At 41.7% G+C, this 141,722-nt stretch overlaps 12 protein-coding genes and 2 long non-coding RNA genes across 19 annotated transcripts; 8 read left to right on the forward strand and 6 right to left on the reverse strand.

Moving 5' to 3' along the window:
- Positions 1-22,305: 22,305 nt before the first annotated feature.
- Positions 22,306-29,694, reverse strand: LOC112574900. Its single transcript, XM_025256265.1, has 7 exons — positions 29,564-29,694; positions 28,970-29,133; positions 27,619-28,367; positions 26,801-27,009; positions 26,010-26,480; positions 25,309-25,668; positions 22,306-25,079 (listed from the first exon to the last, which is right to left on the reverse strand). Exons 3-7 carry the CDS (start codon positions 27,937-27,939, stop codon positions 24,926-24,928), a joined length of 1,515 nt encoding a protein of 504 aa, XP_025112050.1. The 5' UTR covers positions 27,940-28,367; positions 28,970-29,133; positions 29,564-29,694; the 3' UTR covers positions 22,306-24,925.
- Positions 29,695-30,327: 633 nt separating this feature from the next.
- Positions 30,328-31,382, reverse strand: LOC112574905. 2 transcript variants are annotated; one of them, XR_003101522.1, is made up of 3 exons: positions 31,305-31,352; positions 31,089-31,205; positions 30,328-30,478 (listed from the first exon to the last, which is right to left on the reverse strand). It is a non-coding gene; the product is annotated as an uncharacterized LOC112574905 (long non-coding RNA). The 2 variants fall into 2 exon arrangements; XR_003101521.1 differs by having other exon boundaries at positions 31,089-31,382.
- Positions 31,383-33,225: 1,843 nt separating this feature from the next.
- Positions 33,226-35,069, reverse strand: LOC112576250. Its single transcript, XM_025258555.1, has 3 exons — positions 34,748-35,069; positions 34,055-34,410; positions 33,226-33,808 (listed from the first exon to the last, which is right to left on the reverse strand). The coding sequence occupies exons 1-3, from the start codon at positions 34,990-34,992 to the stop codon at positions 33,453-33,455; spliced, it is 957 nt and encodes a 318-aa protein (XP_025114340.1). The 5' UTR covers positions 34,993-35,069; the 3' UTR covers positions 33,226-33,452.
- Positions 35,070-35,402: 333 nt separating this feature from the next.
- Positions 35,403-38,525, reverse strand: LOC112574715. Its single transcript, XM_025255943.1, has 7 exons — positions 38,206-38,525; positions 37,914-38,068; positions 37,581-37,707; positions 36,884-37,041; positions 35,952-36,671; positions 35,611-35,662; positions 35,403-35,410 (listed from the first exon to the last, which is right to left on the reverse strand). The coding sequence occupies exons 2-7, from the start codon at positions 37,944-37,946 to the stop codon at positions 35,403-35,405; spliced, it is 1,098 nt and encodes a 365-aa protein (XP_025111728.1). The 5' UTR covers positions 37,947-38,068; positions 38,206-38,525.
- A 3,765-nt stretch (positions 38,526-42,290) lies between these two features.
- Positions 42,291-53,443, forward strand: LOC112574736 (glutamine synthetase-like). Its single transcript, XM_025255966.1, has 8 exons — positions 42,291-42,509; positions 48,785-48,965; positions 49,152-49,289; positions 49,966-50,097; positions 50,558-50,685; positions 50,972-51,098; positions 52,379-52,439; positions 52,644-53,443. The coding sequence occupies exons 2-8, from the start codon at positions 48,806-48,808 to the stop codon at positions 52,888-52,890; spliced, it is 993 nt and encodes a 330-aa protein (XP_025111751.1). The 5' UTR covers positions 42,291-42,509; positions 48,785-48,805; the 3' UTR covers positions 52,891-53,443.
- Positions 43,245-47,441, reverse strand: LOC112574716. The gene has a single exon (XM_025255944.1). It carries the CDS (start codon positions 47,439-47,441, stop codon positions 43,245-43,247), a length of 4,197 nt encoding a protein of 1,398 aa, XP_025111729.1.
- Positions 53,444-55,202: 1,759 nt separating the features above from the next.
- LOC112574735 (glutamine synthetase-like) lies at positions 55,203-75,835 on the forward strand. Of its 4 annotated transcripts, none has more exons than XM_025255963.1 (7): positions 55,203-55,445; positions 68,014-68,204; positions 68,693-68,854; positions 72,176-72,322; positions 73,516-73,643; positions 73,909-74,108; positions 74,456-75,835. In XM_025255963.1, the coding sequence occupies exons 2-7, from the start codon at positions 68,030-68,032 to the stop codon at positions 74,742-74,744; spliced, it is 1,101 nt and encodes a 366-aa protein (XP_025111748.1). In that variant the 5' UTR covers positions 55,203-55,445; positions 68,014-68,029; the 3' UTR covers positions 74,745-75,835. The 4 variants fall into 4 exon arrangements, with proteins under 4 accessions (XP_025111748.1, XP_025111747.1, XP_025111749.1 ...); XM_025255962.1 differs by lacking the exon at positions 55,203-55,445 and adding an exon at positions 60,808-60,964; XM_025255964.1 differs by lacking the exon at positions 55,203-55,445 and adding an exon at positions 60,828-60,964 and having other exon boundaries at positions 68,018-68,204.
- A 1,422-nt stretch (positions 75,836-77,257) lies between these two features.
- On the forward strand, positions 77,258-87,197 carry LOC112574733 (hemicentin-1-like). Its single transcript, XM_025255960.1, has 17 exons — positions 77,258-77,274; positions 78,949-79,048; positions 80,023-80,301; positions 80,577-80,891; positions 81,015-81,305; positions 81,653-81,961; positions 82,222-82,375; positions 82,857-82,975; positions 83,306-83,419; positions 83,878-84,030; positions 84,243-84,358; positions 85,018-85,171; positions 85,301-85,507; positions 85,842-85,910; positions 86,199-86,328; positions 86,564-86,733; positions 87,037-87,197. The coding sequence occupies exons 2-17, from the start codon at positions 78,970-78,972 to the stop codon at positions 87,192-87,194; spliced, it is 2,817 nt and encodes a 938-aa protein (XP_025111745.1). The 5' UTR covers positions 77,258-77,274; positions 78,949-78,969; the 3' UTR covers positions 87,195-87,197.
- Positions 87,198-87,700: 503 nt separating this feature from the next.
- Positions 87,701-88,835, forward strand: LOC112574737 (receptor-type tyrosine-protein phosphatase F-like). Its single transcript, XM_025255967.1, has 3 exons — positions 87,701-87,809; positions 88,192-88,262; positions 88,546-88,835. The coding sequence occupies exons 1-3, from the start codon at positions 87,713-87,715 to the stop codon at positions 88,801-88,803; spliced, it is 426 nt and encodes a 141-aa protein (XP_025111752.1). The 5' UTR covers positions 87,701-87,712; the 3' UTR covers positions 88,804-88,835.
- Positions 88,836-89,061: 226 nt separating this feature from the next.
- Positions 89,062-104,703, forward strand: LOC112574734. Its single transcript, XM_025255961.1, has 11 exons — positions 89,062-89,127; positions 89,417-89,538; positions 90,176-90,288; positions 90,474-90,605; positions 91,158-91,301; positions 94,000-94,218; positions 97,076-97,130; positions 97,779-98,010; positions 98,342-98,435; positions 98,785-98,879; positions 99,387-104,703. The coding sequence occupies exons 1-11, from the start codon at positions 89,089-89,091 to the stop codon at positions 99,561-99,563; spliced, it is 1,422 nt and encodes a 473-aa protein (XP_025111746.1). The 5' UTR covers positions 89,062-89,088; the 3' UTR covers positions 99,564-104,703.
- Positions 104,704-105,687: 984 nt separating this feature from the next.
- Positions 105,688-108,004, forward strand: LOC112576343. Its single transcript, XR_003101809.1, has 3 exons — positions 105,688-105,778; positions 106,232-106,430; positions 107,967-108,004. It is a non-coding gene; the product is annotated as an uncharacterized LOC112576343 (long non-coding RNA).
- Positions 108,005-108,328: 324 nt separating this feature from the next.
- On the forward strand, positions 108,329-113,054 carry LOC112576346. Of its 2 annotated transcripts, none has more exons than XM_025258714.1 (5): positions 108,329-109,120; positions 109,824-110,008; positions 110,338-110,817; positions 111,099-111,454; positions 111,870-113,054. In XM_025258714.1, the coding sequence occupies exons 1-5, from the start codon at positions 108,368-108,370 to the stop codon at positions 112,208-112,210; spliced, it is 2,115 nt and encodes a 704-aa protein (XP_025114499.1). In that variant the 5' UTR covers positions 108,329-108,367; the 3' UTR covers positions 112,211-113,054. The 2 variants fall into 2 exon arrangements, with proteins under 2 accessions (XP_025114499.1, XP_025114498.1); XM_025258713.1 differs by having other exon boundaries at positions 108,330-109,120; positions 109,824-110,029.
- A 9,380-nt stretch (positions 113,055-122,434) lies between these two features.
- LOC112576093 lies at positions 122,435-125,785 on the forward strand. The gene is made up of 3 exons (XM_025258343.1): positions 122,435-122,738; positions 124,506-124,861; positions 125,144-125,785. The coding sequence occupies exons 1-3, from the start codon at positions 122,446-122,448 to the stop codon at positions 125,551-125,553; spliced, it is 1,059 nt and encodes a 352-aa protein (XP_025114128.1). The 5' UTR covers positions 122,435-122,445; the 3' UTR covers positions 125,554-125,785.
- An 8,473-nt stretch (positions 125,786-134,258) lies between these two features.
- LOC112576097 (fibroblast growth factor receptor 2-like) lies at positions 134,259-141,177 on the reverse strand. Its single transcript, XM_025258350.1, has 7 exons — positions 141,080-141,177; positions 138,789-138,931; positions 138,317-138,543; positions 137,747-137,994; positions 135,070-135,192; positions 134,646-134,716; positions 134,259-134,400 (listed from the first exon to the last, which is right to left on the reverse strand). The coding sequence occupies exons 1-7, from the start codon at positions 141,125-141,127 to the stop codon at positions 134,259-134,261; spliced, it is 1,002 nt and encodes a 333-aa protein (XP_025114135.1). The 5' UTR covers positions 141,128-141,177.
- Positions 141,178-141,722: the final 545 nt, after the last annotated feature.

The raw sequence follows: 141,722 nt of genomic DNA on the forward strand, positions 1-141,722 counted from the left end.
CTCTCCTGAGTTAAAATCACACGAAAGCTAAGCAAGTTTGCTTTCTCCACTGATGAAGGAGGATGCCAGATGAACATTTGAGTTCACAAACCTCCAGGAGCTGCATGGCCTTAAAAGGAAATGTCCTGATGATGAAGAGGAAAAGAAGAGAAAGAGTAGTGGATGCAAACCTTTAGAGATACAGTCGCCATTCTCCAGCTGACAAGTTGGAATGTAAAGCTTGTGCCTCCTCCTGACTTTATACTACACTAGGTGATGTCATCCGTCACGTGACTTCTACGTGTCAACCGTTAGTTGTGGAGTCTGCAAAGTGCCAGCTTGGCCAGCAGCTAAACAATGACATGCAATACTGACTTTTACTGTTGTGGGACCAGCTTTACTGTCCACATTGCAATCATCGTCATGTTTCAATGTAAAGTTAGGACACAGCCATCTGCTGCTGACAGCAGCCACCAGCCAACTACAGAGGTGGACAAACAGACTTTACTGAAAGCTGCAAACGGGTAAAGTGTTTTAACAAGAAGAAAAATAAATAAAAAGCACGGTGTTCTCTGTAAACAAACAACGTAAATAAGGATTGCGATCTTGTCCATACTATTTACTTCCACGAAAGAAATGGAAGCAGATGGTGACAGAGAATGTCAGTCATCACCAGAACCTCCCTTAAAGTACTGAAATAAATATAAATAATTGTTTTGTCGTCTAATACCTGGCTGACCTCCTTATATCATCAAAATCGTCTTTCGTCGCTCAAAGAATGAAACATAACAACACAGTATGGCGGTAAGAACTGATGGTAAGCGTGTGTGTGTGTATGTGTGAACATGTATGTGTGCGCATGTGTGTGAGAGAGAGAAAGAGAGAGCCAAGCGATGGACGTTCGGTGTTTCGTCCTGACCCTGACGAACTCAAGTAGGTAGCAGCTCTGTTGACGTCAGCAACTCACAGGTGATGGTGGGCATCAGGTGAAAACATCAAACACCGCGGCCATTGTCCTGAGCACCTACACGATACCCTGTCACCTGTCAGACCGCAACATTAACTTTAGATGAGTCAGAAAATAGTTTGGCTTCTCGACTCAGTCACACACCAACATCTCCGCCGACAAAGCAGAGCGAATTAATTTAAACATACTTTAACTCCAAACATTTTCAAACGGCTGTACAGCAAAAAGCGAGGCTCGTAAGATTTTCAAACTAATGTCAGAGGAAGACAACGGTCATCTAGTCCTCATCCAGTGTCTACACTGCCAGCCACAGCTGATCGCCATGGAAGTTGTGGTCCACAGCTTGTTGTCCTGTGCAGACGATGTACTGAGCGGCCATCAATGTGGTCTGTATGCGCATGCGCAGATCATCCCAAGACGGTCAGTCGTCCCAGACATCTGGGCACGCGACACAGGAAGCTGAGGACAAACACACGTGTCTGTACTGTCATGTCCTGTCATGTACCCGTCTGTCCTGTGTAATCCATAATGACGTCACGTGTGACCCTTAGCACCGACCTTGTCATTACGATACTGTATGTATGACGTGTACTTACTGAATGTACCACCTCATACAACGCACTGAGTGTACTTATTTAATAAACTACCCCATATAGCAGGGGTGGGGACGGTGAGGTCAGCGGACTGCATCAGTCCAGTGACGTCACTGGGTGTGACCCGGCCATGGTGACCTCAGACAAAGTCTATTACGACAGTGAATATCGTCGCCACAATTAAACAAGGTGTGGACCACAGGTGTGTGGCGATCAGGTTCCGCTGGCAGTCTGGAGACTGTACAACACATGTTTTAGTTTAATGGGGGACACGTTGACATCACGTGATCACTGACGTCACACTTGGTGTTATAAAGTCTGAAGGAAGGCAAGACAAAGCATCTGACGACGACGACTGCAAAACATCGGATAAAGTCAACATCTCAGGAGGTGAACTACACCAACAGCCACCATGACAACGGTTGTTAAGGTAGCGACAGAATATTCTAGTGGCTATTCAGTGTCAGAGGTCATGGCTGTATGTGTTAATGATTGCACAGCTTGGTGTCACGTGACAGGCCATGTCTTAGCCACTTGTAATCACATTTTACAAAATACAAAATACAAAAAAGGAAATGTATGGTTGAGACATGATTGGCGAGCCATACACAACGATGCAGCTAACCACTAGCCGGCTATCGCTGGCTATGCCGCTGTCTAGCCACAGTCTGTCAACATCTGTGGACTTGTGAGCCTCCCAGGCTGCCTGGCACTAACTGTCCTGTGAAGTAGTTCCACACAGACAGACGGTGTGCGCATGAAGACAGAGCTGACTACCGCTGTGTACACCTGTACACAATAACACCACGTGGACGACAGTTTAATGAGGGGGAGGGTCATCAGGTGAATGATGGGTGCATTGATAGACAAGTGTAGACATCATCAATCATCACGTGTCATTATTACCAGTCATCCTTGGTGTCCGCTGTACACAGATGTAAAGATGGTGTCCTCTACACACAGGTGACGACTGTACTGCTGTGCGCCATGGTCCTCATGATGGACACCTTGCCGACCTCGGGGGCCACGATTGACAAACGACAACCGAGAGTAAGTAGACGGAGACAGGTGAGACTCAACTGCTTACCTGCATCTTGCTGGTAACACACTTTGATGTTAATACACCCCTCCTTTCCCGGCCCACGCACCTCGCACCGCCAGCACAGCACGGGAAACACCACAGGGGTAGAAGCACACGGTCACCGACACGTGACATGTCCCCTTGTTCAGACGAAGCCTTGCCAAGTTCACCAACCGTCGCGTGTCCACATTGAAGACAAGCCCTAGAAAGAACACGCAACCAAAAGAGTCGCAACTAGAAAGTGCCACGCCCCCACACGGGCAGAAACTCAAAAACATGTCAAAACATCAAACCTACCCACGTGATAACGCCTAGACAACACCAAAACGTCTTCAAGCAAAAGACAAAGACAGGTAACACTTTAGACAAACGGTTGGATTACACAACAATAGACAAACGGGTTGACAATGTTTAAACACAGAAGAGCGGTTATACATAAGTTCATTCTCCGACTCGCCATATCAGATAATATTCCCAGTCACCACCACTAAGGTTTCTAGTCCGTCCTCACGACCGGAACATCAACTGGAATTTTACTCCCGCAAAAAAACAAAACAAAACAAAACAAAAAACAAAAAAAAACGTAAAACTAACAAACTTGCGTCAGATCATGACGTCAGATCATGACACAGCAGCTCCCCTCCTCCCCTTAGAACTATGGCCCAGGCTGAGTCAGCATGCGACACGCGACATGGAGTTACCCGGATGAGGCGGAAGTAGCAGCTCGCTCGACGTTTAGCCAATCAGGAGAAAGCACGTGTGGACCCCAGTAGTCCTGTTAGCACTACTCGCTAGACACTGACTGTCCCTGTTGTTTGTTGTTATGTGCCACCTGTTTCCAAACTACTTTGCAGCCACATTCACTTGCTTATTGTGTATCAGACGATAACTACGCCTACGTCACTTCCTTTCCCTTAAGCCAGCTGTCACACCTGGCAACCAATCACTAGGAGTATCAGTGGCGTAGGAAGATGTTCGGCGTTAGGGGGGGCAAACTCCCTGCTCACCAAGGAGGGACTCGCACATTACGTAAAAAGGATGAAGGGGGGGGGGTACTGCATGAAAAATCTTAAGACTCACTTGTTTAAACTTTTTTGAAGTTTTTTTTCATTTGACTGCTGTCACTTCACTCACTCACTCACTCAACTCACTCACTCACTCACTCACTCACTGATCAACCTCACTCACTCACTCACTCACTCACTCACTCACTCACTCACTCACTCACTCACTCACTCACTCACTCACTCACTCACTCACTCACTCACTCACTCACTCACTCACTCACTCACTCAACTCACTCACTCACTCACTCACTCACTCACTCACTCACTCACTCACTCACTCACTCACTCACTCACTCACTCACTCACTCACTCACTCACTCACTCACTCAACTCAACCTCACTCACTCACTCACTCACTCACTCACTCAACTCAACTCACTCACTCACTCACTCACTCACTCAACCTCACTCACTCACTCACTCACTCACTCAACTCACCTCACTCACTCACTCACTCACTCACTCACTCACTCACTCACCTCACTCACTCACTCACTCACTCACTCAACTCACTCACTCACTCACTCACTCACTCACTCACTCACTCACTCAACTCACTCACTCACTCACTCACTCACTCAACTCACTCACTCACTCACTCACTCACTCAACTCACTCACTCACTCACTCACTCAACTCACCTCACTCACTCACTCACTCACTCATCACCTCACTCACTCACTCAACTCACCTCACTCACTCACTCACTCACTCACTCACTCACTCACTCACCTCACTCACTCACTCACTCAACCTCACTCAACTCACTCACTCACTCACTCACTCACTCACTCACTCACTCACTCAACTCACTCCTCACTCACCACTCACTCAACTCAACCTCACTCACTCACTCACTCAACTCACTCACTCACTCACTCAACTTCAACCTCACTCACTCAACTCACTCACTCACTCACTCACTCACCTCACTCACTCACTCAACTCAACTCACTCACTCACTCACTCACTCACTCAACCTCACTCACTCACTCACTCACTCACTCAACTCACTCACTCACTCACTCAACTCAACTCACTCACTCACTCAACTCAACCTCACACTCACTCAACTCAACCTCACTCACTCACTCACTCACTCACTCACTCACTCACTCACTCACTCACTCACTCACTCACTCACTCAACTCAACCTCACTCACCTCACTCAACTCAACTCACTCACTCACTCAACTCAACCTCACTCACTCACTCAACTCAACCTCACTCACTCACTCACTCACTCACACTCACTCAACCTCACTCACTCACTCAACTCAAACCTCACTCACTCACTCAACTCACTCACTCACTCACTCACTCACTCACTCACTCACTCAACTCACTCACTCACTCACTCACTCACTCACTCACTCACTCACTCACTCACTCACACCTCACTCACTCACTCACTCAACTCAACCTCACTCACTCACTCACTCACTCACTCACTCACTCACACACTCAACTCACCTCACTCACTCACTCACTCACTCACTCACTCACTCACTCACTCACTCACTCACTCTCACTCACTCACTCACTCACTCACTCAACTCACTCACTCACTCACTCACTCACTCACTCACTCACTCACTCACTCACTCACTCACTCACTCAACCTCACTCACCTCACTCACTCACTCACTCACTCACTCACTCAACTCACTCACTCAACTCACTCACTCACTCACTCACTCACTCACTCAACCTCACTCACTCACTCAACACTCACTCAACCTCACTCACTCAACCTCACTCACTCACTCACTCACTCACTCACTCACTCACTCACTCACTCACTCACTTCACTCACTCACTCACTCACTCACTCACTCAACTCAACTCACACTCACTCACTCACTCTCACTCACTCATTCACTCACTCACTCACTCACTCACTCACTCAACTCACTCACTCACTCACTCACTCACTCACTCACTCACTCACCTCACTCACTCACCACTCACTCACTCACTCACTCACTCACTCACTCACCACTCGACTCACTCTCACTCACTCACTCACTCACTCACTCACTCAACTCACTCACTCAACTCAACTCAACTCACTCACTCACTCAACTCAACTCACTCCTCACTCACTCACTCACTCACTCACTCACTCACTCACTCACTCACCTCACTCACTCACTCACTCACTCACTCACTCACTCACTCAACCTCACTCACTCACTCACTCACTCACTCACTCACTCAACTCAACCTCACTCACTCACTCACTCACTCACTCACTCACTCACTCACTACCTCAACTCAACCTCACTCACTCACTCACTCACTCAACTCACTCAACTCACTCACTAGTCACTCAACTCAACCTCACTCACTCACTCACTCACTCACTCACTCACTCACTCACTCACTCGACTCACTCACTCACTCACTCACTCACTCACTCACTCACTCACTCTCAACTCAACCTCACTCTCACTCACTCACTCACTCACTCACTCACTCCTCACTCACCTCACTCACTCACTCACTCACTCACTCACTCACTCACTCACTCACTCAACTCACTCACTCACTCACTCACTCACTCACCTCAACTCACTCACTCACTCACTCACTCACTCACTCACTCACCTCAACTCAACCTCACTCACTCACTCACTCACTCACTCACTCACTCACTACTCAACTCAACTCACTCACTCACTCATCACTCACTCACTCACTCACTACCTCAACTCAACCTCACTCACTCACTCACTCACTCACTCACTCACTCACTACTCAACTCACTCACCTCACTCACTCAACTCACTCACTCACTCACTCACTCACTCACTCACGTCACTCACTCAACTCAACCTCACTCACTCACTCACTCACTCACTCACTCACTACTCAACTCAAACCTCACTCACTCACTCACTCACTCACTCACTCACTCAACCTCACTCACTCACTCACTCACTCACTCACTCACTCACTCAACTCACTCACTACTCAACTCACCTCAACTCACTCACTCACTCACTCACTCACTCACTCCACTCACTCACTCACTCACTCAACTCACTCACTCACTCACTCACTCACTCACTCACTCACTCAATCACTCACTCACTCACTCAACTCACTCACCTCACTCACTCACTCACTCACTCACTCACTCACTACCTCAATCACCTCACTCACTCACTCACTCACTCACTCACTCACTCAACTCAACTCACTCACTCCTCACTCACCACTCACTCACTCACTCACTCACTACCTCAACTCAACCTCACTTCACTCACTCACTCACTCACTCACTACCTCAACTCACTCACTCACTCACTCACTCACTCACTCACTCACTCACTCACTCACTCACTCACTCACTCACTCACTCACTCACTCACTCACTACCTCAACTCACCTCACTCACTCACTCACTCACTCACTCACACTCACTCAACCTCACTCACTCACTCACTCACTCACTCACTCACTCACTCACTCACTCACTCACTCCTCACTCACACTCACTCACCTCACTCACTCACTCACTCACTACACTCAACTCCTCAACTCAACCTCAACCTCACTCACTCACTCACTCACTCACTCACTCACTCACTCACTACCTCAACTCAACCTCACTCACTCACTCACTCACTCCACTCACTCACTCACTACTCAACTCAACTCAATCACTCACTCACTCACTCACTCACTCACTCACTCACTACCTCAACTCAACCTCACCTCACTCACTCACTCACTCACTCACTCACTCACTCACTACCTCAACTCAACCTCACTCACTCACTCACTCACTCACTCACTCACTCACTCACTACCTCAACTCAACCTCACTCACTCACTCACTCACTCACTCACTCACTCACTCACTCACTCACTCACTCACTCACTCAACTCAACTCACCTCACCACTCACTCAACCACTCACTCACTCACTCACTCACTCACTCACTCACCTCAACTCAACCTCACTCACTCACTCACTCACTCACTCACTCAACTCAACTCACTCACTCACTCACTCACTCAACTCACTCACTCACTCACTCACACTCACTCACTCACTCACCTCACTCACTCACGCTCACTCTCACTCACTCACCTCACTCAACTCACTCTACCTCACTCAACTCACTCACTCACTCACTCACACTCAACTCACCTCACTCACTCACTCACTCACTCACTCACTTCACTCAGCTACCTCACTCAACTCACTCACTCACCTCACTCACTCACTACTCCTCACTCACTCACTCACTCACTCACTCACTCACTCACTTCACACCTCATCTCACTCAACCTCACTCACTCACTCACTCACTCACTCACTCACTCACTCACTCACCTCACTCACTCACACTCACTCACTCACTCACTCACTCACTCACTCACATCACTCACTCACTCACTCACTCACTCACTACCTCAACTCACTCACTCACTCAACTCACTCACTCACTCACTCACTCAACTCACTACCTCACTCACTCACTCACTCACTCACCCGTCACTACTCAACTCACTCACTCACTCACTCACTCACTCACTCACTCACTACCTCACTCACTCACTCACTCACTCACTCATCTCACTCACTCACTCACTCACTCACTCACTCACTCACTCAAACTCACTCACTCACTCACTCACTCACTCACTCACTCACTCCTCACTCACTCTCACTCACACTCAACTCACTCACTCACTCACTCACTCACTCACTCACTCACTCACTCACTACTGCCTCACTCAACCTCACTCACTCACTCACTCAACTCACTCACTCACTACTCCCTCAACTCAACCTCACTCACTCACTCACTCACTCACTCACTCACTACCTCAACTCAACCTCACTCACTCAACTCACTCACTCACTCACTCACTCACTCAACTCACTCACTCACTCACTCACTCACTCACTCACTACTCAACTCACTCACTCAATCACTCACTCACTCACTCACCACTCACTCACTCACTCACTCACTCACTACCTCAACCTCACTCACTCACTCACTCACTCACTCACTCACTCACTCAACTCACTCACTCACTCACTCACTCACTCACTCACTCACTCACTCACTCTCACTTCACTCACTCACTCACTCACTCACTCACTCACTCACTCACTACCTCAACTCCAACCTCACTCACTCACTCACTCACTCACTACCTCACTCACTCACTCACTCACTCACTCACTACTCACTCACTCACCACTCACTCACTCACTCACTCAACTCAACCTCACTCACTCAACTCACTCACTCACGTCACTCACTCACTCACTACCTCAACTCAACCTCACTCACTCACTCACTCACTCACTCACTCACTCACTCACTCACTCCTCACTCACTACAACTCAACTCACTCACTCACTCACTCACTCACTCACTCACTACTCACTCAACTCACTCACTCACTCACTCACTCAACTCACTCACTCACTCACTCACTACTCAACTCACTCACTCACTCACTCACTCACTCACTCACTCACTCACTACTCCTCAACTCAACTCACTCACTCACCTCACTCACTCACCACTCACTCACCTCAACTCAACCTCACTCACTCACTCACTCACACTCACTCACTACCTCACTCACCTCACTCACTCACTCACACTCACTCACTCACTCACTCACTCACTCACTCACCTCACTCACTCACTCACTCACTCACTCACTCACTCACTCACTCACTCACTCCACTCAACCTCACTCACTCACTCACTCACTCACTCACTCACTCACTGACACTCACTCACTCACTCACTCACTCACTCAACTACTCACTCACTCACTCACTCACTCACTCACTCACTCACTCACACTCACACTCACTCAAACTCAACTCACTCACTCACTCACTCACTCACTCAACTCACTCAACTCAACTCAACTCACTCACTCACTCACTCACTCACTCACACCTCACTCACTCACCTCACTGCACTCAAACTCACTCACTCACTCACTCACTCACTCACACTCAACTCAACTCACTCACTCACTCACTCAACTCACTCACTCACTCACTCACTCAGACTCACTCACTCACTCACTCACTCACTCACTCACTCACCTCACCCACTCACCTCACTGCACTCAACTCACCCACTCACTCACTCACTCACTCACTCACTCACTCACTCACTCACTCACTCACCTCACCTCACTCACTCACTCACTCACTCAACTCACTCACTCACTCACACTCGATCACTCACTCAACCTCACTCACTCACTCACTCACTCACTCACTCTCACTCCACTTCACTCACTCACTCACTCACCACTCACTCACTCACTCACTCACTCACTCACTCACTCACTCACTCACTCAACTCACTCACTCACTCACTCACTCCTCACTCACTCACTCACTCACCTCACTCCACTCACTCACTCACTCACTCACTCACTACACTCACTCACTCACTCACTCACTCACTCACTCAACTCAAACTCCTCACTCAACTCACTCACTCACTCACTCACTCACTCACTCACTCACTCTCACTCAACCTCACTCACTCACTCACTCACCTCACTCACTCACTCACTCACTCAACTCACTCACTCACTCACTCACTCACTCACTCACTCAACTCACTCACTCACTCACTCACTCACTCACTCACTCACTCACTCACTCACCTCACTCACTCACCTCAACCTCACTCACTCACTCACTCACTCACTCAACTCAACTCACTCAACTCACTCACTCACACTCACTCACTCACTCACTCACTCACTCACTCAACTCACTCACTCACTCACCTCACTCACTCACTCACTCACTCACTCACTCACTCACTCACTCACTCACTCACTCACTCACTCACTCACTCACTCACTCACTCACTCACTCACTCACTCACTCAACTCACTCACTCACTCACTCACTCCTCACTCACTCACTCACTCACTCACTCACTCACTCACTCACTCACTCACTCACTCACTCACTCACTCACTCACTCACTCACTCACTCGTCACTTCACTCACTCACTCACTCACCTCACTCACTCACTCACTCAACTCACTCACTCACTCACTCACTCACTCACTCACTCACTCACTCACTCACTCACTCACTCACTCACTCACTCACTCACTCACTCACTCACTCAACTCACTCACTCACTCACTCACTCACTCACTCACTCACTCACTCACTCACTCACATCACTCACTCACTCACTCACTCACTCACTCACTCACTCACTCACTCACTCACTCACTCACTCACTCACTCACTCACTCACTCACTCACTCACTCACTCACTCACTCACTCACTCACTCACTCACTCACTCACTCTTTTTATTTGTCACTGTCAGATTTGAACACACCACCTTTCAGTCTCCAGACCTCGTCTTTAGCCACCAGGCTATACAGCCGTTAGCAAACAACGTGTCTAAAGTTCGTGAAAAAGTCAACTTCGCCGTTTACAACAATGAACAAATCCGCTGAACCGAGACGCACACGCCTCAGAACCGGTCACGTCATCGACAACGCCCAGTCAATGGAGGACATCGAAAATGGACTACAGTACCCTACAAAGAACACCAACAAGAAATAAGTGACAAGATGGCCGGTCCTCCACAGTTCATGACAATTGCTATCCCATAATGTCGAGGACTTTGTGTGGACGGCAAGACACAAGCAAGACAAGGGAGAGAATAAGTTCCACTGACCCAGTGACTACGCGACACCAAGTGTCCGTGCTTACGGTCACCAGGACACAGCACGGGACTCACCCGTGAAAATATTTCACATCTTCAACTGCGACATCGACGGTTTGCTCGTGAAAACACAGTATCCTGGCTTTGTACAAAGCATTAACGTGTTTTGTTATTGTGTCTTACAGACATTGCTTGACGTCAGCAGTACACTGCAATGTTCTCTGACTTCCAACGATACTTCAGTCCTGCTTCTACACTTACATCGCAAGGAAGAGCTGCCGGCCGATATCCTTGTTTTAGTAAAAAATGTATTTAATAAGTTTTTGCAAAGACTGCAGTGTACGGTTGACAATTTGATTTTATTGCAATTTGACACCGAGTTTAACCAGACAAGTTCTGGACTTAAACCCACAGATGAAACGCAGGGTTCGGAGACAGACCAGGAGAAGATCGATCCTCGGCCCAGAACCGGATCCGCTGGGGTGGTATGGTTGCGGCACTAGGAGGACAAAGAAGACTAAAAAGATAAGTGGGTTTGTGTGTGTGTGTGCTGCTTCCACCATTTTGTAAGTCTATGATCATGTTGAAAGCACAGTTACATCTGGACTTACAGGCCTACCACAGAGACGTTAATATTCGAATACCACTTCTACCTACCACAGCGTTCACATGGCAACCTACTATTTCTACCTACGCATCTGGTTTTGTAACATCCTTTCTCATCTCCATCTCTTCCCCAGAAGCACATTTTCCCGAGTTCCTCGACCATCTCACCGGAACATGGAGATGAAGCATGAAGTTTGTAAGGTGGCCAGTGACAAATCACTGTTCATGTGACCCCCAGCTTTCATGCTCGTTGACCAACGGTGACCTCGCCACCAGTTCTGTCCATTTTTCACGGTTCCTCAAAGCCCCATGGGAGTTAATCACACCAGCGCTGTCCACACTTTCCATGTATCCTCCTCCCTGTATCTTTCCTCTTCTTCTGTCTTCTCTTCTCCACTTTCCTTATTGTTTGGGTATCGTGGTGTTGATTTCCTCTCCGATTTAAAACAAATGATATCACAGATGGTTGGCCTCTTCGAAAGTGAGACGTTTGCGATTTCTTTGTGGCTGTCGAACCTTTGCAGTCAGATGTTCCGAAATGTTTGTAAAGGAGACATATAGCCACGGAGCTGGCGCAATCACAAAACATTTCTCAGCGAGAAAATTCGCTCTTGGGGAGATCAGTGGCGGGCAAACAGTTTGAAATGCGCTCTGGGAGAGACAGGTTGCATCAATTCGGCATTAATGTCCTCCGCCGTCTTAACTACGAAGACAGGCTGGAAGATGTTGTTTGTGTGTGATGGAGGAAATGTGTATTTTTGATCACCTTTCAGAGACCGCTGACACAGGATCTGTTTTGTCATGTGAAGTATGCCTTTGCTGTGAATGTGATTTTGTGAACGCTCAGGTTGTTACAGTTCTGGGCGTGTGTCTCTGCATGCGTGCGTGTGTGGTGTGAGTGTGCTCTTCTTTCTCTTTTTCTTCTCTTGCTTCTGTCGTCAAGGAAGAGTTTTTGATAACTGTGGCGTTAGCTTAAAACAGTGAGAGAGAAGGGTTGCACATCAAACACATGAACAGATGGCTGGCTTTATGCTTACAAACACTACCAGATGGAACATTACATGTGGAAACACAGTGGCTAGTCAAGCAGCTAGTCTATCATGCCTTTGGCTTGAGTTTGTACTGAGCAACGAAGCACTCGTAACCAAGCTAGCTATGTGCTAGCATAATGCTAGGCATGGCCAGGGTGAACAGATAAACATGAATAAATGAGCGAAGTAGTTTACTGGCATGGACTCCTGTAGCCTACTGGCCGAAGTGGCTCATCATGTCTAGAGTACGTCCCGTGGAAAGCGGAATCAAAGCTTTCCCTCCGCCACATTTACATCTGTAAGCTTTAAATAGCTCCTTATAAATCAGGTAGCCACTTTTATTTTTACTGAAAAGAATGAGCAGGATGGAGAGTGGGGGTGGGGTGGGGAAGCAGAATCCTATCCACAGGCCACAAACCAGTGACCATATGCAGTAACTTCCAGAACACGAAGTCTACCCTTATTCTAAGGCAGACCTGGGCAAACGCCGGCCAGCGGGCCGGATCCGGCCCGCCTCCTGTCTCTGACCGGCCCGCCCGCTGGCCGCCCACCAGTAAATATACTATATATACAGTATTGGATAAAACTGAGTTAACTATATTAGTCCGGCCCTCTAGAACCATCCCAGTTTCTCATCCGGCCCTCTAGAACCATTCCAGTTTCTCATCCGGCCCCTTGGGAAAATTAATTGCCCACCCCTGTTCTAAGGGGTGACTAATACATTTACTTTTGCATTATCCTAACATAAAAAAATCCATTTAAAATGAAAGAAAAACTGGATAAAAAATAAAAATACGTTAAATGAACAATGTCAGTGACACTAACTCAGATGAAGTGATGATCCAGACATTTTAGAGTTGGCTAATATCGATGCAGTCTTGGCTTGCATCACATGAGAATGCTAAATTTTGATTGCCCGAGGGTAGTCACGTGACCGTGGTGACGGGCCTGGCGACCTACCCGGTCGTAAAATATGCGGCGTTCAATCGGAGCGCCAGTTGAGAAGGTGAAAAAAAGGGGGATTTACCAGTCGACACACCACGTGACCTATCAGACGCGCGCGCAGCAATCAGCGGAAGGGGGTAGGGGTTCGGTTACCAATTAGGTCGGGGAGTGCCGGCGATTAGCTGCCGAGCCTTGCACCTTGGCCCAGTGGGCCGCGGGCGGACCGCAAGTCAAACAAGTGTGCCGCGCGAGGACCGCGCCAGTGCACGTGCGACGCGTGGCGACACGGTGCGCCTAATGAGGCGGTCAGCCTCGTGACGCGAGGGGGCGCCCGTGCACCAGACCTGACGTTGGGCTGTTGTGCGGCGTCAAAAGTTGCAGCAGCTCGTCGAACGCCGCCGACCTCGGGTCCGAGTCCCCCGATGTACCACTCCCGTGCACCCACCCAGCCTCAAACATCCTCAATAGCCTCCCCTGGAAGAAGAGAAGTGGTGCGTGGGAAAATGACACGCCGGAAGTGGCATGAAAGTGATGGCGCCTTCACACACCAGTTGGCAACCATTGACTAGGTTACCGCAGCTTATTCTTCCATTGTCGGAGGAAACCAGCGAGCAGTTTGCCCTCGCCCCCCGCTTCTGTCAGACTGTAGAGCGGGACCCACATCTGTGTGCGCGTGTGCGAGAGAGAAAGAGAAAAAGAGAAAAGGATAATCTTTAAGGAGTGAATAAAACTTACATTTGAGAAACACCTCCAAGAAAAGACAAACGTATAGTTCAGAATAAACGCAAAAATAAAAACGGTATCTTGAGAGAATGTCGATGCCAGATATCAGATATCAGATATAAATTATAGCAAATTGTATTGAAACAGATTTTTCAATGGTGTGAAGAGACACGCTGGGTCATTAGTGTCAAAGTGTCAAATGATACAGTAAATTATTTAACACCTACATACAGCAAGGTACACGACAGTAAACCCAGACATTATTGTGACTGTCTGTGGTAAAGTTTGTTTTAAATATACATTATTTTTACATAAAATAAGTAAACTATAAGCTAAACTACATCGTCCTCGTCATGTTGTCATTTTAAAATTTGGACTGACATGTAGATGTTAAATTGTTACATATTTTTAAAAAGTTTATTTTGTCAGAGCTTTCTAGCATCAATGCTGTTAAATTACAATAGATAAGTTGATGTGTTTGGCAAAAATATGTCTGACTTCTCTATTATATTTTATGTGAGATATGTTTGCCACATTCCACAGCTGGTCCATGCACAAAAAAACAAATTCCAAATTTCCGAACCCACAGTGCGAACACTTCCACTGTCACAACACATCTTATGTTCCTTCCGACCATTCAATTCCCCCCCCCTAAAAAAAAATCTCCAGTTGAAAAATGACACCAAGTCTCCACTTTGAATATAACACAAAGTTTCCACTTCTAGGTAACACAAATATGTCCACTTGAAAGTAACACAAAGTTTTCACTGACACCGATGCTCTTCCTCAAGTTATTTCTAATTCAGCTCTGGTTGGTGAGCCCTAGGCGGATACGATGAATAAGCGAAGATCAAACAACAAAAGTGAGAAAAAAAAACCCCCACAAAAACCTGGAGAAAAAAAGTCTTTAGCTAAATGGCAAGTTCAAAACTTAACTAACATTCTTCAAACATTAAACACACCCTCACCGAACAATCAACAAAGATACACACTCACCTCAACAGATACAAATCTGGTCAGGATGTGGCCAGTACAGTCAAGGCTAACTTCCAATTCTGTTCAGGACTTGTTAAATAACACAATTCTGTTCAAGACTTGTTAAATAACACAAATCTGGTCAGGATGTGCCCAGTCCAGTCAAGGCTAACTTCCAATTCTGTTCAGGACTTGTTAAATAACACAAATCTGGTCAGGATGTGCACAGTCCGGTCAGGACTACAACACCAAGTCGGTTCAAGACTTGTTGCAAACAAAACGTCCGGACACACTGATGACACCGAGGAGACTGTTACTTCTCCCCGCCCCCGTCAAGGAAAAACTCACACAACAACATCCCAAACACTCAAACACTCTTTCCTTTGTTCTTCGAACAAAACAACCTATCAACACCAGTTGATTAAAAAAAAAAAAAAACAAAGCCCGGCCGGCCATCCCTGTGTGGCGCGCACTCAGACAGTAATTGCTGTCTTTCAACCTCCCCCTTTCAGTTACTTTTCCCTGTCTCCTTCCTAGCTCAAAAAAAAAACAACATTAAAAAATATAGCGCAGCAGGTTTGTGACATACCTCAATCTCATTTATTATTACTTTCTTTGTTTAAACGTCTGGTCAAACAGATTTCTCAAATCATGAAGTGGAGTCATATCTGGCGTCCTGTCGGTAGAGGTTGTTGCTACTAATCCACTGAAAGACTTTGCAACTTACATATCTTGTATTATTTTAATTTTAACATAATGATTATTTAAAATTGGAACTTTTGTAGTTAAAAATAATTTTTTTGTGCATCAACACTCTTGGCCAAACAGACAACAACAACAAAAAAAAAAAAAAAGGAAAAAAAGAAAACAATGTCTAAACTTTTGACATAAAGGCACGAGAGTGATTAGTGTTCATGGAGTGGTGAAATACTAAATTAAGGATGAATGAAAACAGCTGATATTCAGTCTGCATCAAACCTTTAAATGTCATGTCAACATCATCTTGTGTGATAATGTCTGTGGACTGCCACTTGTTTGGCAGTAACAAGTTGGTTATTTAACTAATAAGCTTTGTCCGTCAATGGAGAAGCAGCCAGAGACATTGGTGTGGAAGGAATGTGCCATGTCGCATTATGTAAAAAATACTGTCATGTTTGAAATGAGTGTAATGGCGAAGCCTGCAAGGAAAAATAACTTTGGTACATGGGAAATGGCCAAAAGCAGCTTTACATGTACGATCATCGAAACACAAATCATTTCCGGTCAGTAGGTCGCGCACGATTCTCGATTGGGTGTGGGAGCCCCTCACAGGGTGCAAACGTACCCACTCTTTGGTTTGAGATCATAAAGCATTCTTGTAGTGACGATCATATAATAAATCGTGCTCGAAAGGCAAGTTAATGGATGAGTTTCTCATGACAATGGCCAACATGCAAATTTCTATGTTAGGATCAAGTTAATTATACATCTTCAGAGGTTTTCTCTCAGTGATTCTTTAATTGTGTGGAGGACAAGACCACTCTACCACGCCTAGCTGGATGTTCAGTCTACATTTAACTGACTGATGACATTTGTCACACAAGGAATCAAAAGAAGAGCAAGAAGACCAAGGTTCGTAACCGCCAGGCTGGCAGCTTTCTTGTCCTCGGCAATATTACCAAACGGTTGTTGCTCGGCAAGAAACACATTTTTCACTCTTGACTAGAACAGCGCCTCCACCGTCCACAAGCGTTGAAGTGGAAACATAACAAGATTACTGTAAGCGTGGTAAATTTAATTGCTTCCGTCGTGCAGATTTTTGAGTAATCGTTTGGAACAAAACTGATTACATCCGGGGCTGCGATTCCGTCGTCCACTCCGTCTGCCTGAGGAGGCCATGTTGTGCTGCTGAGTAATGTCCAGGGATGCGGAATGCACTACTAAACATGCTCATAAGGCATTTTACCATTTGTGCTTGTGACATGTAAGTTATACTTAATCATACTAACTAACGCACAAACAGATTTCTTTCTTTATCTCCACTTATCATAATCCTCTCTTTGTCAACCATTCCATTCTGTCTTTCCAACCAAAAGGCTAACGACCTTCGGTGATCATGTGCTAAGCAGCTAGATGAGAAAGTTATTTACTTACCAGGAGGAGAAATCCTAGCACTACGTGGCTAAAACTTTGATTACTTTGAGGTGTACTTACCGCCTCTGTACAACTCATTTGTTTCATTTTTTTTTAGAAAAGATCAAACAAGTTGTATAAAGTACAACGGTAAATAGCATAAAAGTGGATGAGTATTCTTAAATGATCAAAACATGCTAACTACTCATTAAGTGATTTTCTATCTAGTTTGCAACTGGAACTGATTCTGAACAAAATAAAGTTTTGGAAGTCTTCGAGAAGATCTTGTCGGCTGAGTGATGCTTTCATATTGACATTTCTCTTTTCTAAAACATTCAGTTGCAGGACAAACTAACACATAGTGAGATATTGGGTAGCAAAATTCTCTACAAAGGAAAGCAAATAAACTCAGTAAAACACATGAAGATTAATATAAAATGAATGTCGAATACAATTTCTTCATTCCCGGTCCATATGCTTTCGGAATACATTTAGCACTGTTATAATCATCTCTTTTCACTAGGATTAACTGTTTCCTTATTAATGTCTCTCTTAGAGACTAAAGCTAAAGATATTTCGTTGCTAATCAGGACTTAATTATCATTTTAAGCAGTTGAGTTTGATGAAAAGCTGATATCTTTACACTTTCATGAGCAGATTGTTGTATGAAAATCCCCATTGTTTCCACGTGCTTGTCGGCCCTAGGGCATCTTTACGTTAAGTCCCTTAATCACACCCAATCCGTCTGTGGCGAAACTCGGGAAGAACACTACAGTCAAATACAGTGATACCTCGGTTCTCGAACATAATTCGTACCGGGATGACGGTCGAGAACCAAATTGTTCGAGAACCGAAGCAATGAAACCCAAAGGAAATAATGGAAACTGGATTAATTCGTTCCAAGCCCCAGAAAATGCCTATTTACTGGTCTAATTTGTATATAATATATAGAAAAACATGAGTCTCAACAAGAAATAAGAAATAAAAGTGTATTTATTAAAACAAAACAACAACAAAAAAAAAAAAACACAAAACAAAAATGTACTGTACAGTACAGTAAATTGTGTTTCATTTACTGTACCTGTACCAAACTTTATGGCAGGAGGGAATGAATGTGGAGGGAGGAGGGAAGGGGGACGGTTATTGTCACTGATGACGCAAGCAAGGCGCGCTGGGCAGAATGAACGCCATTTGGCTCAACTCGGCTCATCTCGGACCTTCGGATGTTCGAGTTCCAAATATTTGTTCGAATTCCAAGACAAAATTTTCTCGAATTTCCTGGTCGAATACCGATTTGGTCGAAAGTCAAGGCGTTCGAGAACCGAGGTATCACTGTAATGGTTGTTGGGATGTTTGAATGATTAAACGGAACCACGTCCACTCAACTTTTCTTAGAATGATAAATCTATAATCAAAGTTACTGCTGCACAGGGATGAATAAATAATTCAACTCAATGCTTAAAGCACAACACGCGCACTATCCTACAAATATACAGATGAGATGTTCACGATTAGTCGAACACTCGCAATTATAAAAAAAAATCACTCAGACACAAAAGCAACATATAAGTGCAATGAGCTGGTCATGCATGTTTGGCTGATTACTAATCAAGTGATAACAAATTTGAGTCCAAACAATACATTTTCTACCTTTAACTAAAGATATCTAGTATAATGGACACTGTTGTGTTTCTACGTCTTGCTATACATTTGAATTACCAGAAGAATTTCTTCTTTCATTTCTCCTCCTCTACGAAAGAATCATCGGTTACTTTACCTAGCTACAAGTGTAACATCACAGGCTGGAGGGTTGATTTGATTCTTACCTTATATCAAGAATATAAAAAGAGCAGTGTTTCATTCATAGTTGTCTCAGACCAACTCCGCCTGGAAAATACCCTAGTAACCTGCCGGTCGCATGCCCGGATGAAGGAGGAGGGTGGGGCGTGGGGCTAGCAAGCCCACCTTGTAAACAAATAAAAAGCTATAGAAACCGAAAACATATTAACTGCACAACTAGAGCCTGGACGGGAAGATCCCTCTTCGGAATTCTGATGACGCGTGCTGGTGAAATCCCTCGGGAAGCCAGCTCGCAGACCCATCTCCTCACGGCCAAGGCAAAAATCAGGATTGGGACCTGGATCATCAGAACCCTGTACCAGAGAGGTAAATATCTCAGGTAGCACAGGAAATGAAGAACTATACCATCAAGATCCTCGTCCTGTGCTAGACACGGTGGAATGGCAACGGTCAGACCAGACTTTCGTCAGGGGAGACAATCATCTACTCTGGACATGAAGACCCTGACCATGACCACACATAAGGAGTAGCAGTACTGATGACACCAGAGGCTGAGAGCACTAATAGCGTAGGAACCAGTTTCACAACGATCAATGTCAGCAAGGTTCAACTCCAAAGGGATAACACCATCATCCAGTGCTATGCACCTACCAACGCAGTTAAAAAAGAGGAAAAAGAAGATTTTTACAACTCCCTACAAACACTGGTTGTTCGTACCCCAAAACGAAACCTTAAGATCATAATGGGCGACATGAATGCGAAAGTTGGAAATGACAACACAGACAAAGAACACATAATGGGAAAGCATGGTGTGGGCAACTGTAATGAAAATGGTGAGCTGTTCACAGACTTCTGCTTGGCACAGATTTTCTACACAAAACCATTCACAAGACCACCTGGACTTCACCACATGGACATACAGAAAACCATATCGACCACATCACCATTAATCGCCAGTTTAGAAGACGTCTGCTGGATGTCAGAGTAAAGCGAGGCGTAGATGCAGCCACAGACCACCACCTGCTTGTGGCAGCCATGAAGATAAAGCTGAGGTCTTTCCATGACACATCAGAATGACTGCACCAAGTGCAGAAAATAGGAAAATCCAAGTCAAAGTTAGTTGTAGGTTCACCGTGAGTTTAAAAAGTAAAAGATAAATAGACCACCGGGGTAGTGGTTTATTGTTTCATACGGAAATGATTTGGAAAGTTGAGTCGAATCTTCTCTTTTCTCTGCGCTTTATTTCTCCGATAAATGACATAAACCCATTTCTGGGAGATGCAGCTGCTGAGTGTGCAGAGCGAGTTGGCAGCTAAAGACCTTTCTCTCTGCAATCACTTGCAGGAAGGACCAGGCTATAGAACCCCAAATAGAGTCCAATACTATATAATACTAAGCTACATTTTTACATGTTAATCCTTTTTTCCAGTTTAATTTCCTGAGCTCTTTATGAAAAATAGACTATTCCCACGTGATGCTGTTCACATGAAAATTTATATGATTCTTTGAACATTACGAAAGATGGCAATGTCTGTGAGTACAGGCAGCGGGATGTCCCCGACGACACAGACGGTCCGCCAGTCCATCGGCTCTACCATCGGGGTCAAGGCCACTCAACTAGTTGGCTAGGTGACTGTGTCACGTGTGGTCGTGACATTGCCAACTTTCTACACAGTCTCCGTGCTCCAGGTAGGTATGGATATTGTGTAATGCTTTTGGTAGGAGACTAAACGTGTCATATAATTTATTAGTAAACTCTGCTAAGTCAGCAACAGCTAAACGGACAGAGTAAATGAATTATATTTGTAAACTCATGCATATTTGAATGTGTATTTAGCCATTCTCTAGTGGACTAAAGTTTCAGTTTTAACGGTCAGTTATGACAACCTATATCATCGACTTTGCAGCAGCTGAAGGGGAGACTCCGCCCTGCCTGATGTGGAGGGACATGATGGTGTTGTACTGGGAGGCTATCAGTGACAACTCGGGTGTAGTGAACGGATTGGAAGAAGCGGGTATCCCAGTGCGGGTGATGAAGGATGACGACACTGAAGATGTCGCAACAGCCCGCAGTGACGTGGTGTGGGTGGCGGATGGAAGTCGTGTTTGCGGTCTGGAGAGGAAGGTCATCATGTGTCTAGGGACTAATGACCTTTCTGTCCCTCTTCACAACATGTCGAGGTGTGCTTCACAGCTTGTGACTGTCTCACCTGACTCCAACGGTTCTAGTCAATGTTAACTGAACAGAAAACTGTAATGACATTAAACCTCTTTCGCTATTTATTTTTCTGTATTTTATACTTGGACCTTGCTGTTTTATAACTTAAATTTACTACGAGAAGCATGTCAAGATATTCTAATAGATTCAAAATATTTAAAATGTAAATGAATTAAGAATGAGATTGGTGTAAAACAAGGGCTATATTCAATTCAATGCATGCATTTTAACTTTACAGTAAATCCTTTCCAACAATAACATTTTCATGTAGGGCAGATTTACTAAGCAGCAGATATATGTAACATGCATCAAATCATTGCAGTCTGACATAAAAAATATTTTCCCATTTAATGAACTCTGTCTGCAACGCGATATGCAGTTAGCAGCCTGTAGTATTAAAGCTATATATTCATTCACGGTGAGAATTAATATTCATCTGCCGACAGGTACCTTCTCACACATGCTTACTCTGTTACAAATAAATCAATTATGATTTGAATAACTTTCATTTTTATTACTATTATGTAGACTTTGGACATTCTCATAAACTTTTAGTTTTTTCTGTATGTCCAAAACAATTGCACAAGTTTCTCCATCTTAAAGCTGAAATATCACATTATTAAAAGCGTCAACAAAAGCTTTTAATGATAATAAAAACAACAACAACAGATAGCTATACAAGTAAAAATATCACTTTTTCTGAGAATTGCAGTAATTTAAGACAACAATATGGACATTTGCTGCGGTTTAATCGGTTGGTTGTCCATCAATTTCATCTGTTAAAAGACAAATGTTATGATGGAGTAATAATAAAGGTTGTGTGCACATTTGTCTTCTGATTAACATGATGTATTAAATAGTTTTCACATTTAATTATTCCCTTTGATGTCTTATTTTCCGAAATTTTATATTTGTAATGCTCTATTACTATTGACATTTTAGATGAAAACTATAATACATATATCAAACAATTTGATTTTTTATCGAAACGGGAAAATTTAGATACCTACTTCACTTTTTCTACACTTGAATCTGTTTATTTCTGTACTGCACATATTTTGTGTATAGTCCTATTTGAAAGTGATACATTTTTAATGCGTCCTTACATTGTTGACACAAACTGGATTCAAATGATAACAAGTTCCTTAAACATGCTTATCTGAGTGTGTGAACACATAAAACTTTGCGTTAAAACTATCATAAAACTATGTTTGTAATGGTTCTGATCGAGTCTTCTATAGCTCCATTCAGCAGTGACAAATCACAAGAACCTGCAAAATATATCAAGTAAGAACTGGTGTCATCTGGCGACACACTTGCTAAAAAGACAACTATAGGATTGTCCAAAGTCTGTGTAGGTAAATGTTATGCTCAGATATCTGACCTTCGTATTTCCTGAACACAAAATGTATTTTTTAATCTGTTAACCATGGCTTTTGCAGTTCTGATTTAAATAACAGAAAAGATAGCAGTAATGGTCTGTATGAAGAAAGGTAAAGGTAAGGACAAGGGGAATAACAAGTTAGGTTTAGTTTGCAGATACTGACATTCTAAATACTTTTCATGAAACAATTTAGCTCGAGCAGTTTACTTAAAATCATACCTGCGTGTTTGCTGTTGGAGGTTTCTTTCGCACAATATTTTAAAGAAAAATACGGGGGGGGGGGGAGTGAGGGATTGGTTAAACTAACCCTCTCTCGTGCCGTAGGAAATATTGTTTAAAAGCAACGAAATTATCTCTCGTCTGTTTTTCTTCACAGCTAAATTCTTATTCCCTGTAGACTGGTTTCACGCAAGCGTTCTAAAGACAATCAAAATAACTGCTTGCCAAGGGTGTTTTGCTAAAAGTAAACAAAAATGGTCGCCTAGCCCTGCTGTAGCTGTGAAGACGAGACTGCAAATAATTGTTTTACGACCCGAAATATTCACCTAAAGCGGTTTAGAACATCAGCATCTATTATTTAGCAAGCACAATTTCCCTTTCGCTTGCCCTTTTATTTCGGGATTTTTAATGCCATGACTAAAAATTTAGTACACTACGTATCCAAGGTTTGTTAAGAAAGACTTCTGTACTAAGGAACACCTCTTAAAGTCCTGTACATAGATGGCACTGGTCTCATTCAGTGGGATGTACAAAGCTTAAATGTCGTTAGTAGGAATTTTTTTATTCACACCAAATGAAACATTTTTATCATCTGATTTAATAATGCATTGTGTGACGGTCTGCTAAGATGCAACTGTATTCAAAAATGTTTTAAGTCATCATTAAACAATGATTAAAATACTAAGCTAATAGCACTTTACAACCAGACAAAATATGAGATTCTCTGTAGTTCATACAAGTGAACATTGTGAATTTAATGGCAAAACCTTATGATCAGTTTGGTCTAATGGATTTACTCACCAGCAATGTAAACGTGTTGTACGACTTCTTTGATTTTGGTCAGGGTATTACGAAAGTAATTTGGGGGAAAAGTGTAATATTACAGACTACATCTTAAGGACCAAGTTTTTCTGCTATTTTAGTAACATTGTTGATTTTATTTTTTTGCATACTGACAATGTTAATGATTTTTTAACTTATCTGTTGGTAAAATCTTAACTCTTTTTGCATCAAAGATATCATTCAGATAACATAACCAAAGAGTAGAAAATTAGTCCTGAATCACAAAATCGCTAAAATCAAATAAAATAAATCATATTGTTTAGAAAATTTTTTAGCCTGAATATTTTTCCTTTATTGTCTTTGTGTTGTGATTGAAATGCTTTGTACACTCAAACTATCAAAGTTAAAATGAGATATTTTGTATGTGATCAAGAGATTTCAGTCATTAAATCTTTTCAACTTAACCATATAATAACAATCCACAGGTCATACTTGAATGAGCTTCACTTAATTTTCTGTTAAGACAGTTCGCGAGGACTAGAATCGTCATTCTCAGGGGTGATAATCAAGAGCTGTGATGTACATCGAGACATGTTGTGAAGTGGTACAGAAAGGTCATTGCTCCCAAGACACACGATGACTTTTCTCTCCAGTCCTTGAACACGACGTCCATCAGCCACCCACACTACGTCACTGCGGGCCATGGCCACGTCCTCGATGTCATCGTCCTTCATCACCCGGACAGGGATACCCGCTCCCTCCAGTCCCTCCAACATACCCGCGTTGTCACTAGCAGTTTCCCAGCATAGCACCAAAACCTCTCTCCACTGAAGACAGGGTGGAGTTGCACTGGTGCTGTTGGCGCAAGAAGACGATGCGCAGTTTCCTGTCAAGAACAGAGATAATTTGTAAATTAAATTTCAATTTTAAATATATATGAATATAATTTATAAAATATTCCAATTATTTTCATGTTTGAATATATACACCGTCATCATTGAGTTAATATTCAGGACACTTACTATTATGATTTACTAGGTTATTGACTTAGTAGAGTTTGTTTATCTGTTTGTTGTTTATGTTCATGCGGCATGTTAATATACGATACCCACATACCGCATTGCCAACACGAAGACCTTGTAGAAACTGGCCACCTCACGACCGCACGTGACACAGTCGCCTAACCAAGAAGATGAGTGATGGGCACCTTGGTGATAGAGTCGTCTGACTGGAGGGCCATCTGTGTGATCAGGCACACCACGCTCGCTGTATTTACTGACATTATTTTCTGCTGTAATTTCCCTGGATTTTTTAATCTCCCGGACGACAGCTGGAGGAGAGCGGAGAGGTCTGGTTAATTTTTCTTCTGGCCAGCCGACAGGAACGTGTCCATCATAACAATTAGCCGCCCAGAGATGAAGACGTGGAACTTGTTTCAGCAGGTCGTCACAGAAAGTCTGTAAGCGTGTCGCTGACCTGTGATGTAGATATATACACGACTGTTGCAAAATCCAGAGATACATATTCTACGCTGCGTCCCTTAACTACCTATCTTCAATTTCAATTTGAGACTAGTTATACTTGATAACCCCAAAAGACAGTGTAATAAAAAAAAATATCTAAAATACAGCAGATTGAACACAATGTAACATTTGTTTGTCTACTTATGAGCTACAGCGGTAAAACTGTTTTCCACTACCACATTATTTTTCATTTCTGAATTGCTATTGATTGTCTATGTCTTATGTTATTGAGAGAAAATAAGGTTTTTCAGTCTATTTTATTATAATAAACAGATGACCTGCAACAAAACGTACATATGGCCACGAACCACCTCGTCTGCGATGACGTACACTTTCCCACCAATCGCCTTCTGTGACAGCTCGGCCACAGCCCTGGTAACGTCTTTCTCGTCTTCAAAATGGTACTGCAGGAGGTGAGGTTTGCCGGGGGTCTCATGCATGTTCATAATCCTCTGCAGCAGTTGATGCAACATGCTGCACGCTGCACGACTCCTCCACCACGTACTGACAACGTAGACGTGGTGACCCCATCGCAGCCACTCTATGGCCATCAGCAGCAGCACCACAGTTTTACCTGTACCAGGCGGTCCGGTCATAAACAATCTTGGATGTGCCATGTTAAGCAGGTCAACTTGCTCCGGGAAGAGTGTTATTAGAGCAGTATAGCACTCTCCTGTACACCATACTGCTTGATCCATGGTCTTGACACTCACACGTGGAGGAGATGTGCATGGCACAGTCACTGTAGTCGCCGGACCGCAGAACCTGGTGTAGTGAAAGTAGAGACGCGTTAATGAGAGATATGGGCAAGATATTCCTATGTACACCTACAACATCACACACACACCGGTGACAGTTCATGTGGGATTGAGCAGTCCACAGTTCCTGATCAAAAGTACATATTTGTTAACTTAATGTCACAATAATCCCACAGAGCAACAAGCCATAATTAAAGATATTGTTTTATACTTACACAAATTGAAAGCAAAGCTTGTTTCGTTCAGTTTTCAGATTCCATCGAGGTTAGCTAATTTAAGAACACACTATTATAAACCCTAGGAAAAATGCCTGCACATAATACCAACCTCGCCACCAATATCTTGTATAGGTCAAGGGTCATTTCTTTTTCAGGTCCAGCCCCAGCCACACGTCGCTGCCACCAGAGTCCGAATTCACTCAGCACGTGACTACTGACGTCCCACGGGGTCTTGGGGTCAGACAGCTGATCACAGCACAGACACAGACCAGTGATGTCGGCGGGGTCGGTTGTTGTTCCAAGACACCGACACAGGTCCTGTAAGAAAGCAGTATCATCAACCGAAACGGACGTTGAATACTAGAAACAATAGGAAAACTCGCGAAATAAATGCATATGATGAATATACGCCCAACGCCCCTCTCAGGCTCTGGGTTAAGACTGTTGAACAGCAGACAACAATGGATCATTGATCGTTTGTTTCAGATATACCTCCCTGTAACGTGTTAAACCTTGTAAGTTAAGCAAAAATAGATGGACATTTTTAAGATATAATTTATATTTTAGCAGCTGTAATTAAAACCATTTTAAGAAGGCTACTAAAATAAACTAAAGTAGTACTTTCATATTTACGGTAAAACACAAGGTACAAAAAGTGTTTTATACCTACTACTGTAGAATATAGTAGAGAGGTAAATAAAACTCATAAATGTTTGCAAATATTTTCAGGTAATTGCGTATCGTTTTTCTATGGCGTTTTTGAGTAAATGTGGAACATTCTGTGCATATGGACAAGTGATACGACACTGAAATGTGTTGATACTGCTACAGAATTCCTTTTATACGCGGAGGTACCCTTTAGTACATCAGTAGCAGTTAGATATGGTTACGGTGATACAAGCTTAGTAAAACAATGATATATTTTACCTGAGCCAGCTCACAATCTGTAGCTATGACTTCTTGTATCTGATCAGCTGTAATGTTCGGGACTACGATGGTCTTAGTGATGCGCAAACCGGGAGCGATGTCAGACACCAGGTGAGACAAAATGGTCTCCGCCTTGTGCAGTTGTGAGATGGCCTCTTTCAGTCTCTTCCTAATGCTATTTACTAAAGTTTGTTGTGACATGTTCAATTCCCTAGCGTTATCACCAAAAGACTTCACTTCGCAGACAACAAAGCCATAGTTTCTATGAATGAGAAGAACATCAAAGTCTCCTTGTCTGGTCTTTGAAGTAGCATTGGACATATTCTTGGGTAGGGGTAACTCGGCAGCCGCGGCAGCGTAACCAGGTTCACCCAGATAGTGCACGAAATCAAGATGACTTACTCCGAATAAAACCTCTCCTTTATGTTCAGCAAATTTCTGGAGACACAGAAGAACCCGCTGAAAGGCTGCATCATCTCTCACGTCACTGTCCTGAATAGAAGAAAAGGTGAAGAAGCAGGAGGAGATTCAGATGAAATAGTTGCCGGTTGGCCGGAGTGACCAGGCTGACCGGCCTGACCATGGGCTAGTTGAAGGACGAAGACATCCTGGCCACCAACCGACCGTCTGACCAGCGGCACGCGGTTGACGTAGACAGGAGGCAGGAAGTAGGCGCGTGACTCGAGGCCAGGGAAGGCGGCCTCAACCCACTGAAGCCAGAAGTCCTGAGCTTGTTCTGAGATGGTTCCCTATGGCACATTCATTACGATATATTGTACACCTTTTATCCCCTTACTCGTTTTTACTTTTACTAGCTTTATCACACTTAATTTTAAGTTTTATCACACCAACTTCTAATTAACTTTGTTAAGAACAAGTAATGTTTGTTAACAGCCTAAAAGGACTAATGACTGTTTATCGATCATTTTAGCTCTATTTGTTCAGATTCAAGTGTGTGTATGTGTGTGCGACATAAGGATGTTTAGGTCAACGACGAACAACATTTATGATGATCTAACATTAAAATAAACATTATATTTACTATTGGATAGTCACGTAGTAATGACGTACAGTTATGCAAAGTACTTAATAGTTCATTGTGATAGTAAACATCTATGATGTTCAAATATGTACGAAATCACCTAACTACGTATTTATCAAAGTATATTTCATTTATTAATCGACTCAGAGAGAGAATGTCGAAGTTGGGGTAGACTGAGCAGGTATTATTTGAATGACATTTGAATTGTTTTCATGATAGTATTGTTTCTTCTGCTTTGGAATCAGCCACTTAAAACAAAGAAGTGTACACGATTTTGTTATATAATATTATTGCTAATATTTTAAAGACCTCGGCACCAGTCGTCTTGTTGATGAGTTTGACAGCAGCCTCGATCTGGGCTCGAAGACCTCGGATGTTTAGAATTTTTATTCCTGGCACAGGCGATGGCTTAGGGTCAAACTGTACTTTAGCACCCGACTTTCTGTTGACCATTTGAAGTGGACGATGTTTTCCTGAGTTTTAAAAGCATACTGTTTACTCAAATATTTTGTTCTTACATCTGATATAAACATTCTTTCAGTGCTCGTCTCTTAGCGTTCCAACTCCAAAATGTTTCTATAAAGGATAATTAAGATTGGGTAAATCTGATCGTTTCAAATCTAGCAAAAGGAGTAATAGCAAGCAAATAGGCATAAAACACCGAACAACTACTAACAGTAAAAAATCGTATAAATAACCACCAGTAAGAAATATTACACGCAAGAACCTACTTACCAAAAGTTGTAGTTAACGTACTCTTCATAACGAAAGTTCGGAATCATTGATAACTTCATCTCCCACAAACATAATGATACAAAAAGTAAAAACTCAATTTTTTACAGTCCTTTTACAGTTTGAATGACATAAATGTCATAAATTATATATGTTTACAGTAAAACCTACCTCTACCGACAAGAAGGTCAGCCTGAGTGTTAGTCACAACATGCATGTAATCTTCCACACGATCACCACCACCACGAGATTCCCGAAACGTCCATCATCATCTCCTCCTCTACGGTGCATGTCCTTTTGCTAGAGATTGAATGCAGGACATAAATTGCAGACTGTTAACCTATTGCCAGTCTGCATATTTTGCATATGACGCAGCTTCAAGCCCCAGACGTGTGGTAATCAAGTCCGTAAACAAATATTTCAATGTGACTTTTAAGGTATGTACTCAATGATACTAATGCTTTTATTCGAGCTTCAGCTTATCTCTTTCTGTCAGGATAGACAGATGTGTTTAAATTAAGGTCAGCATTGACTGATAGTTGGAAATTTATTATGTGTTTCGCCTTGATCAAATAAATGTAATACCCATGATGAAAAAAAACAATGACTCGTAGTGCCAGCAATGGAGCGACCATTCTACTTACATCCTTCTACACAAAATTAAATGAGCTGGAAGCTGGCAACCGGAAATTTTGTGAAGCTGCTTTACCACATCGACACCTAACCTTCAACCCTAACCCTAAACTCAGTGTCATTTATTTTTATAGCATTGTCCATATTTACTACTGTACTGTTTGTAAATTCCTCCTGTCTTCAAAGACTGCCTCCATTTATTTTGGAATAACACTCCGCTGCTAGTTTTCATAGATTTCAATTTGTTCAGATGATGATGATGATGATGATTACGGTAATAGGCCGTGCTCTCATGGTTTCACCTTTCGTGAAGCAGACCGCGGATGACCGGACATAGTTGACAGTGAGTTTCCTTCTACAGGAGGGAGTCTCTCCTGTAAAATCTGTCAGTTGAGCCTTTTTTAGGCGAGGAAATCCATCTCTATTCCCCGTCTTTCTGTTCTTTAACTGAAACTGCAAAACATCCGTACTAGCCATAATATTTAGTTAGCGTGTATGTGTGTGATGTTAAAGTCAACTACACACCTGTGTTAGGTAACGGTCTCAACTTGGTCTTTAAGTCTCAGAATAAGCATGATCGTGTTTACGTCCAAAAGACTAGTAAATATGCTTTAAACAGTTTTTTCCAAACCCTGTTCCCTCTTTTGTACCTCTGCCATCAATCTTTCCTTAAACAATAACTAGGTGATCTGCAATTTACAGGACATAACAGCTAAGGCCTGGAGTTCTTATCGTGTGTATGTAAGTCACAGGGTCGATATGAGGTGTGGACGATGAACACAATCACAATCACAATAACAATCACGCCGTCCATTTACAAATCACACCGTGAAGTTACCTAGAGAGTGTTGGTGCTGACAGAACGGAAGTTAGTACCTTGGAAGTTGTCTTCTAACCTCCTAGCTCCATATTGTGAATAAGTACAAGTCTATATTATTAATGCCCTGACGACACTAAGCAGACTTTCAACTCTGCACGTCAGTTACTGACAGGAAAACAAATAATCTCAGTCACTAAAAAGTAACTTTCACTTAACCTGCTTTATGTAGGAAATGTCACTCACCTTCCTTCATCTTCAGAAAACAACGTTTTCCTCACGACTTCTCCAAAATTAGCCTGACACTGACATGTAGTCGGGCAGTCGCCCTCCACGCCGCCATGTTTGTCTTATCACCGTACGCTGTGTGACACGACGGAAAAAAACACTTTACTTCGCTCACAAAACAACCTGCTATCGAGGTCGGCTAATTTTAGAGCTGTGTCGAAGGTAACTACTCACTGTGATCTGCTTACTTCTTGCGTCGAGCGAATCTACAACCTAAACTTCTGAGCTGCCGACAACGCCATTGAGCGTCGCGCGCACCACAGACGTCTGCTAGCGAGGTCACAGGTCAGAGGTCACATGTTGACGTGATCGTGTTTCGTGCTCCTGTACCTTGATTTACCAGAAACAGAAACGATTGATCGAACTGAGTTTGTCAGGAAGTATTAGGCAGTCAACAGATCCTTTCCGAGGAAAAGAAAGGTTAAAATTGTCTCCTGCAGTCGTGACCTTGTATATTCCACCTTCAGTGTCACACAGAACGAAAGAAGTTTTTGTCAAACCTGTTTGGTGTCCGCAATGTTAGACTCGTTTAGTCTCTTGAGTATAAAAGCCAACAAAAACATGTATAAACAGCCTTACTCCATGTGAACATGTTAACATTAAATAACATGGGACAAATTTTATAATCTTGTAGCAAATGTGATTGTTAGGTCGTGGTTCGCATCCCGCTAGTGTCAGTGATCGCAAAACGACCTTGTCCACCACACTGATGATGGGGACATTTTTTTCAGGAACGATATTTTCTGAACTTGTCCCTTCCATTTTCAGTTTTAGTTATATGTTGTATTTTGTGTGCAAATGAGCTGTTTTTGTGAATATTAATTATCTTAAGTTTGTTTCTATAAAACCCTGTGTTATTTTGGTAGAAAGGTAGGCATTACGTTGCTTAACTAAGCCAATTGGTTCCAGCCTCATTTTGCTTTAATGCCCGTAGAGAGGACCGTCTGTTGCGAAATTCATAGTATTAATAGTAAAATAACCAGCATGATAAAGCTAGGGAGATACCCAGTTACTTGTTGACGTGCTCAGGTGTGTATTACCCGTAAGCGTACCTTTATGACCCTGTATCAACCTGAGAACAGGCGATGACTAGAATACAGTCTATGATCGTTCATTGTTTGTTTTGGAGACTGCCATTGGTTACGTCCACACACACATACATATTAAGGGCCTAGGAAGTCACATCTGACCCCAGGCTGTCGATATACGTGACGACCGTTAAGGGAGAAGAGAATGCCAAGTGATCACGTGATTATCAGACACACTGCACAGGCAGATGACAGTTTATGCAGAACTTAAAGACAGGTCAACGTGACATGACCTCTTTAGTGCATGTCTGCAACAGATTACATGTTGCCTTCCTCTCTTTAGCCCTCATTAACACATCTAATTAGTGGAGTCTAAGAAATGTTGAAAAAAGTCGGAATAACAACACCGCCTGTTGTTGAGTAAAGATTTAAGCTAGGCTGCGAATGTTGTTGATTGTCCCGTGAATGTATGAGATAAGATGGTGATATGGCTACAGTCCAACACTCCCACTGTCATGAGACCATACCTGTGTTGCAGTCATGATAAGGCAATGCTCTGCTGTATATGTTTGTCTGTCTTAACATTGTATGACCTCGACTTTTGCATGACCCTTGAGTAGACTGGCGAGTCATATCATTTTAACAAAGATTTTGGCAGAGTTCCATGTTTGGGTTTTTTTTTTTTTTTTTTAGTTCTCGAAATTGTAAGTGATAGTCAACACCTTTAGTATTAAATAATTTCTGGGGAAAAGAAGATAGAGCTTAGGCATGGACCTGACAGTCTTTGGTTCTGACATGACAGAAGTGTTCTGTTACTCATGAGTCTGCTTTCTCAAAATGGTACAAAACATATCTGGGGGCAAAATGGACAAAGCTGAAATGATGATTCTGTATGAGGAAAGTTATTTCTTTTGCTGGCTTATTCTGATCTGAATTGAATGGAAACGACTTACAGAGCACCCAGCACCGAGTCACATGACTTTCTGGTCGATTTGTTCACCGTATTTAAAACTCCATGAAGCACCTTGCGAACGAACGAGACTGACGAACATTACAGCCGCATACCCTTCGAGTTCATGAAAAATTTATTTCTTTTCTAAGTAATATAAATATTATAACCTAAAAGAGTTTCCAATTATTTACAATGTTTAATAATACTTCCGTTTACAAGATACCAGAACCTTGTTTTCTTTCAATAATATTCAAGACAAAGTTTAATGACCAAGACTTTTAATGTAGATAATCACATGTACGTGCACACTACCCATTATTGTCTTTGGAGTATTTTCTTCATTTACACTTGACTAGAGATGTTGGGGTCAGGACAGACAATCACAAGCTGTGATGTACACCGCGACATGTTGTGCAATGTGACGGAAAGATCGCTGCAACCGAGACACACGACGACTTTTCTCTCCAGACCCTGAACACGACATCCATCTGCCACCCACACCACGTCACTGCGGGCCGTGGCCACGTCCTCGATGTCATCCTCCTTCATCACCCGCACTGGGATACCCGCTTCAATGAGTCCAGTGATTATACCCGAGTTGTCACTGCTGGGTTCCCAGCACAACACCAGCACGTCCCGCCACTGTAGGACGGGTGGAGTTTTGTATCCGCTTAGGATACTTGAATAAATTGTTTGTCCTGCAAACATCAATGTATACTTACAATGACAATCATCATCTTTATCAATCCTAATGGGCAATTATACATTTGAACTGAGCTCAGCTACAAAACGTACAAAAATAAAGACAATTAAAAAAACCAAAGAAAGATTTCAACAATTGCTAACTTTACTAGCTAAGCATATTTGTTAAAAAGTGTGTCATATGCTTAGTTGTCTGGTTGTTAAATTTTACGGTTTAGTTGTCCAATAAGGTTCACACTTACCCAGGGCGACTTCACGGAGACTGTGGAGGAAGTTAGCCACCTGACGACCGCACATGTTACAGTCTCCTAGCCAGACAGGTAGGTGACCCTCTCCTCCATGATACAACCACTGGACTGACGGGCCGTCTGTGTGGTCAGGTACACCACGGTCACTGTATCCATGGACAGTTCCCTCTTTTACTATGTCCCGAGCCTTCTGGACTTCTCTGACTACCACCGGTGGAGAGCGGAGGGGTCTGGTTAAATATTCTTCGTGCCAGTCTTTGGGCGCCAGTCCATGGTAACAGCTTGCCGCCCAAAGATGGACACCAGGAATTTGTGTCAGCAGTTTGTTACAAAAAGTCTGAAAGTTTGACCTGTTACAGACAGAAGTGTGACATGGGATAAAGTTGTTTACTGTTGTTGATATGACTATCACTGTTCATGTTGCAAGATACTCTTAACATATTCTACAATCCTGCAAGTTATAACATGCTGTTTCAAATAAACTGATCCCAACTGAATATTTTCTTGCATATTTTATATTTAAATAAAAACATGCAACACCAGTGTTATAAATATTGTTTTAAAGTATTACTTCATACATTATTGATGTTTTAGAGGGATTCTAGAAGAATCCAAGAGGTAAGGTATTATTTTATACATTCCTGATGCACTCACGTGTTTCATTTGTCTTACTACCATCGTATTTACCTGTATTCACGTACTACTTCATCGGCGATGACGTACAACGACCCTCCCACCGCCGCCTGTGACAAGTAGTTGACGGCCTTCTCCACGTGTTTCTCGTCAATAAACTCATACTGCAGCAGGTGAGGCTGACCGGGTGTTGTTTCTGTTTTCAGCAGATAGTACAACATTGTACAGGCTGCCCGACTTCTCCGCCAACTACTGACAACGTAGACGTGGTGACCACACCGCAGCCACTGTATGGCCATCAGCAGCAGCACCACAGTTTTACCTGTACCGGGCGGTCCGGTGACAAAGAGTGTGGGAGGCGCCGTGTGTAGCAGGTGAACTTGCTCCGGGAAGAGTGTGATTACAGCAGTATAGCACTCTCCTGTCCACCACACGGCCTGACCCAGGGTCTTGACACTCACACGTGGAGGACATGTGCATGGCACACTAACTGTTGTCGCCGGACCGCAGAACCTGGTACAGAGAACTTAATATACAACTTTTATATCAACAACACATTTTGACATCAATTAATTATTAATTGCATAATGGTGCAAACGTCTGATGTCATAGTTATGTGTTATTATTGTAGCGACACATTTCAGCCGTTCAATTTCAACTTGTAATCTCGAGTGTGTCACTCTTTCACTAATTAAGATCATGTTTTCAATCACGAAGCTGCTCATTTACAGATTAAAGGAATTATTACGTTTATAATACTCACCTGGCTACCAGTGTCTTGTACACCCCAGGTGTCATGTGAGGGTCAGGTCCAGCCCCAGCCACACGTCGCTGCCACCAGTGTCCAAGTTCCCTCAGCACGTGACCACTGACGTCACACGGGGTCTTGGGGTCAGACAACTGATCACAGCACAGACACAGACCAGCGATGTCGTCGGGGTCTGTTGTTCCCAGACATCGACACAGGTCCTGTAAAGCAATCACTGTATCATAGGCGATAGAAAATCAATTCACGAATAAATAAAGAATCAAGCCGTTAAAGATAAGCAAACTACAGAATATTCTTAAGAAAGGTCTTTAAATAAGTTAAGAGCTAGAGACATATAGTCATGGAAACTAGAAAGCAGTGTATATTTTAGTTTTAAGTCACATCACGTGTGTCAGAATTTAAAACTTGAAGAGAATTTAGACGATCTTATTAGTGTTGTATAAATTCAAGATCACAGCAAATGTCTTTGCTTCATTCCAGAAATTCTACCTGAGTCAGTTGGGTGTCGCCGGAGATGGCCTGTTGCACCTGATGAGCCGTGAGGTTGGGGAAAGCGATGGTCCTGGTGATGCGCAGACCGGGAGCGATGTCGGACACCAGGTGAGACAACATGGCCTCCGCCTTGTCCAGCTGTGACATGGCGTCTCTCAGTGTCTTTCTAATGTTGTTGTCTATATCCTGCTGTGACATGTTCAGTTTCTTTAAATTGTCACCTACGGATTTCACCTCACAGACAACCAGGCCGTAAGATCGGTGAATAAGCAGCACATCAAAGTCCCCTTGTTTGTAATGTAACGAATCATTTGAAATAGTTTTAGGTAGGGGTAGATGGGCGGCCGCTGCTGCGTAACAAGGTTCGCCGAGATACTGTCCAAACTCAAGCTGACTGATGCCAACGAAAGCTTCTTTTACCTGTTCAGACATTTTTTGTAGACAGACGAAAAGCCGTTGAAAGGCGGCGTCATACTTGATATCAGTTTCCTGAACGCGATGAACAGCAGCAGACGTTGATGTCATCAGGTTGGACTGATCGGCTTGTTTAGTTCCTGACTGAAGGACCAGGACATCCTGGCCACCAACCGACTGTCTGACCATCGGCACGCGGTTGAAGTAGACAGGAGGCAGGAAGTAGGCGCGAGACTCGAGGTCAGGGAACGCGGCCTCCACCCACTTTGTCCAGAATATCTGGGCCTGGTCTGAGATCAGGTCCTGTATCAAAGTCATTGGGACAAATTCTAGTTTTTCTTTCTTACAATCACATGATTGTTTGGCTATATTTACAACCATAAAACTTTGAAACAATTAAAAGTTGCATGAACTTGACCAAATTCGTTCTTTGTTAAATCTATTATGAAGTCATGAATTTTGAACAAATATCATGTGTTATGTATAGGTACATGTATTCTCCATTTTGCACTGACCTGAACATCAGTCTTCTCGTTGATGAGCTTGACAGCAGTCTCGATCTGCGAACGATGACCTCGGATGATGGCGGTGGCGATGTTTGGTAGATGTGATTGGTGAAACTGTACATCAGCGCCTGACCTCCTAATGATCTCTTTGACCAGACGATTATTTCCTGTCGAGAAAAAATTATGCATGCTTTTTGTTAAATTATTTTATTACTAAGAATGGTCTTACTTTGTGTTTACTTCTTCTAGCCTCTTTTCCTTTGGTATTTTCTCTCATTACTTAGCAACAGTTGAGACTAGAATTGTTGTAAGCCCCTATAACAGGGTCTGGCACCCTGCAATAGAGCGTGAGAAGTTTAATATCAATCAAGTTTCATGTCAACATTACTGGAGTAATGACATTTGACAAGACTAGAAACAATAATAAATAATGTCTCACAGTAGATCTTCAAGCGTTGTTCTACATGTTATTATTTTGAATCTTAATTAGAAGTTTAAAGCAGGTTTTGGGTGTCATATATAAAAACAACTTTCTCCTGAATATTGAATTAAAAAGTAGTGAATAAAATCACGAACAAAGGAGCAAAATATCGAAACATAAAAATTGTTTATTCATCAACAATCTTCACTTGCATCAGTTAGATGATGTCCTTTTGCCTCCTACCGATACAAATGGATGATGTGACTCATTGGAGAAGAAGCCTACCTTTACCAGTAAGACGAGCCACCTGTACATCAGTCACACTTTGTATGTACACTTCGCGGTCACCGTTGCCCTGGGTGTCTCTGGTCTCGCCACCAAGACGCCCTGCAACCCCACCCCTGCGTTTGTCCTGTGGACAGTGAATATAGGGGACGGGAAGAAAAGGGAGCCTGTGTGAAACATCATCAGCCTGTAGGTAATGTACAGGAAGTGGGGTCAAAGATGTAGCTAATGTCTTTTGGTCAGATATGTTCGTCTAAACCTAATCTCAACATTTCGTAGCATTGTAGAGAAGGAGAAACTCTTTCTGAAGTAACCGAGTCCTTACTGTCTCACCTTTCTTGCAGCAGACTGGTGATGACCAGACATGGTTGGTTGTGTAGGTAAGCTGGACCACGTGTCTCAGGTTCAGCGTTTGTTCCCCTTCTCCTCTTGTGGGCTGGAAAGTGCGCTCTGCTTCATTGATTCTTGCTATTTAGGTAAATGGGAAACTGCAAACAAATTGTCAGTACTGATATGATGTAGTCTATGATTGTGCAACAATTGTAGTCAGAATCTAATGTCTCAAATACCCGCCATCACGGTTATTTTATCTTGATCTACTAGCCCCGAGTAAATATGTTTTTACATGTCACAGTGGTACTTAAGTCGTCAACACTAATCAGTGAATATTAGTTTTATTATTGTTTGTCCCGTCTTCTGCCCTTGCCACTTGCCAAAGCTCACTAAGGTAACTAGAAGGAAGGGAATTCGTGTGGACATGACAACTGGTGGTCTATCATGTTCGAATGATGAGCGAGCGCAGGCTATGAGTCAGAAAGGGCAGAGGTCATCGGTCTGAGCAGACTGTTGATAGGTTACAGTCTCAACGTGAATTCCGTTCCTCTTGGTAGACATTAAGTGGTATATGAACACTGAAACACCGTTTTCATATGACAATATCACGGACAAACACTCCCCCTCAACACAAAAATCTTAGTTGCTGATCATTATGGGATAGTGTGGACAGCACCCTGGAAGTTGTCATCTGCTCTTTGTAGTATTGTGTATGTCAGCCAATATCAACTGCATACACATCAGTATTCCATTGGTTTGTATTAATATTATTATAATTACCATTCGACATTTTAGTCAACTAGCAGATTGACTTTAAATTCCTTAAGTCAATAAACTAATTGAAATAAGTAGTTAATTCGAGACTTTCATTTACCTTGTTCCTTGTAGTACATAGCGCCCTCCTCCTCCACCTTCGGAAAATTTAGAATGAAAACTTTTCTTTCTTCATGATTTCTGTGACACTGGCTTGCAGTCACACACAACACACGGCGACATATCAAGCTCGCTAGAACACGGAGTACATTGCTCACCCCTAATGTCAAGGGTAGCACACGATAAAGTAAACAACCTGCCCGGGGTCACTTAATTTTAGACATGCTACCCGGGGTCTATGCACCTTCTCTCTATTGCTACGAGCGAGCTAAGGCTGGCCTGACACCCCGGGACTACCCTTAGAGGTGCGCCTGTGTCTGTGTGTGGGTGTGTGCGTGTGCCTGCGTGCGTCTGTATGTGTGCGTGTGTGTGTGTGTGTGCGCGCGCCTGCGTGCGTGTGTGTGTGTGTTACACATACCAGACGCGTGTACCTAGACTGACGTCCATATTTGAGTTCAGTGCAAGATAGTGTGGTTAGGTCCACAGAAACTTGTAGACATGATCTTATCTAGCGGGACCATAATACCTTCAGGTTCAAGCTCACCTGTCAACAGTTCGGTTTTCGAGAAATGCCGTTAGTTGACCTTGGACAATCGACATTTGCTAAAGTCAGCGGCACGCACACAGGTCAAAGTGCAATTCCTTTACCTCCACTTTCTCGTGCATTTGTAGTGTCCTTAGTATAAAAGTCGTCAGGTCAGAGCTGTAGTGACCTTTATTGTAATTATGTAATATCTATGTAAAGATCCACTGTAATACAAGTATTTTCAAAATCAAAATTATATAGATAGTGTGGCTTATGTTTTAGCAAGAAAGTCGAGGATCCAAGTTAGAGAGAGCCAATGACCAGAAACTTATGTCATGACATCTTAGTGATAGATCGCTGACTGAAAGAGAAAAACGGATTAAGGTGTCCCTAGGGACATGTGTCCCTAACCTTTTTATTTATTTAGTGTTGTTCATTTATTTTCTCTCCCATAGTAATGCAAATTTTATTTCCTGACAGTGTCCATCTTTGGTCTGGACGCAAAGCAGACATGAACGTCAGCCTCCACTAACGTGGTTTTAACGCTAGCTTATGTCACGTGCACGTGAGCACGCGCACACGCACACACACGTAAGAAACACGTACCATCAAACGTTCTCATTTAATACAAATGAGAGAATGGCGAAACGAAACGGAAGCTGTAATTTCTTACAACGGGTATAACAGCAGAACTGAAGACAAGTTTAAAGGATATTTTAAAATCTTGATAGGTTGAAGCTGTTGACAGCTACCTGCTCCTTTTCTAAGAATTCTTGAGTAGTTGTCCTTCTTCGTGCTTCCACCTGTAACAAGGGAGCTAACTACAGGCCTATCAATGAGGGCCGATCATCTTGACATCAAATCATAAATAGTTGTTCCCCTTATACACTCACACAGAGCTTGAAGACCTTTCTTTTTGTGGGTGCAGTTCGGCCTACTCAAGTTATCTTAATTAAAGAAAGCAGGAGGAGATATCACTGTTTACTCACGTGCATCCACATGTTTACACTGCAGTGTTTTTTTCTTGTTGTTGTTTATTTTTAACTCCAACGACCTTCAGACATACACAATATAGTTCATTATAGCTGTTAATAACCATATAGTGTGATTAAATACCTAATAATTTAACTATATGTTGCTATTAGGTCTTGTTCGACAGATGAGAGTATAATATCACATCTTGAATTTAATTACATGTGAATACGCTAGGGATGAACTGCCATGTCCAAAGATATACTGATACTTATTGTCACACTGACAGGTGAATTAGCCGATGTGCCTACTCCTCCCTCAATAACTTTGCTGAATATATCCACGACCATCTGCCAACCATACACATCTGCTTTCTGGAACGTAGAAGAAACAAAACAAGATGTTCATCTCAGCCCATCATTTGTACTAATGTCCCCCTGGCCAGTCTCAGTCCACCACCGCAGCAACATCCTCATCGAGGAGCCGGTGAGGCTTCATGGCTTATCGTGGGACTGTCAATCTGATCTTCGTCCCCCGGCAGACGTGCAAAGAACCGAATATGGATTGTATACATCATTCATAGACCTAACCAAAGTTGTCGATGTTGTGAGGAGAGAACACCCACGGTCTTCACCTCTACAGCCGGCACAAATCTCGATGGTGACCTGTGAGAGGGTCTACCCTCGACAATGGCGGACCACACTCTTCGCCATTTTCTGAAGTAAAGCTAGATGCCATCCATCTGGCATTAAGAATCTTTATGGCTGTACATGCTAGACTGGAAACTGACTTTAAAAAGCAAAAATAATATTATTTCTCTCTTTCTTGATCACTCTTTCTCTCTTGCTCACACACACACAGGCCTCCGAAGTCTTTAAAGACAATACAAACAGGACATGTCTCTGTCTGGCTTCTGTTTATTGCAATACGCCAGAATCGATACAAAACTCGTACACAAACACCTGATACCTGAGACCAACTGACTTCAGCAACATCACAGACAGCATTGTCGTAATACACAAAAACTTTCACTGTCTGAGAAATGATGAATGAGAAACTGTATTAATCCCAGCGAGCAATTTGAATTTGGGAAATGTTCTCAGTAACGAATGAAAAAAATAATAACACTAAATTTTTGCAAAATGATGCAAGTTGTAATGTTTAGAAACACAGGCACACGCACACATTGACGAAATTTCCTCCGCTGTTGAGCAACTGGACAACTGAGGGCATAAACAACAAGCGCCTGTTACTTCTACATACAGTCATCACATGTTGTTTACCTGAGTTCCATAAAACAAATTCCAGGCCAGGTGTGCTTTAGTGTGGACAAAATGCTGGATTCTTGTCTGATCCCAATTTGCTGATCACAAAAAAGGCTATTTGCTTCACATCACTGGCCTGAGAACAAATATAAACAACACTGTTTAACTTGTTCTTTTCATGGACAAACCTCGGAACCAGCACACGCTCACACACGAATAAAAGATTTTTAATAAATGGCTGATTTAACAAAAGACTCAATATTGCTCTGTTAACAAAATGTTCAGCTTGTAAAGAAGGCACATTGTTTAATTAACAACCTATTTACTGCCTTCTTCCTAATTAAGCAGGCAAATAAAAAACAGAGCTCGGGTGTCTGAAGGAGTCTACAGTCTAAACAGGTTTGTTATATATCAGGCTGGGAGGAGCAGGAACTATCAAAGACAAGAAGAGAAATAGACGAAATAAAATAAACATGCAGTTTATTTTCATTAATTAAATTTTTTTTTAGTTTATTGAGTTCTGCTTTCCGAAAAGAAGAAACTGGTGTTAAATTTGTTCACCAGTGTAATGTCTGTAAAAAAGGCAGCTGATTCATATTTCTGTGCCTTATACAACAGGCTAACAGCTAAATGAAGGTGTGGCCAGGTGTGCATCAAAAAGAACTTGCCGCAAGGGCAGACGACTGAGCTAGAGTTAGAGTGATCGATTAGTCGTCCTTGCAGGAAAAAGGTAAACTGGGATTGCGAGGTGTTTGTGCGTCTCACATGTCTAAACATTTCAAGTCTCTGAATTAAGTTTGCAATATATTTTCAGCCTCCACCCTTACCGTGTTGTGCAGGTGATGTGAAGGCTCTGCTTTGTGTACCACACACCACAGTTTGCTCTGACCTTTCGTCACGCTTGACCTGTCGCTGGGGCAGAACAGGATCCGACACGCTACGTGTGGTAGCACACGACAGGTGAGCTACTTTCTGTTTGAACGCTATTCCTTCAAGCGTGATCGCTGTTACGACAGTAGCGGTAACTTGGCTCGTTTAAAGATCTGAAAATCTGCGGTGTCACACTTTCCCGTACAAAGTCACTTCAGTCATCCGTTGAACAGAAGATAGAACACGTATACAGCGACTCACACTGTAATATTTCTCAGTATTATTGCAATGTTCAACAACTCAACGTTATAACCACATAATCAGCGGACTGCCACACAGGCTACTCGCATCCTCTTACTTTCAACTCACACAGAGTACTACTTCCAACTCACACAGAGTACTACTAACAACTCAGAAAAATCGAATAACGACCACCTAGGTCTACCCCAGCTTTTTATAGATCCCTTCAAAAATGCTAAAAATGCAAAATAAAAAAAAAATATTAAAAAATTAAGACGCAGTACGCCCTGGCCTTGACATCGCCACTTCCGCCAAGGCCTCGTCAAACTAAAAATACTCAATTTCGTAACATACCCTCCCACTTCAAGAAGAAACTCCGCAGGACTTTCTTCTACAAACATACGAAATGAAACAAACATTTTAAGGTATCATCCATCTTCTCAACCAAAAACCAAATTAAGGCATGATCTCTCCTCACATCAAAACTAACCAGTCTCTTAACAGTAAAGCTACTTAACAAAACTTCACACATGTAATTGCTAATCACAGTATCCTTCATCGGATTGTAGTTATATTCAGCTCAGTTCAGTTCTTTGAGCCAAACCGGCTCAAGAAATCAGCACCAACATTGTCCGATCCCTTTACAGAGTCAAAATGCACGTCAAAGTTCTGCAAAAACAGGGTCCACCTCATCACCCTATTGTTCTCAAATCGTGCAGTGTTCAAATAGGTGAGAGGGTTGTGGTCTGTCCGTATGGTAAACCTAACTCCTTCTAGGTATAACCGGAATTTCCTCACCGCCCATACGATGGCTAAACACTCTTTCTCGATAGTAGAGTATCTTCTCTCGGCCCCATTCAGCTTTCTGCTTGCGTAGCAGACAGGGAATAACTTTCCTCCGTGTTCCTGCATCAGAACCGCCCCAACCCCTGTATCTGATGCATCTGTGCTTAAAACGTACATCTTAGAAGGATCTGGGAGCTGCAGCACCGGGTCACTGGTCAGGAATGTTTTGACGGTAACAAATGCTCGCTCTTGCGCTTCACCCCACTCGAGTGAACTTGGCTGTCCTTTCTTTAGAAGGTCCGTGAGAGGTGCCGTCACGGCTGCGAAGTGAGGCATATACTCCCGATAAAAGGATGCCAGGCCAAGGAAAGAACGTAACTGCTTCTTATTTTGTGGCCTTGGTGCATCTCTCACCTTTTTGACATTGTCCTCGTGCACTCCTTTCACTCCGCTCTTAAGACGATGCCCTATGAAGTCTACGTCATCAGTGCCGAGTATACACTTACTAGGCCTGGCAGTCAGGTTGTTCTCGACGATGCGATCAAGCAGCACGCGGATCACGCGGAGATGATCTTCCCAAGTCTGAGTGTGAACCAGTATATCGTCGGAGTAGTGCACGATACCCTCCAAGTCGTCTAATATCTTCTTTAAACCCCTCCTCAATGTTGCACCTGAATTTTTCATTCCAAACGGCATTCTCAAAAATTCGTATACACCATCGGGTGTCACGAACGCTGTTTTCTGGATGTCCTCTTCGGGTATGGTCACTTGCCAATAACCCTTGCTCAAATCGATTTTCGTAAAGAATCTGTCACCGCTCAGCTGTCGGAACAAATCAGCCGGCGTCGGCATGGGCTCTGGGTCCAAGTGGGTAAGTTTATTAAGTTTCCTGAAGTCGACGCACACCCTGTTGCTTCCATCTTTCTTTCTCACTATCACAACTGGCGACGCGTAGGGTGACTTGGACTCCCGAATAATTCCCAAACGCAGCATTTCCTCGATATCCTTCTTCAAAGACTCCCTGGTAGCATATGGTATCGGGTAAGGCTTTGATCTGACCGGAACGTCTGACGTTAATCGTATCTCGTGCTGGATGAGGTTAGTTTTTCCCGGTACGTCCGTAAAGATACAGCTATGTTGTCTCACTAGTTCTTGTAGCTCTGCCCGTTGTTGGCTGGACAGATTGAGCCCGTAAACCAGGTTGTCCACCGACTCACCATGGTGTATGTCTCCCAGTTCGAGGAGGTCCTCACCCCCGTCCTCGACACACCCATCTTCATCACTCGTGATGGTGGCCACTTGACATGATGCCGAGTTGCTCAAGCTTGGCGGCCCATTAGCAATCGAAGCGATTGCTATCTCGGTAATGTTTTCAGCCGCTCTATCTGGATCTCTCTCTATGTACCGCTTGAGCAGATTGGCGTGGAACACCTTCTCCTTTCCTTTTATAAACACGACATAGTCGTTCAGACCCTTGACGTCTCGCACTGCAAACGGACCTTTCCAGTGCATTAACAGTTTATTGTGGTCTGAGGGTAGTAGCACTAGGACTCTGTCGCCGGGCTTGAACGTTCTGTTCTTCGTCTTCCGATCATAGAAATGCTTGGCCTTTCCTTGAGCCTTCTCTAGTTCAGTCATCGCTAGCTGTAAGGTTTCTTCCAACCTTTCCCGCAGCTCGAATACATACTGATAGCTGTTCCGAATTTCGAGTTCGTTGACCTCCTTGGTCCATAGCTCCTTCAAAATGTGCATGGGACCTCGTATGGTTCGTCCAAATAACAGTTCAAAAGGTGAAAAACCCGTAGCCTCTTGGGTGACCTCCCGATAAGCGAACAGCAGTGCGTTGACGTATCGGTCCCACTGTCTAGGCTGGTCGCGGCACAGTTTTCTTAGCATGGCCTTAAGGGTACCGTTGAATCTCTCGACAAGTCCATTACACATCGGGTGGTATGGGGTGGTGGTAATCTGGCGAATGCTGAGGAGCCTGGAGACCTCTTTCATGCATTCAGACACAAACTGCGGTCCCAAATCGCTAAGTATTTCTTCTGGCACTCCAAGGCGGCTGAATATTCCAATCAAGGCTTCAGCGACGGTCTCAGTATCGATCTTCTTCAGAGGGACCGCTTCTGGGTACCTGGTTGCGTAGTCAACTAGCGTCAGGATATACCTATGTCCTGATTCGCTGGCGGGCTTAATCTCACCTATGAGGTCTACCGCTACCCGCTTAAAAGGCACATCAATCAGCGGCATCTTCTGTAAAGGTACCTTAGCCACCTTGCCTTTATGCACCGTTTTCTGACAGGCATCGCAAGACTGGCAAAAGCGGGTTACATCCCCAGAGATGCCAGGCCAGTAAAAGGCTGCAGTGACTTTGTCCAAAGTTTTCCTGACACCTAAATGACCACCCATGATGGATGAATGTGCGACGTCCATCACTGACCGCCGTAAGGGAGCTGGGACTAGCACTTGGCGGACCGGCTGCCCATTATGGAAGTTTCGCTGGCGGAATATGCGGTACAACACCCCTCCTTTCTCCTCAAACCTGATCTTTTCGTCATCTTCTGTGTACTTGGCTACCTGCTTGCGACATTGATCCAGTGTCGGGTCATCTCGCTGCATCCGAATGAGTTCTTCTTTATCAATGTCAGGCATTCTCACGTTCGGTATGACAGCTAAAGCTTGGGTTTTTACTTTTTCTTGGGCCGCCTGTGCTCTAGTTATTACAGCACATGTGTGTTCCCACTCTGGGTCAGGGTCATCAGCGGCTCTAGCGCCTTCAATGTTGCCGATGATCAGATCATATGGCGGGTTATCGAGGCATACTGCATTCACCTGGCCACTGAAATACGGCGATGATATTTCAACATCAGCAGTCGGCACATCCTGACTATGCCCGTGGCAGCATCTGAGCCTCGAGCTGTTGCCTGTGAACTGACCTTCTAACACAAGGTCTTTCCGGATGACGACTCCAGAACACCCAGTGTCCCTCAGCACGGTGACGTTGTTACCCCCCACCTGTCCGCGTGACACCGGCATATTACCAATGTCGCCGGTCGTTCTCATGGTAAACGCGCAGTCTACCACTGGAGTGTGCCGCTCGTTCTGGGTCGTGCTGTCAGTAGCGATCGTGTGTTGTCGTCGGCCTTTATAGCTTGGCCCTTGGCTATCTCCCTCACAAATGTCCACGTTTGCTGACATCACAGGACGACGATTCGACGGTTGCGGAGTCCGTCGTGTGTTTCCCTCCAGTGTTTGGCGGCTGGTTGAATGTCTCATCGAGTTGCTCGGGCACACCATGGCTTTGTGACCCTTTCCACCGCAGGAATAACACCGCAGCTCGTTGCCTTGATGCCGATCGTAACCTTGGCTGCGCTGGGCAGATGTGGTGTTCTGGGCCGTGTCGGCTGCAGACAGGGACCCTCTTAACCTGGCTGTGAACTCTCTGCCTTGCGACTGCAGGTATCTTGTCGCAGCATTCGACAATGCTTTTAGGCTCTGGTCTTCTTGCTGCTGTAAGAAGACTGCCAAGTCTTTGGGGCAGGCTTCGATGAACTGCTCTTTGAGTACTATATACAACAGACCGTCGAAGTCCGTCTTTTGCCCCGCTGCCTCAATCCATCTATAAAGGTATGCTCTTAACCTTTCTGTAAACTGCTCGGGGCTCTCCCCTTTCTCTGGTTTACTTGCACGGAAACGTCGCCTAAAGCCGTTCTCCGTGAAGTCATATCCACTCAACAACGCTTGCTTCAACTGATAATAGTCTTGAACAGCTTCTGTCGGCATGCGTGAATAAATGTCCAGTGCATGCCCCGACAGTAACGCACTGAGCGCCACCGCCCACTCACTTCGTGGCCAACTAGACAGCTCAGCATGGCGCTCGAACCGTTGTAAATAACTGTCCATACTGTCTTTACCGTCTACAAATTTCGGCAACTTTGGCCTCTCACACTTCACAGACACCTCCGACATGGTGACTGCTGGCCTCAGACGCGCCATCTCTAATTCATGCACGCGTTGTCTTTCTCTCTCTTCATGTTCCAGTTGTAATTTCCGCAGTTCTCGCTCTGCAGCTCTTTCTTCTCTCTCCCTCTCTCTTTGTTCTCTCTCCATCTGTTTTACAAACACTTTTAACTCTTCTCTCTCCAGGCCTAATTCTTTGCCTAACTTCACTAGCTCCTTCGTGACTTCCATGGCTGTACACTCAACTCAAAAAGATTCACTCACAGTTCTCTTGTCCTTTCTACAGCAGCTTCTTTGCAACGGAAACGATGACGGTGCAGATCCCGGACGAGCCCCCAGATGTTACGACAGTAGCGGTAACTTGGCTCGTTTAAAGATCTGAAAATCTGCGGTGTCACACTTTCCCGTACAAAGTCACTTCAGTCATCCGTTGAACAGAAGATAGAACACGTATACAGCGACTCACACTGTAATATTTCTCAGTATTATTGCAATGTTCAACAACTCAACGTTATAACCACATAATCAGCGGACTGCCACACAGGCTACTCGCATCCTCTTACTTTCAACTCACACAGAGTACTACTTCCAACTCACACAGAGTACTACTAACAACTCAGAAAAATCGAATAACGACCACCTAGGTCTACCCCAGCTTTTTATAGATCCCTTCAAAAATGCTAAAAATGCAAAATAAAAAAAAATATTAAAAAATTAAGACGCAGTACGCCCTGGCCTTGACATCGCCACTTCCGCCAAGGCCTCGTCAAACTAAAAATACTCAATTTCGTAACAATCGCAGTCGCACCTTCGTCATAAAAATTGAATTAGCTTGGTAATCTCTCTTGCTGTTATTCCACATCTCTACTTCATTCATTCTTCTGACCGGAACTAACCAGGCCTGTCATGGCCACCCCGTGCCGGTCGGTGAAGGGTCTGGCTAGCAGATCGACTAACAAGACTGACAACAGAGACCTTTCTTAAGAGATTGTAAGCAAGTCCTGCAAGGTACAACCGGTCAAATGCTTGACCTCAGCTCTCCACTCTCCACCTCGACTTCAAAGTTACTGAGTGGAAAAGTCTTTGGCCTCCATATTGACCATTGAAAACCTGTGCAATCGCTTTTTCTATCGGTCTCTAAAATTATCTAGTTGACCTCAGGAAATGTCAACCATGTCGTCTTCGTGAAATGCTTTTGGAGCGTCGATCTTCATCAGGGTGCTACTGTGAGGCCTGGCGGAGATCACAATCAGTCTGCTTAAAATTGATGTGTACCTGATGGTGGCTCCAGACCCCTTCATTGTGTATGTATTACAATTTCTGCAAGGTACCTACCTTTTCCTCGAAAATAAATATTTGTCTTGGTTTTTTTCCCTCAGTTGCGGTTGACGTTTATCACCATGTTTCCTGGCAACAAAAGCAATGCTGTGATGGAAAAGTTTCTGAGCTTGCCGCAGTCACTAGACACAGTCATGGTCGAGTACATCTGGATCGATGATACGACCGAGCCAATTAGGTCCAAGTGCAAAACGATGAACTTTGAACCCAAATTACCTGAAGGTCAGGGTCAATGTGGTTGGTGATGCCATTAAAATGGTTAGAGAGCTTTATGGCTGATTGTCTAAGGATAAGATACGATGAATCTTCATTTTTATAAAAGTTAATATTAATTGTAGCCGTATGTCAATGGGGGCTGCTTCGTGTCTCAGTGTGTGAGTGCTACATGCTTTGCTGTGTTTCCATTAGATTGCCCAGACCTTAAAGCTTACGTCCTCGGCAAAGTGGGGTACCTCACACCCGTCGCCATCTTCAAGGACCCTTTCCGCCAGCAGCCGAACAAGTTGGTCCTGTGCGAGGTGGTTGATGAGTACAAGACACCTGCACGTACGTAAAGTAAACAACACTCGTCACGTGGACATGCACGTGCGCGATCTCAACCAGTCAGGAAACTCAATATTGTTGGGTTCTTTACTTTCACATTACCTGCCTCACTAATGTATTTTTTTTTTTTTATGGCAATCCCACGTGATCACTACCTTTTTACAATGTACACATGTGGCTATTCATAGACTAAGTTGTTTATTAGTCTCTTACTTTAATAGTATTTTCTTTTCAACGAACCTGTATGCTCAAGGTCTGAAAAAATAGGAAGAAGTGTAAATCATTAGTTGTCTTTGTCATCGTCTATGATGAAGGATGTTTGTTCAATTTCTTTTTTTGGCAATTAACACGGAAAGCAAGTAACAAGATATCCCTCCCTTCTTATTTTCTTTGTCTTCATACACCTATCCAATGTCTGACCAGAATTTTGCTGTCAATTAGGCTTACTGCGAATACAGAGCATCAGTGTTTTCGATTTCATCTTCATCCTCCTTTTTTTCGCTTATTGAAACATCTCTCTGCCCGTTCCCGTAGCTCTGTGGCTTCTTTGATTGATGTGGGAACTCGTGATTGTGTGCGTGAGTGTGCTTCATAATGACACAGGGAGGGCTAGGGTTTCTAACTTACACGATTGATGTTCTTAAATCAGACAGAAGCACTCTTACAACATTGTTTTCAGAAGCCAACACCCGCCACTCCTGTGTCAGGGTGATGAAAATGGCGGAGAACGAGCATCCGTTGTTCACGATAGAACAGAAATACATTCTGCTTCACACCGATGGGTCGACAATAGGTCGTCGACTTCCTGAGGGTAATTCTTGGCTTTATAGGTCTCAGCTTCTCGTGAAATACTGTGAGGGTGTGTTCGTTGCATCATCACCATAGTTACCACCCTCCTGAAGGTGTCAATATGTAGGAAATATTTAATCAGTTAAATTGTATTTGTAATTTGCCTCTCCCTGAGTTTCTGATACTTTACAAATAATACAATTTGTAATGTTATTCTCACCGGGACCTTATAATGTTTTTTTTCATTTTCCCTGTTTAAAATAAAGATTGCCTTGAGATAATGTTTTGATTTAACTGTTTGAGGTTAACAAGTGTTATGCGGGTTCTTAAGAGAATGGCGAAGCTGATTTTCCTCTCAATAATTTCATAATTATGCTGAGTGGGAGTGCTAGTGTATTAACCGAATGGTGTGCGACTTCTGTTGGCTATAGTTGATGACAAGAACATTGGAGGTAATTTTGAGAGTAAACTACCTGTTGCAGGGACCAGCTACTGCGGTGTGGGAGCGAACAAGGTGTTTGGGAGGAGCATCGCTGAGGCCCACTACTTGGCCTGTCTGTACGCTGGCATCACCATCGGCGGCTTCAACCCTCATGTCCTGCCTGCCTTGGTAGAGCACAATGGCAATTATTTCATGTCTGTGAGAAGGCCGACATCTTAAGAAGATTATATCTTAAGACGAGTATCTTCTGTGTATTAGTCATTTCATCTTATTTATTATTTATTAGCCAAAGAGATTCAAGGATACTTTTTCTGGTCTTTGAAGTCTCTTGTTTTCAAAATACAAAATTTTTGAGTAATATTAATAACTCTCAGCTTTAGTTAATTACCTGTAAGGTGAAAATCGCGGTAGCTCTCGACTCATGATGAGTCATGTTGGGCTTGAACATTTGCAGTGGGAGTTCCAAGTGGGTCCGTGTGAAGGTGTAGCCATGGGTGACCAGCTGTGGGTGGCCAGATACCTCTTGCACCGGGTGGCGGAGGATTTTGGGATGATCGCCTCATTTGACCCAAGTATCATGGGTATGTTCTAAATAATTATCTAAATAATTAATGAAATTCAGGGATTTCTGTCACAGGCCAATAGATGGCAATTTATAATGTTGTTTGCCTACAGGTGATGAACAGATAGTAGTATCAACTGACAAAGTACTAGAAGGATGACGAAAATGCAGTTCAGACAGTTTTCGTTGCAGTTTTCGTTGCATTTTTTAAAAATATATATATACAGTGATACCTCGGTTCTCGAACGCCTTGACTTTCGACCAAATCGGTATTCGACCAGGAAATTCGAGAAAATTTTGTCTTGGAATCCGAACAAATATTTGGAACTCGAACATCCGAACGTCCGAGATGAGCCGAGTTGAGCCGAATGGCGTTCATTCTGCCCAGCGCGCCTTGCTTGCGTCATCAGTGTGAGTGCAGAGAGAGAGAGAGTCACGTTTTTGTGGAGAGAGTCATGAAATGTGTGCAAAATGGGCAGAAATCGCAAATTTTGTTGAACAACATCACCCTGATAAAGTGGTAGCAAATAGAGCAGTTAACATTTTTAATGACAATGTTATGTCCACTTTCCGCAAAATTTTGCAAAGGAGAAAAAAACAGCAAACAATTGACAAATTCTTCCGTAAAGAAATCAGACAAGCAACTGCAGAGCAAGATTCTGATTCTCCTCAGCAAAAGATACAGAGAACAGAAACACCCGAAGAGCAGTTACCCTCTGTTTTTATTGAAGAGGACTCCCCTTCAAAACAATAACCATCCCCCTTCCCTCCTCCCTCCACATTCATTCCCTCCTGCCATAAAGTTTGGTACAGGTACGGTAAATGAAACACAATTTACTGTACAGTACATTTTATTTTTTTGTTTTGTTTTAATAAATACACTTTTATTTCTTATTTCTTGTTGAGACTCATGTTTTTCTACATATTATATACAAATTAGGCCAGTAAATAGGCATTTTCTGGGGCTTGGAACGAATTAATCCAGTTTCCATTATTTCCTATGGGTTTCATTGCTTCGGTTCTCGAACAATTTGGTTCTCGACCGTCCTCCCGGAACGAATTATGTTCGAGAACCGAGGTATCACTGTATATATAAAGAAATATAAGGTATTGAAATTTCATTGACCATTTGACGGAGATCCAACTACCATGATAATGTCTCTTTACTCCTGTGTGTGTAAATGTCTGTATGAGTATGTATGCCTGCCCGCCCTTGTGAGCAAAAGAACAATTTCTGTCTTGGGTCTCCTCGACAGACAATAAAGTCTGATTTGATTTGATTTGATTTGATGTTCTTAGATGGAGCTAAATCCCGTGTGGGCTACAGTACGGAGAGCATGAGGAGGACAGAAGGGTCGAAGTGAGTGCAACGTTCTTGTCCTTTTTGTTTGCTTTTTGTGTTTGTTTGTTTGTTTGTTTGTTTGTTTGTTTGTTTGTTTGCTTGTTTGTTTGCTTGTTTGTTTGTTTGTCTGTTTGTTTGTTTGTAGAGTGGAGTGGCTTGTTGCCAATGTACCTGATCATTTGTTTCCAAACTCGCAAGTTTCTTTTTTCTGGTGTCTTACAGATGTGTAAATACTTCCATTTCAACGACCAATGAAACCAGTTCCATGGTCAACTCCTCGTGTGAGTCTCCAAAGTTAAAACGTCCTCGGCTGGACCTCAGCGACAGTCCTGTCGGTCAGAACTCGAGCAGATCCGAGTACAACACCTTCACTTTACTGACCGAGGACGACCGCCTCCCCCTCTCCAACTGCGACCCCTACATCGTCACCGAGAACATCGTGAAGAAAACAGTGCAGCTCTTGTCGTAACTCTATGGTCTCCACTACACAGACAAACAGTTGTTGAAGAGGTTACGAAAGTTGTGAAACAATATATGGTGGATACAAGTGGACAACTCTAGTCTCTTTCAAAACTCGTTGAAAAAAAGAAAAAAAGTTCTATGATATATTTTATGACTAAGACAGCTGAAGGAAAAGCCAGAATCTACAGAAGTTGTCACGATAATTTACACACACACACAAGCAATCATGTAGGTGTGCACACTTGTATAGATGGTTGTTTATTCATTATCTACAAATGTAGTTTTACTTTTAAATGTTATGTACAGCGATGTTAGATGTACTTTCCTATCTCTATGTGTGCTTGGTTTAAACTTGTAATATTGTTATTCACTTATAGTTTTATACATTTGACCACAGATAGTCTGCGAATGAGTGTATGTCACTGAGGGAGCCATTGTGAGAATTAGTATATGTAGAGAATAAGGTATCAATGTTAATGTCTCCATGTAAGAAATCTTCAAAGTGTGCCAACAACTCAAAAGTTATTTCAGAATAAAACAGAATAAGTAGGGAGCTGTGACATATTTGCAGAGAATTTTTTATGTTTGTGACCTCGATTCCTACAGATAGAAAATTGTTCTTTACATATTATGCATCTTTCTTTAACATCTCTTCCTTATCATGAGTATTGCTGATTTACACACTCTTGTTGAGCTCCCAGCATGCATCACCCCAAAGTAACACAACTCGAGGCAATTTAGTATGTTTAAGAAGATTATTTATCAACGACAAGATTATTGATAAAAGGGAATACACAAGAACAGGTAAATTTGTAAATGAGTTGTTTCCTTAACTTAGAGGCTAACGGTAGAACACGAGGAAGCGATGACTTGAACTGCCAAGTCACTTAATTTGATGTCTTCTCTCCAAAAGTCTCTGGCGAAAAGCACTGAGCTCGCATCTAGATCCTTCCAGGGCAACCTGCGTTCAATTGGTCAATCACGCCACATGACCTACCACAACCAATCACGCTTCACAGCTATCGCGAACTAAGTTCTCGTCAGCTCTTGCGTGTGTTGCGTCATTTCTAAAGAAAAGTTACGTCATTTCTAGAGAAAAGAGCAGACGTGTAAACCCACACTACAGCCCTGTCCTCACTCTTTGTGACAGAGAGGTTTTTGATGTAGAAAAGAAAAGAATTCGTGCTGATTGCAGTGTGCACAATACAAAGACAAAGTAAAAGACAAGATGTCCAGGCTACTTACTGCTGTGGGGACAATATGTCCAGTCAGGTAAAGCAACTAATTCAGAGCTCTTCAGCTGGCGAAATTAAATGAGTCGATGAGTTGTGAAGGGGATGAAGGTATCCTATACCCAGTACTCATTGTATGATGAGCTGGTGTCTCAGCAACTTACAGGCTCGGATGAAAGGACAAGACACCACACCAGGCCTTCTCCGTATCCCGTGCGAATACAGGTAACCAGACAGGTAACTAGGAATAGATAACCAGACAGGTAACTAGGAATAGGTAACCAGACTGTTAACTAGGAATAGGTAACCAGACTGGTGATTAGCCTTTGCTGTCAACAGTCAGACGCCGATTGTCTCTCAAGACATGGGCATCGCACTAATCTCTCTTACTGTCAGTTGTTGTTCTCTAGCTGTACTGTCTACAGACAAAAATGGAGGAAACCAGAGAACTTCAGAACATCACCGACGATCAGACCCGTGTAATGGCCTAGGTTTGATATCTCTGTAAAGGAAATAATTGGATAAAATATGTTTTTTATTGCAAATTCATGTTTCCATGTACTCGTTTTCTCCCCTCCCCTTTGTACGATAAGAAAAATAACTCTTGCAACTCTCATTTCCCTTCTTCAGCGCGGTTACTGCCCTTTACTACTTCGCACCATTAATTCACTTCTTTATTTAACCACAAGCGATTTGTTATCCGTCGTCACTACTATATGACATTATACTCATTATATAACTTAAGTTTTTTCTTTTAGTTTTGACTCACAAATCGCAGACCAGTTTTCCTACATCTTCGTAAGTCGTAGGAATATTCTGTCTTTCTGTATTTTTTTTTTTTTAGCGGTCACTCAAGAAGCTGCACGTGACTTTTTTGTTTGTTTGTTTTTGTTATTTCGTGTGTAGTAAATAAAAGTAAGGTACACACGTCAGAGACAAATATATCCAACCACAAGGAGACATCAAGTTCCGGGTCCAGCCTGTGACTGTTTCCACACAAAGGAATTTTGGCGCCAAACGCGCAAGTGGGGAGATCACTCCATGTGCACGTGACGAGTGATTGCATCAGCAGTGTACCAAGTGGTGGGCGACGAGCTCGATTCTCGAGTGTAAACATAGCTGTTCCTCCAGGCCTGGGGGGAGTATAAATAGTAGGACGACAGCTGCGGTTGAAAAGAAACCATTGCGGGAGGTCTGTCGTCTGCGAGACACTCCCGTCTGAGCATCTGATACGAGTCGTCGACCTCATCATCTTCCTTTCCTGAGAAAGGCTCTGTTGCTTGATTTCATCAGATACTCGGCTGTTGCTGTCAAACTTTCAGCTAAAACAGTAAGTTATTTTTACTATTATCATCGTTGAAAGGTTGTTGTTATATTTTATAATTTAAATTATTCTTGAGGTATGTGGTATTAATGTAGTCACAACAGTCTTGCGATACTTGTGGACTCGTTATTAAATTTCTTTCTGAATTTTTTGGAGGAATTCTTTCATATTCCTTTATTTTCTTCACAGTCGGGATTGGGGTACTGTCGTTGTTATGATTTGATGACGAATGTGACATCTGACCTGGTGGGAGAGGGGAGTGTTGGAGGTATATAGAGGGTGGTACGTTTGTGAAATAATGGGAAGTTTTATTTATCACAAACCGAGTCCTTTATAGATAGCGTACTTCTTACATTTTTTGTGATCGTATGTAGCACTCTTGTGATGCTGTCAAACTACAAGTGTAATATCATAATTGCCTGCCATAAAGTTGATATTAAAGACAAGTACAATCATGAGTATGGAACTCCAGGTGTTGAGACTATGGAGTGTACCTGAACACCAAGGGCAGCGCGAGCAGACGACAAGTCGTCATCGACAGACCACGCGCCGACCGTTAGCTTTCTGCGTGCAGTCTGCATGCACCACAACACGGATACAGTGTGTACAGACCATTGTCGCACCTTTACCTGTCGGTGCTCGTACAGAAGTCGCGTCTGATTGGTTAGCGGACAGGGGAGGTCACGATCACATCTCATTAACTCCCTTTGCCTTGCGTCAGCCGCGTTGACGAACTTCAGGAAGTGCAATCGGATGGCGACTAGGGTGTAGACGAATTATGTCATTGGGTGGGGCTATATAGGTTCCCACAATGTCCCAACGCACAGTATTTTAGTATTTCACATGAGTATCACTCATTTGGGAATTTACAATCAAATTAACTTTTTAGAATATCGTCCAGTATGTTAGCTTTCGAGAGAGAGAGGATACAGAATAATAAAACATCACAATCACATACACAGTAATATTTGGCCCAACACCCATGTTGCCTAAAGTTTATTCTCCTCCATATCTGTTCTGCAGAAAGCAAAGCAAATTTTGGGGGATTTTGCCCTGGCGAAAACAGAATGTTTACACAGTTTTGAAAAGTGATGTAATTGTAAGACACACCCGTCACTTCCCCCGCTATCGCCGTAGGCGAGGCAAGGGAAATAACCGGAACGAAACCAGACCATCCCCAGTGGTTGTCCTTGAGACGGATATTACAAAGATGAACTGTTGTCATGACAATAGCACTTCTTTACTCCGCCACCAGGGAAAGAGAGAATGGCTAGGGCGAGGGAGTCAAAAGTGATAGAAGAAGCTGCTGTCAGTGGAATATGCCCGTAGAACATTAATTTCTTCTTGCCGATGGTGTGTGATTGTGTAATTTCACTGGCGCCTCAATTGCCGACTGATGTAACAGTCAGCCAGACTAGCAACCACTGCTTTGTCGGTGGTTGGGTAGGATGAGGGTCACTAGTGATGTCACTGCCGGACATGAAGAAGGTTGCTATTATTCTGCGCAAGATCTGCAGACAAGTAGACAAATCCCCGGTAACAAGTAACGGGTCCCCTGGCTGCAGACCACAGGCGTGCGTGAAGCATCAACACAAGGATGGTGTTGACGAGGCTAAGCCTGCTGCTGACCTCGGTAAACATGCTCCCCATGGCCGACCAGACCTGGAGCAGGCTCAGCCGTGACATTTGCTCAGTCATGGCACATACATGCCACCAGACAGAGGTGATCCCAGTCAAGCTTGACCCTTGTCGCGGGTTCTCAGGCCTGTCCCGCGAGGAAAGTGATCATGTGATGCATGATCACAAGGTCTCAAGCCCATATAGTATCCTGATAAAGTATATATTGAGGATGTGTGTCTGTCTTTGGTGGAATGTTTGTGCTTACTAGTCAAAAATGATTAGTTTACAGATGTCCAACAAAACAGGTGTGTATGTGAGAGAGAGCACCGAAAGTTTTATTTATATTAAATTGTTTTTACAATATCTTTATGTATTAACAATAATAACAACAGTCTTTTTCCGGGATAGTGATAGCAGGTGAATGCATACCACTGTCACTGCACTGAGGCTGGGTGGATAGAAACAACTTTCCGTTCAATACCTGATCTCGTGTTCATCGTATTTGAGGTTTTTTATTTCTGGCTTGCAATATTTAATGACAGATAATCAGGGGCTGCAGTCAGGACTTTTCTCAACGCATGCTCAGGTTTTCGCTATTTCAATTACAAGGGAACTCTGTCCGCATTGACCCACATCCTCGTGAGGTTATTATTTCGTTGCCATGGTTTCCCTATTTGTTTGGTTGTTATTCGCAAAGATGTCCAACTCGCTCTTTCTTCTTTCTCGTTTTCTTTTTTCTGTTTGACAGTGTGGATTGTAAAACAACAGTTCAGTGAACACATTTATTTCGGACTAAAAGACTGTTAGATGTGAGGGTCATATAGAAGGGACTATAGGACCCAGTTTTGACATCTGACCCCCCAGGGTCCGCTGTGCTGTAAAGTGGACACGTAAGTCAAGGACACGTCCACCCTCATCCACTCTAGCCCCAGCCCCTGTCAAAACAAGCAGGTAGAAGCAGCACTCAACTGCTACACACTGTCTCGTGGTCATGGGATCTAAAGGTCCAGTCACATGAGTGGCGACTGACTGCCACCTGACCTTTCAACGAACGCTGTCGAGGTCAGAAGTCACACCATGACATCTCTCCACATTGAATTCACATTCACATTGTGTACATTGCACGTACGTCCTACTCGTATAAAGTAAGCATAGCGAGGACAAAAATAGGTTTTACAGTGTTTACATAAAAATAAAACAAAAAGAAATAAAACCAAATCCGTGATGAACACAGTTGTCTGTGGGAGTGAAGTGCAGCAGTAAAACCATCAACACGTTGGCTGTGAAAACTCATGTTATGACTGTACACTGATGTTTGTATATTTACTTACAGTCAACGCCCCGCAGGTGGGTCCATATTTCGGGTTTGCTAACTACTACAGGTGTTGATCATAACACCCAACAGATCGAGTAGGTCCAGGAAATCTTGAGATTAATGCCCCATTGAAGGCAGTCGATCATTACAATAGCAGCTGCAGGAATCAGCTTCACACTAACGGGCAACAGAGAGCTTGAAAAAATATTTCAAAAATCGAAAAATAAGCGAGGCGAATATTGTTGTAACTTGTTCTTGTTTGTTGACTAACCATCATTATTCCTTCCCCCAGTGTCGTAAAATGAGGCAGCTAACTGCGCAGATTCTCAGTTCTACAGGACCCCCCTGATGCTGACAGGCAGGAAAGCAGCCCCAGTGAAAGTCGTTCATGTTCTGAGAAAGTGCAGGTGTTGAACTCCTGACCTCTACCCTCCCTCCCGTCTTTTTCAAGGCCATGTTTATCTTTAGCGGTGTTGATTCTTCGGTGTATCAATTATGCCTGCCCGACTTTTCCTGTCTGCAAATCGGTCAGCAGGCAGACAAACAACAGTGCGCACAGTGCAGGTGACTAAGCGGAGGCTTACATATGTCTCACATAGGTTGGAGCAGATGCTGTACAAAACTTTATTCTGAGTTGGGATGTACAGAGTAACCTGAAGTTGCTCGTTGAACATTCAAAACTTTGTAAATCGGTTCAGGTGTTTCCATGCAAGGCTCTGAAGAGCTCGGGTATATGATTGCTGCTCACAAGCCTGCTAGGTGTACTCTTACATCAGCTGAAAACCAGGCTGCTTATTATTTGCTGACTGTGGGCTGTCTGTGTGTACTTTAGCGCCTCCATCCTCTGGCCGGTCCACATCCCTGGAAAAGCGCTTAATTGACATGCAGATACCTATGTACAAAAAAATCTGGCTCCTGCTTCTATAAAGTCGAGGGAATGTAACAGCAGTGTGGACCATTTTGTTTAAAGTGCCTGATGCCTCATACAACAGGTGGCAACTGCTGCTGCGGGGCAAAACATCGGGCAAAACAGCGGTTACAGTCAGCCCCAGGGGTGGTGTCGAACTCATCGTCCCACATCTGTCAACAAACGCCGGGCCGGAGGACTGTTAGCATGTGTCGCACTCACCAAGTGTACTATTGTCTGGACAAGAATCCCCACAAGGATGACTAAGAGGCTGTAGATGATGTTGCTGGTTATCGATGTTGCTCGGGGAGCGTCCAGTGCTTTGTAATCAATCGAGATGTATCGAAACTTTCTCTCCGGACATGTAAACCTTCCACTTATCAGCCAAAGCTGCGACGAGGAGAGGCGCGTGACTGTTGTTTATTATATATCGGCAGGTCAGGGACAGGGAAGAAAGGTGAAATTATTCCACCGAAAAACAGATTGATATTTGTTTTTAATGTCTGCTCAGCAAGGAAATCAGTCATGAATTGTTATTCCCTCATAGGATTCTCGGTGACCTCGCGACTAACCTCTGCCGTCACAGAGTTTTGAATATTAATTAATTGCGGGTTCTCTTTGTAAAGCAGTCTCCGTGTTCACAGTGACTTGCCCCTGAACTAACTTTTTGTTGTTATTTATTTTTACGCGGCAATTAGTCACATGATGTGCGCTGAGGTGAAAGGTTTCAGTCAGGGACGTGCCGGAGTGTAGAATCCGCTTGTGGAGGATGTGAGGTGAGGCGGGAAGCGGACACGTCAACAACAACATCAAGAGAAAACAGTGAGCACGTGATGCGAGTAAACATGTCTGCTGCGCGAGGAGTCTGACTCACTTTCATTCTCAGCAGCACGCGGAGCGATGACGTCTGCAGTTGATTACATCTGCGCGTTCGCTCTCTCACATCCTGGATCACGTGAACACGCCCTCTACCGCTCCAGCACACAAACAGACTATTTGCATCATTCTATTGCAGCTGGTTTTGCGCTGCTACAAGCAACCGATATAACTATGAATGAAGTCATAAATAGGACAAATACATTGTATAATTATATATATACACACATAAATACACATTCACTCGCGCAAACATACAAATGTAGGGTGAAGTCCATTTCTTATCCCTCGTCAAATAAAACACTCGTTTTAATTTTCAAAAACATTTTTTAAAAACACACTAAAATCAGAAGCAATAATTAAGTGGCTCAATAATAAAAATGTATAATAACTGTCACTTGTATCCTTTGATCTCGAGTGGCCAGAAAGCCTTCTTCATGAAATATATTAATACATAATGTAAGGTAAGGAAAGTTGACCCCCTTGTTACTTTTCTTGTCGGTGGGTACTGACACACATAGAGATGCTCACAGTCAGCAAGGTCTTTGAACTCTTGCCACTCACACGTGACCAGACTCGCTCGCTCCCGACCTCAGCACAACCGTCGCTCACCGCGCGAGGGCCTCGCGTCCGCCAGGCGCGCACGGATACGTCAGCTGATAAATGACCACGTGATCTTGGCTTCTTTTTGGGGAGAGCCATCAGCTGAGCGAGTTCATTCTCTCAGTCGACACGCCACCCACAGGTCAACTCTGTGCCAGGGACTTCTGATTGTTAGTCAGGACACCACCGAGGTAGAGATCAAAGGTGACGAGACTTCTTTATTCTTTCCTGCTGTTTGCAGTTTCCCTCTCTCTTTCAGATTCTCTGATTGCTTCAATTTCTTCTCATACATAACCTGACTAAATTTTATTTATCTGGTCGTTTGTGTTCTAATACCGGAAAGGTAAGTAGGTATTTATGGTTTTCCAGGATTTAGGTGCATTCTTTAAGTTTTGTGGAGTTGCTCCTGGTTCTTGTGTCACAATTACTGGGTGACATTACTCATTACTGGGTGTCATGTCAGAAATAGGGCATTGCCATGTATCTCACGATCAAAGAGATAAATCTCGGTAGTTATGATCTCTCAAAGTGTTCTATATAGAGGTTGTGTATGTAGTCTCTTTCCCTAACACTCAGCTGTTGTTCACACTGTACTCTGCTGGTTCAGTGGACTTAAAGATGATGGCAATATTTAAAATATTTTTATGTATCGCTTGAAATAATTGATGATAATGTAGTAAGTGCTGTGGATGTACCACACTTTGTACCTTTTTTTTATCGCATACGATTTTTAAAAGTATGACCTGTAATATTTGTTATATCCACCACAACCAGCCTGCATTTAAAATGTAACCACGGCTGTACCCGTTGACACGGGGTGACTAACCGTCATACACGACAGGGCCTGTAAGTGTGATATACATGTATCCCTCTTGAGCAAATGTTGGGGGCTGGTTTTTTGGGTTTTTTTTTCATCTCCTTACCCCTTCCCCTTATCTGTATAACTTCAACAGTCGAGGCCTCAGCTGTGAGTTGAGCTAAGTGCGACCCATTGCCAGCTGGTACACATTGGCACACCGACAGAACGCCATTTGCTGAAGTAGGTCACGCTGCCCTGGAAACACGTGAAGCAGTCGTGAGAGGCTGGCCCCCGGCTTGTTTGCACCGCAGTCTCATGGTTCCCTCGACAGTGTGCTGCGTGCTCGGTGGGTTTTCTCTCGATCGCCATTGTCCCGTCTTCTGGACAGGGTCAACACTTATGCCATCAGTCACACCGATCTGAGACGCCCAGTGGTCCTCCTGTTGACGCCCCCCAAACCGCCCGCGTCCTTCCCTGGGGCCGAGGTCGCCCTGTCACCTGCAGCAGTCCCTGACCAGCCAAGTGTGACAGGGTTTAAGAGATTAGTTGACCATGTCGATGAATGATGGCCCCTGTAGCTATGTAACTGTCAATACTAAGGAGCAGGTCAGACATCTCTGTATGGAAGCGAGCTCAGAGCGCTGTGCTGACAAGAGGACAGACGAACCAACAGCAAAGCACACAAAGACAGCAGTGTACAGGCTAGTAGGTGTGGTGTACATTATTGTACATTAGACGATATGTCCGGTTGAGATTGTCTGTCTACTGTTGTAATTGCGTCTTAATTATATAAGAACAAGTCTTCGACTACGTTCATCACAAGTATCAGCTGATTGCGGACCGCTGCCCCGTCGTGTGCCAAGTCTTGAGGGTTGGTTATTTATTTGTTTGTTTTTCTATCACAACCACAGTTAATTTTCAGATAGATTGTGAACAAGTCATAAACCTGATAAGAAATGTGAATTTCGCTTCTCTCAAGTTTTGGACAAGCGCCATCTGCTGACTGACTGCCCATGTCAAATGTGGACCAACTCCAGGCAAGTGCATCACTACGCTGTTATCTCCGCAGTTGTTGACCCTGGGGGTGAGAGGGTGGGTGGGGAAAACGAAAACAAGAAATGTCCGTAGTGCCGCAATCCTATCAGCTTACTCAATTTTCCTCCTCTTTCTTTTTTTAATGGCCACTCAAAACACACATTACACTATCCGGAACCGTCGTTTCCTTGGTTACCACCTGGAAATAGGACTTCATCAACCGCAGCTCGTTTGTGTTGACTTGTCGGTTACAATTTAGCCCCCGAGTGACGTCACTACACGTCACCTGGGCTGATGTGCACAAGCGAACTTAAATTTCTTACTTAAGTTGGCCGACTTAACCGCAAACTTTACTCAGCTGAGTTCGCTGCTGGCGAGAATTCTCATCGGTGTGCACAAGCGGACTCAACTGCTTACTTACTTAAGAAATGGGTCAAGACAGTGACCTCTCGTCCTTTTCGGAATTGCCCGGGAATTCTCTCGCGTCACTGGCTATTTATAGACAAACAGCCAATCAACAATCGCTTTGTTCGTGTGTTACGCTTTTATGTTTGGTCTTGTTCAGTCTTTTCAACCACGATACTATCTTTTGAGAATGAGGTATTTGCCTGAAAAAATGGAAACAATTATCAAAAAAAAAAAAAAAAAAAGACCTACGTAAAAGACTGTATAAAATTAAACTACGATAGCAAGCTTGCTAAAATAAGAATGTTGTACAAAATATGATTAAAGAGACAGTTAATTAACTCCATTAGGGAGAGTAGCAATACTTATAAGTCCTTAATTTTATCAAAACTAGTACACCTTTGGTTACTACTACCTGACCTCCAGACTTTGTTATAAATGACATACAGAAATCTATCTTTAGGTTTGTATGGAATGGAAAAAAATGATAAAATTAATAGAAAAATATCCAGGCTGGAGGCATGGGCATACCTGATGTTAAACTTATATGAATGCGTTAAAATTATCATGGCTGCAGAAAATAAGAAAAGTAACCACAACTGGAAAAAAATCTTCTGTCTACACATAAAATAATAGGTTATTTGGACAAACTGGGTCCTGCAGTTTACCACTATATTAATGCAAAAAGCTTCTGGATGGATATACTAAAAGCATACAGGATTTTTGGAGAGAATATAGTGTGTGATAAACATGAAATTTTGTCAGAACCTATCTTCGTAACGATAGAATAACAATTGGGAATAAGCCAATTCTATATAGAAGATGGGTGGAGAAAGATGTATACTCAAACACTTGACAGATGAAAGAGGAAACTTTCTATCATATCAAGTTGTTAAAAATAAATATGATGTTAACATTGACTTTGTCTCTTTTAATGGTTGCATAAAGGCCATAAAAACATACATAAACTTAAATAGAAGGAATAAAACAGATTTATCTCCTTCTACATATGACACAAACAAAACTCTGAGAATAATTCGAATAATACAGAACGGAGCAAGACCATATTATGATAAAATATTATCTAACGCATGTATACCAAACTGTTGCTTTCACTGGGATAAAAGGATAAATGAAATGTTGATTGGCATGTTATATTTAAAGCAATGGCTAATATAAAAAGATATTAAATTTAAAACGGCTTCAAATCAGAGTGTTACATAGAATCTGGGCGACAAGAGTAATATTATTCCACATGGGACTAGAAGAGGATTATGTCTGCAGCCTTTGCAGAGATGATAAAGAAAATATTCAGCATATTTTTTTGGAAGTGTAAATTTGTTAATTTTTTTTGGAAAAACTTACAAAATTGTATATTAGACAAATGTACAAATGCACCTAAGATAACTTTTAGTGAACATTTGATTTTATTTGGATGCAATAATAACTTTGAGACAGATGTTCCATTTGATTTAATTTTATTGCTGGCAAAAGCATACATATATTCTTGTATGTTTAAAAAAGTTATCCCCCAGTTAGAACCCTATATCCAAATATTGAAACACAGATATTGAATTGAAAAATTTAATGCATGTTTACAATTAACCAAAGAAAAGTTTGCTAAACACTGGCTATCCTGTGAACAACTTGTTAACTAAACTAAATACTGATTATATACATTTATCTTATCTTGATTATCAAAAACTACATATGTCTTGATATACATTAATATTGTGCTGTCATCCTATGACACATAGGCTCCAAGGTGCATTCTATGATGATTGCTTTATTTGTGTGGCTTCTCTGGGCAGATGTATGTATTCTTAAAATGTTTGTTAATTTATGTTTATATGTTTGTTTTTATGTTGGTATATTGTAAAATATTGCTTGTTAGTTATGCATACATATATTGTTATGTATCTCTAAATAATCATGTATCCCTTATGTCTCCTCGTAGTCTGGATACCCTATACCTACTTGAAAATGTGTGTGAATAGACATGTTTTCCTTCCCTGATTTGGTATTTGTATACGTGAAGATAATATATGGGTGAGCTATGCCTCAGATGTAGCTAATGTCATAAATGTATAGATAAGTATAAGTTCAGTGTACAGTTGAAATGTGAGAACTGCCTGAAATATGTGTTATTTATTGATGTATGTTGAAAGCTATCGGTATTTGTGTAGGCTACAACTAAAAGACAAACCACTACAACCTATATATACTGTTACTAGCGTCAGCTGGTCCTTTCATAGGGTAGGGCATGATGAGATGGAGGAAAGATTTGTGTAGATTGTCAGAGATATGTTTGTTGATCTATTTATGTAAATTGATATGTGCGGTAGTTTTTGTTATGTTTTGTTTATGTATTGACCGCGAAGAAAAAAAATCAGCTGTGGAAAGACATAGCAGTTGCCATCAGTGCTCGTGGAGAGCAAAAACGGGAATGGGCCCAAAATTTTAAAAAATGGTCAAATTTAAAAGCCAGGGTGGTCGATGTCCTCCTGTATTAAATCGCACAGGTACAAGATATCGACTCGCCGAAAGCGAAATCGAGCGTAGAGTTCAACGTCGTCATACAAGTCACATTGTTTGTGTGTTATGCCGTGCCAGCAACTAGGGCTATATCACGGATCATACAGGTCAAAAGGATTGTGTCTGTCACGAAACACACATTCCCTCCTCAAATGTCTTCTTGTCATCATTCTAAAGCACAGTCGTCTCGCTGCCATCGTCTGTCACTCTTCACGCGAAGAAATCAGAAATGTGCTAACTTGAGTCGCCCGACTCGGCTAAGTAAGGGTTTATACCAGGGGGAGGGCAGTCTTAAAGTTGAGTAAGAAATTTTGTACTTAGCGGACTTGAGTTGTCTTGTGCACACCGAATTACTGTACTTAAAGTTGAGTCAGCCAACTTAAGCTTAAGTTCATGTTTAAGTTCGCTTGTGCACACCAGCCCTGTGTCCTGTCGGAGGGCTTCACGATGGGGCGGGCAACACGGCGAAGATAAATCAAAGACCAAGAAGTTCAGACTGTTCAGTGTCTGGGTTAAAAATGTTAATAAACGGTTTTTTGCTTGGATGGACATTCACCCTCACCGGTAAAGCAGCATGCCACCTGTCCAGGCTATGCACAATACGAGCATTCATCTACATTGACATTTTAGACTATCTTCATGTTTGTAAGTGTACTTGTGTCAGAGGTCAAGTGTGATAGAACAAGAAGAGGAACGATTTCTACAGAAGCTTGTCAGCAACGTGGGATTTTATTTAAGGATAAGATTAGGCCGTGTGCCGCCTTGTATCCTAGCTAGGATGGTGATGGTGGTGGTGGGGGACATGAGGCTTAACAGAACTGCCTCAAACCGGACCGCGGTGCGCATCTGTTTAGTGCGTCACGCGACTGGCGGCTGTGACGTCGCACGTAGAGGGAGGAGCAGCTCGCTTGACGCACTCATCTACAGCTGCGCGCTGTCCACAGTGGACCTTTGCTTTTGTCTTGTCACGTAGCAGAACGAGGACATCGATCATATTGCTAACTTTTCAGTAACTTCATTTTTATTTATTCTTTCTTCCCATGTCTTTTAATGTCCCTTATCCGTGGGGAAGTGATTAGACAGGGTGGTTCGAACTGTGAGACGGTCTGGTTCGATACTCGTGAAGCGCGGCGAAGGTGCGACCCAGCTGTCGGGAGTGGGTTACCTGACTCCACAGAGGGTTGGGGAAGGTAACGCAGCGAGGGAGAGGGGATGGGCACCGCCCTCACACAAAGCTGAGAAAAGTGAGGTGTTAGAGACCTGAAAACCTTGGGAGATGACCTCATCCCTCATCAAGATTTTTCAGATATTTACTCATATTTTTTTTCTTTTGTCTTTTATTTATTTATTTTTTTGTTTTGTTTTTGCATGCTACACAGGACTGGTCACATGAGTTCGTTTCTCCTTTCCGCGCATGAACGGGTGCATGTTGCACGTCAAGTGTGACATTTCAAACTAGAGATCCAACGATCATGCTAGCGCTGTCTGTCCTCGCTGGGTTAAAGGCCACGTCCAGTAACTGTTGCAGGCATCAGTGTCGCACAGTGGCCAGCTCCTGCTTCCCAGTCTCCTCCGCCCCCCTTTTTACTTTTGGTTCTCGCAGCTTAGTCAACAGCTTGTCACGAGACCGTTGTACCCAATGATAACAGTGATCTACGACACATGGACAATGGTGACCGTTAACCCTCTACAGCGCTTCTAGGTTATCGTACGGTGAGATAACCGAATATTATTGTACTGCTCAGTGAAGGGGGTCAGAGAGTGTGACCTCGTGCAGTGAGTGCGATGTGTGTGACGTAGTGAGATGCTGCTGTCTGTCACGAGCTCTGTTAGGTGCTGGTGACGTACATCAGAGGAAGATGCAATTGTCTACCTCTAGCTCTGAATGTCAGAGACATGTCTTAGTGCTGTCTACGTGCGATCATAGTCCAGAGTTCGAGGAACTGTGTTTATTCACCGTGACATCACAGTCTTCGTTCGCTCTCTCTCGCGACCCCAAAGCAGTGAATTGTCCCCCTTCTCTCTCTCCCGTCAACCCCGCATCTCGCAAGACTTTGAGGTACAAAAGATTTTCTTAATATCGCTAGACTGGACCATCAGAATTTGTGATGGACGAATATAAAACACCTGTGTGCGTGTGTCCTTACTAACTTTTGTTAGAAGCGTGCTTTGACAGGATTCGCTTCATTATCTCAGACCTGGGCGTACCTCGGATAACCTCACGTGACTTCATGCCCTTGACCCGCTGTCCTGTCTCCTCACTCTGTATAGACAGGAGACATCTCTAAAATCGCACGCGTTAGCTCCAAGACAGGTTCGAACAATGGCAGTTTATGACAGTCTGAACAACGCTTGATAACTGATGACGAAGCAAAACACCTTTTATCGCCTGCCGTAAAGAGCATCATTGCCTGACGTGCTCCGCTCACCTGTTGTTCCTCCCTGGGTGAGTACTCAGTGCCTTGTGTTCTTGTTGCAGTTAGACACCTGTAGCCATGGCTCAGAAGCAAGTCTTCCCTGGCGAGACCAACAAAGCGGTCTTGGAGAAGTTCCTGGACCTGCCGCAAGACCCGGACAAGGTCATGGTCGAGTACATCTGGATTGACGGCACCGGAGAAGGGGTGAGGTCAAAGTGCAAGACCATGGACTTCGAACCCAAGAAGCCTGAAGGTCAGTCAGAGGTGTGAGAGACTGTGAGGGTGAAGGGCTGTGTGTGTTGGTTTATTTTATTGTCAGTCTCCCTAACCTTCTATACTCTATAGTACTTCCAATATGTGCTGGAGTCAGCTAATGAAAATAAGACTTTTAGATACGGAACTATTTCTGTCTTCATCATTGTTATCTCAGAGATAATTCTCACCCTTTTCATATCACTCAAGGTATGAATGTCACTGAATTGTAGATGCACCATTCAGCTTCTAACCTTGTAGGTGCACGATTTTTTTTTAAGCTGAGGGTAAGGAGGAGTGAGAAAGAGAGAGACATTTTTAGTTTTGTGACTACAAAGATACTGATAGCAAATGTGTAGGTCAGAGCTTCCGAAATCTCAACAAAAACAACAAAGAAATCAAACTGATGGACGCTTAGTTTGTGTTTGTTCCCATATGTTAGTCGATTCCATGTGTCACTGTCAGATGTTTCCCTTGTGTGTGTGTCAGACTGCCCGGTCTGGAACTTCGATGGGTCCAGCACGTACCAGGCGGAGGGCTCCAACTCCGACATGTACCTCATCCCCGTCGCCCTCTACAAGGACCCCTTCCGACGAGGCGTCAACAAACTGCTGCTGTGCGAGGTGCAGAAGTACAACAAGGTGCCTGCAGGTAGGTACAGGTGTAACACAGGCTGTGAGAGACTACGAGAGCATGTTGGGAAGGGGAGGGAGGGTTGTGCATCTATACAGACCCATCGCTGCCTCGCAAAGAAATTAAAAATTAAAAAAGAAAAAAGTAGTAAGACAGGTTGGTGGTTGTGACTTAAATTCCGAAATACCAGTGTTTTGCTGGACATCCGGAGCGAGTTTCCGCCAGTCAGCTGCAAGAGATTAAGGACACGGACTCCCACTTCTCTTTATTTGCATGTACTCATTGTTCTGATAACGAGGGGTCATCGCAATTGTTATCTGCCTTGTTTTTTCTTGTCACGAACGATATTTTTTGGGAAATTTTCCAGAAAATATAATCAGCTTTTTCTGGAGAAAAAGTGTAAAAAGAAGGGACATGTCCTTGTGTGGTAGAAAAATAACATATTCTGCTTTCCCCCCGCATTTCATACCTCCGCCCTTCCCTTTATTCTTACTCTGTTATTGTGATGTGGCGTGTGCATGCACACAGCCCAAACACGTGAATTGCATACATAAAAAGTGCTTCAGTCAGGGGCTTCGTGAGATTGCATCAACTCACATTGAATGAACTGTCTTCAAACCATTAACTTGATGTCGTTGGCGTCTCTTGTCTTTATTACAACCACCCGACGAGAGAGAAGCATTCAGCGAACCGCCGAGCCCGTATTAATGTCTGCTTAATTCTATTTTAACTTTCTTTTTATGTCACTAATGTTTTCTGGTAGTATCACATTCAGTCACTGATGTGGTTGTTCTAGACAAGACACGTGCGACAGAGGTTGAGGACCTTGACATGTCGCATGTACTTTCTATTCACGGTTCAGTCCCCATACATCCCGCTACAGCAAACACGCAAGACTTGCATGATTCTCTTATAAACCCTATGGCACGGTCAGAAATCAGACCGCCCTGTACCTAAACTCTTACCTGCTTGTTATTCCTGGGTGTAATATTACACTCGGAGTGGTTGGCGCCGGTGTTGATGGTCGTTAACGATGTATTTAAAACCGATATGTGTCTTTGTTTAGTCTTGCGACTGCGGTCAAAAATTCGGCCTCATCGTGTTTCTGTAGGCGGCCCACAATAAAATTTGCAACGGTCGTCATGTTACAGGTGATCATAAAGTCTAGAAGGTAATCTGAGGTAACTCACCCACTGCCCTACTGACAAGCCTCCCGTAATATCTAGACCTACTGTCCCCAGTAGGACGCGGGCATGTCAAGTTGCGCCGACAGGTTACTTGGGAAATAAAATCACCTGCCTCATTTTACAACATCTTCCACTCCACTTTGCTGCAGTGGAGGTTTTTGCTGGAGCTTGCTCACCATACACCTAGCCTTTCTGTGCCTTTTAACCTTTGCCCTCTTCCGTAACCTTTGTAGGTAGCCCCACTCACCCCTACACCCCACTCAACCCATATTGTCTCCTCCCAGACCTCGGCCTTGACTGATCACGCTGGTTTGTCATGATGGTCTCTATCAGGTACAGTTACAGTTTACTATTCTGCTGACAATAAGTTTTATGAGGGTGAGTGGCAGGCTCTCGGGGGAGTTTAAAATTTGCATGAAACAGTCACAGGTAGTACATGCACTTTGTGTACTGTCTCACTAGGTCAGGGCACCGCCGAGCTATCAGACTTTAGTTTTTACCTGCGTTCACTGCAGTAGGTATTACAACAGGTAGCATGGCATAGTTGTCCCGTCCTTGTCACACCTGCTATGATACACTTTGATAACTTTATATACAGTTCACCTGTAGCTTGTTCCGCTTTTCATCTCTTTGGATGAAGATATTCCCACTCGTCTGTGCGTGTTTAACATTGTGTGTGTGTGTGTCGCATGCCTCACAACTTTCTTTCATCTCTAAATATTTTCGTTTACCTGTCGTGACAGTCTGCTATTTCATGCCGAACATACGTCGCACCCGTTACTTACCTGCGAAAAGTCAGGTGACAAAACCATGACACACAACATGGCAGTGACAGTGCACGTGATCACAAAATAAACATGACATTGACAGTGCACATATCACTGTCACAACAACATGTCTCAACCACTCCTGGGTACTTTTCGTGCCTGGTCCTAATCACACTCGATCGGAGAAAACTTTTGATAAGTGTTTAGCAACTGTATACACGCGAGTCAATACTATAAGGAGGCTAAAAGTTTAAATATTAAACAAAGGAACAAATAAATGGAGGAGAAAATCTAAGAAAGGCAAGAAAGAGAAGCAGGATTTGCGACTGTCCCTTGCTTCGCAATAAAACTTGGACCAAGTAGAGGACGTGTAATGTTGATGATAATATAATAATTCATACATAAAACCTTAAAAATAAATAATAATAACCTAACCCTCTATTCCCTTGACTTCACTCGCTACCTTCCTGTTCACTTTTTCTGAGAAAGGGAATTCTTTCAAGGGAAGGTGTGGGGGAGGGCGGGGCTAATTACCGGGTATAACAAGCATGCACCCAAAAGTCTGCGCTTGTTCCTAGTGTTGCTACATAAGGAGTGGTTAGAAATGTGTCCTGAAACACATGCTTGGAATCTGGTTGTTTGAGTGCATCACCTGTGACCACAGACACCAGGATTAGCAGGAACGCGCCTTCTGTCCTCTGGCCCACCTTGTCCACGCCCTCCCTACTCCCTCCACACACTCTGAAGTTCACTTTGATGAGGTAGACTAAAAGTGAACGGCGGTTGAAACCCGGATCTTGCAGGTACATTTCTGGCAAGTTCAAGGGGCTAGGATTACACCTCCCTAGGGGACCTGTATACTCGGCACGTCGGCATGCCTGAGACATTGGTAAACTCAAACATCTACATTGTTAGACACACATAGTACCCGACACTTCTCTTCCTCGTTTGCTATTCATGCAAGCTTGCTACCCTGCTTAGGAGAAAATTTTTCACAAGTCTTAAAAACGTTGAAAAACAATCTTTTTCAATAAAGGTCCTAAATTGCTATTTTGTTAATAGTTTGCTCAGTGTGTGTCACATGACATTACAGGGGAGGGAGAGATGAAGCCAATCCTTGTCGCCGTTTTGGCTTCCTCAGAAAATGAACAGCCCCTTACATTGATGAGTGTGCTGAGGGAGAAATCCTCAATCGACTCTTACTACTTAAGACACGGTCACACCCAATCATACTTTCACACACAGCAGCCAAATGTCAAGGAAATATATTTTTGAAAACTAGGAATGCGAAAATAGGATTGAAGTTTGTACAGTTATAGAAACTGTGTGTGGTTGTGGTGTAGTAGCAGTGGTCGATGGCTTACATGGTCAATTCTTGTTTTCAGAAACCAACAACCGCCACACCTGTGCCAAGGCCATGGAGCAGGTCAAGGACTCGCACCCGTGGTTCGGCATCGAGCAGGAGTACACCTTGCTGGATGGCGACGGCTACCCCTTTGGCTGGCCAAAGAACGGCTACCCTGGTCCTCAAGGTAGGCAATGCACATCATAAAAACGAAAGTAGGACAGTTTTTCGTGGTGGTGTTCTTGGGGGCATGTTGGACCCATCGCCGCTGTTAATTATTTTCTCGTCTTTGTTATAGCTCGTATCAAGAGTTTGACGATCACATTAGTCGACTGGTTTTTATCTAGCCCCGGAATACAAGGGAGCTAAGATGTAGGACAGGATAGTCTTCACTACATCCGAGGTCAGGGGTTGACCTTTAATGGGAAATTACCTCCCACTTCGATTCTACTCCCACTTAAATGTTTCTTCGCTGAAAAGGAACTGTCGTGTCACCGGATGCATGCAAAAAGGACTTTGTTTGTTAATCTGTTGACTCCCTGCCAACATTTTCACAGCTTTTAGTTGCCCAGTGAAGTTCCGTGATTGTAGCATTTTTTTTTGTTTTTTGTTTGTTCATTTTTTAATATAAAGTAGAGCTTTGTTTACTAGCTTGGCATTCCTGCCTTGACGCAAGGGTGCCTCGCCATGTTGAGCAACACAGGCGGGAAGCAGCCTTTCGCTTGCCAGGGTGTCGTTACCCACAATCCTCTGCTCCCATCTACCTTGTCCTCCCTCGGTGTTTGCATGTCCCCGCACCTCCCTCCACTCCTGCAGGTGCAAGGCTTCGCATGTAGCCCTGTAATCAACTTAGTGTTTGCCTGTAGTAGTAGAACTTTACTTGGGCTTCCTGCTTGCACCGCCATCTTCTTTGCTGGCAGACGATTCTGTGCGACCTGATGTAGTATGGGTCTCGCCATTTTCACAAAAAGTATTAATTGAAATTAGTAGGTGGCTTCTGCTTGTTTGTTTGGGGTTTTTTTTTTTCCTTAGCGCATTGCTTTGTTTAGTTGATGTGTAGACAGCTGTGAAATATTGTGTAAATAAATAAAACCAGTGTTTTGTACCTTTGTAACACTTACTGTACGGTTGACAGATTCACTGACTCTTTGACAGGCATGACAATGTACGACAGGTGGACAGGTAAATGAGCATTCGGGTGGGCAGCTGCATTCTCTTAACATTAGATATGTAGCGTAGGTGCATCGCCACCTCCGAGATTGCGTTGCCTCTGCGGATGGGTTACCTGGGAGTTAGGTGGAGCCCTAGCTAATCAGTAGTCCTGCCATTTACATGACAACATGAAAGTTCAGAGGTCTGATAGGAGATTGCTTGTTACAGGACCTTACTACTGCGGTGTCGGCGCTAACAGGGTGTTCGGCAGGGACATCGTTGAGGCCCACTACCGAGCTTGTCTGTATGCTGGCATCACCATCAGCGGCTGCAACGCGGAGGTCATGCCTGCCCAGGTGAGTGTGTCATCATACCAGTGGAGACAGGTGTCACACCTAACTGCAAACTTAACAGGGGTTCCGTGACATTGTAAGGTTAAAAGCAAGTTGCACCTGGTGTCTGATTATGTAGACATGACCTTACCCTTGGAGAAAGCTAGTTGACTGTCTCAGGACCGTGTCGAGTGACTGTACTTATCTGGTCCAAAGACTTATCTATATATATAAATATCGATATGCCTAGCTATGACCAGTAGCATTGCTGTTTTCTTTAAAATTTCAGTGGGAGTTCCAAGTGGGTCCATGTGAAGGCATAGCCATGGGTGACCAGCTGTGGGTGGCCAGATACCTCTTGCACCGTGTGGCGGAGGAGTTTGGTGTGGTCGTCTCACTGGACCCCAAGCCCATGAAGGGAAACTGGAATGGCGCCGGGGCCCACACCAACTACAGTACGGAGGCGATGAGGAAAGAGGGAGGATTGGCGTGAGTAGAGCTTGGCAGTCCCTTCGACCTTTGAAGTGAATTTAGTCAAAGAAACTTGCAGTGTCCTGCGTAAAATTAATGAATCGACCAGTCAACATGGTGGCTGCTTCTGCCTCAGTTTTATCATAATTTATTCCTGTATATGACATGCTTTTTATCGTTTACTATTTATCTTACCATGACGACCAATTCTTCTTAGTACTGTCACTGTTAGTCTCGCATTTATGACCAATAATCCTCAGCATTGTCGCTCTCATCTTGATTAAATACTTCCTAGCGCAGTCTCTGTTAAATCTCACTTCGTTTTAATGTTTCTTACCCCTGTAATTATTCTGTTTTCCCCACAGTGTTATCGAGAAGGCCATCGACAGGATGAGCAAGAAACACGACGAGCACATCCGCGTCTACGACCCCAACGGTGGCGAAGACAACCGCCGGCGTCTGACAGGTCACCACGAAACCTCCTCCATCAACGACTTCTCGGCGGGCGTGGCCAACCGCGGGGCCAGCATCCGCATCCCTCGCCAGGTGGCGGAGGACGGCTTTGGCTACCTGGAGGACCGGCGCCCATCCTCCAACTGCGACCCTTACGCCGTCACGGAGATCATCGTCAAGACCACACTACTGAGCGAATAGCCAGTTACTGACCTTTCGTGGAGAGTTGGAGGGTGTGGGATGGGGATGGGTGGGAGGATTTAAGCGAAGGATGTGCTTCTGTGGGATTTTTGTTTCCAAAGTAACTGTCATCGAAGAAAAGAACTTTACGAGCGACTGTAATGCAAAACATAAGAAAAGACAACCGGGCTGTAACATGTGAGCGTGACAAGGGAGACAATCACGTTTATTGTACTAATAAAGTTTGATTCTTTGAGGCAGGACAAATGTTTTTGTCGGACATGAAAAACGACTAAATACTTATTTTCCTGCTATTTACTTTCTAATTTAATTTTTCTGCATTTATGATGAATTTAGATGTTATTTCCTGGCTTTTATTGTAAGTTAATGGGGTTCCCCCTACCCCTCAAAATGAAAAATTTCTTGAATATTTTTGTCAGTACTACCACCAACATTGATGAATATTGCAACCTAGTGATAACTACAGTTGCCGAAGCTCCCAGTGTGTGCACCTCGCTTTTTCTTTGATTGGTCAATTTTATTTTTTTATGGCACAAAGATTTTTGTCATTGGTTTAGCCGTGGCAGATTATTCTACAATTCCTGAGGGATGACATTTCTATGGAAAGAATAGATGATTGTTATCTTTGTTCTACCGACACGCTTGCACAACCTGCTGCCATGAAGTTTCGGCACCAACTGCACAATTAGAAATAACACATTTTTATTACATGGGATTTCATGTGGGAATGCAGGAATGAATGAACGGAAACACAGATGTGTGTGAATGATTATTTTTACATCAAGAAGAACCTGACAATAGCTAATTTTTTTTTTTCTCGTGAGAATGATTTGTGTGCCAACACAATATTTGTTCCCTGTAAAAAAGAAAATTTTATCATGTGAAGTTGCATGCATTCAATGTTCATTTTTTAAGATTTCTTTAATTAAAATACAAGATGAGTGATAAATGAAAAAATCAAGTTTCATGTATCTTTGTATTTTATCTAGACCATTATCTGGATGTGCGAGTGACTGAAAGAAGCAGTACGGGTGATATATATTTTTTTAGAGGGTTCTGTGAGCATTCAATAATAAATTCATCAAAGTTCATTGTGTTTCTCTCATTCTTACATGTGTACTAGAAGAAAAAAATCAAAAAAACACCTAATGAACCTCTCTTTTTCTCCACCTTTTTTTTCTTTTTTTCACGCAGTTACTTGAAGCATAAATAACTGTCGAGATCACACTCCATATCAGCTAGGTTGACATCTTGTCTCCTGATGATATCTGTTTAGCTTCAATAGCATCTCCCTATGTGACAGTATAAACACATTTAATCAGACTGTCATGACAGGTGTTTGTTAGCTACATCTCGCACCTCTTCAAAGCTGAAATAAGCGCTTCAGCTAAACATTTTGTAACAATCTTTCTATATCCGCCATCTCAAAGCAAGATATGTCGAGAAATAAATTATCAATGAAAGAATAGTATACAGCAACAACTAGTAAATGTAACAAGAGGAGTTTCTTTTTTATTTTATTTTACAGACAAATATATTTCAAACTTATTCTCTTCGTTGTCATCAGTCCCGTGATTTCCTGCTTGTCTTTAAAAATTAGGCCTACTTTCCAAATATTATTAGAGACTGGACACATCGCAAGTCTAATATTAAGTAAACCACCCTACGGGAATATATTGATGTAGTGAGTTAGATAATTCCAGTTTATAAAATAACGAAGCCAATGCACTTGGTGTTGAAAAAAAATGGTAAATGATAGCAGCAATCAATATCAACAGAAAGGCTGTGGTTCAAAACTTGGCATCAGTCTTGATAATGAAATAGCAATCTGCAAAAAAAAAAAAAAAAAAAAAAAAAATGCTTGCGAAGTCCCGGATGTTTGTTTAGTACGACTGTGCTTGTAGGTCTGTCTGGTTTCCTTTCTTCGATCATCGTCACGCATGAAGAGCCTGCGGATAATTTGATGAGGGACCATTTTAATTTTACAGCAGTGTCTCCCGGGACAGCGGCGAGAAGCCATGTTGAAATATTCAGAACGTGAGCTGGATGATGCGCATTGTGCGGGGGGCACCCTGCGGCTTCTGCAACTGCTTCTTGCAATCTCTCTCAGTGCGGGTGGTTCTGCGAGAAGGCAAGTGGGTTTTAGTGATTTCACAAGCTGTGCTTCGGTTCCCATATTCTTTGCTTTCTTTGACGGTTAGCTGATGTGAGTGGATTGGAAGTTTTGTGATTTGTATCCGCTTACAATAACAGACAATACGGAACTGTTTTGGCGGTTTTTAAATTAGACTGAAATTTGTCGGTCTGTTGGGGAAGGTGATTCAAGAGACATCACGAAATGCATTTCACATTATTCCTGGACGGTTTCGGCAGTGAGATGACATGACCACATTTATGACTTTCTTGTTTGCGTGGAAAAACGAAGTTTGTAGGTGGTTTTCAACACACCAGCTGACTGGACTTTGAGAGGTACCCAAGTTCTTTCCTGTCCACTAGACGGAGCGGCGCTGACTCCGCAGATACTGAGTAGGTGAGTTGAACCTTTCAGACCCCCGGAAGCCAAATAACCAGATAAGCAGACTGCCATCACGATTAAAACCCACCCAACAGTCCTTGGTATCAGAAATTCAAAACATTAACTTAAATATTATTACATATCTTTTGTCTGATTGCGTTTTTATGGACACACCTTTTTCGTGTGATCCATCAATAAAACTTGTTAAAATTTTGCCTTTAATTTTCATAGTTAAAACTGTTGTCGAGTCATGTAACAGCTAATTACTGAAACTACTTCACAATATGGTCCATGATTAAAACTATTAGACATCTAATTTTATTTTTCTGGGAGACGGTCTTACTGTAGCATCATGCTGGGAAGACTCCATAGCTTCCAAACTTCTTTTCGATCCTGGAGTGAGGTCGCTGGTTTGAGACCTGCCTGGCTCTGCTAATACTTAGCAGCAATCTGTACTTAACTATGGGAAGGCACCCAATACTTAGCAGGAATGGATGTTTCATTACAAGAAAGTACACAACTTTATTTAAGCAAGGGAAGGTACCCATTGCTTAGCAGGAACGGGTACTTTGCTATGTAAGGGAAGATACCCACTAATAGGGAAGATGCAGGCAGAAGAAGAAAAGGATTGATCTCCACCTTCCACATACTCTAGAAACAGTGGACCACTTACCTTCATTATCCGTAACGACACGTGACTACGGGACCTTTCATTTTTTGAGTTTTTTCGTAAGGCAACTCTTCAAGTCGCAAGACAACACCTTGCTGATCATGTAATTTATTATTTCACACGTGGGGCTGGCATCAGAATTGTCCAGCCTGTAAAATGTTAGATCGATATGAATCGCATAAAAAATAAAATTGTCAATTTTCACACGGTAGAAATAAAAGTAAGAGAGAGGGGGAGTGTGTGTCGATCCAGTTTTAAAATACAAAGGATGCCTATGTTTGCCAAGTTTCAAAGTGCTGTGATGCCCGTTAGCATCATGTTCTCCACTGGGACCAAGATGGCCGCACAGCGCCTCATCAAAAGTTTGAGCTGGGGGTTAGTCAATTATTTACATTCCGTCTCCAGGAAGTAGCAGGACACAAGCCCTTGTTTGTTGGAATCCTTTCTTATCGTGGCTATGGGCAAGGCTTCATGAGTGTGTCGAGCAATTTCAGCACAAGTTCTTTTGAGATCATCAGCCTCCATCTAATTGTTAGTCTGACTTTCTAAAGACAACTCATCAAGTGTTTAGGGCAATTCTGTAATTAATTAAGTAGAAAATTTTTTATTACTCCCCAAGCTCATTTGACATCAGGGTAAGACATTGTACTACTGTGTGGCCAGTAACAACTACACAGTGCCAGGCTCAACTACCAAGATGGCGCCTTGTACTCTCTCGGCTACACCAGACCTTCTTAGTCTTGGTGTGCCCACTGTCAATGAGCTGAAGCCCTTTTGAAACCTCTAGCAGTGCTGAGGAGAAAAGGTCTGAGTATCTGTGAAGCCTCAAAAGCCGACTACCTGTAACACTCTTCTCTTATCTGGGTCTTGCTCTTTATATACTTCATGTGTCAGCGCCTGAGTGAAACAGCTTTGTGTGTATATGTGTGTGTGTGTGTGTGTGTGTGTGTTTGTCTCTGTGTGTGTGTGTGTGTGTGTGTGTGTGTGTGTGTGTGTGTGTGTTTTATTTGTTTTTACAGAGCGTGACTTAACCGGCTATCATGGAGCAAGGACATGAAGTCCACATCCTGCAAGTAGTGTGGACCTTGATGCTGCTCAGCGCTGCCCAAGCACAACTAAGTGAGTGTTCATCCACCATCGACATTCACAGAAGGAACTGGGATAGGTATCCTCAAAAAAAAAAAAAAAATGCACGACCACTACCATCACCATCACCATGACCACAACAACAACCTGTAGTAGTAAGGCACTTCCCTATTACAATGTAACTGTTGAAGCTCTGCTCAACTGTGCTTCTAGCTCTGAAGCCAGACTGTTCTTCTTCTAGCAACTCCTCCACATTGGTGCTGATGCGGCTGTGTATTACTTTGAGCATGATTTTCATGGTGGCTCATAAGACTCCTGTTCTGTTGTTCTGGCACTGTGTGATACTTTCTTTTTCTTGGGGGAGGGGATGGACTGGTGACTGGGTCCATTCTTTTGTTCCTTCTTCGCGTTTCCAGACTCCTGATTCAGTTGTCCCTAGTTGCCTTCATCCCTTTCTTGATGACACAGTTCGCTCCTTTGTATTTGGAGCTGCTTCGGAATTGTTTTTCTTTCTTCTCTTCAAAGCCCTTCTTTGGTCACAGAGATCTAGAATATCGTTTGTACCCAGAGTTGTTTTGTTTTTCTTTACCACCCTAGAACTTCCTGGGCTGTTGATACTAGCACCTCTTTGATGTTTCAGACGAGAGAAGGGGGTGGGGGAGAGAACTGAAAACTGTGCGAACACAAGAGAAGAATGATAAACAAATTAGTGCGCTAGCAGTTCTCAAACTACAAAAAAGGAGGAGTGTGAAGGAAAACAAAAACTTCGGAAAATAGTATGGATGTAAATATTCTTATGTTTTAATACATAATGTACAAATAATGTTGTATTTATTATGTGTGTGTGTGAGAGAGAGAAGGATTGAGTCATTCGTGTGTGTTCGTGAAAGAGAGCCAGACAGAGAGTGAGGAGGTGAGGGTGGGAAACTTTACCACTCACTTGCCAACTCTCTGTCCCCCTTTGCCGACCGCCTTTTACAAACACCATTAATCGCCGGCTTGTTTAGAGTGGCTCACCAGACCGCAGCACACAGTGGTCGCCCTCAGCCAGGACCTGGTCTTGGACTGTCAGGCTGCAGAAGAGGCGCCATCTGGGGGGAGTCTCAAGTATACCTGGCTGTTCAACAACAGTACACTGCAAACAAAGGTCCACTTCTTCGCCAACGCATCCTTGTTTGTGCCTCGGATGACACCACAGGATGCGGGCAACTACTCCTGTACAGTGATGGTGGACAACCAACCCCAGGATAAGAAGATTTCTGCAGCGGCACAAGTTATCCTGGCCTGTAAGAGGATGTTACGATTGTAAGCTTACTCTCTGGCAGACTAGCTAACTTTAGACAGTAAAGACAATAAGTAGTTTAGACAATAAGTTATTTTTATTCTTTTATCCATTTCTTTCATTCATTCATTTTTTTTCTTTCTTTCAAGTGAAATCTGTCGAAAGGCCTAGCTTTCGAAATTTCACTCTCTCTAGACAGCAGTAGTGATCCTCTAGTTCACCACCTTGATTCTATTCGGAACCCTAATCTTTACATCACAAAGCTTTCCTCTGATGCAGATATCGATGACTTCGTCGTTCATCCCCAGAACACGACAACTGCGCTGGCGACAGACGTGACGCTGACGTGCGTGACAGGCCGCAGCGCCCCCTACCCAGCAGTGTGGTGGGAGATGGACGACCAGGTGGTGGAGGATGGCAGGACTGTGGCAGTGACGTATGGGGCGTACGATGGCATCGGGCTGTCCGTGCAGGTCTCCATGAAAATGATTCGCAAGATGATGGACGAGAGGGCCAGGGCCTTCAGATGTGTGGCGAGGAACGTCCTGATGGGGCAGACGGTGAAAAGTCGACAAGCCGTCGTCTCGGTCCAAGGTGGGTGATGGTGGTGATGGTGATGATGAGGAGGAGGAGGAGGAGCACGACGACGACGACGAGGTACACTTTATATAGCGCAGAATCACTTGACAAGTTTCGTTTTGACTCTGTTTACAACAGTGACACCCAGCGCTCCACGGATTATCTCCTCCGCTCCAGGCGAGGTGATGGTGGTGCAGCACCAGCAGGTGACCTTTGACTGCAAGGTGCAGAGTTATCCGCCCTCGCTGATCCAGTGGTTCAAGAACGAAGAGCCTCTCAACACCAGCGAGCACCAATGTGACGTCAGCTCCTGCAGCGTGCCGCTTGTCTTGACCAGTGCTGCCGCCGAGGATGCTGGGATGTACTCGTGTCGGGCGTCCAACTCGGAGGGCTTTGCTGTGTCCAACACCACGCGGCTTGTCTTTGCATGTACGTGAGAGTAGCAACCTTGGGAGGGTGAACAGTGTGGTGGATGGACAGATGGATGTATAAAAAAAGGTAGAGAAAAGGAAGGATGAGGGAAATGAGATAAATAATTCATGATGATGCGGTTTAGTCTCTATTCCCCTTTCTCTTGACTTCCGTTTTCAAGCAAAAAATGAGCACTAAAAGTAGATATTCAAGATGGAGTTTGATTCCTTCATCCTTACTGTGATATTTCCCCAAGACATGTTTTGCTTGGAGTCGGTTAAAGCCCCTACACAGAGCGACTGGTTTCCAGATGGGAGATGACACCTGTCGGACAGAACTATAATATACGGTCATTCCTTTCACAGATCTTGCACTTGACTTCAAGGTGCAGCCGTCGGACACAAGCGCCTTGGCTGGCAGTGCGGTCACTCTTCACTGCACCCCGCCCGACAGTGTTCCTCCCGCCAATGTCACGTGGTACAAAAACTTCCTCCCTTTTGCCGAGCGCACGGGTCAGTTCGCTGCCAGTGTGACGACAGACAGTCTGGAAGAGAGAAACCTGTATTTTGTGTCTGTCCAGGAGAAGGACGCTGGGCAGTACTACTGTGTGGCCAGCAACAACTACACAGTGCCAGGCAGTCGAACCTCCACAGTAGCCAGACTCACTGTCACAGGTTAAGTCCATATTCTCTCTGGGGCTGTTACTTGAGTTGCGAAGGTGTCTCTTACCTGTCTAACAAAAATGACCATTGTTAATGTCTGTCAACCAATAATTATTATTGCCATCATTATTTTTATGGGGAAGTGGATATATAGTCAGCTGATTCATTGGGTGATGATTGTTATGAGCTTATACAAATGCAGAAACTTCAGTTTTGGATGGGATTTTCTTTTTGATTCATCATTTTTCTTTGTTTCTGTGTTGTGTATACAGGATCGCCATTAATTACCGAGCCACCCCTGAGTACTCAGGTCGTTAAAGGTTCACTACTGCATCTGAGATGTGCAGTTGACTTCAGTGCAGTGACTACAGTTTACTGGCTGTATGGTGGCCAGAAGATTGTATCCTCACAAACAGTTTCTTTGACGTATGTACATGCTGTCAATAAAAAAAATGTGTCATTGGTACAGGAGGTCTTTTAAAGCAAAAAAGTATATAAACAACAGTTCAAATAAGATTATTTAAATAACAAAAGTAACAGTAAATGACATAAATATGCACAATAGGTGACCTCATTCCCTATGTTAGAAGGTAAGGGTCTTGATTTCCTGCTTCCAGGTGTTCAGATTGTGTAGTCTGTAAGCATTCTTCATCCACTTGGCTTCTTTTCAAGAACACAGTAACAGAGGAAATATTATGGAGCTAGTTTGCTTTCTGTGTCATTGTATTACTGCAGTAATATGAGTGTGAATCTCCATTACAACACTTAGAAGTCTAGAGCAAGTAAGGGATTTTTTTCCTAAACAAATTTCAACAATATCTGGAAGAATTAACTATTTTTTTAATAGGCAGAGAAGATATATATATATGTTCTAATGTTACTTTGTGCATTTTTTTGCTTTACTTAGTAACCGTGGGCAGGATCTGTGGGTTTCCAATGTTGGCAAGTCTTGGGAAGGAATTTTCACTTGCATGGCAGAAAATTCTCTTGGGCAAAAATCTGCCACAGCAATGGTTGTGGTTATTGGTAAGTTGGCTGTTGTTGGCAGTATTTACAATCAAGTTTACTGTGGATGAGGTTTCATTTCTTGGTCTTCCAAGTACATTAGCCAAACTGTTAATGGCAGGTAGCAACAGAGATCACAGAGTTACCAGCTATAGCTTCTGTTAGTGCAGCACCACACACACGGAACATCAGATAAGCTTAGTCCAAGCAATTGAAATGTTGTTTCGCTCATATGATGCTCATTTACTATACAGTTTAGTCCTGTTGTATATTTCACCACTCCTTCCTCCGTGGATTGTATTTTAGTTCCTATTGCTCATGTATTACAGTTTACACTGAATTTTTGTTTAGTTCCTCCAGTGAAGCTTGAGGACTTAGGAGAGAGACAAGCAAGTGTTGGCAGCACTGTATTACTCCCATGCTCTATCTATGGTGACCCTACACCTTCATTATCATGGTTCCACAGTAAGTTGTCACAGCTTGCTTAGAACATTCACTTGCTGTACCTTTAATGGCAAGGTACATGTATAATTCAACTTCTAAAATAATTCTGAAAATTGGAGCAGACTGTTTACATTGATAAAAAAAAATAATTATTGCAGCTATGCTCATTCTTTGTAAATAAACTCTTTAAGAAGTAATGTACCATTTCAATTTATTTTTTATGAATGCACACACCTGCACACACACACACACTACTATTCATGAACTCTTGCTCTGACATCAACTTATTTTCATGTCACACCATCTGTCAGCTGTGAAGCACTTAAGCTTGTCCACAGTGGAGGATAAGGCGTTATACAAACCAACTTTTTATCATTATTATTATGAGACACTGATATTTTAGACTGTAAATGAGAGGAACCAACTATCATTGAAGGATCAAGTGGGATTTCTTGACTCCAAATGAAGCATTTTTTCAGATGAGCAGCAAATCTTCAAAAATGAAAGGATGACACTGCTACTGGCAGGACTATACATTGATAAAGTAGCTGTCACAGACAGTGGAGACCACGCCTGTCTTGGGAAAAATATTGGTGGACAAATATGGAGTAATGGCACTTTGGATGTCACAGGTAACTCTCTATCATTGTTTATAGATTAGCACGATGCACAACAAAGCTGAACATTTTAAAGAGACTGATTGGAATAGACATACATTGTTTTCTTCACAGAAAAAAGACTAAATGGGTGAAGAAGAATTTTCAAAATTTTATATTTTTATGATTGTTGGATTATTTCTAGAGAAAAAGTTATGTAGTTCATAGTTGACTGAAATGGGTTTCAGTGCCACCAACAATTTCAGTGGACACACAGAACATTAGTGCTGCTGTAAATCAGTCACTAACCTTGACCTGCAAAGTTGATGGTCATCCTTTACCATCAGTATATTGGCTGCACAATGTGAGAAAAACTTGTTGCTTGCTTTTATGTATTAGTGGCAATAAATGTGAGGTAGAAACTTGTGATATTTTATTATAGTTTTCAGCTCTGCATTAATTCAGACACTTTGGGTGATGTTTCATGTTTGTACCTCACAGGTTTTCTTTATTTCTTATGGTTATATTTGTCTAAGAAAAATGAGCTGTTTCCTCCCTGTCCTTTGATTTGTTCACATGTTCAAGAGAGAGAGATAGAGGAGAGTGAGAAATAGTTTACATGTGTGTGTGTGTGTGAAAGAGTGAGAGAGGGGGAAGGACAAACAAGAAAAATAGTAGGATCATATGGGTACTGCAAATATATTTATGATGGGTAGGCGGGGGGGGGTGGGGTGGGTGGGTGAGAAGTGAGTGCTGAGATGGGTATAGTACTATATGTAAGCACGAAAGCATAGAAATGCAGGGTAGATATAACATGTACGTAAGCTGTCAGGCTGGAGGAGGAATGGCTGAATGCATGTGTTGTCAATATGGGGCAGTGGGAGAGATAGCTGCCTGAGATTGATATTGTACTCAATTATTGTAATCATGTCAATCTGTACATAATATGCTTGTCTATGAAAAAAAAAATCTCAGCAGAAGAATGCATATGATAGAATCAGAAACCACTTCTTTTCCTTTCAGGACTCTTCCATCTTGGACAGCACATTTGTGTTTTCTTCTAGAAATACCTCTCTGACAATACCATCTTTCACTTGGTCACTGGCTGGCCAGTACACTTGCATCGCTAGCAACATAGAAGGCACAACCAATGTTGTCCTCAGTGTCACTGCTCAAGGTAAGAATAAGATGCCTACTCACCATTCATAACTTAGAATAATAAAAGGCATCAGCCTTATGTTCTTTTTTATTGCTTTAGTCAGTAACTGGACAACACCTTGATCATATGTCTTCTTTTTTCCTGCAGCTGCGCCAAAGGTTCTTAGCATTGTAGGTTCGACACAAGTAAATGTCAATACCAATATCAACCTCACCTGTGTTTATCAAGGTGCACCATCACCTGTGGTGACATGGTTTTCCTCTGGAAAAAGAATTATGTCGTCACTTGATGGGCGAGTGGGTTTTCCTCAGGTAGACAAGCTGATGATTATGTTTGCTCAGAAGTCTGATGAAGGTAAATTACACTAACTTCATTCAAACCATTTTTTTCAAATGTATGTAGATTGTTAATTTAATTAGTATATGTGTATTACATGTTAGCAAAAGTACCTCCAGTGTCCATCACATTATTTCTTAGGCATCTTTCATTGCATGCTTCTTATATATTCATGGGTGAATCATCGGGTGCATTAAATTGTATTACAGCAATCCATTATTTATCTTTCTTAGTGTCTGGCCTACATATATAAACACTGATCAAGCAAACCTTTTCTCATCGTTATTTGCACTTTTGATTCCCTTGCCTCGTTAGCTGATCACCATTCTTGAAAGCTGTTTGGACCTTGCAGGGCTGTACACATGCCTGGCATCAAATATTCTGGGCAACAGCAGCTTCAGTGTCAGAGTCCTAGTCACAGGTAGGTGATTTCTTCTGTTATTTTAAATAAATGAAGGACTAACTTCGCAATTCTTGTGTCCATCCATTTATCTCTCTTATCCATCTTTGTAAATAGACAATCAGAACTGTGTTAGGATAATGTATTATTTTTCTTTCTGTGTGTGTGTGGTATTTTATAAGACTAAGAGTATTGTATCGGGACCAGTATATTACAATAACATACATTGAAGTCTGTCAAATTCATTTGATGTTGTGTCAGACAGGAAAGTCAACACTATCTGCTATAATGTGTCCTCTGCTATTACAGAGCCTCCACGGCCACCAGAGCTGCAGAAGGCTCAGCCTCTCTCTACCAATTCTGTGCTGCTAAACTGGAAACCTGCAACTCAAATTCCAGGGACCATGGTTACTGCCTTTATCATCAGATATAGAGATAGGTACAGATCTTGATAGAACAATTTTCTGATACAAGGTGGAATGAGCATCTTTCTGAATGCTCACCATTGAATGTTAAAGGAAATGCTAATGCCTGTCATACTGATGATTAAATCTCATTGGCAAAATGTTTTATTCATTGCTAGTACAAGTACATCAATATTCACGATCTTAAAACATTAGCACTAAACGTCTAGATTTATCCAGCTGCAGATTCATCCACTTCTCTCTTTTCAGGGTTAGCTCAGACAATTTTCTTTATCCTGAGAAAATTTCACCACTAACAGAACAAAAGGAGATCAGTGGCTTGAGTCCTGGTGTAGAATACATCTTCACTGTGTCAGCAGAAAACTCAGCAGGAGAAGGTCCTGCAAGCAACTCACTTGTTGCCATGACATTTCCGCTAGGTAAGGGAAAACATCCAAAAAGGAGATCAAGCAATGTAAGAGGCAGGAGTGGAGGAGCAGGGATTGGGAGAAACAGAAAGAACTGGGGAGGGGAGAATGAGAAGTAAGGGAGATAATAATCAAACTACTTCAGGAACATTGAATATTGACCATTGAATGTCAACATAAACATAAAAGACTAAGGTCATTTTTCATGTGACTATAGGTTTTATACTTTTTTGTTTTTCAAAAAGTGATAAAAGAAAATACAAAAATGCAATACTAAAATATATTTCTCAAACACTTTCTCTGCACCTTTTCCAGGTCCATCTGTACCCCGCAATGTGAAAATATTGTCTACAACCTCAACAACTGCTGAAGTGTCGTGGGAAATGCCAGCACAAAGCAATGGGAACATCAGGATATACCAGCTGCAGTATCGACCATATTTAACTTACACAGGTTTACACAGTTTTTCTTGAATATATATATATGTAAGATTTTACTTATAATGTTTGCATGAGACTGCTAGTTCTATTGTGTTTTCATGTTTTCCATGAGGGTAGAGTCTGATCTTTGCTTTGTTTAAAAATTGACTTAAAACTACAGAGAGTATGGAAGAATGTAGAGACGCTACAGGCAGCAAGAGAGAACTTGCACAATGACATAGCAGAGACATCTTCACTGCATTCTATAAGGATGAAGCCATTTGCAATAAAATTGAATCTGATTCATTTTAGGTTTTAGAAGTTTTTGTTTTTAATTGTATCCTTTGCAAGAAGCTTAATGTTGAATATGCTAAGCATCATTCAACTATTGATGTCCGACTATTAAAAATGACAATATGATGTGTGGATGGGTGAGGGACAGCACTGTCATGAACATCTTTTAAGAGGGTGAAAAGGTTGTCTGCTTTTCTCCAGATTATACAGTGCTGAATGTAACAACACCGGTGTTTCCTACACAAATTGTGATTGTGAAACAGCTTCAGCCATACACTATGTACCAGCTGCAAGTGCGAGCAGCCAACATGTGGGATGGTTTCCTGATGTGGGGAAACTTCTCACATGAGGTGGCTGTACAGACTAACATGACAGGTTATATGTGCTCATATTTTTACTTCTGCCTTTTTTCTGAAAAAAGTATTGTGTATACTCCAATCTCTTTTTGCCTGAAGAATTGTGGATCTTTTGTAGTTGTTGTTCTCAATGAAGTAATTAATAGCAATAGCATAAAATCCTACTGAGTAAGAGAGTTTATTATATTATACATGTAACAGTATCCACAAGACAGTCAGTCAATGTTGTGAAATGAGAAATACTATAAACCTTTAGTTGAGGGATATCAATGTGTTGAATAGCAAAGACACAATCTGCAAAATTTAAATAAGCAAAGGGTCAGTGAGGTCAAAAGAATATTGGTTTGGGACATCATATTAAACAGCATTTGCATTTATGTTCTAATTTCTTTTTCCTACAGCTCCATCTGGTTTTCCATCCAGCATAAGAGCAACACCTCTGGACCCTTTCTCTTTCAGGATAGAATGGCAGGTAAACTTAATAAGAACTTTAAAATGCAGGCATGATGCATGTGGATAACAAGACATGTAGGTTTACCTTTTAATATGAATTAAAAATCATAACTTGGATGCTGTAGGATCATACAACATGCATACACTTGTTATACATACAGATCATCTTCTGATTTTACTCTTTCACACAAAAAGAAGTGTGCATGCATGCATACACACACCACATATATTTGGTTATATGCAAGAACAAATGCATGCACATAATGAAAATTACTCCTAAAAAGGTCTTACGTCTGTCATAGCCTGTTCCCATCTCTCAGCAACATGGGCCAATCACTGGCTATAAGCTGACCTACTGGCTGCAAAGCACTGGAATACAACTGGGTTCCATCTCATGTAACAGTTCACAGCAGACTGCTGTCATCAAAGGTCTCACTCCCTGGACCTTGTTTTTGGTGACACTAGAAGCAGAAAACTCTAAAGGCTTTGGTCCTAAAAGTGATTTTTTTTCTGTAAAAACTCTTCCTATGGGTAAGATTTTCTCATGCTTAGTCAAGTAATAAATACAGTAATACTAGATGTTTTTACACACCACTACTTACTTCTACAGGGAAGATAACATTCAAAAAAAATTGCATACAATTGTTCAGACACAACAGGAGTACATGATAGAAGAAATCTAAGAATCTCATCTATTATACGTACAAAAAAAGACATAATTTGTTGGAGAAGAGTAATCAGCTTAATGAGAAACACTTTTGAATAAAGGTTTCTGAGTCTCCTAGACTGCACTGTGTTTGTTTTGCAATATAGTGCCCAGTGCTCCTCCTCAAGGAGTTACAGCTATGGCGCTGCCTGGCAACAAAATCGATGTTGATTGGCAGGTAACTTTACAGATTAGCTGCAGACATTTGCAATAGATTGTGAGATTTATAAAAAGTGAAAATGAGAACATTTATAAAAAAGATTCCAGCATTGTATGTTCCTTCTGTGATTATTATAAGTATCACTATTGTCATTATTATAAGGAAGTTTAAACAGGTACATGGGGAAGGTTTGTGTCTTTGATAGACCACTTTTACAAGGCATTTAAAAAGCATGTTTTAAATACTTTCCTACAATTTATCCATCTTCTGATCATTGCCATATTTGAAACATTTTGTATTCTTTCAGTCAGTGCCAGACAAAGACCAAAACTGTGAAATTGCCCAGTATCTAGTACAATACAGAACTAAACAGACAGAGTGGAAGGATTTGTATACTTCCAACAACCACACATTCTCTGTGCAAGTGGAGTAAGGGAAACTCATTTTGGATTCAAAAACTGTCAGTTGTGTCTTAAAATGACTTTTACTTTTGGTGACGGACTATGTGGTATTTTCCCTTATACATTACCAAGCTTGTTCATGCAAAATGAGGTTACCGATGTTTATCATAACTTTGGTAAACAGTTTAATACATCCCTGAAATATTGGCAAAGAAGCTTATTTGTTCAACCAGATCTTACATTTGGTAAACTTTAAAATAAAATCTAGTCATTACTTATCATCATTAACCACCTATGTACCACAATGACCATAAAAGCATAAGGCAGTGCTAGCTCTTTAGGTCAGTTATCATCCTAGTGATCACAATAACAGCACCTAGTCCTATACCACAGCAATCACCACTTAATCTTGCCCATGAATGTCATGTTAATGGAAGGAACAAAAAGTTTCTAACTTGCATTATGCAAATACACATTTGGAAAAGAAAGGTTGAAAGAAGTTCCTGAATCATGATAATTATAGCAAAACATAGTCACATGCTATTTAATTAAGGCATTCTACCAGCAGAGGTGTGCATCTGTGTGAGTGTTTACTCATGCATGTGTTTGCTTTCATTAAAATATGCCACAAAACAGATGTGACATGGTGATTTTATTCTGCACAGAAATTTAGTTCCTTGGACATGGTATGAAGTTCAAGTTGCTTCATTTACCAGACAGGTGTCTCCTGGTCTTGGTCCCTTTTCTGCCATTGTTGAGATCAAAACTTTACAAGGAGGTATCTGCTTTTTTTAATCTTTTTAATCTAAAAGTTTTTATTTTAAAAGAACAATATAAAAAAAATATTTTCAGCCTCTGAAATGACACAATCCTATATCACTATGGGCTAAAACAAGAATGTAAAACAAGTAGAAATAAAGGGATGCGCTACATGTTAAGATACCTTTTTTTTTTTTAATTTAGTGCCAGGTCCTGTACAAAATGTGTCCTTCCGTGCTGGAATTACTGAAATATATTTGGTGTGGAAGACACCAGCAAAACTGAATGGTGTGCTGACAGGGTATCGACTGGATTATCACCGTCTGTCTCTAACAGGTACTAAATAGCTATGTAAACATGTAGCTTGAGTGTGTTGATAACCTCAATCCTATCTGTAATGTTCATCTTTATATCTCCAGAGCATATATGATGCATGATTTTTGTTACATCTTGTAGTCTGTTACGTGCATTACAAAACTGAATTTTCACACATATGCTGCAGTAAAATCCAATATGGCTAAAATAATATTTGCATTTAAAAAAAGTTGTGTATAAAAATTATCCTATATTGTTATATTATACATAAATGTACATTATATAGTGTACTATGATGAGTGGAAGCTTCATGCAATTTGTAATTAAGCTTGATTAATTGAAAATAGGCTTCTTCTGTTACGTGTCTTATAGAATTAAGGCCCAAAACACAGCATCCAAGACTGTTACTTGTACAAAGTCTCTCAATGCACTGGATCTTAGAATGGAAGTGTATTGTCCATAGGATCCTGACATGTGTATGCTCATGCTATTAAAAGTCATGTTCAACATCTCTGTAACAGAAACCTACTTATTACAAGACATCATCATTATATGCAGGGTTTGCATTTGCAGATTTAAATGAATGGACAGCAGTCATGGTGATCACATCTTACACAGAATTGTCGGATCTTCTGCCAGACACAGGGTACAACATCTCAATCAGAGCAATCAGCGGTGGTGGGGCAGGCAATGCTACTTTTCTTAAAGTCTGGACAGGTGTGGCTTATTGTTAAGATTTCTACATGTTTAAATTTAGAAACAATTCATAATTAGCATTTTGAAGTCAGTGAGCACATTTTAGATGTTAAAACATGTATGGCTCTTAATCTGAGTACATGGCAAGGACATACTACTAGAATGATGTATGTGGTATGTCACATCTTATGTTCTGTGAAGGTACTGTGCTGGAAATTCATGCGGTATATGTTAAGTAATGGTACGATATACCACTTCACTTTTTTCACATAGTGTAATGATACATTTTCACCTAATGGCAGACCTGGCAGCAACAACTTTTATTTAAATTGTTTAGAAGTTATTTACATACTGCTTTGAATTTCTTGTCTATGTATTCGGTGGTCTATAATGTAGCAATCAAAATAACGAGTTACTTTTGCAAAGTTACTCGTTTATTGTCTCTATTTGATACAAATAAGGACAACTCGATTAGAACCTAAGTTCAACACACACATATATATATATCCTCAGTTTATTAAAGGCAGCCAGTTTACTAACAGCAAACAATTCACACTCCACTCGCCTCTATTCATTCTGGTCAGCTCCACTATGTCCAATTAATCGTACCCGATGATATGTTGAAGTACTTTAAATCGCCACCCTAATAACGCGCTCGCCTTTGCTACAAGCTAATAAAAAATCCACGATTTCGCCAAACGACGGACGTAGGACATTGGAGGCGAAAGCGAATCATGTGTTGCTACCTCTCATCATTTGTTTACTTCCGGTTCGTTTCGTGTCAGTAAAGCTTTTTCTCACAGTGAATCCATTTCCTTTTCCGTGCTTTCGATTTCTCCCGTTGTTTAAACAGATTATTTTCTTTAATGCATAACTAACGTCTCTAACCGTCAATTTTTGGTTAATAAATCACGAAAAATCAATCGTCAAAAAAATCAATGGCGTTTAAGGAACATAAGCACGACGTCTAAGTCGTCCAAATGAGAGGTGCGTATAATAGTTAAAAAGTTTGTAATGATTTTTGTTTCTGAAAGAGTACAGGAATAGAATATCAAGCTTATTTAATTTCCTTGAGATAAGCTTTGCTTTACAGTTGGTGTAGATTAGCATGGAACCACTTTGTTACTTTCGACATTTGTGGTTTTTGCCTGACTTACATCAAAATGTCTTTCGAGATATATATTTTTCTTAATATTAAAAAAAAAAATCCGCGCTGTAGATATATATGCGTGTGAGAGAGAGAGATGTATATAAAAAATCGAGAATAGCATGCATTGTTTAGTAGGTCCCCAAAAACAACAATAAACAAAAAAGAGAAACAAAAACAAGTCGATCCGCCCCCCAGAGCAGGCTAGCCGAGACCGCGCATTGTGTCGTACCTCTACTCGTACCCCGGACTTGACACAAGTCTCTTGATAAACTATGCTGCCGTAATATTTACGAAATATCAATTATTGTTTCCTGAATGGTTTGTTGATGTTTTTATATTTCTACTTTATCGTACCAGTTTTTCTAACTGCAAAGGAGAGAGCGATTTTTAGCAATTTAAGTAAGAACACATACCATTGAGACCAACGATTGATTTTTGTCGAACGTATCGAGGCACGTGTATGTAACTTGAAAGCGAAACTCGGTCGATATCGCTGGTGTGTGGAAGTGTGTGTATATATGTTTCAATCCGTAGATTTATGCTGAGTGGCCTACACATATAAGATATGAAGCATACATAATTCATATAATAACATTCATATCTAATAAATCACTTTGTCCAGGAAAGTTTAAGGTATGTTGATAGATCAGTGGCACTTCTATATGTGTGTGTATATATATATGTAAATAAGATATATTAGTGAGCAAATAAGGTACAAGTTTCACTTACTATCTCAGATTTATATGTAGGAATATATCTGCAGAGGATGATATATAGGCCTGAATTTTTTCTTTGTTTGAATCAAGAATATAGGTATAGATTTTCAAAAAGAGCAGCTTGCACTGTTGATTTTGATTACTTTATTAAGAGAAATCTTCCTTAATAAGTATTAAAAAAAGAAAAAAGGTAGTCCTTGTGACCCATACGTCTTGCAGGGTGAAGTATTTCGAGGTCACCATTTTTTAAAGGGCAGTGCCTATTTCTTTTTCGTCACTGGCCCAACTTTGCTATTTTGGATTGAACAAGTACCTTTTCAGCGACGGTATCAACTTTGATACCTACCAGACTGGCTAGTGTGTGCACACTTGTGCTTAAACAGTTGCATGTCTGTCTTCTTCCCTGAAAAAAAAACTATTGCAAAGTAAGATCGAAAAACAATGAGACACATAAAATTTTAAAAGGTTTCAACTTAAACATATGCTACAGATATTGATTCTGCTCATCATGCAACTTTTAGTCCATGCCTGTTATGTTAACAGTGGTCAAATTTAAGCACTAAAATAGCTCAGCTTCATTATGTTTATTTTTCATCTGTAACTTTTTCCATTCTGAGGTTACTCTTTAGCCCACATGCTTGCATTGTTTCATCTACAGTGTACCTGTCTCTCTAAGCCTGCCGTGCATTCTTAGCTTTGCTTTTGTTAGAGAAATCGACTAAATATCTGTATTGTTATAGTTTTAGTCATTATACTGTATTATAAATGGAAGACTGTAAAATATAAATTTTTTTGTGAATGCATTCATGCATGCATGTGTGTGTATATAAATATATTTGCTTTTCCAACATAGCTGCACAGCCAACCCCCACATTGTCTCTCCAGCAAGAACCTCAGACACTGGAGGAAGTCATGGAGACTTTGACAACCACAGCAGCAACCTCTGCTGGCTCAAAAAACCTTCCAGCTATTGTTGGAGGCACACTTGTGGGTGTGGCGATCCTGGTCACAATTTGCGTGATCTTTCTTTGCCGCTGGTGTAGGAGTAAGACTGAAAACAGTGCCAAATATTGTAAGTTATTTTTAAAAATGTTTTTATAGTAAATTCACTTGAAGAGCAGTTGTTTTACAGCTAAAGCAATTATTTTACACTGAAAAATTGTCTGTTTAAGCTGGATCTTTTTTTAAGTTAGTATTTTTTGTTAACATTTTTCACATGTTTATTTTATGCATCTCAGGGGTTTTGTAAATATGATAAAAGTGTTACAGAAAATTGTATTAAATAGTCCTCATCTTGTCAGTTTTTATTAGTGCTAGCATATTTACTCAGTTAAAAAAAGGATGCAAAATTCCAGAAATAGCTAAAACAATATTTAAATTGCTGTAAATCATTCAGTTTAGTCTTGCATAATTAGTAAATACAGTTTGGGATCAGGTTTTTTTTTGTTTTTTTTTTTTAAACCAGAAAGTAGTGTCACAGTATCCATGTGAAAAAAATGATAACTTTTGTCCTGCTGCAGCATATCACGCCTACTTTAATAAAGGATTTGGTAACAGTGCGGAGGTATAGTTGTGGACAGTCCACCCATCTCTTTTTCTCATCTGCTCAGAAATTTGCAATCGAAACATTAGAACCACTAGAGTCAATTGATAATTATTTCATTTGTCAAATTTATATATCTGGCTGCTTAATCAATCAAATATTTTAAATAATGTAGCGGAAAATAGAGCCAAAATCTTAGAAAAGCAGAATGGAGAAATAAAAGAAATTTCTTCTGTTTTTTCTTTCTTACATTTGTATGTGTAAACCATAGAGAATTGAGATGCAGGTTAGTTAGGCAAGTATTAACTATTCTGGGATAGTGCGGAGAACAGGTTGCATTACAATTAGTGTGCAAGTAGGAAACAGATCCTGGTGTCTTTAAAATCACTTCTCTGATTTTAATATTCATGGTAGTTGATGAGATTGAGTTAACAAATATAGCAGCTAGATCAGAAACTTTGAAATAAATTCTTACCAAAATTTTCTCATCTACAGTCAGCCAGAGTTTTTTTTTTTTTTTTTTTTAATGCTAAATAATTGGGAAACGTCTGTTCAAATATTTAAAAAAACAAAATTTTCTGATCGTGGTTCTGACTTCTGAAACCACCATTCAAATTTATGAGCAGAATGTTGAAGACACTTCTGACACCACTGTAGCACCCCCATTGGTTTTGCTGAAAATATTTTGTTTGAGCAAACATTTTTTGTTTTTGTTTTTAATATTTTAACGTTGCTTTTACCTGAGAATGTTCTGTTGGCAGTTGGCAAAGTTTATCCAAGTTTCCTGCTTAGATCTTAATTTTGCAGAGAATAAAAGATTGCTTTGCAGTTTACTTTTGGTTAATGGACTTTCATTTCCGATATTTAAAACACTAGGCTGGGTTTGCTAATCTCAAGCTGTTGAATAAATTTTTTTCCCTAAAACTTTAATTCAATTAGGATTTTGTCCATTTGGAGCATTAGACACAATCGATCTCTTCTTTCAGTGCATCTATTTTGCAATATTCTTTCCTATTGGTGAGAAGTAGGAGCAAAGATTAGTTTGATACCAACGTTTAGCAGTGTAGGATTAGTCATTTTGTTGCTGGTTTACAGACCATCTTTATTGATAGTGACAGAAAAAAGTCACATGTTCTGCACATTTTCTTGCTCAGTTTAGATTTTATCTGTGATGCAGAACTTAATTTTGAGTTATAATAGTCATTTTTCCATTATGCACATGCTTATTTCATACAAAATCTGCACATTTAAAAATAGTTTAGATGAAACTGTTAATATTTAAAATGTGATGCTGATTCTGTATCATATTAGATAATAAAAGCAGCATTTATACTTACTAGTACAATGATTCTAATGTGAACGATGCAGATATGGAGACAAATATCTTACATTCGGTGTCTCCATTTTAATGCATTGTTGCTGAAATCAGTCTTAATAACTAATGTTTGTGCATGTGTGCCAGCTTGTATGAAATGTGTATTCATGCAAATTGTGTGTGCGTGTGTGTGAGAGTAGCAGAAAGACAAAGGAGATTATATGCATGTGTGTGGATGTGTGCTAGGTGATAATATTATAGATAGCATGCATATTAACACTTTTTTGATCATGAATATGTATTGCTAAACTCATCCAAAAAGTGTGTGCTGATTATCTGCACTGAGAATCCTTCCATGCTGTGTATCATCTACAGATTCTGAGTAGTCTTTTTCTATCACATTTTGTTTTTTAGTAATGACATTTTCTCTAACTGAATGATGATTGTGAATGATGCTATACAAAGTTAAGTCTTTGCAGTGTGTACTACAAATTAACTTTTTAATTCAGAATTTTTTTTCTAAGTGATCTGTAGGAATACATCATGTTTTCTAGAGAATGATATGACTGAGGTCAAGGGTCACTTTTTGTTCCACTGTGAACATGCCACTCGCCTGTCACCTTCTTCTTGCTGTTTATTATTTTCTTTCACTCTTTATTCTGTCATTGTCATTGGATCTCAGTGAATACCAATCCTATACCTGCCAGTATGCTCCTGTTTACTCTCTTTTCACTGATTCTTTGTTGTGTTGGTTTCTTGCTCTTTCTCTCTCACTTACACACACAACAGACATTCTCTGTCACATATTCGTTGTCTCATTTTGGTGGAGCTGATAACTTCTTAGCAATAAAAGGTTGCATTTAAAAAAAATGTAAAAGTTTGCCTTTACAGATAAAGTAGGTAGAGTTATTGGAGAAAAGAATCTCTTGCTGAAATATTGTCAAAGTGAAGATGAAATTTCTTTTGGTTCATTAGAGCATGACAAGCACTGTTCTCAGCTGAAGGCTTGAAAACAGTTTTATGTTCTATTTTATTCTGTTTCTATTTTGTGTTGTGTTTTGTTGCTTGCAGTAATACAGGACGGAAGTACGCAGTTTTCAGGATATGGCTCTGGATCTTTCTATAGGTTGGTACATTCAGTGAGAGAGATAAAGAGAAAACTTGATTCATTTAATGCTCTGTTTATTTCAAGGTCATTGCTTTACCAAAGTGTAGAAAACAAAACACTGATAAAACAATTGAAATAAAAATTAATAGTATACAATCACTGACCAGAGAAATTAAAGTGCAGTTATTGTATGTCATTAGTCTAGAGCAGCAAAGCTATTTCTAACTTTAAATGCATATCATATGCAAGCCCCTTTCAACACTTTTTTATTGTTGACGCCAACAATATACTGAGTAGGGTTAATGATTTTGGTAAAGTACACAATTTTCCATGTATATATCTAAGTTGAAGAAAAGCTTCACAGCATAATACAAAATTAACTGTATCTCTTTCAATTGCTTTACATAAGGGATGAACAGAGAGAGAGGGGAAATATAAATATCTTGAAGTTTAAGGTATGAAATCTCAGCTGCAGATTATAAGAATGAAAAACAGGAAATAGGTAAGAGCTCTGAAACTTAGCCCACTGTCCCAAACCCTAATCATACTCTTGCCCACTGTGCCCAGTCAACATTATGCACCAGCATTCCCATCCATCGTTATGTCCTATTATCATAACTACCCATCATCATGTCCCATTATATTGAGCATCTCCTTGTTTCTCAGGCATATTGAAGACTCTAGCAACACCAGCTTCAGCACTCAGCATGCTTCTTCATCGTCCAGTGATCAGCAGCAGCAGCAGCATGACCATAACATTCACCGCCATCATAAAGGGGAACAACAGCAAATAAGCTCCAGCCCTCACTATCAGGCAGCCAACAACAACACATTGAGGCAACTGCCAGATACATCCTGGCTGGCACAACAAGCTCAACAAACAGAAGGTGGTTCAAAGGTATGCAGTTTGCATTTATAAAATCATTTGTCATGTTCTGTTCATGCCCTTGTTGTCAGGTGAAACCAAAGTGTGCATGTATTATCAGTTTCTAATCAATTTTTATGAAATGCAACTGTGCATTTGGAAATGACTGGGAAAAAAAGTTTTAATGGTTGTCCTGAGAATTCTATGGTTGTCCCAAACCTGTGGACATGCAGATCAATTGAAAAAGAAAAGTGGTGCTACTTTATACTCAGTATTGTTATTAAGATTTTATCATGCTCTAGTTTCTGTTTTTCTTTAAAAGATTTTTTGCTGAGGGTTAGAATTCTTTCATCTTTTACTTTAGGGTCCATCTGTATATCTGCCTGGAGGAGAGACAGACATTAAACCTGTCTGCTCACCAGGACAGACAAGCTACAAAGGTGTTTTCACTATTGATGGTAGGAAAGCAAACAAACATATTTTTATGTATATGCATAGTTGTTTGTTGAATTGTGTTCATGTTAAACTTTGTATTAGCTCTAATACTTCAGCTTTCTGTTTGTTCTATTTCTTATATAACATTTTACCAGGTGTGCGATCCTAGTAAGAATATGAAAATTGTCATCATTTTCCCGTCATCTGCAATTTTGTCACTGTGGGTATAAGAGGGAAAGAAATAAAAATTTAGCTTTTGCCAAGTAGACTACATTGCTGGCATGGATTTATGGCAGCTGCTCTTTCATTTCAATGCTGTGTCAAATATATGGTAAATCTGTCAACTGAAGCAGAACATTTTTATTTTTTCAGGGGTGGATAATTTAGGCTTTGTATCTGACAGCCTGTCTCTGCCTGGTCTTCCTTCAGACAACTGTGGTTCACCTCTTGCAGCAGAAGGAGGATTAGTAAGTACTGACCCGTTTGATAGATACGGCAGACATCAAGCTGTCATGTTTTTTTTATCCCCCTCAAGAGTTATTGTAATAGATGTGTATGTTAGAATAAACATTAAACTAGTATTGTGACAAGGCAAGTTTTGTGATGGTTATCTTACCATCACCATTGTCATGTCAGTGTCACCATGTCAGCATCATCATAATTGGAAATAAAAGCATAAAAAAAACCTCTGCAGGTTACTTTGGAAGATAAAAGTTGAATAAGACTTTGAAATAGATTGGATATTGACAGAAATTGCAACAGGTTCCACGATGGAAAGTAATATAACCAAAATTTGCATAACTTTAACCTTTTACTTTTCAACCACTTAACACTGTTATGGCGGATTATGAAATTTTGATCTTTTCTTGTCTTAGGTTTGCAAACAATTTCCAAAAATCTTTCAAAAAGAAAAACTGTAGGAAGAGAATGCTCATTAGCTTAATAATTATTATTATTTTTTTTATATCAACCAGATAGCAACACAAACCAAAAAGCGAGGTCGCATGAGCAGCGAGAGTGCAGCTGCAATCGCCATGATGCGCAGTAGCCAAGTCACCTCTCTAATTATGGACGACACTGAAACCCTTCTGACACATGACTTTTGCAACATTCCAGCAGAGGTTGTCTTTAAACACCGAACTGTGTTATAGCAGATCGTTTTCACTTTGAATGCTGTGACCACTGGATAACCTTTTTGTTGAATCATTATCAATTCTGTGGAAGATCGCATATCATCAGAAACTTTGCAGCAGTATCAACAGTTGTCAAAGCTTAGACTGCTTTTGTCAATGAGAATGAAGAGGAAATAGAGCTGTGTGTTTGAGGTGCTGGACACATCAAGTTTGTGCTGAGTACCAAGCTCTTTTTTGTGGACAAGAATTGACTTAAAATTGACTGACTTGCGCTGTGCATTGAAATAGTGCGTAGCATACCATGATACTCTTGTAGGAATGGTTAGTAGCATTGTGTGTTAATTTCGTGAAAAAAGAACTTAAAGTGATTGTAGCGACTTCCTTGCTTGAGATTAATCAGCAGTTTTGAGACTTAACCCGAGGGCTCTGAATGCTGGTCATTGTTAGGTCATGTAGACCTATCTCTGAGTCTGAAAAAAACCCATCATTGCTACTGCTGTCATGAACTAGCCTCGGCATGGTTCCGTTGCATGTGTGTTGACCAGGCTAGTTCTCTTTGGACAGAACAAAAGCAAAAGCACAACTTTGAAGTATTTCACTTTGCCAAAAGCTTTGGCATTCTGGCTATTGTCAGAATATATTGTAAATTGGTGTTTGGATAAGACAATCTCAGCAGTCATGATTTGTGGGAGCTTCCATTTGAAACTTTTAACATTAAACATGCAGCTGCAGTTTACCAGGCTTATAACCTAATGGTCAGATGAGTTCTCTTGAGAGTTCATATGAACAGAAACACAAGATTGGCGTGTGTGAAGAGAGAGGGTGACAAAATGGCTCGTGTGATAAACTGTTTTAGACAAGTTCTTAATGCATGTTGTTAGTTGTCTTCCTATAGCATCTTCAGAACTTGGTTTGTCGATTCCAGGCTGCTGCTGCTGCTGCTGCTTTGGTATTATCAAGTACCGGACAGTACTTTCTCACTCAGTCCTTGAAGATGCATGCTGACATTTTTTTCAGATTTTTTAATTGGGGTGGGATAGGGGGAGGGTCAGTGAGGGGTGTGATTTACTTGTTGCTTCCGATGCTGTGATTAAAAGGGTAATTTGTTGATTATGAAATCATCATGGTGAAGATTCTTAATGTGAAAAGTTAAACTATACTTTTAACTACTATAATTATACTGTGTATTGGTGAAAGTTTGAAAGCAGCCGTGATGTTTCTTTCAGACAATACTGGCATAAATGCTATTTGATATTTAAGGTTGCCACTCTTGTTTCTTGCACAAATGAGTAAATGCCAGAAATATAGTGTGTATTAAGTGTTTGGGGTGGCTTTTTCCTTGGACTACCATCAATTCCATTTCTCTGCCACAGGTGGACTAGGTACGCTGATCCACATCACTTGGTGTAGTCAGCTTTTAGTCACAGGCAGCAGAAAAGGTTGAGAAAAGAACATCATGCTATTATTTGTTCTATCTGAGATGTCTGTTTAGCTCAGAGAGAGTGTGTGTGTGTGTGCATCTATGCTTTAGATGGCATGATTAAACTATTTAGTAAAGTTTTTTAGGATATATGTCAGAGAGATAGTGTGTATGTTAGGGGGTGTGGGTACACACTTCAGTCTGCATGACTTCTTGGTACATGTGTCAAGAGAGAGTGTGTTTGTGTGTGTGTAGAAAAGGTTAAACATTGCATGTTTAAAGATAAAAGACATCTCCAATCACATGTTTTGAGTAAATTGTCACCTCAACCATGGTACTGATAAGAAAGCGTGTTGACTCACTAACTTTCATCAGGAGATTTAAGTGGAAAGTACTGGATGGCATGTCATTTCAAAAAATATACTCCACAGGTATTAAGTATATGGCATTGTATATAGATCATCTGTGCTTGGTTGTAACAGGTTGTGTTACGACCATAGTTATTATTCTTCATTTTATTATAAAACCATTAAAACCACTGCTGCATAATTTCTGTGGAGAACACTTTATGTTAATACATCACAGCTTCATTGTGTAAAGATTTACTGCTTTTGTGATCCAGAGCTCTTGTTTTTGTTATTCAGAACTCTAAGAGGTTCATATCTGAACACAATTTTCGTCACTTACCTCCAGCATGATGATTTGAGGGCTAACGCTGAAATGTTTATGTAACTTCCAGCATTAGGAGTTCATACGGAATACTCTGAAATATGTCCTTTGGATCAGATCTCACCAATACTCATTGCATGGTTCCTGATTTTTTCAGTGACTTTGCCTTATGCTTTATGTGTTATTAGATTGTGATTAACATGGATTCATCAAGTGTATATGCAGTGGGTTTTTTTAATCTAATAAGAGTGCCTTGGTTGAATCCTTTGATTTTGGTTTTATGTATGTTTTAGATGCCACAAAGATTTTGGAATTCTTGAATGCAAAATACATTAAGTCATGAAAATTTTTTCGTGTGGATAGAAATGCAGCTCCTTCTATTTTATCCTGTTTTCATCTTTAAAGAATTGTTAAAGCTGCAGTTAATGTCTGTCGCATGGCTTTCAAGAGTGAGTCTGTAAGTTTGTGTAACTGACAAGAGTTTAATCAGCAGTAAATGTTTTATGTAGAAACTTCTTTGACTCTTGTAATATTCATAAGAGAAAAGAAATACAAAGGGCACTTTGATGAATAGTGTGTAGAGTTTTGCAGCTGGTATTGCAATTTGTAAAGAATGCATTAACTTTCAATGTATTGAGTGGTAATCTTACATTTAATAGCTATCGAGGTTGATGAAACTCTAGCCACAGTTTCAGTGTATTTTTTTTATCCTGAAAGTACTTACCTGGTGAACATTTGTAAGACTTCTTAGAAAAATACATCTGTGATTGAAGGTGTCCCTCTTTAATAAGACTAGTCAACAGAAAGAAGTGGCTTTCCTAAAAAAAAAGATGGTGCATGTCATAAAGAGCCGATTACCAGAGCTAGACTGCAGACAGACCTGGTCATTTGTTCATGTAGTGCTGCGACTGCTTTTATGTGTGATAATTATACAAGGGTTTGTAGAAGTCATAGGTAACTTTAATTTTTGCAGAACATTCTAGAGGATCTGTTTTAGAGGGTAGAACAGTAGGTCATGATTGTACTCAACTTCTTATGACTATTTGTTTTTCTAATGAGTAGCAGAAAATAGTAGAAGGATCTGATCAAATAAAATAGTCAACAAAAATAGACATCATGCGTAGTTTAATCATTCATTAAGTACTTTGGCTTTTACCAAGAGATGTATTTTTATGAATTACAATCAGTTCCGAATCAGAACTGTAGGAGGTAATAACAGGCATGGCCTGTATCATGTATCAATGCTAGATGGTGTAGCTTTACAAAGTTTATTGAAGAAGCAATATCCTGCACTTTTTAAACCTTTGTTCTTGTTTTCGTATATGACAGTATTGTGTTTCGCAAAAAAGTGCACAATTATTGATATCACAAAAGATACATATACTCTTAAGAGGAGGAATTTCCTTTTTTTCCAAAGTATTTTTGCACAAATTTACATTGTAACAAATACACTCTACCTTCTGACTTCTTTAAAGAAACTTAACCTGCTTACCCTGAGTTTTCAGTTTTATTTAATCTGCTGTACAGACATAGATATATCTGTGTATGGTTGTGTGTGTATGAATTATTTAGTCAAGTACAAAAATATAAATTTGTTGGTCCAGAGACTACAGTATAATGCTAAGATTTGAAACAGGCAAATGCCTTGCAATTGTTTTTTTTTTTTTGTTTGTTTGTTTTCTTTTAAGGAGTAAAAGAAGACTTGAAATTGAATTGGAGCAGGGTGATGTAAAGATATTTTAATTTTTTAGAGTCACAATTTTTTTTTTTTTGTGATTGTGATAAGAATCAAAACTTACTCTAGTCACAAAAAATGTTGACACTGCACCATTGATTTAAAAGGGGTGTGTGTGTACACGCCCGCACTGATTATTTTTTAAGCTTTATTTAGCTGCATCAAGATGGATCAATTTTTTCAAAGCGACAGCTGTCCTATTGCTTGATCAATTTACTCTGCAGTAAATTTAACAGATACCTTTTTAGATTAAACACTATATAACAAAATATTTGAAAAGTAATTGCTAACACAGTAGATAGCATTTTATCCTGTTTCTTCATTATACACGAATGAACATAGATGGTGAAGCTTGTATTATGGTGGTTTATTCCACTTCATAACTCATTTGAGCAAATCTGTAGCCACTAGTAAAAGGTCACAGTTTTTGCATGAATACTGACATTAGTGTTGCACACATATTTGTAAGTGTTGCTTCAAATGATCATATTTGCTGTGTACAAAAACCCATTTTTGTCTAAAATACTTAAGCAAGTGGCAGATAACTCTGATATGTGATGATAACAAGCTGTATTATTAACTAAGTTGTTTTTACAATTACTGATCAGCCTTTTACACTTAACCTTGTGATTATTTTATAGAGATTGCAGAAACAGCTGTTTAAAAAGGTTGTTTTTTTCTATTACAAAAATGTATTACCTAATCTCTCCCTGTTAGTCTTTACTTTTATCTGGAAGCTTTTTAAAACAAAAAGGAAACTGACCAGTTCTTTCTCAGTTTTAGACTTTATACCATGTAATCAACACACAGGATATGTGTTTTACATGTGATGCTCAAGTTTTCTGCCTGAAAACCTTTTGCTTTCCCATTTTTCATGGTTCTGGGGTTCTCTGTTTCTGTAAGCTTCAGGTGTCGATATAACATCACAAATCTCCATATTTGTATGACCTCACCACTAACAGTGGCTGATACACACATGAACGAGTCCAATTGACTAGCAATGATAAAAGTGGACATTTTTTGTGGTCAAGGACTTTTCAGTACTTAAATTGTTAAAATATCTATGCAACTTATGGAAATAGATTGAATCCAAAGAATGTTTTGAGAACTGCTTGGTGTAGATCATTGTTCAGAGCTTTTGGTAAGCTTCCAGATGCAGAGTTTGCTGAGGTACTAGTGATATTGGAGCTTGGATTGGAGAGCTTACAGTTGTGTTACAGCCAGTCAGTGAAGGCTGGTATTTGCTGTTATTGTTGCATAATTGCACTTGTATGAGAAAAATGCACATTGAGATTTCATTCATTAAAATTCAGCCTCCATGTCTGGAACTCTTCTGTCAGTGTGGAATTATCTCTTAGTTTGGGTATGATGTCTGCCAGCATCTTGAATGGTTGTGTCTTCTGTCTGCCAACATATGTTGTTTGCTCCCGTGCTATATTGTGTCTGTTGTCTGCCAGTACGGTATCTGTCAGTAAGTTGTTTTTATTGCCTGTCTTCCAGCACACATATTGTCTATGAAGAACAAATGTGCACATGCAGGAAGTGTTTACTGATTAGTAGTCTTGGTCTGTAACTAGTGTTGAGACATACATTGTAAACATATGCTACCTCTGCACACTGCTTATTTCTTGCTCAACAAGGCATCATACATTGCTTAAGAGTCTCACTAGCCCTGAGAATTCATTCCTTGTAGCTTATTTATTAAATACTAGTCATGAGGTAGGTGGCAGACTCGGAAGTCTGGGTTTATTGCTTTTGACTGTGGAGCATATGGTTGCTGACTGACAACCTCCTTAGGCTCATAGCAGGGAAAACTGTGTTCTCTCAACACATGTCCATCAGAAATATGTACTTAATTTATAAAGTTTGGTAAGGGAAGCTGATGGAAAGGGTTATGTTTCATTTTGCCATGCCATGCAAGACATGGTGACCCACTCCCATTCATTGTCCACATATGCCTCTGAGCTAGTTAATTTATGTTTTACACTTACGACTTTTCACAAGTATTGTTCTTAACAGCTGAGTCTGTAACTGTTCTTGACAAGCTTGACACAGCCTGCGCAAACCAGCTGACACCATTGCCAGGCAGACACTTGACTGGAACCCTCGGGGGAAGAGGAGAGTTGGGAGACCGAAGCAGACTTGGAAAAGAGGCAAAGAACATCGGAACCACCTGGGCCCAACTGAAGGGGTCTGCCCTATACTGGGTCCGCTGGCGAGGTGTTGTTGCGGCTCTATGCTCCTCGAGGAATAACTAGGAAAAAACAAACATACACAGAAAATCGGGCAAGCCCACAAACAGTTTGCCTCCAGTGTTGAGACCGTGTTCCCGGATCTTGATTCTCACACCTATACTTCCTTTCTCTTGTTTACGCCAGTGCTGAGGACCATAGAGATAATTAGATGCTGGTGAGGATGATTTGTTCCTTCATAAAGTATCTTGAGAAAATCTCAGACTGACATAAACTTCTTTTGGCGTTCGTTGAATAGCATTACAACAAGTCAGGAGTATCAGGAGGATAAACATTCATTGACTCGAATAATCTAGATGATGACACCTTTGCCTGAAAATGTTAATATTTTTTTCACTTGGTTTACTAACATCATCATCAAAAATAGTTACGCATAGCGGGGTTTGCCACTGCTTGCTAATGGAATCTGAAAGCAACTCAAGCGGCACGAGGTGGGGGAGGGGTGTAGTGGAGACGAAATCTCACGGAACTAGAAATTTCATGGCCTTTGTGCACATTGAATTTATCTGGAAAAACCCACCTCCCCCCTGTATCTCTCTGACAGCTCAAATGGAAACATAAATGATAAACATGAATCCCACCCGTACTTCGATCTCTCTCTCTTTCACAGGCACAAGGAACATGGCGTGTGTGAGAGACACTCCAGTGTAACCCAGTTTCGAACCCTTCTGCCTCCTCACAGGTGAGGAGAGAAAATGTTTAGAGTGTTCTCAAGTCACGTGACAGCATTTGAGGTCACTGCGGAACATGATACAACACGGTGTTTCCAGAGTCGCATGTAATCCTGCCATGTGTAGACGCGAAGACAGGTAAGTCTTTTTACTAACTAACCCAGACATTGAAATCGCTTAATTGGTTCATTTAATGTTTGCGTGTTTGTATGTTTTGGCTGACTTTCACGTGTGCAGCAGTGTCTTGGCGATATAACTGCCTTTTCTCTTCACTGATCATGCATGAAGATTTACGGGTGGATGTACCTGACTGTGCTACCTAGTGACATACAGAAACACACCCACACACGCTGGCTTCACACTGCGATGGCGAAGGAAGTCAACACAAAACAAAAAATAACCTACTGGTGTCAGCTGTACCGTGTCTGCCACCGTGATGTGTGTCTGTAGGTGTGGTTGGCACAGATTAGCTTGGTGTTTGCTGACAACATAGGTATACTGTACCCGTATGACCATCATTGTTTCGCTTCACTTAACTTTGGGAAGCGACAAACACTATTCAAAATGATATGGATGTATGCGTGTGTGTGTGTGTGAGAGAGAGAGACCATCTCTCGATTTTATTGCCCCTACCATCTGGCTCATATCAAATGGTATGTCTCGATCAATGCTTGAATATGAATGACTAAAGATTGTAGTACGAAATACTGTGATAATATCCACAACATACACTGGGATGTGATCTTGTGTACAGCATACACGGAGAAGTTAGAAATACAAAATCTCATCACATACACATGTAAACATTATGTACGTATATGCATATACACATACATCGCAATCAATAAACTAGACACACACATGTGTGTACACACCATAATCAATAAACTTTATATATTTGCCCAGTAACACACATACACAGGAGCTCGCAAAATTCATTTTTAAAAATTATTTGCCGCTGTGCAAACTTATGTTCTACCTGAGCCTACTATATATAGTGATGCGATAGTTTGAAGTCTCTCTCTAACCCTCTCTCTCTCTTGTAATTGGGTCAAGCTGACAGTAGAAACCTTTTGATCAGACATGTTGACGTATGTAGGATATGTTAATTCACCTTTAACATGTAATCACAAATAAAGTGTACACATGAATGCTCACAACTGGGAGCTTTCGTTTCCTATTATAAAAAAAAGACAAAACAACAGAACAGGTTTACGTGTCCTTACAGTCCGCTTCCCAGAAAGAATAAATGCTAAGCTAAATGCTAAATTCACATCTTCCAGACATCCTTCATTGACGATCACGTGACAGTGATGACGAAGTAAAAGTGGAGGATATAAACAGTCGAGATGAAAACATAGCAAAGGAACAGTTCACGACAACCGACGACGTAGGTTAACCCCCACCTCACCCTCATACCTGCTACCTTGAAGGAAAAAAAAAGAACCTGCGTCACTAAATACATTTAAATGCTGCCATAACACTCGCTCGTTAGCGACATGATAAAGGTCATGAGACGACCTGTACAGACGACTGTACCTTTATCCTCACATCAGTACTAAAGCTGTTTCACAAACCTCGTGTATCATCATCACGTATTCTTTAAAGAATATTCAGAGAAGGTAAGGTCATGTAATTATAAACATGATGTTGATGCTTCAGGTTTTCTTTCAGACAATGAGCAGCGGAACAGAGATCAGCCTCATCCCCGGAGAGGAACTCAAGCAACGGACGCTGCACCCGATACACTTGAACCTCAGGGGAGACTGTTACCGACGATTTCTGATCATCCTCCGTCTACTTCACAACAGTAAGACAGTGAAGAATGTCAAAATTAGAATAACTGCTATCATATTTAAAGTTTGCAATTGTCTGTCATTGCTGATGATATTACTTGTCATCGCATGATGCAAAATAAAAGAGATGTAATTAATTCCTCCAGGAAGTAAATAGAGGAAGAGACTGCAACGTTTATAGGTCACGTGGCAGATGGCATTCTGCAAATGAGGATGTACAGTTTATTAAGACATAGAAATAATTAAATAAGACCTACGATGTAACATTTTCTTATAAGAATGGGCTATGCACAGGGAGTCATCGCAACCGAAACTCAGACATTCTGGCTCCAGTGGGTTGAGGCCGCGTTCCCTGATCTCGAGTCACAGGCCTACTTCCTGCCTCCTGTCTACGTCAACCGCGTGCCTATGACCAGGCAGTCTGTTGGTGGTCAGGATGTTTGGGTTCTTCAGCATGCACCCGGACAAGCTTGTCAGTCCATGGAGCCAGCGACAACTCCACCAGTTGTTTCCATTTCTCAGCCTTTTCTCGTTCAGGACAGTGACACCAGAGATGATGCAGCCATGCAGCGGGTACTCCTCCATCTTCAGAGATTGTTTGACCAGAACGGAGAAGTGTTGGTCGGAATAAGTCAGCTTCAGTTCGGACAGTACCTGGGTGAACCTTGTTATGCTGCCGAGGCTGCCCAGCTCCCCCTACCCGCCAACCTTCCTCCTGATCTGCCAAGAAACTGGAAAAAGGGAGACTTTGATGTGCTTCTTATTCACCGACATTACGGGTTTGTCGTCTGTGAGGTGAAGTCTTTTGGTGAAAATGTTAGGGAACTTGACTTAACACAGCAGGATATAAACAGTAACATTAAAAGGAAACTGAGACAGGCTGTGTCACAGCTGGACAAGGCGGAGGCCATGTTGTCTCACCTGGTGTCTGATGTCTGTCCCGATCTGCGCATCACTAAGACCATCGCTGTCCCTAATCTCCCAACTGCCTGGGTACAACAGGCTATATCTGATGATCCCCAGCTGAGCCAAGTAAGGATTGTAGTAGTATTATGTCTCAAAAAGAAAGGATTCAAATTGGTATTTTAAAGATTTGTTCAGCGAAAAATGTGTCGGATAAAGTTAACTAACATTCTTTAAACCCAGAAGAATAAAGTAGATCAAGTACTTATTTTCTTGTCATTTTCTCACTAGCTTTGGCTTTCTTTTATTACATAGCTATTGACTTCTAGGCCTTGCTGGGAATATCTTCCAAATTGTTAGCATTCTACCCTCTCGGCGGGTCCCTTCACTCTGCAAAAATATGGTCTCTTGTGATGCATCGTCGTTTATTTTTTTCTCTGCTATTTTTTTACCAAGTTCTTTTATAGTGTGGATTTCTCTTACCTCATTTCAGTCAGGGTAAGAAATGGTATTTTTAGAGTAGGAGCAAACAACTACCCCCGAACACGGAGGAGCGCATACTATCCGTATGCGGCCCGATACCCGTGTGACGCACAATACTTTACACGACTGTCCATATACAGCTGTAACATGGGTATCTCACTATCAATATACAGCTGTTATGCGAGTATATGTTAATTCTCGAAATGTTCGTCTCCTGTCAGGTTTTCATAGCCCTTTACACAACATTTCCATTTCTACATTTATTTAAATAGTGTGTGTACCTCCAGCAGCAGTGCTACCTTAGAGTAATATTTTTTCTTCTTCTTCAAAGCACGTGGTTCTGTTACAGGACCTGTGTCGGTGTCTGGGAACATCAGACCCCGCCGACATCGCTGGTCTGTGTCTGTGCTGTGATCAGCTGTCTGACCCCAAGACCCCGTGTGACGTCAGTAGTCACGTGCTGAGGGAACTCGGACACTGGTGGCAGCGACGTGTGGCTGGGGCTGGACCTGACCGTCACATGACCTTTGATCTGTACAAAACTCTTTTAGCCAGGTCGATGCTAATTTAGAGTTTGCTAATTTATTCACGATAACTGCAGCCCCAGAACTGTCACATGTCAATCTAAGAACAATCAAAAAGCTAATTTACAAGATTGGAGAAAAAAAAAAAGAAAAAAGTAAGGTATAGCCGAATTCATATTTTTTTGTCTTCTTGAAAATGCTTTATTAAATAGAAAGTTAAAAAGATAAAAAAAAAAAAAACTTAAGATAATCAGTAGGAAAACAAGGACTAGTTAGGAAGCAGAAGGAGAAATATTGAGCAAACATGTTTCCCTGAAAACATTCTTTATATATTAACAGGTTCTGTGGACCAGCGACTACAGTGTCTGTAAAATGCATATTTCCTCCACGTGTGAGTGTGAAGACCCTGAGTCAGGCCGTGTGGTGGACAGGAGAGTGCTATACTGCTGTAATCACACTCTTCCCGGAGCAAGTTCACCTGCTACACACGGCGCCTCCCACACTCTTTGTCACCGGACCGCCCGGTACAGGTAAAACTGTGGTGCTGCTGCTGATGGCCATACAGTGGCTGCGGTGTGGTCACCACGTCTACGTTGTGTCTACATGGAAGGGTAGTCGCTTGGCGTGTAGAGTGCTGCATCACCTGCTGCTGCAGACGATAAAGGAGGATCCGACAACAGCGGTATCATCTGAACATCTTCATCTTCTGGAATATGATTTCTTTAACGATAAGAAAGATGCGGACAAGGCAGTGAAAAACTTATCACAGGCAGCGACAGGAGGGGAATTATTTGTCATCGCGGATGAAGCAGGACCAAAGTAAGTTGCACAGAATGTGAGGAAATGAAAGATTGGTGGATAGATGTCTTGCTTTATCTCATGATCAAAACAAGTGTCGTTAAACAATTACTATTGTGGATTCTGATAGATGTTGCCTACACATTGTGAGACTGTCATAAATAACTCAAATGTAGAAAAATATTTTAGCACCAAACTTCGTTGATGCAGCTTTTATCATATCCTCGCAAAGAACATTTAAAGCAACAAGAAATAAGCCCAATACCTTTCTTCATCGTCTGTAACACTCATGCTTGTAACAGGCATGATGTCCAGACCTTCCTTGACAAGCTGCTGACACAAATTCCTCAGCTTCATCTTTGGGCAGCAAGTTATTACCATGAAGCTGCCCCCCGTGGCTGGCAAGAGGAACATCTAACCAGACCCCTTCGCTGTCCCCCGACCGTCGTCAGGGAAGTGGAGAAGGACAGCGAGATCACTGAGTACCACGTTGTCCACCCGTACAGTAAGCGAGGTGTGGCCGACCAGACAGACGGCCCGCCAGTCACACGACTGTATCACCGAGGTCAGGGCCACACAAGTCACCTGCCGCAAGACTGTGTCACATGCGGTCGTGAGGTGGCCAGCTTCCTACACAGTCTCCGTGTTGATGCTACAGGTAGGTGTGGATATTGTTTAACGTTTCTATATACCAGGAACTAATCTCTTCTATACATTTCCATGCTTTGCGCCACCGCATACAACAAATTGTGATGTCAGAAATTAAAGCCTGGCTTAAACAGTTTAAATTACTTAAAACAGTTTTAGTTAAATAAATATTTTAATTTCTTTTGTGCACTGTGTCTTAGTGTAAATTATTATCTAAATATATTTAAGGCCGAAAAGTGTTTAAAATCTGAAAAATGTTTAGCTCCTGGCCTGTCAATAGTGTCATGACTAGTGAAGTAGGTGAAGAAGGAAGAAACGTAATAATGCGCCTGAGGATTTTATTTCAGGTTTGTTTCCATTTTTTATGGAACCTGCATATATATATAGGTATGCGTTTTGTTTATGCACGCTTTAAATATTAACAGAGAATGGCCAAGCATCTTCAGAAACTTCCAGAAGTGACAGTACACCACTTCGTCTGCAGTGGCGAGACATGTTAATGCTGTACTGGGGTGACGTCACCGACATCTCGGGTATGGTGACAGGACTGCAAGAAGCGGGTATCCCAGTGAAGGTGATGAAGGATGATGACATCGAGGACGTGGCCACGGCCCGCAGTGACGTGGTGTGGGTGGCCAGCGGAGATCGTGTTCGTGGTCTGGAGAGGAAAGTCGTGGTGTGTCTGGAGCACCATACAATCTTTGTCCCACTTCATTGGATGTCCCGGTGTACGTCACAACTGGTGATTGTCTCTCCTGACGATTAGCCATGTGAACACGAGCCACAGTCGTACCTCTGTCACGTGATGTAGTCTTGTGTGTCTCTACCTCTCTCACACCAACGCTGCATTCCCTACTTCTTGTCTTCTTTTCTCAGCTGATCTCCATAATATCATCATATCTATAACATATTGTGCTATTATTTTCAAAACTATGCCCATTCAAGCTGCACTTTGACATGTGTCTCTGTACTTTTACAGCAATATAGCTATAGTAATATAGATACTACTGTGTATAGAATATTGTATATACTCGACACGCTCAGTCGAGAAGCATTTGTCAATACCCTTGTAAATACAAAAACACTTTAAGGTATTTCTAATATTTAAAAAAAATATTTGTCCATCTAGGAACGGACTGAACTGAACAAAAAGATTTCGAGGCCTCTAGAATGTTGGCATTAAGATTGAGTCAATGATATTTAGATAACACAAAATAAAAGATGCAATGAGCATTCTTGAATTTGAGGTTTGTTAGAAACAACGCTTAGACACAAAGGAATTTGAGGATGTATATACTACAAGTCTGCTGTATCTGCAGTGATGTCACAGTAGTACAAATGTGAGGTTGTTGTGTGTCTAGGTACAGCTTGTAACATCAAGACTACACGCTCACCTGTCATTACCTGTCCATGTCATTTACTACAGGAGACAAATCACCCATTCTCCCCACCCCTCCCCCTCCCAGTACACGTGACTGTCAGTCAGACAACTGGAGTCAGACCATGATGCACGTGGAGTTCAATGACCTGAGATTCTGCTTCTGCTGGGGTGGCCCTGCCTGGCCATTTGTTACCCTCTTAGGCTGTTGTCCACCATGTTGTGACTGTGATCGCCCACATCAGTCCTTCTTCAACAACCTTAATTCAAGTGTTATACTAACCATTTTTGTTTAGAGATGTGTAAAACTGACATGTCCATGATTTAAATGTAAACAAGAATAATCTTTCAACTAATGATAATGTATATTTCCACACAGCAATACCAAACAAAATAAATATTTTTGTAAGCTTAATATTTCCAACGTAAAATGCAAATGAGTCATCGCAAGATCTTAGGAAAACCACTTGTGCTTCAATCACTACGACAAACTAACTGAGAGATCCGTGTGTGTGTGTGTAGGGTGGGACCTGTACATCTATCTATGTGCCTCTGTGTGTTTGTGATATTTGATGCTATATAACACTGAGAGATTTGTGCGCACATATTGTGTGTACTTTCCCACAGTCAATATTCATGACCAATTTTGTTTACTTATTATTGCTCATGAATAATCATCACTGCCACTGCTCATTGCTTACCAATACTTCAGACACTTCTTTTCCGGCTCTTGTGTCTGTTGTGATATCATCGATGTTCTCAAATAAATTAATCATTTAACAACATCAAGTAATACACAGTCACCTGTCATTAAATAGACTGGGTGGTCAAATCGTGTATCTTTACATAACACTGACAGTATCTGTCACCTCTGTTAATCTGATCAGGAAGAAGATGGCAAGATGGCGGAATCATAGTCGTCTACATTATCGGATTTTCCCAAAGCACAACTTTTATATTTTTTATATCAGATCGTCAGTGCATCTTATTTGCAGCAAATAAATAAGGAGGAATGTGTACTATTATAGGAAATATTATTTATCAACGGGGAGAGATGTTCAAGAAGTTCTAAAGAGTGTGACCACTCGATCGTACAGGATACATGTCCTGTTGTAGGCTTGCTGGAGGTCGCTGTAGTTGGTCATAACAGGGGCTGAGGCCTACATGTGGGGATGGAAAGACCTCGGGATGGACTGTGTCTGTGGTTCTCAGTGTGTATGTGGAACAGTCGATAAGGAGACTTTAATTTCTAGAGGTATCAGCTGACTTTTTTTTTTTTTAATAGAAGTCTGTTTAATTATGGAAAAATATGTTCCGTAGGTTTTATCCTGCTTCTGTCATTGCTGCTAGATTTTATGTGTTCTGTGTTTTGTAGGTTTATACCGTGTTGTTACTACTAATAGATTGGTGTGTCTGTTTTACAAGACTAGTAAGAGGATTTTTGTTCTAATGTTTGCTTAAAGATGAATGCAAGATAACTTTTCCCACAAATCTTTGTGAAATGTTGTTTCTCGAAACAGGTCGCCAAACATTATAACATAATTGTGATTGGATTCATAAAATCGCTTATTTACCGTCGAAACTTACAGAGTGAATATGAAGACCACACATTCATCACTCCACTACCATCCTCTCCCCTAACTGTGTGTCTCAGTGTGTTTGTGGTTCACCACTTATGTCGAATGTTGAGGCTTCGGGAAAATCCCAAGACAGATTTTCGATCACATTTGTAGCACCTGGAAATCTTTCCTGATTACAGCTTTGCCATTTCTCTTGTTGGCTGGATATGCACTGCTACAGTGACAGCTTCTCAACATTCAAACTGAACACAAACACTGACGGTTGTCTCTGCCAGCTGCTTGTCATTTATCTACACATATAGGCTATAAATAGGACAGTGAGTCATTGGTTTTTCCAAAAAGGGAGAAGAAATTGTGTTTCCTGTCTCCGGGCCCGTTTGCTGTTGAAGATAACTACAGCGGTTCATTTTACTTGAAAGCAAAGGACAGTTGTAGAAATGTTGCCTCTTAATTTGTAGAAATAGACGTTGTAAAGTGTCCAATACACGCATTCAGGTAAGATTTATTTGATCAAGTATGTTTGGTAGTTGATTGTTGTATTTGTTTGTGGCAAGTAACATGTTGCCGCCATTTGCATTGGTAGGGCGCAGCTCGTTTATCTCTCATCATTCTGATCAACGACAACATAAAAATGTACACATCGCAAGATTGAAAATATGTTAAAAATATGCGCAGACAGTAATTCCACATTTTAACTTTTCTTTTCTAATATGTGTTCACATAACTTTGTCAACAGATCTTTGCTCTGCTCCTCGCACTTATTGTTTGAAATCAGAGTTCTCACAACGATAATTAGCAGGCCACTCAAAGGGAATGCAAGGGAAATAGTTAATATGGATTACATGATCAATACTGACATTTTGAATCCAGTCTGATTACAATTTGAGTTTACACATACATCGTTTACTTGGGTCACTGCCTAAAGTAGTTTAGTGCTGATTAATGAAGGTCGCCATGTTGAAACTCGCGAGTTGACCCCAAATGAAGGTCAATGAGTCAAACGATGCTCTGACCCTGTTGTGTCGGCTTTAGTTTATAGTTTGCAATCTGTGGCGGAAATAAACAACTTTCAATCTGCCAAAAGGCAAAGTTTCGAGGTAAAAAATGTAAACATATGTTTGTTGGTTGCGTCCTGTATAATAACAACGTGCGTAATAATAATAAACAACGTGTTTGACAATGAATTGCTTACCTATGCGGTGAATGACCAAGAGAAAGTATCGGGTTGAAGGTTGTTGTTGGTATCAGAAGATATCGAGGTGAATGTGTGTAGGAGGAAGGCAGAGATAGAAGGATGTCAGAGTTGGTATAGGGGCTCTGGTGATGAGAGGGAGGTGAAAGGTATTCTAGGGGTTTTGAAGTGGGTGTGGATCCTTGTAATCTTTTTGTAGTATGACTGTGCTGTATAACTACAGGTATATGTGGGTGTGTGAGAATGCAAATGAATTGTGAATACAAATTGTATAGATTTGGGTATGTGGCCATATTTGAGTAGGTTCTTGCACTTTTGCTGAAACCAATGTGGTTAAAGAAATGAACGATTTGATTATTGATAACAGTCGCTTTTAAGCAACTTTTTTGTTATAAAACCCTTATATAACGATGTATATCATTAAAGCAAGCTGTGGCAATGATCTCACCTCAGTGTGCGATAAGCGGCAATGACACAGAGATGTTTGTCCTGTCCTATGATAGGGCCATGAGAGAGACACGGCTTCCGGCAAAGTTTGTCCTCTTCATGGACGACCACTGATAGCAAGGTCTGAACATTCACTTGAAAAACAAGGAGAGACCATTGGCACTCACTGACGGGAAGTTGCTGGACCTGCTAATATGGTAACAACTGTTTGTTTTAACAATCAGAATATCTTGTGTGTGTGTGTGTCAGAGAGAAAGGAAGACAGAGAAGCAAGTATTAGGTGGAGTAACATGTTAGGTATGGGAAACAGTTTTGACAATTTGTCCATTTGCACGTGTTGACACATCTGATCAAGAACAACACTGTGTGTTCACACTGTCCGCCATGTTCACTGTATGTGTGTTCACACTGTCTTCCATGTTCTTTGTATGTGTGCTCACACTGTCTGTCATGTTCACTGTCTGTGTGTTCACACTGTCTGCCATGTTCACTGTCCGACTACAGGCCAAGCGGAAGAAGGGGGCGGGAGGTGGTGGAGAAGATTCTGGCGGTGGTGGCCGGGTCAAAGTTTATCTCCATGCCGTGACCAATGATGAGGCTGCTCTTCTAACAGACAATGGTTGGTTGTATTTCTTTCAGCCTGTAACGGTTTTTTCCTTAAATATATTTAAATAAGTGATCTGTATTTAAAGATACAACAGGATGTAATTCTTACAGAAGAAATTAATTTTTTCTTACCTCCTCAAGTAGGATGACACTTTTTCTTCGTAAATAAGTGTAATTTTATTTCCTGTAAACACATTCAATTAACACTTCTTAAAGATAATAGCAGATTACATGTCTTAGAAAATAAACAGTCTATGCCAGCCTTATCTGTGTACATCAGTCGAAATGTTTTACACAGAAGAAACAGAGAATGTGATCAAAACAATAAAGATAACTTGTATACACATTATCTACCTCTCACTTGTCTTTGTGTAATATTAGCACCAAAACTAAAAACAAATTTCATTACAGTTTGTAAATAATGTGTTGGTTTATGTTCAAGGAAGCACACGCCCCCTTCAAGAAGTCAAAAAGCAGTCACGTGCTTCTGAAGTACAGTTCCATCAGAATCAATCTGTAACGGACATGAAGATTATCATCATTCGGGGCAATCCAAAACAAATCGAGAAGGCTGTCAGCCTCATCAATCAGAAAACTGGTTCTAAGGTGCAGTAGCTATGTTGGACTCTCTTTCCCCCTATATTTTCCAAGAAACTTTATCTCCATCCCTCTTAAACTATAGTAATTATATTCATACAACACGCATTCTCTCAACGGTTTTTCTTATGGTGTTATTTTGCTAAAAAAAACTGAAAATCTCATTTCTCATTGAAGAGAGAATGTGAGAATGTGCGAGTGTTGCGAACTATGTGGGGAAGGTGGGACAAAGTTAGGAAATAACCTAGGTTACCCCAAACCTGTGAACAGTAAGCAATTTATTTTAGGTGTCAACTCATTACTGTGAGACCAGCAATGGATATGGTTTAGTTTTATATACTAACATGGTATAAACTATCTTGCTTCAGGAAACCATTTCAGACCAAGCACAGAAATTCTGGCTCCAGTGGGTTCAGGAAGCCTTCCCTGATCTCGACTCTCGCGCCTACTTCCTGCCTCCTGTCTACTTCAACCGCGTGCCCATGACCCCAGGGTCAGTTAGTGGCCAGGATGTACTGATCCTTAACACAGAACACGGACAGTCTAGTAAGTCAAACCAGCCAACACCACATAAAGGAGTCGGAGGGTCCAGTGAGCAGGAACTGCCTGGACATGCATGTGAGAGCATTCAGCCAAGTCTACCTGATGACGAATATCAGGACACCCAACCTACTTTACCTGGACCAACCAGTCAATGTATCCAACCAACACCAGCTGAAGAGTCTTGCATTTCTAACCACAGAACACCACCTGGACACTTCAGCCAGGTAAGCCAGCTGGCACCAGAGCACAAGGCCGGGTGTTCAAACCATTTGGCACCACAAGAACAGGCCGGTAACGACATCCAAGAGGCTTCACGAAGACAGGCAGATGAGTGTATTCAACTGACACTACCTGGAGAAGTTAGTCACTACAATGAGACATCACACGAACATCACGGTCAATTCATTCAGACTTCTCCTGGACAGGCTGATCAATACATTCATACGTTACAACCTAAACAGACAGGTCAGTACAATCAACTGACACAACCTGGAAATACAGATCAGCACATTCAATCGGGCCCACCTGTACATACCGGTCAGTACAAGCCGACAACACCAAACGTACAAGGCGGTCAACATCTCCAGACAACTACAGGACGCACCTGTCAATACATCCATTCACCTCCAAGACAAGATGGTCAAGGTAACAAGAGTTATCCATCTGGACAGACTGGTCAGTTTAGCCAGACGATGACATCAGGGCAATATATTCGTGACATACAGGAGACAGCATTTGGACTAGCAAGTCAATACAAGCCGACATTACCTGGACAGGGAGAGTACAACAATTTACCAGCTGCGCAGGCCTATCAGTTTAGCCAGACGACACCACATGGACAAGCAGGTCTGTACATGCATCCGACACCACGTGGGGAGGCCTATCAGTATAGTCAGACGATACAATCTGGACTGACATCTCAGTATATGCTGACGGCACCACCAAGACAGGCTGACCAGGATATTCTGTCGCCATCTGGACTGACCAGTGACTACATCCAGACACCACCTGAACCAACAGGTCACTACATCCAGACAAAAGCACATGCACAAGCAGGTGAATGCATCTTTCCGATTCCACATGAGAAGACATCTCAGCGCATTGAGCTTGAAGATGCTTCTTCCGATGTCGTTCAGCCTTCAGTCCATCGGCCTGCTAACGTTCTAGACAGTGACGTCAGAGATGACGCTGCCAAGCAACGAGTTCTCGTCTGTCTGCAGGAATTTTCTGAACAGAATAAAGAAATTTTGGTTGGGATGAGCCAGCTTACCTTCGGGCAGTATCTGGGCGAACCTGTTTACGCTGCTGCCACTGCCCAGCTACGTCTCCCCCAAAACATTCCTAAGACTTCTTCCAAGACCACACAGGGCTCCTATGATGTGCTTCTCATTCACCGACATTACGGATTCGTGGTGTGCGAGGTGAGAGCTTTTGGTAACATCGCAAATAAGCTATCTATGTCAAAAGAGGAGATAGACAACATCATCAGAAAGAAACTGAGAGATGCCGTGTCACAGCTGGACAAAGCGGAGGCCATGTTGTCTCACCTGGTGTCCGACATCGCTCCCGGTCTGCGCATCACTAAGACCATCGCTTTCCCCAACCTCACGGCTCATCAGGTGCAACAGGCCATCTGTGAAGACATCCCTCTGACTGAGGTAACTATTCCATCCACAGCTTCGTGTCCCTCAGCCATCTAGGAGTATAGTGAATATAGTTTGTGTACTGAGAGAGGTACTAGTACAACAGGTGTGTACTCTGAGCAATTAATAAGCAGACTCCATTTTAGTACTAGTCATCCCACTCATAACTGTGAAAAGAAACACTGATTCTATGAAGTTAAATAACAAAATCGTGTCACATATTCACACGCTGTCCCAGACTGATATCGGCGTGAGGTGTAGCACTATAGTAGATATATATAGCTCGAGACTACTTAAGTGGTGAAATATTTCCCAAATAGTGTCTACAGTTTGTGTGTCACAGTAGCTGGTAAGCTACATTTATACATGTTATGCTAGGATTATTTGTTATCATCACAGACACCAGTTTGTAACATCACTTTTCCGCACTTGACAGGAATTTTGAGCCTCGTGTTGATTACAGGTGCAAAACTCCTGCGAAAGAAGCAAACATACTATAAACGGCTACAAAATACATACATATCTCAAATATTCCTAAATTCTCTTAAAACTGCGAAACATTCAAAGCATTATTTTAATAAAGTTTTAAGAAGTAAATTATTTCATACTTTTTATGTAATTTTTGCATGATATTTTATTTTGCTGATAATTGATTTCAATAACTTACGGGTACCACTGTACACAGGTAGCCAAGAGAGTACATTACACCTTTGCGATGTACCATTACCTTTAAGATGACATATTTTTCATTTACATCGAACAGACAAACATTTATCTTTGTTGCGTATTTCTAAAACAAAAACCCATTCTGCAAACTGTGACAATAAGGATGTAAGCAAAGTGTCGGCACTTTGTGTGTAACTGTCTGCAACTCTAAAGTAAATAATCTGATGTTCCCTCTCAGGTGTGTTTTCAGTTTGATTTGTAAGTTAGTTTAGTTAAGTTTGAGGATAAGTTTGATGTGTTAGTCCTCCTGTTGTTGTAGCTGTACATGTTCTGTCTTAATGTCCCTCGACATCAGAGGTTTGTCAAGTATCGACAGGTTTGATTAACATCTTAAGGCTCGTGGTTTATTTACAGGACCTGTGTCGGTGTCTGGGAACATCAGACCCCGCCGACATCGCTGGTCTGTGTCTGTGCTGTGATCAGCTGTCTGACCCCAAGACCCCGTGTGACGTCAGTAGTCACGTGCTGAGTGAACTCGGACACTGGTGGCAGCGACGTGTGGCTGGGGCTGGACCTGACAGTCACATGACTGATGTGGTCTACAAGAAGTTAGTAGCGAGGTAAGTATATACACAACACAGTATTTCGTACAGTGATGTCAGATGGTTGTTCACATGTGTGTGTGTGTGTGCGTTCACTGACTGAAATACACAAACTCTGTACTGTATATGTGTACTTACATGTACAACAAGCTCTGGTTACAGTAACACGATGTCAGTGCAGGTGCACATAGCAAATTGCATATTAAATGTCAATCAAAATTGAATTAATATCGTTGTACAGTTTGATATCCCGATGTGTCGTTGGTTCTTTCTTAAGATTTAGCTTTGCTTAGCTGAGATGTGTCATGCTTTAGCGTTTGGTTTTAGCGTTTTTGGTAGGTACCCAGTAGTGATCTTTTTCAAAAGTAAAATGTAATATCTTAGTGTAGAGACGTACAAAGAGTATTGGCCACACACATCATTTTAAAAGAGAGAAAAGTTTGTAATATTATTTTGTGCGCTTTATGTAACCAAAGAAGAGACTATCCAACATTTGTTTTTAAATGAGTCGTGTTGGACAATTCACAATAGCATTAGAGACTGGAATTCATGAGAAGTGTAATTATGTAAATATCATAAAATTTACATTACTCGGCTACAGCGAGAATTCTTTTATTTACAAAGTAGTAACTAATAGAAAAGTTTTGCAGATAAAAATCTAGACTTAATACTAATTAAAAGACAAATTGATATTTACAATTAAAAGGGAAATTCTTTGGCTTTGCAGTGTTTCCTCCCGTTTTGTAGTCAAGGGAGAGAGGACAGAGATGCTGATATCGATAATAAACCAAATATATATATAACAATTATACTAACATATGCTTACATTTTTATATGCTGTCTATCAAGTGATACTAAAAGTAGTAAATAAAATTGTTGACGGGGAAAAAAATAAAGAATAAGTTGAAAAGTAAATATTAAAAAATATATTGGTGAAAAACGACAATCAAAATGCTCTAAACAATAATACAGTGACTTATTAACTGCCAAAATTAGAAGGTTTGGTTATACTTTTTTCAACATTTATCTGTTTCTAATCTTTAGTAAATTTTTCATTTATCTAATAAAAACTTTTCACTTTTATCAACTCCGTATATTGCAAGCTCATAACAAACATTCTTTTTTGACGGCGAAAATATTAATTCAATTTCTCTTTCTTCCCCCTCTTTCATTATCAACAAATTTTAACATTATTGATAAAACTGTTTCTTTCATGAAGAGACAGGCTGTGAACAAATCATACAAGGGATAAAGATAAAAAACTTTAAATAGGTGATTGCTAGAAGTGGCTAGTGATAGACTGAAGTACTATTCAACCTGCAAAGGAGGTTCCTCTTTGCTCAGTACTTTTTAAAATATATTCAAAGTTTGCACCGCATTCACGCAGGCAATCAAATAAAAGCTCGTAGGTACCTGATGAAGTGAAAAATTTCAAGATGCTAATCGTGTTTCACACTGGAATCAAACCGCCCTCTTGTACCTCTTTTGTCTTATCTACACAGTGATTGTATTGTGATTATTGTCTTTGCACCAGGTTCTGTGGTCCGGCGACAACAGTGACTGTGCCATGCACATGTCCTCCACGTGTGAGTGTCAAGACCCTGGGTCAGGCCGTGTGGTGGACAGGAGAGTGCTATACTGCTGTAATCACACTCTTCCCGGAGCAAGTTCACTGCTACACACGGCGCCTCCCACACTCTTTGTCACCGGACGCCCCGGTACAGGTAAAACTGTGGTGCTGCTGCTGATGGCCATACAGTGGCTGCGGTGTGGTCACCACGTCTACGTTGTCAGTACATGGGATGGGAGTCGTGCAGCGAGCAGCATGTTGTATCACCTGTTGCTGCAGACAGTAAAGAAGCAACTAGCACCAGAGGTATTAGTCAGTCAGCTTCACCTTCTGGATGTTGACCTTGATGGCCACAAAAACGTGGAGAAGGCCGTCAATGACTTGTCACAGGCTGCAAATGGAGGACCGTTGTACGTCCTCATTGACGAAATGGGACACGAAGATATCTCTATCATGGAAGCCCCTAAAATGTAAGATTAAAAACGTGTTTACAATAACTGAAATAAAGTAAGTGATATTTGTACAGAATGAGCGTCTGTCAACAACATCTTATTCCTGTTCATTATTCCAACCCTTTACTTCGGCTGTTAGCACGAGCGGATGCAGCAGCATTCGAAACTGAGTATAAATAGCGGGAAATAATTATTTTGGACCCTCAGCTACCACAAGGTTACTTGTCCCTCCCTCTTCACCCCACCCCCTCTACAGACCTTAATTACCCCCAAGATGATGAGTACTGTTGGTAGAGGAGTAAAAAGGTCAGGTGCCTCAGTATTCCTGCCTGAGCCTCTCCATAAAGTAAGGTGCCGGGTCCTGCTTGGCAGAGGGTCATCCTCCTCTCAAGTAATTCTCGCAGTGTCAATAGCAGTGTCATCCGGTACTCGGACTTTCCGACGGCGGACGTTTCGCCGACAGTCGTTTTGGAGCCGGAAGTTTTGGCGACCGGATTTTTAGCCGAGGGAGGTATAGTCGACGAACATTTCGGCTTGGGGCCCTTAGCCGACGGACGTTTTGTCGACGAACATTTCGGCACTTCATTTCGGCATTTCATTTTAGCCGAAGTCAAGTGTGTGACGCCCCTTAGCTCACACATTTCTCTCGCCATTGTATCAATGTGTGTCTCTACCAGTTCTCACGTTCACCTTCCACCTGGACAATATTTCTGTTTGTCATCTGTCTCACGTTCAATCGAGATAGTGCTTCATTCATTCATGTGCAAGATTCTGAGAAGTAAGTAAGCATCTCTCTCTCTCTCTGACATAATGCGTCGAAAAGTCTGTCTGCGAAACCTCCGGTTAACGAAACCTCCGTCGACGAAACATACGTTGGCTAAACGTCCATCGACTGAACGTCCGCACACGGTGTCATCCCATAATCCCGACTGTGATCATTAGTAGTGATCGGGAAAAAGATTTGTTTACAAGGTATGTTTAGATGATTCAATGATGTGTAAGTGGCGGATGTCAGCGGCAATGGAGCTTCATTGTGTTGCTGCACTGAACCTCAGACCAATGACCTTACATCATTACTGTGGTTACCGTGGTGACAAGAATCAATAATATAAGCTGATAAGACGAAGAGCAAACATTCTGGAAGGGATGTAGAGGAAGAAACGTTTAGAGAACAATTGAAGGCAAGTGCTTGAGAGAAATAAAAGTGAGGCGCAGACAACTGACAGTGGATGCAGACGTGAGCAGACAACTCTTGCAGAGGACAGAGGAAGGGAGTGTCAGGGTCTTTTATTGTTTTGTCTAAACACCAGACATGAAGCAGTTTTGTAAGTTTTAAGGTTCGTGTAGAAAGTTTGCATGGAAGCCCGAGAACAACAAATTACAGTAATTAAGCTTTGATATAAATAACACAGAAGTGGCAAGACTTTGGAAATAAATCAGTATACATGTGTAAATATTGTTATTAAGTCTATTTTATACACACGTACTTGGACACTTCCGTACTTATTCACTGATTCTATTGATACAAAAATTATACAATAGTTTTAAAAGTTTTATTATGTTGACAGATAATTCCTTTTGTCAATCTTAAACTTAATTAGAGTGATGTTGTTTACACTTCATTTTATGAACTTTGTTCCATTCTTAGGAAAATTTCTGTTTCCTGGCGTTGTAAGCAGCATGATTGATGACATAGTGACATTAACATACAATTAATACACCTCAACTACATAAGCAGTGTAACACCTGTATCTCCATCCTCTGTAACACTCATGTCTGTGACAGGAAACACATCCAGACCTTCTGTGAGAAGTTGCTGACACAGGTTCCTCGTCTCCATCTTTGGGCGGCAAGTTGTTACCTTAAGAACTGTCCCCCCGGCTGGCAAGTGGAATATTTAACCAGACCTCTCCGCTCTCCACCCGCTGTAGTCAGGGAAGTCAAGAAAGATACAGTTATCACGAAGGGTCTTAGTATCAAGAAATACAGTGAGCGAGGTGTGCCCGACCACACAGACGGCCCGCCAGTCAGACGAGTACGTCACGATGGTGAGGGTCACTCAAGTGACTGGCCAGGTGAATGTGTGACGTGCGGTCGTGAGGTGGCCAGCTTCCTACACAGTCTCCGTGTTGGTGTTACGGGTATGTAAGGCTAGAATGTAGTTTCGTTACCGTTGACATGAGATACAAGACGTGACACGTAGACGAATCTCTGATAATTTACAGTCAAGTATGGGAGACTGAGGGGAATACATTATAATAATTCAATATGTTTGTTTTATACTCCGTCACAGGTGGCTTGTCATTCTTTCTCAGCTAGCGTATGTGGGTTTGTGTGCGTGCGCCTTTTGGTGTGTGTATGTGCATGCGTGTGTGTTGTATCTTATGCAAGACAACAAATGAATAAACTTTGTATGTTGACAGAGAATAATGAGCTGACAACAGTAAACACCGTCACTTCAACAACTGGCGGCACAACACCCTGTCTACAGTGGAGAGACGTGCTGGTGTTGTACTGGGATTACTATATGTACTCGGGTGTGCTGAAGGGACTGCAAGAAGCGGGTATCCCAGTGCGGGTGATGAAGGATGATGACACCGAGGACGTGGCCACGGCCCGCAGTGACTTGGTGTGGGTGGCGGATGGACGTCATGTTCGTGGTCTGGAGAGAAAAGTCGTCGTGTGTGTTCAGTTCTATGATCGGTACATGTATGATGACGTCAAAAAATATCAGGTTTCAAGACGTAACGCTCGTTATAAATCTGCCAGTTTCCACGCCATATCCCGGTGTACATCACAACTCGTGATTGTGGAGGAGCCACTCGCCCCCTGAACATGCTTCACACTCCCTCACCTGTCACCTGTAGCAATCTGATTTCTGTCTCCTTTACACCAACATCTATAATCAGTTGTAGCATTGTGACATTGTAACATTCTGCTTTTTTGTGCGGGCTACTGTACTCTGCTAAACGACTGTATCAACAGTTTGTATCCTGGAATTTGATGCATGTTCTCGAAAATGTACACGCTACTTTTTTTTAAATAGATAAAATACAGAAATACTAGAATATCATTGTTGTGTTCTATTAGAGAAAAATTGTAAATGATTCTAGACATGCTTTGTTATATCACATACTCACCGTGTACCTTTAAACAGGTGAATATTGACAATGCCGCAGTACCTTTCCTAGTGACATACATTATACCCTAGTGCAGAGAACTAGGAAAACGAGACCACATAAATACAAGTACATAAGACTAATACATCAATCAATCAGACTGAAGAGGTATGACCATTGAGCAGCTCACGGTTCCAGTACATTTTACAGACTCAATCCACCACTCTCGAGTCTGGCATCATGGCGAGGCGGGAAATGTTGAGATTCCAGTTGTGTAATGAACGATACAAAGAACCCACGGACAGCAGAGCCGGCCAATCCACAGATAGTTTATAATATGCGCATGTTTAAAAATTTGCCAATGAAAATGTTGATGCATGTTCTAATGGTACGGCAATACAGCTCACAACGATGAACATTTGTCTGTTTTAGAAACATAGATAACTATCCATGAGGTTGACTATGCAGGAAATCATTGACGACCCTCACCCTGTCTGTCTGTCGTTTTTGTCCTTAAGACCGACGCCTGGTCCAACAGCCTGCAGTGCTGACAGTACCCGAGTCTGTAAACTGGTATCTCTGTATGCCACACCTGTCCGGTTCCCTTGTACCATGTAGATAGGAGTGATGCAGGCCGTCCCCATTCCAGTGCACACCATGATGGATCCACCACCCTAATCATCACACTCCACGACAGTTAGATTGTGCTAACCGTCTCCCTGTCATCTCCTGACGTGGAATGGGCAATTGTGGCAAGGTCTGGCAAAGCGACATTCATGAGTGAAGAGGAGTGAGGCCCACTGTTGCCGTGTCCATGTCACGTGGTGTCGTGTCCATGCAAGACGAGCAGAGCGGTGTGCAGGTGTCAGGACAAGGGACAGCGGGTCTTCTTGACCGAAGGTTGTTCTCTTGGACCTGTTGAGTATCGTCTGGTCACTGACAGTTATGTTGGCGACTGTCCCCTGGGTGTACTGACCGTGGACGTTGTCTGATGATTAAAAAGCCACAGCAACTTCACTTAACAAGACCTTGAATACATTTCTCACTGTTGATACAAACACCATTAATAACAATGTAGAAAATGAGAAGTTTGCGTTTTCCTTGTTTCGAGCTGTGTAGTATTCGTTAGATGTTGTTCATGTACGTGCGATGAACGTGTAACAACAAACATGGGAGGTGTGTTAATGTGACTGTCTCAGTCCCTACCAGCAGACTGACAGCCTGTGCAAACAAATAATCACAGCCACGTGTACAGTGATGAGCACCAAAGACTTGAATGGACCCTAACGGCCATATGTTGCAACAGCTGAGGGCGACTGGGAAGGTTTGGTACAGGAGGATATTTGTTGAGCAGTGGGGCTCTTTTATGTTTGTATTATTTTGGTTAAGAACCGTGAACGACCATGCGCTATATATGTATATACACGCTGGGATTCCATACATTATATTTAATAGTACTAAGCAAATAACAGATGTATTTAATACTACCATGTTAAGAATGTTAGTAACTGTAAATGTACAATAAGTAGGTTTCTTATTATTTTGTCATCTTTATCTTATCATCTTAGCATTTGTGTTTATAATTTTGTTTGCTTTTGTATATGAGCAGACTTTCCGAGTATAGCTGCTCGCTTGGAATAATAAAGTTAGTCATTAAAATTGTCAAGTAAATATTCTTAGATTACATAATCTTAAAAATAAATAAAAAATAAATTATGGACACGGATAACACTGTGCAACAATTGATAAAAAAAGTTATAACAGAAAATAATGTGTTTATATATAATTAAAAAATGCTGATTACACTTCTAAAAATAAAATAATAGCCAGCACTTTCAAGTTACGGGTCCTTTTCTTTATTTAAGATAATTAATAGGGAGGACATACCATAAAATAAGTATAAAACTGCTGTTGGTGGGTAATGGCGCTGGGGTCTTGACTTCCTCCAGTAAGAAACATTACTTCCCCTCTGTAATAACAACAAAAGTTGTTCATCATATTCGGACTGTACTTCTTGCACACTTGTACTTGATGGAATGGATGAAGATGCACACACGAGAATTGGAGGTGTTTCTGGAGATAGAGATAAATCCTAGTTCTGTCTGTCGACTGAGTATGCTAACAAGTGATGTTTGAAGTTGTGCGCAGAATTCAAGTGAAGATTCAACGAAAGACTCTTCGACTATGATAGTGTAGGCCAGTGATGTCCAACCTTTTTCTGCCTGCGGGCCATATGCATTTCGGACAGCCGTGTCGCGGGCCACTTCACCGCAAAAATACAAAAAAATAGAGCAGATACCATTTTTTTATTAGAAACAAGTTGTACCTACCACTAATAATGTAGTAATTAGTGGGATATTTGAAGTTGGTGTCCAGTCACTTAATCCCCAGACACTTCATCCCCGACACTTCATCCCCGACACTTCATCCCCAACACTCAAGAACAATTTTCATATCATATTGTTGAAGAACATTAAATTTACTAGCTTATATGAACTTTAACTAATGTTGTAGATGTTCAAATGACGTTGAAGTTAATAGCATGGTTTGAATTTGAATTTCAATTAAATTTTTCGCTGACTTCATAATTTTTATAGTTAAGGATTTAGTTTAGGGATTAAGTGTCTGGGGATGAAGTGTCTGGGGATTAAAAGTCTAGGGGATGAAGTGTCGGGGATGAAGTGTCGGGGATGAAGTGTCTGGGGATTAAGTGACTGGGAACCTTTGAAGTTGTTTTCCCGAAACCAACTTCTGAATGTCCGGCCTCATCGTAGAGACACCAAGTCGGAGCACTGAATCGAAATGTTCGTCCATCGAAAAAAAGATTGAGAGACGTGGGGATAAATACTTCTTCTTCCTTTTTTTCGTTTTTTTAAGGTCTTCTTTTATTACTAACATGCCGATTTCCTGCACTGTGGGCAGAAGTTTCGCGGGCCGGATGGCACCGCGTCGCGGGCCGGATATGGCCCGCGGGCCGTAGGTTGTGCATCCCTGGTGTAGGCGACGAACGATTATATACATATATAATTATTTTTAAAGAGATAAACAGACTGGTAGGAAGAGTGGGCTAGCTAAGATTGGTGAAAACAAATTTGGTGCAAGTCCAGTAGGTTGTGTGGTAGCCAGTCGCAGTCGACTAATGCTTCAGGCGGCAGTGGAGAACAGGTCAGCAGACACACTGCCATCAGTTTAAACAGTTTTCACGATCTGGGGAAGGGGATGTCAAAGGCTGGGTGAGACTGAACTACCTTTGATTCTGAGAGACGGATATGCATCCCAGTGGTAACTTGGCGACATGTCGAAGGTAAGCTTTAAGTCAAATCTGAAAATTTCTTGTGGAATATGGAGAATTGATATTTTACGCCGAGCCAGCAAGTCATGCTATATCACGGCAAATATGTGAACAGATGCCACACACAGGAAAAAGAAGAGCGTGCCCGAGACAAGATCTGAACCCAGGACAGCCGATCCTCATTGAAACGTATGGGGCTTTTTTCTTACAGGGTAGGGGGGAAGGTTAGATACATTGTTTGTTTAGTTTATTCCTTCTTGCTCCTGTGAGGAGCATAGGGCCGCAACAATACATTGTTGAACGTTTATTGTATTGACTGGAGGAGCGGGTTGTTGGAGGGTGGGACAGGATTAATTTGCATTGTTTACCCATTTTTGGTAGCAGATCATTGATTGAATGGAACTTCCACGGTCCCGGTTGCTTTTAACCCCTTACACACACATCTATGCACACCAACCAACCATACAATACAATAAAACAAACTCTATTTCTAATGATTGTTTTATTTTCGATTTCCAAACGTCTAACGTACAGAACTAAAACAGTCACGCAATGCGACCAACAAAGGGGGCACTGCAAGGAGGACAGAGATAAAATCTAACTCAGTTCCAACTTAATCATTATCAAACCGAAAAAGCGCCAGAAACACTGACGAAAGCAGGCCACAACGAAAAAAAAAACCATTTCACTTCGGCGGGGAGTTGCATCCTACGACACATAAGGCTTTGCCTTCCTCGGCCACGGACAGAAGTCTAGTCAGTATAGATTGCGCGTTAAAACTAAACATAAAACGATCAAAATGTAATCAAATCTGTCTTAGAAAAACATACCAGAGCACCCGAATAGTTTAAAATGCATCCATGGTGTGGACAAAAAAAACAACTAAAAATAAATAAATAAAGAGTAATCAACATTAAATTAAAGTGATCAATACTTTGTTCTGTTTGTGCCTAGCTACGCACACATAATTTAACGTGGACCAAACACTTAACAAGGGTATTTTAGGGTTAAAATAAAAAATGGAACAGAAGCTGCTTTCTCGACTTCTAGTCACGTCGGTTCATCAGCAAACTTATCGAGAATCGGGTATTAACACTTCCTTTATAGGCTACGTCATCATGTCAATTTCTGCTGGGGGCGAGCGGAGGACTGCTACCGGCAAACTTTCAAAATAAATAAATAAACCCCCCAAAACAAACACAATTTAGGCAGCTTCTAAAGACACGCTTAATTTTCGGTAAATGTTTGCCTTACCAAGGGCTACAGGCTAGAACTGACAACTGTGCGCTGGAACAAGAAGCAAGCACGAGGAATTATTCAGACATCTCAAGCGCAACAATACTTAAAAAAAAGAAAAAAAAAACTATTTGGCTTCTTTCCGCCCCTAGCTCTGATTTCGTTGGTGACTGTTGCACTGCTCGAAGCTCTGTGAAAGTTCGGAGACTTCTGTGGCATAATTTGTTTTTTTTTTTTTTCCTTCTCCAAATCACCGACATTTCCGGTTTGGCGGTCTTCTGAGATAGGTCTGAATTATTGGCAGTGCTCGAAAAAGGCTGCTTGGTAACACAAAAGCAAGCTTGCGTGATGCACGAAGTTCTAGAAGGTACGTTTCAAAACATTCGAGTGAAAGCATTCATTTTACTGCTAAAAAGATACACGATGCAATAAGAAATATTATAGTCAATGAACACTTCGGCAACAAAGACAATAAATTACCACCAATAAAGATTGTTCCGTTTTTCTTCGTTGGGACTGCAAAACGAGGGGATATGCTTTTTGTGAAAACGGTATATCGGGGATGAATCCGTAGATTGAGAAAGAAGGAAGAAAAAACAGAACAAATTTTAGTCATCAAAGTGCTATCAAACATTTTTGTTCTTTGTTCAGAATCCATTTTTGCTTGTAGCCTAACAAATCATTCATTTCGCAATTCCTCTTCAATCATATGAAAAAAAACCAACAACAACATTCTGATCGAGCAGAAAATATAAAGAATAAAACAATAAATTCATTTTCTTTTTCTGTTTAAAAAGGGGAGAGATTCCACTCCCTAAACTCAAAGCAGACGTGTAAATAAAGTATAGTTTCTGCTGGGGCAGCAAGTCCGGTATTGCGCACTTGGCAAACCATTCAATAAACGCAGTGAACAAAAGGCGCAAATGAACACATCTCAGCTTTCGCGCGCTTTCAACAAGTTTGACGCCTTATCTGGGTTAAAAACAACAAAAATGTGAACTTCTCGTAAAACATTTGCGAACACATTTTAGAAAATATTTTGCAATGGCTGCTTTTTGGGGGCAGCTTTATTTCCGGTCTGCTGCTTCGGGTCTTGATGTAGACCGCATTAAAAATCTGCATGTCTAGCTGATTTTGTTTTTAAAGGCTCAGGGGTAAGTCAAAATGACCCGGACAACTTCTGACCAAACTACCACTCCCAAATTATGTGTGTCTCTAAGACTACTAGTTTCTAGATACAGTGGAACCTCGGTTAGCGAACGCCTCTGATAGCGAATATTTCGGTTAACGAACAAAAATTTCGTTAAAAGTTTGTCTCGGATAGCGAACAAAATTTCGGATAACCAGGGATGGGCAAGCTACTTTTAATTTGTAGCCGGCTAGGCTACAGCTACTTTTTTTTCAAAATGTAGCCAGCTACACTACAGCTACAATTTTCCAAAATGTAGCCAGCTACTTTGGGCTACTTTTAAAATGTAGCCAGCTTCTTTTGGCTACTTTTAAAAGCGTGATGTTATAACAAGTTAGCTGTAGCCAGCTGGCTGTAGCAACATACACAAACATCAAACATACACACAAAACACTTTTACTTGCTTTACAAAGTTTTTATTATAATAATGAAAGGGAGAACTGCGATATACCGACAATTTTATTTAGTGAATCCATAAATGCTTTCATTCATTCCTTGCCCCCTTCCTCCCCCGGCCTTTTTCACACAATAAGTACACGTATTTTACGATTATATTAAACATTTCTGGATCTTTTTCCTCATCCTGTTTTAGTGACAAAAGAAATTATATAAGTTTTCCGATAAACATTTGTTTTCTATAACTATTTGTTCCCTATTACTTAGAAATGAAAACTAAATAGATGTTTAAGTATCAGGTACCTGGTGGAATTTTCAATAAGTTAGGTTATGTGGTGATGAAAAATGTCAACCTCTTATCAATACTGTGACAATGAACAACAGACCATTGAAATAAATGAGTTTGCATGGAATATAAGTAAAACACTGCTTAATCTAATTTAGGCAAGCAGATCATAAGGCATTTTTTTTCTAACACTGACACTGAAAACAAAGAAAGGAACACAAACTGTTTCCAAAAGCTGATAGGGTGAAAAGTATAGTCCTGGCATACTAGAATAGACTTTAATTATATAGTAGGATGTCAAATGTAGCATATAAACACTGAAATATATTTTTCAAAAATGATCTGATACAAGATATATTTATTTTAAATCTTTAAGCTTGAATTTCTCTGTTTGTCGTTTTTGACATCCAGTCATAAACTATAAAAACATATTTCTCAAGATTGGCTTGTGCTACAGCAGTACAATTTTGCAGTTTTGTTTAGAAATGCATAAGCTACAAAGTGATGCATTTGAGAATATGGTATAAACATTACTTTTGATAAAATTAACATTTTTCTAAATATTTTCTAAATATTTAATTGCCACATTCACACATTTTCACTGATTTTTTATATCCTAGAAATCTTGAGATATCAAAACGCCTTATGCATCAGTTTTCTTATCAGTGCCTCTAGTTTACAAAAAATCCAAAACCTTTGGTATATGACTTATGGTATTGTGTAAATTTGTTTTTTAAATGCTTGTACGTTTTGAAACAAAATCGTTGATTAAAGTCACAATTTTCACTTTAGGTACTCAAAAACAGTTTTAAAGTGCTATATTTATGTTATTTTGTTACTCTATATTTAAAAACCCTTAAAGATATTTAAAATATGGATTTTAATTTTTGGAGTGTACCGGTAACCTTAAAACAAATCTACATTCTTTTAGTCCTTCATGGAATTGAATTTGACCAGAACTTTGGCCTCGAAGTTGCTGTCTGTCGCCCTAGTTCGCAGCTTTTGTCATGATAAGTCCTGCAAGACTGAACTATCTCTGAACAATTCTTGCATTTGAAACTATACCCACATTTTGTGGCTTCGCAAAATGTAAAAAATTTCAAATAAGGCTGGAAATTGATGGTTACGTCCATCTTCGTTTTTCAAATCGCTCCCGCCACGTGGACGACCCGGTACTTCCGGTTACTGAGCGTGCGAGACACGTGGTGTCTGGCTGTCAAGACACCGAGCAGTGACAGCAGTGGCTGTCGTCGTCTTGCTGACACGCTGTCGACGAATGGTCGTGAAACCAACACGTCAAATGGCTACGTAGAGTGGGCTGTCGTACCAGAAATAACACAGATTGAATTCCACACTGAAGTTTTCTTTAATTCAGTATCTTTTTCTCAGCAGCTGGCCTAACTTCTCTCTCTCTCCAATTCACAAAGAGGTCCCACACCACTGTCAGCCCTGCTATTTATTCTCCCTCCCCTCGAACATTCTAGCACAGACATTCTATTTCGTCGCAATAAAGACATTTTTGAACATCGCTACATTGTTGAACATCATTTCCTCCCTCGCGCAAAGACAAGACATTTTTACTTTGAACATTGCTACATTGTTGAACATCATTTCCTCCCTCGCACAAGACATTCTATCTTTTACATTGCTGCCGTGCTGAACATTCTGGAATATAGATGCAAATCTACAACCCAAAGACATTATACTTTGTACACTACTAGAGTGCTACAGTCGTGAAAGTAGCCAACATGTAGCCAAGCTACAGCTACTTTCTAAAATGTAGCTACGGCTACAAGCTACTTTTTTTAATTTGTAGCCGGCTAAGCTACAAGCTACAAAATTTGTAGCCGGCTACATCCCTGTGAATGACAACACTCAACTGGGAGCTGAGATTTAGATTATGACAATCCACTTCTCCATCTGGTTATGAGCTAAACAATTAAGTGAAGTTTAACAAAATGACTTGGGTTGATCCTTAGCTACGTTGATCCTTAGAAACTACACACATGCACGTACGCACTCACATTTCAGGGGTAGAGTAGGGTGGCTTGCTCATTCGGTGACCGCACATCAGAAGGTCGAACAGATCTTCCTCGGGTACTGACGGGTAAGGATTCCCACCTAGCGCGAAGATCTCCCACAGCAGCACCCCGTACGACCACCTGTGATGTAGATGCGATGAAGTTAAGTTTCGTCCATTAACAACATTCACACAGTTCATCACTCACACCTTCAGTGAACGTGAACTATCACGAAGGCTAATAAACTCTGCTTCTAGCAATACTCCTGCTGGAAGAACAATTTTGAAAGATTATTTCTGCGTGGTAATCTTAACACAGTAATAAACAGTTATTTATTTATTTCAGTAGACCGATCTGAAGGAGAGAAAAGGTGTCACGAGACTCACACGTCACTTTTCCAAGTGTACTTCCAATGGAATAATGTTTCCGGTGCCATCCATTTGATTGGCAGTGGACGCTGAAAGAGATGTGGCAGTAGTTATTATGCACAAAGTGGTTTACTAACCAGTCTGCAGAACACCTCATGTGGAAGGGGAAAGAAACAACAATGACTGATACTGATGACGATAGATGATGACTATTGGAAATTAGAGGAAACCTGAGTATTTTGCAACGTTTGTGCGCCAAAACCAAAAGTAATGCGCCGTCTGTAGCACAACTATTCCACTCACAAATCCCTTTTGCCTAAACATGCACCTAAACCCATTCACCCAACATATAAATGCCATCATGGAACAAGAGTCTCAGCAAGCGATGGAGAAAGCAGGTGTGTATGTATATGTACGTGCAAGAATGCTGAAGGGCACTCACACTTGTCTTCTTCTTCCAGTACTCCGAGTGCTGAGGATTGCGCGTGAGGCCGTTTCCAGCGATTTTGAGGACGTATTCCTCCGCCACCAAGACGTTCCTGGCCGCCAGGTCTTGGTGGATGCACTGCAAAGCACATAGATATGCAATAGGTCTAACGGATTGCCGACAACAGTGGCAAACGAATCCACAACAGACTTACAACGATGTAACTCCACTGGCAGAGAGTATCATTAGCCTGTTTTAGAGTCATCACTGACCATAAAGTACCATTTAACATAATATAGTGCGATACCTGGTAAGCTATGCTACACGATAAATCATAATGTGATATGCTGTTTACTACATATTATCCAAATAAACTGTTGAAAATGATGCCACAGTAAAATACATCAAGCCTATTAACAGAATACCTCCCTTAAAAAGTGAACGATATGAAATATTGTTGTGTTGTCCCTCCCGTTGCCTGTTAACAATATTTTAAGGACTTGTGTCTGTCATGCATTTTTAATCGAATCCCGCAAAAACTCGAAGTTGTTGCTAAAGTAACACCGATGCTCGCCGCGATTCATTCTAAACTCAGTTGACATAGTCGTTCGTCACCACGACATTGTCCAGTAGTGGAAGCAATTTTTTCGGGAGCAGTTGCAGCATTGTTTTCTGCGTGTGAATGTGACGCGAGGCATTATGGAAAGGGCACGGGCACAAGAGCCGTATAACGAGTGCCGGACAAGGCTAGAAACATGGAAGAAGCGCGCAGTTAGTCCCTCTTGCCAAACTCACGTGCTGCAGGACAAGCACGCAATGAAGAATAGCCTTACACGTCACATCGTCCTGGAAGCTAATCTCTCTCTCTTTAAAAAGAAAAAAAGGAAAAAGTGCCCGCTGCAATCCGCCGTTTTCTGCTGCACAAAACTATTGTACACATCCGAGTATGTAAAGGTTAAAAAAAAAATAAAGCGTTTGGCGGGAAAGAAAATAAACTGGAAAATTTATTTTTAACTTTCCACTTCCAACCTCCGTCTCCTCCCTGTACGACTGTATGCGAAGCACGTTGGTCACACCCACTGCGAGTTCCGTTTTCGTTTGCTTTTCAATCACGCAGCGAAAGTGACCTCTGACCTCCCTGTTAAAGTACTTGCTGTGACTACCCATCGTCTTCTGTTTTTTGCACCCTGTACCTAGCAATTAGTAACGCAACATTCTCCAGTGCACGACACACACAAGCTCCATTTTCAACCTTTTGCGGATATGCGTTCAACACCGAACACGGTAAACAACCGTGTGACAGTCCCAAGCGATCTTAAAACCTCCGCTAGAAGGCCAAAGGCAAGGCAAACTGCTTCTATATTTATATTTATTCGGTCTGCCTAAAGTGAAACTTATTACCTTTGTAACATACTAGGAGGGAAAGGTTGGAGTACTGGAGAGGGAAGGGGGGGGTCTCTTTATTCTGTTTCTAGATAAATACTGCGTTATGGTGAAACTTTTGAATCTGAGGAGAAATTCAAGTCTATAACATGTGCAAAAAATGCGTATATTCCCGTCATCAGCTGGATGACAGTCGTATCTCTTTTACACAACTCTGGTTTCAAAGGCAAGTTAAATTCTCCTTTTTCACCCTATGCAGGAAAGACGTGTCTGGGTCAGAAATGCATGTTCAGGCGCTTGCTTGCGGGGAAGATTTTATTGCATTTTTATCGTTGATTTTTCATAAACAGACGGTACTGGCCACTGTACGGCACAAACAAAAGCATCTCCTGACCATGGTCGCAAGAAAACACCGTTGCTAGGTTGCCCTAGGCGGAAGACGTCACATCCAATAATGGCACATTCGACAGGAAATTCCTCTTAGTCAACTCATCACATACAGACCTTTGTTCTGCGCTATTGCGTGATAGCAGTAGCTATACTTTATGAATAGCGTGTAGCTAAATAAATCATGGCTGAGAAATGGTGTTTCCAGCCGCGTACTACCCACGGAACTTGAGCACATATGCAGGACAATAGCGATGATGATAGCTGAAACTCTCTACCCGACACGACCGCCCTCAACATCTATGTTCTTTACACCTATAAAACGCGAAAGAACTGGCGAGCCCTGACAGCTCGACCAATTAGCCTTTGTGTGATAGAAACATAACATGCATGCCATCACTCGGTGGAAATGTCAGCAAACATGGCTGCCTGATGCGCACTACCTGCGGCGTGATGGCAAATGAAAGAGTTCAGAAAGACCACATGGTGCCACCCAGCCTGGGTAACTGAGCGCCGCGTGTAGTGGCCGTGCTCGTTCCTACCTGCAGTTTCACTCTCACCACGTCTATGTGGCTGTGAACTTAAAACTTTACTGTCGTAGATTTACAATTTAAAAGCTGGGTACTTTCTCTCTCTTTTTAGAATAAGTGAGGATTTTAATTTTACAACCGAACCGTAACGGTAGATCGCATCATCGCTCCCCACCCAACACCTCCATGGCCTGCACGCTCCGCTTCTCTACAGCACGTCTTGATTACTTGAAAAGGCACACAAGTGACACACACGCGGCGCCATCTACCTATCCAAGTTTTATTTGCACGAAAGCAGCTGGCTGCTGCAAACGTAGTGTGTTTATTTAGCCAGTTAAATGCCGCAGGTGCGGGGATATTCCTCCAAACCAACAAGAGTAAAGTGCACGCACCTGTCTGGAAGCCAGATACTCCATGCCGAGAGCCACCTGGTAGGCAAAGGAGATGAGGTCCTTGGGTGTCACCGCCTTCTGCTCTTTGGTCTCGGCGACTGACGTTCCCGAGTTGTTAGGGACCATTGCCACGGTCGGCCGCTTGTACTCCGAAACACAGGCGAAGCTGGAGCCCACAAGCCGGTGACTCCTCAGGTAGTCTCGCAAGTTCCCGTTTGGCGCGAACTCCACGATGACATACAAAGGACCTGTTAGGCAAACATCATAACAAGTCAAACAGACCTTCCAGATAATTTGCTCCGCGCCGAGGCGTTAAGAACATTCTCAACAGTGCTCTTTCTTCGATCTCAAGAGAATAAATGCGTGAAAAATTTCCACTTACGAAAACTTTAAAATGAACATACTTGCTGGTAGTACTAGGCATGTGTGTTAATTCAAGGCACAAAATGTCTCCTCGCTCCCGCAACCCATTCCACTGTCACGCGATGAAGTAACACCGTAGAGTTCAGCATCCCCACCCCGGTCTCTCTCTCTCCATACACACACACATTTAGTGGCAAGCTATTTTACCGCTCTGAGTACAGCAGCCCAGTAAGTTGATGATGTTTTTGTGCTGGCCTATGAACTTCATCATCTCCATTTCCCGAATGAGATCTATCATTTCACGGTCAGTTGAACCCTCCTTCGACATCTTGACTGCGACCGTGACAGAGTTATTGTCCTTAAAGATGCCAAATGCTTGGGCCTTGACTACAAGACCAAACTGGCCTTCGCCTAGGCGATCTCCTAGAACCAGCCTGCAAATAGAAGACAAACACACAGTGCGAAAACGAACTAGCTGGCAAATTAAAATTAAGTGTTGGAGGAGGGAGGGAGAGTGAGATGAGAACCCTAAATGTCTTTCGTTAGTCTCAAAACTTTCAACACTGAACAACCGAACAAATGAAGACGACCTTTTGATTGGATCTTGGATATTCTCGTCACAATAGTATCTCATATCTAAGGTATGATCACTGAGCTCTCTGCTGAAAGGAGAGCTCACCTTTCGCGGGGGAACTCCCACTTGGTGTCCAAAGGCAACTGGTACTTGGAAACATCAGTGAACTTGGAAGACAGGCGATGTCCTCCCGGTCTATAGTCGATTCTCTCTTGTGGGACGACCAAAGGCTGTATGGCATGTGGGTCCTTTTTGGAGTAATACATGGCATAAAGAGACAGAACTTTTGGAATGTTCGCTCCTGTCACTGAGGTTCTTATTTAGACTTGTTGGACAAACGCCTTTTACACGAGTCATCCAAAATTTAAATAAATGAATATATAAAATAATCATAAATCTTGTATGAGTACGTTGACATTCATTCACCACAAAAATAAAAATAATTACAAAAGCTATTATGTAAACTTGAAAAAAATATTTTTCTGTACAATTTTGTACAAATCTGTTTCCGCTATGATATGGTAACGTGCTGCGGTTTTTACATGCTGACATAATTAAGAATGTACCAGTTATTGCTACGATTCAAAACTTTGAAAAAAAAGTTCATAAACTGCCAACTAAAAAGTTATATCAAGCAAATGTTTATATGAACGACCTGAACTCTTCATGAATGTCAGGGAACGGTGGTTTAATTCTCACTTCCACTCACTACACGCACGCGTCCCCTTGCATGTTCTTTCAATCATATATCACAAAGATGTGTCGTGGGAATCAAATAAAACTTTAAATCAATCAACATTAATTGTAATACAAGACTTTCAAGCAAATCAATTTAAACCATACCGCCCAAGATCACTCATGTCTGTTCTAAATTATAAGATATACGTCAAATATTATTCAATACCGAAACTACTACAGCACACAGGCTGCTCCAACAGTTCTCTTAATGTCACCAAGACGACATACACATGTCCATTTCAATATACTTCCAACTGTCGTATGTTTTTGGAATAATTTGTTAGAGTCTTAGTTACTCACACCCAAAATTACATCTAGGTAAAATCCTCTCTGCCCCTTGTCCAACAGTGGTGCAGTCTTGCCCACACTTGACTGATATCCACACACACAAACGATTAGAGGAAACCACATACACGTTCCTCAGCTTAGGTGCTGACTCGGCAGACACCTAATCGACGACTCAGAATAAATTTGCTGGAATCAACACATGACCCAAAGCTGGCACCACAAATATACTCCTGGGGATCAACACATGATCCAAAGGGAGCACCACTCATAAATCCGCAGGGATCGACACACACACAATATCCAAAGCGAACACCACACACACTTTCAGTCCGCCTCTCTTCCCTGCTCACAGCCGTCTGCTTTCTTCCAAATTATTTTCACCCTACGTCCCTCTCAAATTGCGTCATAAAATGATGTCGGGTTCTGACGCGAAACCAAGACGCAACCAACACACTCATAAATGTAAGGTAAGGGCAATAATCTTTGAAAAAACAAAAGACAGGGGCAACAACCCCCTGTTCCTAAATAGGCCTTTATAGACTGGTCCGTGACAACGAAGAACGCTGTGAGCCTTACAGTGATGCACACCATTGCTAAGTGCGTCTAAGAGAAAACTCGACCACGTGCCAGAAACTGTACAAGCCGTTGAAAAGAATAAATAAACGCATGCGAAGGCGTTTGTAATAACATCATGCTATGACGACATAACTTTTAAGCAAGAAATGACATGTTCGCTCTGACAAGGACGTGACGCCTTTCAGAAACAGGCTTGGTGCACTGCACCACTCTCACAAGGACGTGACAGGCTTGGTACACTGCACCACTCTCACAAGGACGTGACAGGCTTGATACACTGCACCACTCTCACAGGACCATGACAGGCTTGGTACACTGCACCACTCTCAAAAGGACGTGACAGGCTTGGTACACTGCACCACTTACTGAATACATGTCAATTTCTTTCCAACAAGCTAACATTTCAACACACTGCTTGGTGATTTTTTCCCCTTCCTTAATTAAAGTTATAACTGAGAGTGGACATTCACAGACAGTGCACATTCACAGACAGTGCACATTCTCAGTTACAGAAAGTGCTCTGTGAACTGAACAATGCCACTGACTTTTTATTAACCCCTCCTCCCCTCGTGTTAGACGACCTACAACTGTGTTATGAATGTTTCATTTAATGGCGACTGCTAGCAGTGTATCATGTTACTCTTGGCTACAATGAAGCAGTTGTGTCTGTTTCCTACGCCTGCCTTGTAAAGGAGATGTCAGACAACTGACTTGCCTAATGAGCACAACACTCGCATAGAAGTCTTCCAAAACCGGAGTACCGCGCTGGATAAAGAATGGTGAATTGCACTCACCGGATCAATGATAATGACCCGCTTTAGGGGCTTCTGCGGCTGAAGCATGCGCTGACGACGCCGACGATTCCAGCAGCCGATGGCGACCCCTAAGCAGATGACGGCCACGGTGGAGACGGCTGCCACGATGCCAATGAAACGCGGGTCCTCATAGCTAAAACCTCCGGCGTTTCCCAGGGAAGCGTTGTGTGAAGACAGCCCTGTGCCAGGAAGCAACATCTCTAAGTAACCAAGTCACAGCCGTCATCAACATGGCTATACGTTGCTTTGCGTCACAAACATTCAACATAAATTCAAAGAGCGAGATGAAGATATTTGTAAAGCCGTTAAAAATGCTTCATCTCTGAGTGCGTTTTTTTCCATTAAACAATACAGATTAAAAGCCTGGCGATTAGGTGTAAATCCTTTCCGCTTCAGTAGACGATTGACTGTTAGCTTACTACCAACAATCACCGTTTCTACCCACACCCTAACGCTCTTTATTTATTTAGCATACGGAATTTTACTTATGGGCTTCGCCGGACAGTAGTATTATTCACTTATTATAGCGTGCAGTCTAAAGGACGCACTTTGCCTATGCTGTCTAGTCCACTGCACGCAGCTACTCACCTGAAGAAATCTCTCCCTAAGCCCGTTTCCTTCG

Source organism: Pomacea canaliculata, linkage group LG11 (assembly GCF_003073045.1).
Source record: "Pomacea canaliculata isolate SZHN2017 linkage group LG11, ASM307304v1, whole genome shotgun sequence".
Lineage (NCBI taxonomy): Eukaryota > Metazoa > Mollusca > Gastropoda > Architaenioglossa > Ampullariidae > Pomacea > Pomacea canaliculata.

Excerpts from the sequence above, each read along its gene's own strand:
- LOC112574900 (XM_025256265.1), bottom strand. The coding sequence starts at position 27,939 with ATGTCCAATGCTACTTCAAAGACCAGACAAGGAGACTTTGATGTTCTT. Across the intron at positions 25,669-26,009 it reads GAGGTGGTTCGTGGCCATAT|GTCAGCGACACGCTTACAGA; the intron begins GTACGTTTTGTT and ends TCTACATCACAG. Across the intron at positions 25,080-25,308 it reads GTCTTCGTGTTGGCAATGCG|GGAAACTGCGCATCGTCTTC; the intron begins GTATGTGGGTAT and ends CTGTTCTTGACA.
- LOC112576250 (XM_025258555.1), bottom strand. The coding sequence starts at position 34,992 with ATGGCCATACAGTGGCTGCGGTGTGGTCACCACGTCTACGTTGTCAGT. Across the intron at positions 34,411-34,747 it reads GAAGTAGTACGTGAATACAG|GTCAAACTTTCAGACTTTTT; the intron begins GTAAATACGATG and ends TGTCTGTAACAG. Across the intron at positions 33,809-34,054 it reads TCTCCGTGAAGTCGCCCTGG|GACAAACAATTTATTCAAGT; the intron begins GTAAGTGTGAAC and ends TGATGTTTGCAG.
- LOC112574715 (XM_025255943.1), bottom strand. The coding sequence starts at position 37,946 with ATGTCTGGTCATCACCAGTCTGCTGCAAGAAAG. Across the intron at positions 37,708-37,913 it reads ACCAGTCTGCTGCAAGAAAG|GACAAACGCAGGGGTGGGGT; the intron begins GTGAGACAGTAA and ends CACTGTCCACAG. Across the intron at positions 35,663-35,951 it reads GCGACACCCAACTGACTCAG|GACCTGTGTCGATGTCTGGG; the intron begins GTAGAATTTCTG and ends ATTGCTTTACAG.
- LOC112574716 (XM_025255944.1), bottom strand. The coding sequence starts at position 47,441 with ATGGCGCGTCTGAGGCCAGCAGTCACCATGTCGGAGGTGTCTGTGAAG.
- LOC112574736 (XM_025255966.1), top strand. The coding sequence starts at position 48,806 with ATGTTTCCTGGCAACAAAAGCAATGCTGTGATGGAAAAGTTTCTGAGC. Across the intron at positions 48,966-49,151 it reads TGAACCCAAATTACCTGAAG|ATTGCCCAGACCTTAAAGCT; the intron begins GTCAGGGTCAAT and ends TGTTTCCATTAG. Across the intron at positions 51,099-52,378 it reads ATTTGACCCAAGTATCATGG|ATGGAGCTAAATCCCGTGTG; the intron begins GTATGTTCTAAA and ends TGATGTTCTTAG.
- LOC112574735 (XM_025255963.1), top strand. The coding sequence starts at position 68,030 with ATGGCTCAGAAGCAAGTCTTCCCTGGCGAGACCAACAAAGCGGTCTTG. Across the intron at positions 68,855-72,175 it reads GTACAACAAGGTGCCTGCAG|AAACCAACAACCGCCACACC; the intron begins GTAGGTACAGGT and ends TCTTGTTTTCAG. Across the intron at positions 74,109-74,455 it reads AGGAAAGAGGGAGGATTGGC|TGTTATCGAGAAGGCCATCG; the intron begins GTGAGTAGAGCT and ends TTTTCCCCACAG.
- LOC112574733 (XM_025255960.1), top strand. The coding sequence starts at position 78,970 with ATGGAGCAAGGACATGAAGTCCACATCCTGCAAGTAGTGTGGACCTTG. Across the intron at positions 82,376-82,856 it reads TCACAAACAGTTTCTTTGAC|TAACCGTGGGCAGGATCTGT; the intron begins GTATGTACATGC and ends TGCTTTACTTAG. Across the intron at positions 86,329-86,563 it reads ATCATCAGATATAGAGATAG|GGTTAGCTCAGACAATTTTC; the intron begins GTACAGATCTTG and ends CTCTCTTTTCAG.
- LOC112574737 (XM_025255967.1), top strand. The coding sequence starts at position 87,713 with ATGTACCAGCTGCAAGTGCGAGCAGCCAACATGTGGGATGGTTTCCTG. Across the intron at positions 87,810-88,191 it reads TGTACAGACTAACATGACAG|CTCCATCTGGTTTTCCATCC; the intron begins GTTATATGTGCT and ends TTTTTCCTACAG. Across the intron at positions 88,263-88,545 it reads CTTTCAGGATAGAATGGCAG|CCTGTTCCCATCTCTCAGCA; the intron begins GTAAACTTAATA and ends CGTCTGTCATAG.
- LOC112574734 (XM_025255961.1), top strand. The coding sequence starts at position 89,089 with ATGGCGCTGCCTGGCAACAAAATCGATGTTGATTGGCAG. Across the intron at positions 97,131-97,778 it reads GGCTCTGGATCTTTCTATAG|GCATATTGAAGACTCTAGCA; the intron begins GTTGGTACATTC and ends CTTGTTTCTCAG. Across the intron at positions 98,436-98,784 it reads AGGTGTTTTCACTATTGATG|GGGTGGATAATTTAGGCTTT; the intron begins GTAGGAAAGCAA and ends TTATTTTTTCAG.
- LOC112576346 (XM_025258713.1), top strand. The coding sequence starts at position 108,368 with ATGGGCTATGCACAGGGAGTCATCGCAACCGAAACTCAGACATTCTGG. Across the intron at positions 109,121-109,823 it reads ATGATCCCCAGCTGAGCCAA|GACCTGTGTCGGTGTCTGGG; the intron begins GTAAGGATTGTA and ends GTTCTGTTACAG. Across the intron at positions 110,818-111,098 it reads GCGGATGAAGCAGGACCAAA|GCATGATGTCCAGACCTTCC; the intron begins GTAAGTTGCACA and ends TGCTTGTAACAG.
- LOC112576093 (XM_025258343.1), top strand. The coding sequence starts at position 122,446 with ATGGCCATACAGTGGCTGCGGTGTGGTCACCACGTCTACGTTGTCAGT. Across the intron at positions 122,739-124,505 it reads ATCATGGAAGCCCCTAAAAT|GAAACACATCCAGACCTTCT; the intron begins GTAAGATTAAAA and ends TGTCTGTGACAG. Across the intron at positions 124,862-125,143 it reads TCTCCGTGTTGGTGTTACGG|AGAATAATGAGCTGACAACA; the intron begins GTATGTAAGGCT and ends GTATGTTGACAG.
- LOC112576097 (XM_025258350.1), bottom strand. The coding sequence starts at position 141,127 with ATGCTTCAGCCGCAGAAGCCCCTAAAGCGGGTCATTATCATTGATCCG. Across the intron at positions 138,932-141,079 it reads GGGTCATTATCATTGATCCG|GACCCACATGCCATACAGCC; the intron begins GTGAGTGCAATT and ends TACTCCAAAAAG. Across the intron at positions 137,995-138,316 it reads GGGCTGCTGTACTCAGAGCG|GTCCTTTGTATGTCATCGTG; the intron begins GTAAAATAGCTT and ends TTTGCCTAACAG.